Here is a 121,896-nt window from a genome sequence, read left to right as displayed (position 1 = left end):
TAATATTCCCCAAGACATGAAATCATTACATGAAAATTATTTGTATTTCTATATACTATTAGTAACAAAAAGAAAATGACATCCAAAAAGTATCAAGTACCCAGGAATAAAATTAGTAAAAAACATGAAAGATCTCTCTACAAGGATAATTATAGACTCAGTACTATCCCAACACAAACTGCTAGAATTCAACAAGGTTACTCCGAAATGGTTATGAAAATATAAAGTGTGAAGAACAGTCAAGACATTCTCCCAAGAAAAACAAGGTGGCAGATTTGTCTTACTAGTTATCAAATTCCAAGACAGATGTCTAAATAGGCTGTTAACTCACCTGGGAGAAGATCTCTTTCTGCAATGCTCATCCATTTGGTATGTTTACCCAGTTCCTCTCTCACTTCTTTTAGATCTTTGCATTAATGCCATCTAGGATAGAGACCTCTCTGTGATTTGCTCTATATGAAATAGCACTACCCAATACTCTAGTCACTTTATTCCACACGCTGTATTTTTCTTGGCACCCATCATCTGACATCATTTTAAGCTATGTGTATGTGTTTTTTATGCCTCTCTTCCCCAACTATAAGTCCATTGAAACCAGGGTGTCTGTTTGATACAACGCTGTGTATCCCCAAATCCACTGTTACTTTGTGGAATGAATAAACTGGCAGAAATGACAAAAATTCTGATTGGCATATGAAGTATAGTGATTAAATCTGAACTAAATTTAAAAACTGCAAATTCCCTTTCACTATTCATCTATTGAATGAAGGCTACCAAAACACTGTGACTCTCCCCAAGTTTAAAATACTACTTTGAGCATTCAAAACCGACCAGTATGTAAACACTGGCTGTTAGCAATGGTATCTCATATTTTAATAAGGGGAAGAAATGAAACAAGTCCATAAAAAGGAACCACATAAAACATAGCCCTGAGAATCCTGAAGATTCTGATTAGAAAGGCAAAATGAACAGAATAGGCGTTTAGGTATTTTGCTCACATAGGAATTAATAGCTATGATGGTTTCCAACATGCGTTTATCCTTTGGTGATCAAAGTTGTATTTAACTAGACAATATGCTATGGGAAGTCTTACATATTTACAAATTAACCCAATTTTTTGTAAAAATAAGAGTGAAGGATTGTGTTAATTTAACATAGAAGCCAACTAATTCAGTGCTCTGGAGATATGAATTTGTACATTCAAGAGAATGCAGTTAAAATGGTCAATATAATGAACAGTACGGTATGCCATTTTAATCTTTGTATTCTCTTTCACAACCTCGTGATTTTTTTCCCCTCACAGACCTTAAAGAAAACAAAGTACAAAGGGACTTTCAAAGATTTTGGGGAGTTAAGGCCTGTCTTGAACCTGGAGTATTCTCTTGTTTTAGTCTAGTCCTAGAGTTGAGCTCCAGGGGCATGTGGCTTGGTCCTAAATTCATTCAAGTTTGAATGACTCCTGGGAGATGAAGGAACTTCTGAAGCCAGCTGAAAGGTTTAGACCATTTTTTCAAGTTAACACTGGGGTGGTACTGGTTGAGGGTACAACCAGAAGAGGAATGGGTAAACTGAATGCACTAACCTTCTACATAGCACCACTTTTGCTGGATTCCTCTGAGAATCATTTAGCTTTCCATTTAATCTTTGGCCTTTTACAGAAATGTCAAGAAGCAGTCCACATATTCATACATATTATTTCATTAAGTACTAACTATGTAACAGGAAATCAGAAAAATCACCATTTTATAGAAGCTATGAGGATATAAAGCATTTAATTACAATTACTAGCTTAAATTTAAACAGCTCTAGTTTCATGATCTAATGTTGCCAGAGTAGTATCTCTTAGAATAGTCTTTTAAGATCTTTTTATTTTTCTGTTATGATGAGCATTTATAATATTTATCTCTTCACAATTAAATGATAGATCTATTTACTTTCCAACCAATTCACTTTAAAAAGTAAAATATGTTGATGAATAAAGCAGGTTATTTCTGGAAGAAAGGCAGGTATTAAGCATGAAGAAAGGATTCAGTGTGTGTCAACACTGTTTGCTGAGGAAGTTCAGCAAATGCTTCCTTTTGGGCTGAGACCAGTATACAGAATCATCTCAATGGCTTGCAATATTTGTAAGTAACTGCCATGTGACAAATGAGAATTCTTATTCTTATAAAAATACCTGCACACAAACCATAAGGCAGCAATACATTAGTATTTACATTTATTTAATGTATGCAGTTTACACACTCACTATTGAACAAAACTGGAATGCAAACAAATATACAAATACCATAATAAGCACTATCAAATAAAATAACTGGCACTAGTGTTATAAGCATATTAATGGACCTGGTGAGAAAAAGTGGTGGAAGAAGACTGCAGCCCATGGCATTTTTCTTTTTATCAAAAGAAAACGCTCAGTAGCACCATAATGGTAATACTTAACAGAAACACATAAGATGGAACATTTCAACTGCTATCTTTGAGGTTAACCTGTTTTATTTAAGTGAATTATACAGGAAATTAACTGTATAGGCAGTTATTTGGGTCGACTTCTGTTTATGTCAGCTGAACACCTTCCATAAACAAAAGCAAAGGAAAATAAAGCCAGCCATACGTGGACCCCTCCTTAGCACTTGGTACAAACTCTGCACCGTGCTTTGATTTCATGATTGGAGAAGATACGCGTGTGTTAAAACTGAGGTTATGTATTCACTAAAGCCTGAGTGTGTCTTTGGTAGGCTAATACTTTTTCAGCATTGTTATTATTATTCATATTTATGTTTATCTATCTTGTATTTGTCTATATAATCCAAGGTGGCTAGAAAGGACTAATGGAAAATACAGCAAAATCCTCAAACAACTAGGCCCTTAAAATCCAGTCTATTCCAAAGGCACCAAGAATCAAAGGGGTGCAAACTTCCCCTTGGTGGAAGGGGACTTTTTTTTTTTAATACTTACAAACTAATGGAATTTTATTTTGTAGTTTTATGTATCTTATTTGGTGCTGTCAGTACACTTAATTACCTACCTTTACATTTTGCTTCTAAGATGGCATCAACAATATACAAGATATATAGAGTACCAGGTATTTCTATTTCAAAGTTGTGCAAAAACTGCCACAATCCTGCTCAAAGTGTCTAAGTATCCAAATGGTAGCAAATGGGCTGCATTAAGCTTTACACATCCACATTGCATATGAAGAAAAAATGAAATTTATGCCCAGTTATGAACAGAAATGTTACAAAGAGTATCATATACTGAGAGTAACCTGCAAGGTTCTTTAAACAGTATCCCTTAGTGGTTTCAATAAAATGTCACTAACCACTTACCCCTAAGCCTCAAGTTTTCTTCATAAGAATGTTTCTAACTGTATTAGTATTTTATATTGATTATAAATTAAGCCAAAGTCCTATCTAAATACACAAGTATGTGCTTCAAGCAATGTTTTGTGGCAAACACACAAAACATACTTCTCTTAAGAACTATTGTCCTTACAATAATGCACTTTTAAAGCCTTCATTTCATAGTTTGGTAATTAAGATCCACATGAAACACAATGCTTTGCTGAACATAGAAAATGTATCTGCATTAGATTATGTAACCGGGCATTTGCTGGTAACTTGAAACTTAAAGTAGTCGCATGTAGTTCAACCAGCTCCAAACAAGGTTGTTCAGTGGTAATTAATCTGCAGCATTTATAGGCCTAAATTTCAGTCTGAATTGCAACTTTTAATTCCATTGTCTGATGTGAGTGGTTGTTATTTGTTTCTTTTAGTGCATCGCCAAAATATAAATCAACACTGGGTTTTACTCCATTGTTACCATGTTCTTCAGCAATATGATTCAACTGTGGAACTTCTGAACAGGAAGCAGTTTTGGTAAGCAAAGAAATGCTACACTGATGTGGGGAATTTTCCAGACGATCGTTTTCTACCTCAGGAAGAATGTTAACAGTAGCAAAGCGGGCATGATAATCATTGGAACCATGACTACAAGAAGTTTTCATGCTTTCTAGGTCAGAACAACTAAATTCAGAAAAATGACTAGAGTGGGAATCTGCTACAGATGGCATACTGTCACTGAGGGATGGAGCCTCAAATTCACTTGAGTTCGTGCTTTGTTGTTCTAGCAACTGTGCATCCATGTCCTCTCTGGTCTCGTTTATCTTCATGTTACTCTTTTTCCTCAATTTACCACCTTTTGCTTTCTTCCCTGCTGTTGCTTCTTTGGACCACTTGGTGGCACCGCATTTACCTTCAGGCAAGCCACTGGATGAAGCACCAGCATGACTTCGGGTGGCACTGCCATCCTCCACACTGCTGCTTCCACTGTTGTGCCTGAATTTGGATGGCTTTGATTCAATATCTACTTGCACCTCCATACTGTTGCCTTCTCTGGAACATAAGAGTAACAAATATAAATACATTTCTAACTTCCTTTTATTTTTATTGAGGTAAAAGCAAAGGGAGAAGGACTTCTGTGTGAAAAATTCAAAGACTACACAAAAGCTATCAAAACAAATTAATGCAGGATATGCTCTATTAAAATATTACTTGAAATAAGAGGACTTTTTCTTTTTAAAGATTATATTTATTTATTTGACAGAGCGTGTGAAAGAGCACAAGCGCACACAAGCAGGGGGAGCAACAGGGAGGAGGAGAAGTAGACTCCCCACTGAGCAGGGAGCCTAACAGGCTCAATTCCAGGACCCGGGATCATGACCTGAGCCAAAGGCAGATGCTTAACTGACTGAGCCACCCAGGTACCCGAAGGACAGTATTTATAATAATGTTTCAATAAAAAAAAAAAAAACAGAAGTAGCTACATTGATTCCTTATCTGTTCCCGGTACTATGTTACCCTCTCCATTTTTTTTTCCAGAACAGCTTTATTGAAATATAATTTATATATCACAAAATTCACCTGTTTAAAGAGCACAATTCTACGGTTTTTAATAGTATATTCAGAGTTGTGCAACTATCACTACCAACTAACTGCAGAACACTTTCATCATTCCCAAAAGAAACCCTATATCCACTAGCAGTCTGTTGCCATCCTTTCCTGCTCCCAGTCCCTGGGAACCACTAATCTACTTCCTGTCTCTATGAATTTGCCTACTCTGGACATCTCATCATTTTCTTTTCCTGGAGAACCTAACAGTTGGTAACCATTATTTATTATAATTTTGCTTAACGACAGGAATAATTATTTTAAAATTAATTTTAAGGAGCACCTCAGTGGCTTAGTCAGTTAACTGTCCAACTCTTGATCTCAGCTCAGGTCATGATCTCAGGGTCCTGGGATCAAGTCCTGTGATGGGGCTCTGCGCTAAGTGCGGAGTCAGCTTGGGATTCTCTTTCTCCCTCTAAAATGAATAAATAAAATCTTAAAAAAAATAAAAAACAACAAAAAAATAAAATAATAAGAAAAATAAATAAAATAAAATAATCAAAAAATACTTCAACTGTTTAACAGTTCTTTCCTTACTTGTCCAATGGGATGTAGGAATTCAGAATAGATCCTGCCATTGCTTTGGTGCTGGCATTATCACTAACTGTTCCCAAGCTGACTGTGCCAGATTCTCCACTTAGACTGTACCGTTCTTTCTGTACATCTGCTTGTACTTCCAACCTTAAAGAGCAGAGAGCAGATAAAAACTGAAATTAAATATAATATCAAACTACTATAATATATAGTAGTTACATAATTCAGTTAACACCCCTAGTAGCAAGAAATTATTTTAGAAACAACTATCAGCATTTTAAAAATTTCATTTTATTTGATTACTCAAATTCTACTGCAGCAAGCTGAACAGTGCCAGCCATCCAAATAAAATAGGAAAAATTAGCTGTCTGACAAGTAAGGTAGTAAAAGAGTAACACAGAAAGGACATAAAAGATTTTAATTAAATATGCTAGCCATGTCTGAGTGTGAAACAAAATCTGAATATATTAAAAACCAGTCTACATGACAGATCAGTGGATCAAAACATCCCGAGCCTCTACATATTAAAACTGACCCTCTAAATTTAATACCCAATTCTTTAAAAAAGACATAATAAACACTACTATAAGAGAATTTGTGTTTAAAAGTATAAAAGCAAAAAAAAAAAGCATCAAAACAAGCTACCTAAAAACAAAATAATAAATAAAAGCAAACTACCTAAAAATAAGATAAATATAACCAACTTATCTTTTAATTCATGCATACTCTCCTATGTTTAAAAAAAACAACAAAGCTAATAAACAGAAATAAAGAATAGAGAATTAGAGAAGAAGCAAAGGAAGACAAAAATGCTTTATTTTCTCCCATTTATTGATATGGCTGCTGGTACGAGACTTGGTGAGAACAAAGTAAGTGCTAACACATACAAGCATTCTGGAGGACTAGACTACCCCGGCCTCAGCTCACGCACCCTGGCCTCAGCTCACGCACTCCCACATATCCTGACTCCACCTGGTCCCCCCAGGCCTCTGCCAGTGTCTCCTTTTCTAACATCTAACTGCGGTCACCTCCAGAGGTGAGGGTCCGGGCTTCAGCACTGCCTTTACCATGTACACCAAAGCAGCTCCAGCACTGATGCATAACATCAAATCTGACAAACGCAGTGAAGAAATTAGCAGAATGCTATGCCTTAGACTTGGTTTTTACCATACCATGGGTATAAAATACTACAGCAGAAAATTCAAACAAGTAAAAATTTCACTGTTTACTACTAAATTTCATTGCTAACATTACTGTTTTCAGCCCTGACACAGGACTGTATGTAATCATAATGATTACACAATTATAATAATCTTCAAAATTCTCATCTAATAATTTGTAGTTAACAGAAGGCAAAAAGAAAACAGAGCACATTTTTCTTACCTGTTAAAACAGTTTACCATGGCGCTTCCTGACAGACTCCCTGTTATACTGGCTCCGGCTAGGGCCATGGTACTAGCCGTCTCGCTCAGGTTGTCTCGAATGGCTCCTATGCGGTCCATGTGGCTTCCACTTGCACTCAAACTGCCAGTCAGACCACCAACACTTCCCTCCCCTATGCTAGGGTTGTGTCTTGCTTCTGCTACTGAAGTTGTGTCTAAATGGAAATATTTCAGAGAAATTAAATAAGAATGATTATTAATGTCCCTCTTCTCAAATTCCTCCTTTCAGATAGGACATTTTATTATACAACATGCACAGGAACAGAAAAGACATCTGGAACCAGGAACACATAACTATGGGGTAAAAGGAAAGGGAACTATCTCTGACTGTAATATTGGATTAGGGACTGGCTCTCGGTATTAAATGGTCACAACATTTTTTACTGTCGTAGCATTGTATGGTGAGATGGTAGCTACACTTGTGGTGAACATATCATAATGTAGAAACTTGCTGAATCCTATGTTGAACAACTGAAATTAAGGTAACACTGTGTGTCAACTATATTCATATTAAGAAAAGAAATGAGGACCAAGAAGAAATAGGAGGAGAGAAGTGGTTTCCTCCTTTTGTTAAGATTAAAGATATTAGGATTTTTATATGCTAAATAAAGATGGTGAAATCAAACGCCTACTATGTTCCAGGTTTTTTCTTTTTTTTAAGATTGTATTTATTTATTTGTCAGAAAGAGAGAGCTCAAGTAAGGGAAGCCTCAGGCAGAGGGAGAAGTAGGTTCCCCGCTGAGCAGTAGCCCGATGCAGGGCTCAATTCCAGGACCCTGGGATCATGACCTGAGACAAAGGCAGATGCTTAACCCACTGAACCACCCAGGCATCCCTATATTCCAGGTTTTAAAAATATAGTAACAAAGAATACAGGTATAGCCTTCACCCCTAAGAAACCAAGTAAACAAAGAAACAAGTTATTACAGACTGTGATAAATGCTTTTAAGGAATCAAACTTTTACCTTCAATCTAAAATAAATTGGCTTGAAATTCTCAAAAAAAGTGGTCACCACTTCAAGATTTAGGAATTCATTTAAAATCTGACAACTGGAAAATTTAGCTGACTCTGGAGGAAAATATGTGAGTTTTCAATAAGGGTTTCATTTAAAGAGCTTATTATTCTTCAGGTCAATAAAATGGGCCAAAAGTTGATTTCTAGGTATGTTCTACAGATCCAATTGTCTACAAGCTATTACAAGATCTGATACCACTGTATTCCATAAAATTATCAGAAGGAAGACTATTCCAGGCAGTGGGAACTGCAAGTTTAAAAGTCTAGAAGTGGAAGTATACTTGGCATCCTCAAAAATATCACGGAGGGGTGGTATTAAATAAGAGAGTAAAAAGAGATGAGCGAGGTGCAGCCTAGGACAGATCATGTGGGGCAGTATGGGCTAAGATAAGGATTGTGGGTTTTCCTTCAGTACAGCTGGAAGCACAAGCAGTGTTCTATGCATAAGAAAGACATGATCTGATTTATGTTTCAGAAGTATCACTACATACACTGTGGAACAGTGAGCAGTAGATGAGAAGTTGATGGATCATCTAAAGGGGCTATTACAATAGTGCAAGAAAAAGGGCAGTAGCTTGAACTAATGGAACAGTGGAGAGGGTGAGAAATGGTTGGATTATGGCTAAATACTGAAGAAAGCACCAGAATTAGCTGTCAGATCGGATGGAAGGTAAGAACAGAAAAGGAGGAATCACTGTAAGTGAAGGTTTTCGGTCCAACCAACAGTTAGAATGGAGAGGCTATTTGATGAGGTGAGGATGATGACTGGAAAGAACAGGTTTTAGAGTCAAGAGTTTGGTTACAGACAACTTGAAATTCTTGTCAGACATTTAAGTGTAGATTAATGATGAGAGTTAGATGTACAAATCCAAAGTCCAGAGGAGAGTTCTAGCCTAGATAAAAATTCATGAGTGGTCGGTCTATGTATTATTTAATATGACCCATATTAAGAGATGACCCAGGGAATGAGTATAGATGAAGACTGAGAACGAATGGCTAGGAAATACAATGAGATGAGAAATGGTTTCTCAGGTGATAAGAAAAGAAAATGTTTCAAGAAGGAGGGCACAGTCTACCATGTCAGGCGAATTGTTATATTAAAATGAAAACCAAGAGTTGACCATTATATCTGGTATGATGGAGGTCACTCATGGCTCTGCTTTGGTGGTGTGGTAGAGATAAAACCCGGGAGTGGCAGGGATCAAAACTGGTTAGAGTGGGTTCAAGAGAGAATGGGAGGAAAGAAAGTGGTCATTATCTTTGCACATCTGCCTGATTACTTCCTAAAGACAAATTTCTGTAATAATTTCTGTATAATTTAATTATATATTATACATTATATATAATTATATATTATATATATGAATATATATTATATAATTTATATATTATATATTAATTCTTTAATAATTTCTGTAATAATGTAATAATAATTTCTGAGGGCCTTTTCATCCTACAGGTATTGTTCTAATTCATATTTCTCTGAATAACACTGAGTTAAAGATACTCTCTATTCACTGGCCATCTGTATTTCTTCTTTTATGAACTACCTTTCTCTTCATATTTTGTTCTTACCAATTTGTATTGTTTAAGGCAAAATTTAGGATGAAAGTCTGGATGTTTCTAAGGCATTACATTTCTAGTGTAGGTTAGGTATCCAGAACTCTTTCACCCTCTTTCATCCATTCACCTTTCCCGGGCAGTTCATTTCACTGATGTACATCGGGATGAATGCTATTAGGCCTAGCAAAAGGTGGGCAATGGAAATTCTAATTTGCATGTTATCTATTTCTCCAACTTAAGCTATTAATAAGTATATCTTCTTCCTTTGCTTAAAAAACTTACCTACAGCTGTGTTAGTTCCACCAACATTTATATCATTTTCGTCATCAAATTCAATCCTAACTCCTTTTCCATTGCCTGCTGAAACTCCACAACCTCCACTTCGACAGAGAGAAATTGGAACAACACCATAGACATAGGCTAACATAATAGGAACACCGATACCTAAAGAGGAATTAAATTAGTCATTATAAGTTAAAAAATAAATCACAGAAACATGAGTTCTTAGAAAGCCTTTTCAAAAGAAACTGTATAGGAGAAAAGTGCTACTGTTCTCCAACCCTTGCCCAAAGTAGATTTACCTGTTAAGGAACACAAACAAATTCAAAACTTCTAAACTTTCCGGTGACACACATGAGAAAACACACTTGTTTTTAAGTGCCAAGGCTCTAAACCATATGAGGTGAGGGTGAGTATCAGTCAATAAGAATTTACCAATTATCCTAACCCTAGGCTCTTCAGTCCATAGTGCTTTTAACCAATACAGTTACTCAATGAGAGACTTTCTGTAGGCTCAGCTTAAACTGTCCTTAAATACATAAAAAAGTAACCCTCTTATCGTCCACAATATAATGCTCTTAAAAAATCCTTCCACAAAACTTAAATTCTACAAAATCTGAGGTGATCAGTATTTTTAAGCATTTTCTTACCTACAGTTACTGCAGCTACAACTGGAGATACTATTACAGACAATGTCACGCCACCTGTTATAGCCAAATTCCGTTTGTGCTTTGAAACGTCTTTGCCTTCATATCGATTGTGAATCTTGAATTAAAAATAAACATGGAGTGGGAGTTTAAAGAAAAAACACATTACATATTTAATTTAAACGAAACAGACCTACAGTTGCTAGTAAAGTGATTTTTTATAATTTCATTCAAGTGTCCTAATTCAAGATGATTGTTTTATTGCTCTTAAACCGTATTTTTACCCATAATTTAGTCCTTATTAATAATTTGCTTAAATAAGACAGTGGTTTAATAGATTTTACTTTGCGTTTGCTTTTAAAAAACAGTTTTGAGTAGATGTATAATCTTATTCAGGAATAATAAAATCATGTTTTGAGCAAAGAAGGAATTAAGAATATTATTTTTAGGGACGCCTGGGTGGCTCAGTCGGTTAAGCCTCTGTCTTTGGCTCAGGTCATGGTCCCAGGGTCCTGGGTTTGAGCCCTGCACTGGGCTCCTTGCTCAGTGGGGAACCTGCTCCTCCCTCTTTTCCCCTCTTGTGCTCCCTTCTCCTCCCCGTCTGTACTTTCTCTCAACTAAATAAAATCTTTAAAATAAATAATAAGCAGATATCCCAAAATGGTAAAAGTTGGCTTCTAGGGGAGACTGCCACACTTTTTTTTTTAAATGGACCTTAACAAGCGGTACTAATAAGCAAACATCATAAATAAGTTAACTTTTTCTTGGATCCTTTTTTATAAAGAAAATTATCATCAAATGACTCAGAATCCTGGGGTCTCATTTATAGCTCAAAGTCAAAGGTACAAAGAGGGAAAAAAAGAGAAGAATGCGGCCAGAGGACAGGAACTAGATCTACTTAGCAACTTTGTATAGTATAGGTGTTAATAAACAGAATTTAATACCACATTGAAAGTGGCCTGTGAAATAGATCAACTTCAAGAAACAGCCCAGTATCTTTGGTCTCACGGTTTGCAAAGGCTAAAGCTCATCAAGTACACTTCCCTTCTGTTTCAAGACATATTCAGAACAGCCCTCAAAACTGTACAGGTAGTCTCTAAAATAAATACTTGACTTATGAACAATGTTACAGGTGAGGTTTAATAAAATTATTATGTGGTTATCTTGAAGGCTATAAAGTACAATGAGTCTTGTGGCATATATGAAACAGTGACAAAACTGGGGTGGAGAGGCGGGTGAAGCATGCATGGGACAAGAAGCATTCATCTTTCCTAGTCAGAGTCCTGCCAGCATTGACTATACGTCGCTAGGGAATGAGCCTCTCTACCTCCCTAAATAGTCTAAGCAGGCAGAGATGGCAGGGCCTCCCAAGGCATCTTTCATTATCCTTAAGCACTGCAGCTAATCCTTGCTCCTCTCCTCATTACCATTCCTGAAAAACTTAGCAATGAAGCAGAGAAAAGCCAGAGTTAAAAAACTGACAGACTAGACAGGAATCTTCAGAAAATTTTCCATCCTTAAGCACCAATCTTTAATTACAGTGATCGCAACATTCTATTCCTGGTTCAGCTTAATTTTTTTCTGTTCTACTGTTTTGTGCAACATTTTCTATTTGTTACTATAAATAAAGACTAAGCTTTTAGGTACTTTATCAGCTTAACAGGTTCTCCTGGGCTGGTCTGTAACCCTAAACACCATAGAGAACATTGTTTCAATGGAAAACTAATGGCAACCCTCTGGGTATATGTCTGAAAAAAAGGAGACTTTTAACTTTTTAACTGCTCCCAAGACATGAACAATGAGGTAAGTAATCTCTCCTCTATAAATTATTTGTAGGTGTGTGCATTACAACAGTCTCTCCTTCTCTTCTACTTCTAGGTATCTGAATAAACAGTTTTGTTCTTAGCAAAGCCTTGCTTTGGATAACTACATAAAAGATTAAATAATCAGCTACTATGTTGGAGACCTTAAAAAAATTTAATTAATTAAAACCTTCAGAAATAAACATTTGGCTCATAAGTATCCATGTTTATTTATCCTTGGTAATTTTTCAAAAATAGTATATATTGCTATTTTTCTGATTATAAAGTAATATATGTTGAATATTTAAAAATATTCAACATATATTGAATATGGAAGAGGATCAGCCTCCTCCTGAGGAGTCATAACCAGAATTTAATGAAACAATTGAAAGGAAAACAGATTCTGACTCAACCTAACAATTACAGACAGCTGGCAACAGAATGGGCCGCTGCAGGAGTTGGTGATGTCTCCAACACTGAAGTGCGCAAATGGCTAGGAGAAACCGATCAGGGATCTTACATAAAGAATGTGTGTATCTAGTTTTAAATCCTAGCTCTGTTTCTTTCTGTGTAACTTAGAGAACTACATAAACTTTCCCAAACCTCAATATTCAAATACATAAATTTCTTTAAGGTTAAAATGAGTCAAATTAAAACACCTACCCCACAGTAAGGGTTCACCACATGTTATTTCTTTTAATTCCTATACTTTATTCTGCTTGAGTGCAAGGTTATGATTAGATAATTTCTTTCTTTTTTTTGAAGATTTATTTTAGAGAGAGTGAGAGAGTGCATGGTGTGAGTTGGGGGAGAGGCAGAGGGAGGGAACTGAGCAGACTCCCCACTGAGTTCAGAGTCTGCTGCTGGCTCTGAGGACTCATGAGATCATGACCTGAACCAAAACTAAGAGTTGGATGCCCAACCAACTGAGCCACCCAGCCACCCCTTCGATAATTTCTAAAGTACCTTCTCAATTCTGAGATTCCATTAATGTAGACAGCAGCAGACTTCTTAGCCACTTCATAAATTATCCCTTTAACCTTTCAAAAAAGAATTATTGCCTGGCTAATGAAGTATAATTCATCACTCATAGGCCAGTAGTAATTATTGGTGTTTGGACTTACACAAGACAGTTATAATCTATAAAACAGCGTATTTACTAATAGCAGTAATCTAAGAAAATAAAACCTTTGAACCGAAGTTCAAAATAATTCAGGAACTGGCTAATTATTCTTTGCCTTGAGGGCATGTGTTATTTAGCTATTAACTTGTTATAGACTTAACTTTACAAGGATATATCCATGAGAAAAATATCGGGTGTCCTTCAATACTTTAAAGTTAGAAAGGAAATGTACGGAAGTTTTCAGATTCAAGTAATTTTATTTTATTTTTTAAAGATTTTATTTATTCATTTCACAGAGAGAGATCACAAGTAGGCAGAGCAGCAGGCAGAGAGAGAGGGGGAAGCAGGCTCCCCGCCGAACAGAGAGCCCGATGTGGGGCTTGATCCCAGGACCCCAAGATCATGACCTGAGTCAAAGGCAGAGGCTTAAGCCACTAAGCCACCCAGATGCCCCAGATTCAGGTAATTTTAAAGCAACTCTACTTTGGGGGAGCCTGGGTGGCTCAGTGGATTAAAGCCTCTGCCTTCGGCTCAGGTCATGATCCCAGGGTCCTGGGATCGAGCCCCACATCAGCTCTCTGCTCCGTGGGGAGCCTGCTTCCTCCCCCTCTCTCTCTGCCTGCCTCTCTGCCTACTTGATCTCTGTCAAATTAAAAAAAAAAAAAAGGCAACTCTACTTTTTATGGGTACATACAAGTTTGCCAAACACTGAAAATTTATTATCTTATGAAAAAATAAAATAGTTTTATACTGAGATACGAAAAATTATCTTTCAAGACAAAAAAACAAACAAACCAAAAAAACAAAAACCCTAAGATCATCAGTCTTAAACCTGAAGGTTTAGAATAAGATAACGAACTAATACAGAATTAAGCATTTTACCTTACGGCCCACATATACAGGAATGCCAATAATCATTGCAGGGATAGCAATGCCAGCTATTAAAGCAATTCCTACAGGAGCACCAACAAGTGTTCCAAGCTGCCACAATATCTTCTTCTTCCGGCTCCAGGGTTTCTTCCCCCAAAAAGTACATCCTGATGGACTAAGGGAAAAAATTATAACTGTAACTGCTATAAAACATAATATCAGCAAATGACTTATAATACATTGAAACAATGACTCTAAAAGAATTCTCATACTCAGAAATGAGGTTTTTAAAATTCTGAGTTCACTAAAAAGCCAAAAAAAAAAAAAAATCAATATAAGAATGACCATCAGTTATTTTCAAAGGAAACTGACAACCAGAATTCAGGTTAAGTATTTATCCCTAGTCATTATCTTGAAAATGTTAGGTTAGTTTCTGAAGAGTAAATTAATGCAAAACATGCTTATTTTTAGGTATACAACTATCTGATTATATCAAACTCACTTTGTGAACTAAATGAGGGAATTTATATTTAAGAAAATTAAATGGAAATAGTTATGACCTAGCGTAATTACATGGGGATATAAAATACTAGCTTCTAGTTTAATAAAACAAACAAAAAAAGAAGAAATCTATATGCTTCCTATTTTTGACTAATTAATCCCAAGTGGCTAGCACAATTATTTGGTTCCTTTTAAGCTTTTTAAAATAAAATAAAAATTTTATTTTTGTTTAAAAAATGTTTTTTCCTCTCAAAGATACATCATGAATTTATGTCTCACGTTACCTGATGTATGCAACTAGAATAAAACACATTCCTCGTAGTGTAAGTATCAAGTTTAAAAATCCCTAAGATAATACGGTCTCCCAATTATCTTACAATATAAAATATTTAGATATAAATAGCTCTTTCTCCCGCCCCCTCCAACTACTAACCAGGTCAACCCTACTTAGCTTCCAATATCAGACAAGACTGGGCACATTCAGGATGGTATGACATAAACTAAATGGCTCCGTCTATAAACTTACCTTAGATAATGTAAATCTGAAATTTCTTTCATACATAACCAACAAAACTCACAACCACAGACAGCACATGTCATGTGATTACAGCTCCCATCATTCATCTTTATTATATAGGCAGCACATCGTGGACATGGCTTTATATCATCAGCTATTAGGAAAATAGAGAGACATGTTTCTTACATAAAGTTGGTCTAAAAATATCAATTTCTAATAGATAATCAATTATAGCAATGCCAAAAAATCTTAACATATATAGTTTGTTAACTGATAGCTTTAGCCAGCTGTTTTTAGTACATAAACTATTTTTTCAAAAGAAATGCTACAGAGAACATCTATTTAACTTTTTTTAAAAGTATTTTTCTTCCTTTCTGAGAAAAGGAACATGTTGTACATTAAATTTTCAAATTGTAAACATTTTCAAACACAATAGAACAATGAGAACAAAGAGCAACAAAATAATAAAAAGAGAAAGGAGAACCAAGGATAGCCCTAAGCAAACTGCAAACTACAAAAAGTTTTTATTTGTTCCTACCCAACTGCTGTCTTCTCTGAGTGGCACTTCATATTCTAGAATTTTTCTAACCATCTCTGCTTTATTAAAGTGTAGATATTCTTTGTACTACAGAAGTTATCTTTGTCTTTTTAAAAGTCATTTATTCAAATGCTGTTGCTGTATCCCTGTCAAATACTATGGTTATAAGACACAAAGGTGCCAAGTTAAAATCAAATGGTACATAACATTTGGAATCATTGACATAAAGTAAGAGTTATATTATACAACTGCTTTGAACCTTGGCATCTACTTAACAGCAACCGATAAATTATTTTACTATTATTAGTAGCCAGCTATATTTTCCAATTACACACAGTTAAGAAAAGGTATGTGTAGTACTAGCTGCTGAATTCAAGTACTTGTTCCATTTTCTTATATGATAAGCAATAAACTATATTATATTTTCCTTTCTAAAAGTTTTATGGTCAAATTTACCTGTGCTTTATCAGTGAATTCAGGTTTCCTTAGTGCTTCTTTTAGGGCCAAAGCTGTTTTTTAACTTAAGAACTGGTCAATGCTCACATTTAGTATTTTAACAATTTCAAACAATTTTGAGCAAACTGATAACTCTATGCAGCCAGAACAAGACAAATGATAAATACTAGAATATAAAAATTAAAAATATTTATAAGTCATGATTTAAATGATCCAAAGAACATAAAAGTCTGCATTAAAAATTTTTTAACACTGGAGCATGAATTTTAAAAAGCTGGCTTTTATAGCAGATATAATGCCTGTACATCAAATTAAAGAAATGCTAATACTATCTGCTTAAGTGGCATATTAATTGATAAACTTCCTCATTCCAGAGTATCTTCAACTAGTAACTATCTTAATTAGTGGTGGGAGTAAAGAGATTTGACTTTTGCTCTGATCAATGCAATCTTCAGAACAAAATGAAAGGTGACATCCCCATTTTTATGGTTCTAAAACACAACACAGCCTTTTAATATGCTAAGATTATATGTTAGAAACGAACGCCATAGCAATGTATTTTTGATGTCTCTTTATACATCTGTATCTGCATGTTTCCACTGTGTGATTATATATCTATACAAAAGGCTGTTTTGTCTTTGTCTCTTAAATTAGAAATTTACTGTGCACATTATATATATCTCTCAAAATATTCTCAAATGCAAAACTCCTACATAGAGTTGTTTTACTGATTGGATGGTCAATTAATGCCCCCTTCCCTGAACATCAATTAATCCATAGCAGCTCTATATTGGGGAAAAAAAGCTTCCCATTTCTATTTAAGGTATATTTGGCAAAGTTTTTTTTTTTAATCATTACATTTCTATTTACTGTTAAAATATGGGTTATTGTCATGTTGGGGGAAAAAACAACAGGTTTCACAACAATATACAGTTCTCAAAATTTGTTCAAAGAACTTTCCCACCTCCACCAGATTACCTATAAGGACTTAAAACATGTTATCTCTTGGGGTGGTAGCAGTAGGAGACACAGATGGGGGTCGAAAGCCAATTAAATATATTTTTAATAAAGGGGGAAATATAGTAAAAAAATGAAAAATATATAATTCACGTAAAATGTTAACTCCAAGTGCATAAACTCCCTAGTAGCTATAATAAAGTGTCTTATGTAGATATAATACTGTTACAGTTTAAAGATAATTTTATCATAATACAAATTACTTAATGTACCAGATGATGAAGCATACTTATTTATCTTCAGCTGACTGATCAGAAAGAGCCAATTAATTATCATTATGTCAAGCAATTATTAAAAGTGCAGCCAATTTTTCAATGTATCATGGTAACAGGAGACAAAAAAAAATCAAGGTATCTGGAATAACGGAATTAATAAAACCATTTTAGATGGTAGTTCCCTTTCCTCTTTTTTCTCCCCCACAAGTTAACGAGTAGCCAAGTTCAAGTTTTCTACAGATTCATCAAAAGAAACTATCACATGAACATTTGTCCTGAGAGCTTTGATTTTTTAGAGCACTGGAGGTAAAAATGCATGTACTTTAAATTTTCAGAATTGTAAGGTTTTTGAACATGGAAAAACTCCAAAAGAAGTTTTTAAAATAATCACCTTGGGAGGTTATATTTGTTCCAACAATGCTACTATTTGGCTCAAATCACTTGGAGAGTTTTTCTTTCATAATTATTTTCAAAGCTACTTAATATAAAAAAAAATCACTCTCATGATCATATAGTCACATCTTAGTTTGGATCCACCCCAAACCAGTGATTCAACTTGGTTATTCTAGTTGTTAGACTTAGTTCCAAACGAACTTCTTGTTACTTCCAGAAATCAAATTGACATTAAGAAGATAATTTAAGAGGCTGTACTGGGATCTAAAGGTTATGATCAATAAGGCATTCCAGGGTAGCACTGCTGAAATAAAATATTCCACAGTGAATACAGTGAGAAAGATCAACATTCATTTGCCTGACTAAATCATGATGTTTATTTTAAAATTAATAACAAACACAAATTTCTAGCAGGTGACTGGTTTCTCTAGTTTCTCTACCTCAAACAGCTAGAGCACCTACTTTGTGTCAGGAAATGTTTAAACCTTACAGTCATAAGAATTATTAGTGTCTTCATTTTACAGATGAGAAAGCTTGATTGGGTCACACAGAATTAGTGGAAAAGCTAGGATTCAAATCTATAGACAGACTGATTCCAGAGTCCAGGCTCTTAACTCAATATGCATACCCTGTAACCAATCAATAAATACCCATGTCCACACACAGAGAAGAGGGATATCATTTCCAAGTGGATCACTCCATGTCTACAGCTGACCCTAGAGGATACAGTTTAGGTTTATCAGGTCTCCTCTGAATTACTTCTGGACCCATACCTGTAAATTATTATTAATACCTTTGAATTCCACACCAAATCTTCAGGAAACAGAAACAAGTCAATGAGCAAACAACCATGAAAATCTGTGTACACTAGATACAAGTATTAAATGTTGAATTTAAAGTTTAATTTTAAATTTGACTTTAACAGCATAAAGTATATGACTATCTCAACACAGTGGTAGTAGGAATGTAAATTATTTTCTTGACAATTTCTGTATTTTCCAAGTTTTTCCATTTTACAATCAGTGAGAAAAATATTTTTCTAAAAATGACTGGAAGTCCAATAAACAATGACATTCCATAAACAGGAAATATTAATTTTTTCAATTTTTATCCAAAGAATATTGAGAGGATCAAAATTTTTCTTAATTTTTGAGATTTAGGAGGTGGATACATTGTTCACACAATAGATCCCCAGGTAATTTAAAAATTCCTAGCCAAAGACACAAAATTCTTAGTGTCCCATAAAGTATGATTTTGAATCCTTGATCCTGGAATTAGATGACACATCTGTAAGTAAAAGATGACTTTTAAACATCTTTGCTAAGCTTTGCATAATATACTTTTATGAACAACAGTTTCAGACCATCCTCAGTTATCAATTATATACATCACCACAGCGCTTCCTTTTTTGTCTTTTTACAATAAAATCTTCCCAACCTCAATACCATTTTTCCCACAGTAAGGAATGAGTGCTTCTGGAACAGAAATACTAACAACACAAAAAACATTTCTGAAAACTGGAGGGAGGAAAGGTAATGACAGGAACTATTTGAATACTTCATTTTTTATTAAGATAACTATAGTGCTGTTTGTGTCAAATATTTTATTAGAAAAAGTTAGACATAAATACCTGCTGCTCCAGACTCCTGACTATAACTAATGGATGAGGAACGTATAGTTCTCAGACGTAAACTCTGGGCTCTCTCTTGCCGAGCAGCATCACAGGTCTGATTGGGGTGCCAGATCTGTTTACAGTGGTAGCAAAACTCTGTTCCACAGCCTTCTCGCCCACAAGTTAATTTTGGACAGCTAGCACATCCAAATGCTATCACAGCATATCTTCAAAGAATAAGAAAAATGATTTAAAATGGGACATAAAAGAAGAGATACTAAGTAAAACAATTACCCAACTGAAAAAGTTTTCTATTTATATATACATGAGCAAATTAAGTCATAAACCCTAACGCTATCTCATCAACATAAAAATGGGGAAAAAATGAACAATTCACAAATGAATACATATAAATGGTTAAAAACATTTTTAAAGTTCAATTTTTTAACTTTTAACTTTCAATTTTATTTAAGATGCCAAACTGTAGAGTTAGCCTAATTCCAATTTTATAAAAATTATATTAAATTAGTATTGTATGCACACAGAAAACACTAGAAGGAAATATACCAAAAATCTTAACAGTAGTTTTGCTGGTACTAGAGTTCTAATTCTCTTCTTTATATACTTATATATTTCTTATTTTTATAATTACCTGCTACTTTTTAAAATCAGAAAATTAAAATATCACCTATTTAAAAATGCAATGATGACTGAATCAGCTACCCCTATCAGTTAATGGCAAACTATGATAATTCATAAATTTTGTGATTATCTTGTATTTATGCATAAATTCTTACATTAATGTTTCTAAGATTCATGGTAAAAGTGCTCTTTGGTGCCAATCTCCTCCAAAAAGTATGTGAACTTGATTTTCCCAAATAGAAAATTTGTTTTTTCACTTCAGATTAAAAAACTGAAAACAGTAGACTCATGACTAGCCCTGAGACCTATTCTCTGTATTAATATTTTGGCACTTCAATAATTTCTTACTTAAAATAAATTCTGGGCACACTTGGACATTTATCCCAGAGTAATGAAAACTTACGTACAAACATGTACACAAATGCTTGTAGCAGCTTTTTTTTTAACAGCCAAAAACTAGAAACAGTCTAGAGGTCTTTTTCACTAAGTGAATGGTTAAACTATGGTGCATATATATGGAATACTACTCAACAACAAAAAGAAACTACCAATACACTTCACTCTGATAAATCTCCAAGCAATTATGCTGAGTGAAAAAAGTCAATTTAGAAGTTATATACTCTATGATTCCATTTGTAGACCATTTTTGAAATGATAAAATTTTAGAAATGGAAACAGATTAGAGGTGGCCAGGGATTAGGGGTGGGGTTGGGAAGGCGACAGAAGATTTATAAAAGAACAATAGGTTCAGTACCGCATGGTGGTGAATACACTTATGTAAGGTGATAAAATGGTATATAACTAAATATACATGCACACACAAGTAAAACTGGGGAAATTTAAATAAGATTGGTAGATTTTATCAATGCCAATATCCTGCTTGTGATGTTTTTTGTTGTTGTTTTGTTTTGTGATGTTGCTTTATAGCACTGAAGAATGGTACCACTGGGACAAACTGAAGGAACAGGATTTCTTCTTCTTCTTTTTTTTTTTTAGATTTTATTTATTTATTTGACAGAGATCACAAGTAGGCAGAGAGGCAGGAAGAGAGAGAGGGGGAAGCTGGCTCCCCACTGAGAAGAGAGTCAGATGCAGGGCTGGATCCCAGGACCCTAAGATCACGACCTGAACCGAAGGCAGAGGCTTAACCCACTGAGCCACCCAGGCACCCCTGGGATCAGGATTTCTCTTTATTATTTCTTACAACTACACATGAATCTACAATTATCTCAGTAAAACTTACAATAAAAAATGTCTGGGATCTGGTTCTCTTTGAAAGAGACAGAAACAAGTCTTAACTATGTATAAGAAGCTTTTTAAAATAGCAAATATTTCCTTTTGGCTGGAAATTTAAGGGAGTTTTCAGGGTTCCTCTTCTTATTGGCAATAAAATTTAAATGGTAACTGTAACTGATATTTTTATTAAATTTCCAGATAACATGTAAAATTATAAAATTTTAAGAGTCAGGAAGTTCCTCCACTTTTGGGACCTGTTGCTCCCTTAGTAGCTCACCTTTTAAACTTAAATTTTACATCTTAAATTCCATTTTATTTATTTATTTAAATCCAGAGGCTTTTCAGAGTAGGTGCTAGATTCTTTTTTTTTTTCCTTAAGGATTTTATTTATTTATTTGACAGACAGAGATCACAAGTAGGCAGAGGGAGGGAGAAGCAGGCTCCCCGCCGAGCAGAGAGCCCGACGCGGGGCTCGATCCCAGGACCCTGGGATCATGACCCAAGCTGAAGGCAGAGGCTTTAACCCACTGAGCCACCCAGGTGCCCCTCCATTTTATTTTTGATAGACCGATTCTCCAGTTACCAACATAATCGTAAATGTGTTCAAGCATGATTAAATAAAGACAACTTATATATCAACATGGGGTAATTTAGCAAAGTTTACTTTCCCTGAGAGAAAGTAGTTCATTGCAGTTATTTATAAAAAGAAAAAAGTCCTCAAAGACTCTACATTTGATCTATCAATTATAATCTATCAAATTATAATCTTAAGCAGTCTTTAAAATAGTAATTTCACTGAAAAGGAAATGATGCTCTCTTCCATAACTCTTTTCTATCCTAGCTTTTCTTGAAGGAAGGAGGGAAGGAGAGAGACATGGGGAAATCTGTGTGTGTGCAAGGGACAATGATGCTAAGACCAACTGTTTGTTAAGGTCAGTCACAATATATATAGGCAGAAGAGAAGTTTAGGTTACCTGGTCAAAATACCATTTCCACCACTTATTATCTGTATAGTCTCATTAAATCACATAATCTCCCTACAACTAAGTCTTCCTAAAACATAAAACAGGATTCAAATACTTCAGCATTCAGCCAAAGTCAGCTTTAGCTTTAGCCTTGATCTTTAGAATGCCAAACAAGCAATTCACCATTTCAATGACAGTTCCAGTACCTCTGTGTCTGTACTTGATTAATGACCATGTGATCCACAGTTATTATCCTTTCTATATCAATAGAAATAATGTATGGAAGGCGCCTGGATGGAGCAGTTGGTTAAGTGTCTGACTCTTGCTTTTAGCTCACATCATGATCTCAGAGTTGGGAGATAAGCCCTGTGTTGGGCTTGTTGGGCTCTGGGCTCAGTGTGGAGTCTGCTTGAGACTCTCTCCCGTCCCTCTGTCCCTCCCCCCTGTGCTCTTTCACTCTCTGAAATAATTCTTCAAAAAAATAAACAAACATTGGTAGGCATTCTAGATACAGATTAAAAAAATCTTCCTGCTTCATATGGTGAAATTTTACTGGACAACTCAAGTATAAATGCACATTGTGTTTAAGAATAAAATACAGTAATTATTAGTGAGAACTGTGAAAGCCAAATTTAGATAAAAACTTAACTTTCAAATCATTAAAAAGGGATATAGATTTGTAGTTAATATGAACACTGAGAGTGTCAGAACTAAATTTAGGAAGAATATAGCCTTTCTGAGTAAATAAATATAAAAATACACAAGGTAGATTAACAGAAATGTTGTATCATAATTCTTTTTTTTTTTTTTAAAGATTTTATTTATTTGACAGAGAGAGACACAACAAGAGAGGGAACACAAGCAGGGGAAATGGGAGAGGAAGAAGGAGGCTTCCCACTAAGCAGGGAGCCCAATGTGGGGCTTAATCCCAGGACCTTGGGATCATGACCTGAGCCGAAGGCATACGCCCAACGACTGAGCCACCCAGGCACCCAAGCTATGGGTCTTTTAAGAAAAAGTCCTATTAGGGAATTCTTCACATTTTGACAAGAATTAAAAGCAGAATGTCAGCTTTGCTACTTTTAACTTTCATGACAAGATAATTTCCACATCTAGTACATAATCCATGAAAACGTGAAAGGGTATGGTGCAAAAACTGAGGTCTCAAAACATTTTATTCTCAATAATCAAGCTCCAAAACAGCATTATAAGTTGCTTTAAGATAAAAATACCTTACAGTGACTTAAACTTGTTGAGAATAACTGTTTATAAATAGTGAATACCTATTTAGATTTTTTAAATACGCAGTATAATTATCTGGAGCAAACTAAAGAGCTGACAAGTAGACTAGCATTTCTGCATGATGATGGTAAGTATTTAACATTTGATTATTTTTTAAAAAAAATTTTACATTTACTTTTGTATCCCATAAGTTCATCACACCTTAATTAGTGATATTTGACTTTGGCCCTGGAGAAATATGAATTACTTCGTCATTGGCATTTGTTGAAAATAAATGTAGGTTTGATGCATCTCAGAAATTAGCCTATCATAATAAAAAAGAGTTGTGATATTTAGGGGTACCTGGGTGGCTCAGTGAGTTAAGCCTCTGCCTTTGGCTCAGGTCATGATCCCAGGGTCCTGGGATCGAGGCCCACATCAGGCTCTCTGCTCAGCAGGGAGCCTGCTCCCCCCCCCCCGCCCCGATGCTCTGCCTACTTGTGATCTATCTCTCTGTGAAATAAATAAATAAAATCTTAAAAAAAAAAAAAAGAGTTGTGATCTTTAAATAAAACTGTGTGTTGTAGAGAGAACAGGAGGGAAAGCCGGGGGAAGGGGAAAGAGAATTCATTCATGGGACATCATCATTATGTACTCAAATATCAGAGATAAAGTACCTCGAACTTGTTTATGCTACTTCCCAGTATTTCCGTTTTAAAAGAAAAGTTGAGAGATCCTACCCCAGAATTAAACATTCAAGTCCCATTCAATCTGTACAAGTTGCAAAGAAAAATAGGTTTATCTTTAATAATCCTATTTTTCATGAATGTATATTTTGATAACTAAAAGTTAAGAGTCTATCAGCTTTTTCTTATTAACAGTTATTGAGTGCTTACTATGTAAATGTTCATAAACATTCAATCTTAGTAACTTTGTTAGGCATATTTTATAATATAGCAAGAATTAAATGTAACTAGCATTCACATATTTTGAAAACAGAATGTTAGGCCTCTTGATGATTTTCATTGTGTAGGAGTCAAACTTATTTTCCATTGGAAAACAACTGTCAAATTACAATGGAAGCAAATGGTAAAACTAAATTAAATATAAAATGCTTCCTTTGGGGTGCCTGGGTGGCTCAGTGGGTTAAAGCCTCTGCGGCCTGAGTCATGGTCCCAGGGTCCTGGGATGGAGCCCCGCATCTGGCTCTCTGCTCAGCGGGAAGCCTGCTTCCCTTCCTCTCTCTCTGCCTGCCTCTCTGCCTACTTGTGATCTCTGTCTGTCAAATAAATAAATAAAATCTTTTTAAAAAAATGGTTCCTTTAAAGAAAAATTTCAGGAGTGTCTCTGTTCTGGTGCATTAAGTGTTATATGGGAAAAGAACACCCTCAGCAGACTGTCAGGGATAACTGAGCAATACTAGTTAACCTAAGATCTTTGGCTTGAACAGTATCCAAATCTTGGTTTAAAAGATGGCTCCATGTCCTTTTACGATTCATTATTTAACTCAAGTCTTACTTTCCATCTCTATTCTTCCATGTCTATCTACTTAAAAATGTTTAAATCTTCCTATTTAGCAGAAGTGGAGGGACAAGAAGAAAGTGGGGGAAAAGATAAACAGGGATTGAAATAGGACAATCTTGGGGCGCCTGGGTGGCTCAGCGGGTTAAAGCCTCTGCTTTCGGCTCAGGTCATGATCCCAGAGTCCTGGGATCGAGCCCCGCATCGGGATCTCTGCTCGGCGGGGAGCCTGCTTCCTCCTCTCTTTCTCTGCCTGCCTCTCTGCCTACTTGTGATTTCTGTCTGTCAAATAAATAAATAAAATCTTTAAAAAAAAAAAAAAAAAAGAAATAGGACAATCTTTCCAGAAATATTTTCTGTTCACTCGAGTGGCAACAGGAGGTCTATACTAAGAAAGTACTCAGTGGTCAAGTTAGAAAAATGCTAAACAAAATTAAAGCACTTTTTCATTTTTTTCTTTTTTAACTTAGGATTTGCTAAAAGAATTTTTTTTAAAGATTTTATTTATTTATTTGACAGAGAGAGAGGGTTTGAGGGAATATTATTTTTATTGATTCCCTTAAAACCACCAAAAATTTCAGTATCATTTAACAATGGCTGGTCTAGCAGCAGTATATACTGAATTACATAACATTAAAATATATCTAGACCAATTTTATGGTTAGAAGAATAAACTAAAAAGAGCAAACTCTCAGCTCAAGGAATTTTTAAACTCTAAGCTCAAAGTCTTAGAATACTTTTATGAATGTCTATTCTAACAGATACATGTCCTTAGTTATGAATTACAACTTCCACTGAAACACAGTTTATATTCATTATGGCTCCCTATACACAAAACCTGCTGTTTTCTAAGTCACGTGTATTTGTTTCCTCTGGAGAAAATCACAAGTCGCATCTGTTCTCTGTATAAAATTTCTAAAAGGTCAGCCTACAAAAGCATTTTCAGCATGTCGAAAGATGGTCAAGTTATGGCTAAAACCCTTCTTTGTAGGGTGGAAATAAGAGCTATATGAAGATTAACCGGAATTTAAAAATATATATTGTTTAGTTCCTAAGCCGATGGTCCCATTTTTTAAATCCATTATGAATAGTATCCTCCACCAGAATAAATTATTATTCAGAATCATTTAAATGTCGGCCAGTTTGACACTACACAAACCTGATTACAGTTGATCACATTGCTTTAAAATGGCTTATTGAGAAAAAGTAAAATAAAATGGCTTATTGACAGTTCCTATGATACATGATTTATGTTAGTGGCATATAGTCAGATTGATTCATTCAACAACACTTTATTGAGCATGGCTAAACCAGCAATTACGAAGAAAAATCAAATACTTTTTTCCTTTTTGCCCTTGAGAGGCTCACAGACATTATTAAATCATTAACTATATTCTTGTATAATAAATGTTTTTGTATATTCCAAGCTCCCCAGCAAAGTCAGAAGCACTCACATGAGATAACAGGGATAATGCGTGCTGGTAGAAGGGTGGCCAACTGAAAACACATGATGACAAAAACTAAAATGCCAAATTTTTGCTGTCTGCCTGCAATGTATAAATTAGGCTGCCCGGGCAGAAGGTAATCAGGTATTTTTACTCAAGACAGGTTCTATGCATTCCTTCCTATGTGCCCCTCACCTCGCCTCAACACGTCTCCCTAGCCAGGACCAGATTCTTTTCTGAGCCTGTGTAGACTGCATGTTATAGCAGCAGTTTTGCTAACTTCACCCTGGTTAAATCAAAGCACACAGCTTTGGCTCCTTCTCAAGAGGACTTTTCCAAAATACTGTCTTTTAAAACAAGTTCAATTTTGTCCTGGCCCTCAGAAGAGTAGAAAGAGTATTAGGTCAGAAAACCTGAGGGATCTCAAATAGAAACCAGGTCAGCTTTTCTTTCTCCTCTAAGCTAAGGGCAATATTTCTCAAAGTGTGTTAAACTACATGTTTAAGTAAAATTAATGTCAGATACAGAAAATGGTCAGATTAATAAATATCAAATGCAAAAAAAAAATTCACAATTTTACATACAGCATTTCTAGAAAAAAGCCTTTCAAGTGTGTTGTACAATAAAAGGGGTTAAATACTATATACATGTCAATGGTCCTAGCTAGCTAAGTATTTCCATTACTCACTGCCAGATAATCAGGCCTTTATTTACCAGTATTCTTTATACCAGATTTAAATAATAAATGGATTCTAAATAAAATATGTCCTTCTGTGGATCCAAAGATTTTAATAAGTTCCAGGGGGAAGGGATTTTTGTCTTTTATTCATTATTAAGTTTCCAAGTACCTGGCACACAGGTGCATTAAATATTTGAATAACTGTCTGATTTTTAAAAATTAAGGCAAATCTTAAGAAATGGACACAAGGAATTATAAATAAGAGCTACAAAAAACTTGCTGGGTGCCAGGAATTATGTTAGTAATAAAATTAGAGGTCTACCCCAAGCCTTGTAACAACATGATAGGACAGACATTTAAAATCAGGTCTACATGCTCATTCTAAGTAAAACTGAAACCTTTAATCAAGGCTTACGTAGTATTCCATTCTCAAAGTACACATATAAATTTTCTGTTACTGGATGACAGTTTCTATGTAACGCAACCATAAAGCCTACAATGTAATCAAGTATATAAAATATGCTCTTAATCTAGAGAGACAACGTAAATCAAATATAAATGACAATACATTACGAAGTAACGTTGACATATTTTCTTTGTCCTTTGTGGGTAAGACTATTGACAACCATGAAACCAAGAGTTAATTTATAGTCAAATTAACCAAGGCTAATTCTTTGTTAAACTTACACAGCAATCAAGTAGTTATGTTCATATTAACAGAATCTATTAAAGTAGCTGTTTCTATTATTTTATATTTTATACTTAACATTTATCTTCTCCAAAATATTTAAAATATTAAACCATTTTGTTTTTTTTTTTTTAAAGATTTTATTCATTTATTTGAGAGAAAGAGAGAGAGCGAGCTGGGGGAGGAGCAGAGGGAAACAGACAAGCAGACTGAACCTGAGCCCTGCTCAGGTTCACACCTTTGAGATTATGACTTTAGCCAAAATTAAGAGTTAGACACTTAACCAACTGAGTCACCTACGTGACCCTAAGCCATTTTATTCTCTGACAATGAAGTCTCAATAAGAAGAAATTGGGCAAAAATAACCCAAAGTATGAGTTTATGAAACATCTTTAAATTTTACTGAAAAATGTCACCCTACAAAAAGGATTTATAAATAAAAACAAATACCCCGTATCTACCACGCAAACTAAGAAAAGTATCAGTAAGGAGCTCATATAATTAACAACCTAAACTAAAACACTTGAGAAGAGTAATGCAATCAAAATTACAGCAAAAGCATAAACTGAACTATCTCTGGCAAGTCAGAACCTATGGTTTTACCACATTTATCAGTGGCTTTAGAAGCCTCTCGATTTCTCCTTCAAGTTCACAACCTCCTTTCAATAGGTAACCATGAAACTAAATATATTCATCCATTTTACTGTTAATGAACACTTTTTTTCTTGTTTGCTATCATGAACATTCTTTTTTTTTTTTTTTAAGATTGATTTATTTTAGAGAGTGCATGAGGAGGAGGGGCAGAGGGAGAATCCCAAGCAGACTCCCCACTAAGTGCAGAGTGGAGGCAGTCTGCACTAGTTGACCTCACCAACTTGATCTCACCAACTTGAGATCACTACCTGAGCTGAAACCAAGGGTTGGATGTACCACCTAGGCATGCCTATTATGAACATTCTTTTTTTTTTTTTTTGAAAACAGTTCCCTTTTTTATTATGAACATTCTTAAACATGTCTCCTAACTAGATGTCTCCTGGCACACAAGAATTTCTTCAAGGTATTTCACTACGAGTGGATCTTCTAAGTTACAGGGTAAATGTGTATTCAATTTTAATAATATGGCAGCAGGTGAGCTAATCTTACACCTATATTTTCTTTTCATTAAAAATTTTCCTTTTTATTTGTAAAACTTTCCTTTATAATCTGTTTTGATTTTGCTTTGGTGTGTTATGTGTGGTGATAATCTCATTTCCCCCACCTCAAACAGCTACTTTCACAATTCCGTATGTTGAAAAAATCAATCCTTTCCCAGTTGGTTCAGCATGTTTCCCCTAAAATCAAATTCTTATATAAATAAGAATCTGTGTCAGCTGTATCTATTGTGTTCTATTAAGTTAACACAATTGATATCCATTAGGAACACATGATCAATTAACACAGCTCAAGAGATTATATCTATTTAGTGACCAGAAAATTTGGCAGGATTTACTGCCTCAATCTCCTGGGGCCATAGCTTCTGACACTTAAGCCTTTTAATTCATGCCATCATTTTCAAACTTTTTCTTTTAAAACTATTAAATGGGGATGCCTGGGTGGCTCAGTCAGTTAGGTGTCTGCCTTTGGCTCACATCATGATCCCAGGGCCCTGGAATTGAGTCCCATATCAGGATGCTTGATCAGTGGGCAGCCTGCTTCTCCCTCTGCCTACTGTCCCCTGCTTGTGTGCACGCTCTCTCTCTGACAAATAAATAAATGAACCTTAAAAAACAAACAAACAAACAACCAAACCATTAAATGCTTGAAGAACTTGGGAAGTACTTTTTACCCTGGGGTTCCATGAGAGACAGAAAACCACACTCTTTCTCCAGACAAAACACACCACATAGGCATATTCCTCACTATTTGAACTCTTGAAGGAGTATTTGCTATAATGATTTGCAAAAAGTGTATTAACCTAAAATTTGCTGTCCAAGTTGAAATCTAATGAATGCACGCTTGCACCAGTGAAAATGTTGTGCAGAGGTCCATGGGACCAAGAGTGATACAACTGTATGCAAGCTGTTCTTTTGACAGGATACTGTCTCCTGCTCAAGTTATTTAAAGGTATTGTTCATTATCAAGATTTCTTCCAATCTTTTTCTTGAGAGTTTATCTCTTCAAGGCTCCCAGAGTTTGCTTCTGTCATACACCTGTAAGCACAGCCAACCTTGGCCCAGTTTAGAAAGTATCTTTAACATATTATTTTATTATTTATGTTCTGGTACAAGCTCCCTGCATTAGAGGAGAGCACAGTTCAAATGTGGTAATGAATTGTATTTTTAAGTACTTCACACAACTAATGAATTCATAAAATGTCAAATAATCAGGTAACATTTTTAATATTTTATTTCCACTGAAATCCCTGGTGGACAGTTAAAGTGTTAGTTATACCTGGGAAAACCGGTTGGGATTTGCAAAGGCTGGTAACATACTATTAATTTTCTCATTTGGAATGAGAGATATAGGCTAGATGCAATCTGAAAAGTTACTACTCAACAAGCTTTTAATAATAGATTTGATTCAGATGATGAATACTGAGAAACATCCGAGAAATACTTTCATCCGAGAAACACATTCTACCCTTATTTCTGATTATACCCAGATAATCTTGAAAGCTCTCGGTTTTCCCCAACTCTTACTTATACATAATCTCTAGCTTACTAATGGTAACATCCAATCTTTACAGCCTTTGTTATTCTTGAAAAGCATGACTATTTATTCCTAGTTATGACAACCCTATATAGGAAATGCTCTATAAACAGAAGATACTGTTAACATAATCATATGTATAAGAAAAATTATTTTAAATCTTGATATTAGCAATACTTACGTCATACCAACATGAACAGAGGACATTGTGCACACATTAAGGTGTCTTTTGAAAGGGTCATTTGAGTTTATACAACCAAAACCAAACAAAACCCCTGATCATTTCATCTGCTACACTAAAATAACAATTTTCCAAATTAGAGGGATAATCAATTTGCACACAACTAGATCCTGTACTCTACCAACTTATCCCTTTCTTCCGAAAATGTTCAAATGAGTATGCGATGAGACACAATATAAAAATGAGTAAGATAATATTCCTGCCATTAGCATCTAACATTGTGCCTGGCACATGGTATGCACTCAATGTACATTTGTTTACTGAATAATGAATCACACCTGACATGTTAAGATTTTTCTTTTGAGTAACAGCTAATTCTTATTTTATCCACAGAAAAAAATATTAACTTAAGAAAAAACAAACAAAATCTTACCCACAGTCTGGAGCTGGACACCACCTACAATCAGGATCTGCAACAAGCCACCGTCTAAGCATAAATTCTTCATATTTTTCCATCAAGACATCATCACTTAATATCAAGCGAATATCATGGGGATTAAACCGTTCAGTACATTCTGGGCAACTGATATTAACTCTACTTTCAGAAATTTCTATCCTTAGATATTGTCGTAAGCAATCCACACAAGATCTATGATGACAAGTCATGATCTCAGGAAATCTGTCCTTAGAATGCCGCAGAAGGCACAAAGGGCACTCTATAAAGTCTCCAATTTGTTTGCTGATAGAAGTTAATCCATTGTCAGAGGAGGTATTTGTAGAGAAAATGGAGTTCTTATCAGTACACATTTCAGAATGTATACTTTCGATGCTTGCAATTCCATCCACCCCGCCATTTAGCTCCCTGGATTTACGTTTGTTATCCTTTTTTCTCCGAAACAGAGAGCCTATTGAAATTCTTCTTTTTTTGGGTGCCTTTTTCACTGAAGGCAAGCTCACAGATGAAGCAGAAGACTGAAGATCACGATCTGAACCCATTTGCCGATGTAAACTCATGTCTAAAATGTTCATTAGAATTGACTCAGGGTCTGTGTTTACACACAGCCCTTCATTATATTTAGAAATGAAACCTATTTCTTGTTCTTGCATTCAGATTAAGTCATGATGTAAGAAAATCCTACTTGGTTCCTTCAGCAAATTCTTGAAAAAGCTTGACTTACAGAAGACTGTTATCATAGATGGTCTGAAAAACAAAACATAACACCAAGAAAATTTTATTTATATTCTTAGTGTGCATGACTTTTAAATAAACTTACAACCTTACTACGAAACTTCAAACCAGTACGTTCTTTAGTCATTAGGGTTTTTTTTAATAACACCAATTTACTGAGTAGTCTACATGAGAATGTAAGAATATATAGTCAGCACTAAAACAAGTATATTCTTTAATCTTAATTAAAAAACTAGATTTGAGCTGACCTTACCATTATTAAAATCTCATAAAAATTTTTGATCATTTTCACTGAGACTTCAATGATTCCCCACTGCTTTTCAGAATTTAATTGACGGTAACATATACATACAGATACAAAGGATTACAATCTTGAAGAAAAGTGAAGTGTGTGTGTGCTCTTACCCTGCCAAATCCAACGACTTAGAAAGTTACAGGAATTAAGACAACATTGTGGTACATCACCACACTGGATACAAAGACCAATGGAGCATAACACAGTCCAGAAAAGGTCCCAAGTATATGTGGATACTAGAGTTACGCCAAAGGCGACAACAGCCTTTTCAAAAACAAAACAAACATACTATTGTTTTACTGGTTACCATCTGAGAAGAGAAACTTAACCTGTAGCTCACCAGGTGCATAAAAATCAATTCCAGTTGGTTCGCAGATCTAAGTATGAAAAGTAAAATCATAAAGCTTCTAGAAGTCAACAGAGAATATTTCTGTGAAAAGACTTCTTAAACATACAAAAGTACTAACCATAAAAGAAAAGACTGACAAGTTGGAATACAAGAAACTCAAGAGACAGTATTCAAGAGAGTGGGACAAGACAGTTGCCACATATAACTAATAAAGGACCAAGTACCCAGAATGTGGATAACACTTACATTTTAAGACAAAACAGACAAAAAGAAAAATGGGCAAGGGATTTAACAGGCATTTAACAAAAGGATATGAAAAAGTGCTCAACAACATCTGTCATCAGGGAGATACAGAGTAAAGCCACAATGAGATACACATCTAGCAGAATGGCTAAAATTCAGACAGACATTTCCAAGTATTACCAAAGATGTGGATTGCTGGTGGGAATGTAAAATGGCGCAACTACTTTGGATAACTGTTTAACAGTATCTACCAAACTTGAACATATAGACACTTTATTACCCAATTACACTACTAGAAATAACTGCACAAGGGAAATGAATGCCCACATGCATCAAGAGATACATAACAATATTAATAGCAGCATTATTTATAATAAGCCAAAATACTAAATGCAACCCACACTTCTTCCAACGATAGAATTATATACACTTTCTAGCATATTAGAAATGAATGAAAACGAACAAAATACTGCTTCACACAAAACAAGAATGAATCTCACACAAAAGATGGCATACTGTATGTATAATTCTATTTTAAAAAAGTTTAAAACCAGGTAGAACTAATCTATGATGACTGAAATCAGGAGTATAGATAGCTTTTGTGGGGAGGCACAAAGGGAACTTTGACATATGTAGTAGTAACAAAGGTATGTTCACTTTGTGATAAATCACTGACCTACAAACTCATGTTCATACACTTTACTGAATGATTGTTATATCACAGAGTTAAAAAAAAAAAAAAAGCTTTCTGAGCTGGTATCTACACATATCCTTGAGAAAGTCATATTGATTTCCTAACACAAAATCTAGAAAAACATTTCACTCAGGCAAACATTATTCTTGTCCATCAGTTTATATTTTCTCATTATATGCAGCATTCTCTGCTAATTCTGAGGAAAATATAGGGTGTAATGGTAGGTTTTACTAAAACTTTCTGCATTATTTTCTTCCATGTTTTTATTTTAACTTGCATTTCATAATGTCCTCTGTACTCCACAGTGAAATATATTCATCATAGAAGAGAACTACAGAGGGAATTGACTTTGGGGAACTTATCATAAGAATCTGTCACTTAAAATAGTAAACCAATGGTACTTACCAGTATCACCTGGGAAATTTTTCAAAATATACATTTTAAGACACTTGATAGCCATGTAATTTTTTTTCTCCAAAAGAGAACCCTGTAGGTGTTTTTTTTTTTTTTTTTTTTAAGATTTATTAGTTTGAGGTAGGGTGAGGGGGGGTAGAAATGTACAGAGGTGGCGGGGAACAGGGAGAGAGATTTTAAGCAGACTCTCAGCTGAGTGCAGAGCCAGACTGGGGCTTGATCCCACAACCCTCAGATCATGACCTGAGCCAAAAAAAGAGTTGGATGCTCAACCAACTGAGCCATTCAGGTGCCCTTAGAAGTACTCTTAATATTTAAATGAGGATAATCAGCAAATTAGAACATGTATTCATCCTATTTAGGAAATCCTAAAACATTATGCAAATACACAAATACAGCTCAAAGGAAAAATAAACAAATCTGAACACTAAAACTTTAATATTTCAACATGGTAAAAAATATTATAATGCAGAAATAAAGTGATAAATTAGAAAAACATGTATAACAATGAAAAAATTTCCCTACTATACAAACAGCTTTCACACATTAATGAGAAAAAGATGTACAACCTGATAACAAAGATACAAGGAGGATGTTTGAAGAATTATAAAAATTAGAAAGATTGGACACAGTTTTTAATAATAACCAAAACTAAAGAAGCAAAAATTCAAATCTTAGATACCCTCTTTGTGCACATTAGATTGCCAAAGGTCGTAAAAAGTTGGTAAGCATGTACTGTTAACGTCTCATATACTGGGGCACCTGGGTGGCTTAGTTGTTAAGTGTCTGCCTTCGGCTCAGGTCATGATCCCAGGGTCCTGGGATCAAACTCCACACGGGGCTCCCTGCTCAGTGGGAAGCCTGCTTCTCCCTCTCCCATTCCCCCTGCTTGTGTTCTCTTTCTCACTGTCTCTCTGTCAAATAAATAAATACAATCTTAAAAAAAAAACAAACAAACTCATATACTGTTGGGAGGAATGCAAATCAGCACAATTTGGGGAAACCAATTTAGCCTTATCTATTAAATGTCAAAATGGAAGTATTCTTTGACCAGCAATCCCACATGTAAAACTTATCCTTCAGAAAATGTAAGGACACAGGTGTGCAAAGATAATGTGCAAGGAAATTCACCGTAGCCTAGGTGATAGAAACAAATAAAACGAGACAAAAAAAAAAACAAACAAACCGTACAAAACCTGAAAATAACTTATGTATCTAACAGGGGATTGATAAAAATAAATGAACTAGCCACAATTTATGTGCAACGATATGGAAAGCACTCTCTATATAATGCTAAAGTAAATAACTTCAAAATAGTGTGTATAATATAAGCAATGCATTTGTGGAAAAAACATACCCACACAGACTTACATATACTTATACAATTTTTGGAAAAATATTAAGAAACCACTGACAACAGTTACTAAGGGAAGTATAATCTAGTATTTTTTTAAATCAACATAGAAGTATTATTTGTTTCAGGGCTATAGGTCTGTGAATCACCAGACTCACACAATTCTCAGCACTCAACACAGCACATACCCTCCCCAATGTCCATCACCCAGCCACCCTATACCTCCCTCCTCCTCCTCTCCAGCAACCCTCAGTTTGTTTCCTGAGGTTAAGAGTCTCTCATGGTTCGTTCCCCTCCCCAGTCCCATTTTGTTTCATTTTGCCCTCCCTTCCCCTCATGACCTCCTACCCTGCCTCTCAAATTCCTCATATAAGATCATATGATAATTGCCTTTCTCTGATTGACTTATTTCGCTTAGCATAATACCCTCTAGTTCCATCCATGTTGTTGCACATGGCAAGATTTTATTTTTTGATGGGTGCATAGTATTCCATTGTGTATATATATACACCACATCTTCTTTATCCATTCAGCTGTTGATGGACATGTATGCTCTTTCCACAGTCCGGCTATTGCAGACATTGCTGCTATAAACACTCAGATGCACATGCCCCTTCAGACACTACATTTGTATCTTTAGGGTAAATACTCAGCAGTGCAATTGCTGGGTCACAGGGTAGCTCTATTTTCAACTTTTTAAGGAACCCCCAAACCGTTTTCCAGAGTGGCTGCATCAGCTTGCATTCGCAAAAACAAAGTAGGAGGGTTCCCCTTTCTCTGCATCTTCGCCCACACCTGTTGTTTCCTGACTGGTTAATTTTAGCCATTCTGACTGATGTGAGGTGGTATCTCACTGTGGTTTAGTGCAATCTAGTACTGACTTTCTGCCTCCTGCAAAGTTTAGAACTGTTGTCAGAGTTTAAAAAAAAACAACAAAAAACTAATTGAACCTCACAAACAATAACAATTATTTTTCCCTAAAGCTAACCCATAATAATTAGGATGGGGTCCAGAGTTTGTGTGTTTTATATTTAGGTCAATAATTTAGTGGCACACTCTGATTAAGAACCACTAAACTAAGGAGACTTAAAATGCTCACTTAAAAAACAAAACTCTATGGGCTTTGCCTCTGAAACAAAGTTCCTTGTTTTTCATTACGTCAGGTACAAAAAATAAAAGTTCTATTAAAAACAACAACTCAGGGGGCACTTGAGTGGCTCAGTCAGTTAAGGGTCTGCCTTCAGTTCAGGCTGTGATCCCAAGGTACTGGAATCCAGCCCCTGGATCCAGCCCCAACTTCTCCCTCTCATCTGCAGCTCCCCCTGCTTGCACGCTCACTCTGTCAAATAAATATATAAATAAATAATCAAACAAAAACAACAACAAACAACTCAGTTTATTAGTCATCATCAGTCAAAAGGGTTACGGTGAAGTACCCCTTAACCTATGGCATAGAGATGATGAGATTTATTTAAAAATCCACATACTTTAATGACTATTTTTCTGCAGAAATAATCCAAAGAAGTGTCTATAAGCATGTAACTAAAGAGTACTGGGAATGCCTTAATCAAGGGAACATTGGCTAACTTGGGATTTTTAAGACTACACCCTAAACCACTAAGAAAAAAAAAAAGCACTACAGAAATTCTGCCAATTTGTAAAGATAACAAAATGTGTGAAATTAAAAAAACTTTCAGTGATTCAGGAACTTATTTTTAGAAAAGCTGATTTCATTCTCCAGTGAAAAATAAAAACCTATTATTTGCGTCATTTAATATAGTACTATTCTTTTTGAACTCAATTTTTTTTTGAAGTAACTATCAACTATATGATTCTGCATTATGTTCTGCCTCTCAAATGCACACACCATTAAGACAAAAATATTACTTGAGTTCTAAAACAAATGGCTGGGTTGCGGGTTGGAAAAAGAAGGGAAATTAAGTTCAGAGAGTAAATACTGCAAGGTAAGTAAAGGATAGGGTTAAGGGAAATTCAGGTGTTCTGATACCTTGGCCTCAGTACCATTATCTGCTTGCAGCTGTCTTCATGAAAACTTCTCTAGTCACTATCAGGATATCAAAAATTACCTCAGAAAATAAAAGACAATTACATCTTATACATCATCTGGGGTTCATCTCAACTATCCTTCAACTCCATGTCTCACTCAAACCATTCCTCCTGTCTGAAATGTCACTTTCTTTCTCTCCTCCTAACCAAACTGTACTCAACTTTTTTTTTTTTTTAAAGATTTCATTTATTTGACAGAGAAGATCACAAATAGGCAGAGAGGCAGGCAGAGAGAGTGGGGGAAACAGGCTCCTTGCTGAGCAAAGAGCCTATTGTGGGGCTCAATCCCAGGACCCCGAGATCATGACCTCAGCCGAAGACAGAGGCTTAACCCACTGAGCCACCCAGGCACCCCTGTACTCAACTTTTAAAACTCAGATGACTTCATTTTGTCCACTTTTTTCCTGATTTTTTTTTTCTTTTCAGCCTAACAGTATTCATTGTTTTTTCACCACACCCAGTGCTCCATGCAATCTGTGCCCTCCCTAATACCCACCACCTGGTTCCCCCAACCTCCCACCCCCCGCCCCTTCAAAACCCTCAGGTTATTTTTCAGAGTCCATAGTCTCTCATGGTTCACCTCCCCTTCCAATTTCCCTCAACTCCCTTCTCCTCTCCATCTACCCTTGTCCTCCATATTATTTGTTATGCTCCACAAATAAATGAAACCATCTGATACTTGACTCTCTCTGCTTGACTTATTTCACTCAGCATAATCTCTTCCAGTCCCGTCCATGTTGCTACAAAAGTTGGGTATTCGTCCTTTCTGATGGAGGCATAATACTCCATAGTGTATATGGACCACATCTTCCTTATCCATTCATCCGCTGAAGGGCATCTTGGTTCTTTCCACAGTTTGGCAACCGTGGCCATTGCTGCTATAAACATTGGGGTACAGATGGCCCTTCTTTTCACTACATCTGTATCTTTGGGGTAAATACCCAGTAGTGCAATTGCAGGGTCATAGGGAAGCTCTATTTTTAATTTCTTGAGGAATCTCCACACTGTTCTCCAAAGTGGCTGCACCAACTTGCATTCCCACCAACAGTGTAAGAGGGTTCCCCTTTCTCCACATCCTCTCCAACACACATTGTTTCCTGTCTTGCTAATTTTGGCCATTCTAACTGGTGTAAGGTGGTATCTCAATGTGGTTTTAATTTGAATCTCCCTGATGGCTAGTGATGATGAACATTTTTTCATGTGTCTGATAGCCATTTGTATGTCTTCATTGGAGAAGTGTCTGTTCATATCTTCTGCCCATTTTTTAATATGATTGTCTATTTTGTGTGTGTCGAGTTTGAGGAGTTCTTTATAGATCCTGGATATCAACCTTTTGTCTCTACTGTCATTTGCAAATACCTTCTCCCATTCCGTGGGTGGCCTCTTTGTTTTGTTGACTGTTTCCTTCGCTGTGCAGAAGCTTTTGATCTTGATGAAATCCCAAAAGTTCATTTTCGCTTTTGTTTCCATCGCCTTTGGAGACATATCTTGAAAGAAGTTGCTGTGGCTGATATCAAAGAGGTTACTGCCTATGTTCTCCTCGAGGATTCTGAGGGATTCCTGTCTCACGTTGAGGTCTTTTATCCATTTCGAGTTTATCTTTGTGTACGGTGTCAGAGAATGGTCGAGTTTCATTCTTCTACATATAGCTGTCCAGTTTTCCCAGCACCATTTTTTGAAGAGACTGTCTTTTTTCCACTAGATATTTTTTCCTGTTTTGTCGAAGATTATTTGACCATAGAGTTGAGGGTCCATATCTGGGCTCTCTACTCTGTTCCACTGGTCTATGTGTCTGTTTTTGTGCCAGTACCATGCTGTCTTGGTGATCACAGCTTTGTAGTAAAGCTTGAAATCAGGTAACGTGATGCCGCCAGTTTTATTTTTGTTTTTCAACATTTCCTTAGCAATTCGGGGTCTCTTCTGATTCCATACAAATTTTAGGATTATTTGCTCCAGCTCTTTGAAAAATACTCGTGGAATTTTGATTGGAATGGCATTAAAAGTATAGATTACTCTAGGCAGTATAGACATTTTAACAATGTTTATTCTTCCGATCCAAGAGCATGGAATGGTCTTCCATCTTTTTGTGTCTTCTTCAATTTCCTGATTATCTTTAAATTTTTAATAGTTAAGGTAGAACTTGAATATTTGTGATTTCTTTAATACAACGGAGACAAGATGGTGTCATAAACAGAAACATCATGAACAAATGCCAAATGAATATTTTTTAAAATGACACAATGTCACTGAAGTGATGATACTATTCCATAACCAGAGGAAAATATCAGTCTGTTAGTTCACTGTCATACCTCCTAAGCACATATGTGTTCTATTTTTTTTTTAAGATTTTATTTATTTATTTGACAGACAGAAATCACAAGTAGGCAGAGAGAGAGGAAGGGAAGCAGGCTCCCCGCTGAGCAGAGAGCCAGATGCGGGGCTTGATCTCAGGACCCTGGCATCCTGACCTGAGCCGAAGGCAGAGGCTTTAACCCACTGAGCCATCCAGGCACCCCTGTTCTATTTTTTTTAAATAGTCCAATTAGTTCATACTAGGTCTACAAAGAGAAATATCAGGTCTACTGTATTAAATACAGAATAGATTATATATAAAAACATAAACTTTGCATGGTGTAACAGAATAGTTCACACAACATCAGAGCAGGAGCAGATGATAAAAGGCAGTAAATGTACTAATGACATAATCTGAAATACCCCCCAACTCCTAAAAATCCCCAATCTTGGAAGCTCTTTAAATTGATGTACTAGCACAAGGATTTGTCAGGCTGTAATGCACTGATAACATAAAATAGTGAGGGGGAAAAGATAACTCAAGTTGGGCTCCATATGGTTATTGGCTTAGTGGGAATACCCAAAATAAAAGCAGAGATCTTTAATTAAAGACACTAGAAGAGTTTAGTTACTGAAACAGAAAAGAATAATAAAACACAAATAGATCCTAAAGTATGCATTTTCAAATAAGTATCTACAATCATAATTATTGTTACACCAATGTCACAAGGAATTCTAGTCACCTGTTAATTAAACCATGAGAAAGTTCTCTCCTTTCCCTTGTTCTCACTATAGCGTAACTCCAACAAGTAACCAAGACTACCAATTGCTGCTACACACTCATATTCCTAAAGAAAATGGCTGGAGAGGGACACCTCAGTGGCTCAGTCAGTTAAGCATCTGCCTTCAGCTCAGGTCATGATCCCAGGGTCCTGGGATTGAATCCCGCACTGGGCTCCTTGCTCAGCGGAGAGCCCGCTTCTCCCTCTGTCTGCTGCTCCCCCTGCTTGTGCTTGTGCTCGCTCTTTCTCTCTCACAAATAAATAAAATGTTTAAAAAGAATGGTTGGGGAATTAGTTTTATTGCTGGCAGAGGGGCCCCACTTTTGACCTTTTTTTTTTAATGGACTTCAACTGAAAAATAGAACCTAAGACTGGTATGGAGAAGGACAGAGACCCGTACCTCCTCATCTAACCTTCTCTAGTTCAGGGTTCATACCTCTTTAAAGTCAAGGTCTCTTGATTCTTACCTTTTTCTACTTTTTGAGGGGGTGCGGAGGAGCAGAAGGAGAGGAGAGAAAGAATCTTAAAGCAGCCTTCAAAAGCCCAATGTGGAACCCAACATGCGGACTCAGTCTCAAAACCCTGAGATCATGACCTGAGCCAAAATCGTCAGATGCTTAACTGACTGAGCACCCCCCAGGTGCCCCTACTTTTTTCTACCTCTTGAGAATACGTGAGGGATTATGAAATAGGAATATTCAAAAACAAAGTTATTTCTACCAACATGTGTCAAAACTCTGTAGAATTAAGATTTAGTAAAAGTGCTGATAACTTTGTACTGACTCATAAAATACATCTAATTTGAAACCACACTATTTTTTATATTTGTAAACATTACAGAAATCGAGCATTCCACCTGAAGCATCTAATCAACAATTAAAATATTGTTTTTTAAAAGATTTTTGAGAGATTTTTATTTATTTGAGAAAGAGAGAGAGACAGAGAGAAATCACAAGTAGGCAGAGCAGCAGGCAGAGAGAGGGGGAAGCAAGCTTTCCGCTGAGCAGAGAGCCTGATGCCGGGCTGGATCCCAGGACCCTGAAATCACGACCTGAGCCAAAGGCAGAGGCTTAACCCACTGAGCCATCCACACGCCCCTAAAATATTCTTTTAAATGAAAATACGTACCAGATTTTAAACACTCAATTTATAAACACAGGATAGACAAGAACAGGAAAAAGGTTCAAATCCATACAAATAGTAGCCCATTGTTTAAGAAAAGCTGTATTTGTCAGTCAGGGTCCTGGCAAAACACAAAGCACTCTCAAAGAGATAACTGAAGGGCACATTGAAGAAAGTGTGGGCAGGGTTAAAGGAACCAAACAGGGATGGCAAAGCACTCAGGAACCCACTGCCACCCTTTGGAATGAAGAGGCAAGAGGAACAATTACTGAAGAGGAGCTGGGCCATAGTAATTGGAAGAATAATACCCAGCTTCTCTCTGTGGCTCTCCAATATCCTGTCAATGCCTCACATTGGCTAAGTCCAACAAATGAGCCCAAATGAGGCAGTTCTCAGAAGTTAACTCCCTCTGGGACACAGAGCAAGGCAGAGATGGGTTAAGAGTGGATCTGGAGGGGCAAATAAAAAAAAAAAAATCCAGTACTGGTTGTATAAAAGAGAATTTGGGAGTCAAGACCTGGTTTAGCTACTTTTAGTTATATAATCCATATATAAAGTATAATACCATGTCTGTGATCTCCACTACAAAATATGGATGATGCCACCCACTTCAAACAGATGTGAGGCAAATAAAGCGAGGCTGACCAGTGTTGAAAGTACCTAACAGAATCTGGCATTATACTAAATGTTAGCTGAAATGAAATGTAACACAAGCTTTGTATCCCTAGTGCCTAACACAATGTGTAACTTATAGCAGATGCCTAATAAACTCTGGCTAAATAAATTATGATGCAAAATACACATAAGTGGAAATGAGGAACTGAGGATTCTATCCATATCTTTATTTCTGGTTTGCTATCAATGTACCATCCTTATCAAGGGATACAATCTTACTATATCCAGCTTTTTACATTGTGAAAAAATAAGAAACTTTATCCCAAGAGTGCTACAGGAGAAATAAAACATGTTAAGTATCTTGACACTATGTCACTTCAAGAATTATAGATTTAGGATTTCTCCTAAGAAACATCTCCTAATTATAAACACTTCAATAGCATCTAATAGCTACCCACATGCCAAATTATTTAAAACTAATGAGAAGGTATTCTGGAAAGTAGAGGGGTGCACAAAAAAGTTTACAGACAATAAATCACTTCCCGAGAGAAAATTCCTTTACACTCTTGATCTGTTTTTGTTTGTTATTCAGCTAAAATTAGGTTTCTTCTGTTACTTCTCGAAAAAGTTAAAATATAGAGAAAATCCAAAAATTTTGTGTTGATGGTCTAAATACTAAGTATAAGAACAAAAAGTACCCACAACTTCTAATTTCAATTTTTTTAGATGTCTGACACCCAGATGTTCTACACCCCTAAAAACCTGCACATAATAAAGGAGTAACATCTATTAGCATGGAACATTTATTAGCACTGTTGAAGAGAACAGCTAAGTATAAAGTCATTTTCTTGTTTTTAAGTGAGGAGGAAATAGGCACAGAGATCCCCACCAGAGTTTCTACAGCTCACTAATTTTGGTTACTAGTGAAGCCTGAGCTATCTTATATTCAAGTGAAAGAATCAAGAAAGAAGATAAACAAGACTTTCTATTTTGGATGTTGTATTCCGTATTAAAAAGCATAACAGGCTATTAAACTTCAGCAATATACACTTATGTTGCAAAGTTGGGAGAAAATGAAGAATAAAATACTTATTCATTTCAATGGCTATGTATTTGCTATTATGTGTGAGACCGGGAGACAAAGAGGGACATTTGCTTTGGTGGGCAAGATATCTATAGTATTTCTCACGTGTTTACAAGTCATTTGTATTTCACTTGCTATGTATGGCCTAACCATATGCTCATATCCCAATATTGGACTTTTCCTTACTAATGTGTAAAACTTATTTATATGTAAAAAACACTTGCTTTTATGTGTCAAAAATTTTTTTTAATTATACTTGATTTTATGGCAATTTTCCAATGCAGGTATTTCAAATTCACATATCTTTCTCTCTATGACTTTTGGCTTCTATACCTGTCTTGGATGAGTCTTGGCTTATTCCGAGAGTGTATTTTTAAAATGCTCTCATGTTTCCTTCTGGTACTTCTACAGCTTATCTTCTGGTTTAAATCTTTCATTCATTTCAATTCATTTTAAATGTTAGGAATAAGTGAGATCAAAATTTGATGTCTTCTAAATGGCCAGCCAGTTACCTCTTTCTCACCCACAACTCCCACCTATTTAATAAGCTACATCTTAGTATGAATTTTTGCTATCTAGGTGGTATGGACTTCTAAAATAAGCTCTTGAAATAAACTACCAAACTGTTTTGTTCCAATCTGTACTCCCACCAGTCAGAAAGGTGCTTAGGTCCTGAATTCTTACCAACATCCCATGTTATTTAAATAGTTTTTCAGAGTGACAAAAAAGTACTTCAATTTCCATTTATTTGATTACTAAACAAATTCAACAATCTTCTTTATTTCTTCAATGATATATTTGTTCATGGACCATGGTTTTTTTGGTCCATTTTTACACTGGAACCTTAATGCTCTTTGATTTTAAACATACAATATTTACTTCCTAACATTTGCCCTTTAATTGTGTAACACTCTGAAGGTGTTTAAAATTTTTATTTAGTCACATCTATCAAGCTCTTCTGTAAATTCTTTGTTTCATATGCTTATAAAATCTTCTCAGAGGATAGAATCTATTTACCAATACAACTACCATTTTTTTGTAATCATTCCTTCTCAAGGATTCAAGTTTCACCTGAGGTCATTTCCTTTCAGTCTGAAGAGCATCCTATAACATTTCTTGGTATGCAGACCTCCTTGCAACAAATTCTCTCAACTTTTGTTTATCTGAAAAATGTCCTTATTTCACCTTCATGTTTTATGGATATTTTTGCTGAATTCAGAATGCCAGGTTGACAGCTTTATCCTTTTAGAACTTTAAATAGGTCATTCCATTGTCTTCTAACCTCCATCACTCCTGGTTAAGTCATCCTTTTTTGATATTTTAATTCCTATGTTGGTAATGTGTCTCCCTGCCCTCCACCCTTTGGCTACATTCCATATTTTCTTTCAACCTGTGATATTCAGTAGTTTAAGATGTGCCTAGATGTGGTTTTCCCTGTGTTTATCCTGCTTGGGATTCACTTAACTTCTTGGATTTGAAATTGATTTTAATCTGAGTAAGTGATGGCAATTACTTCTTCAAATATATTTTAAAAGATTTTTATTGTATTTGACAGAGCGAGAGAGAGAGAGAGAGAGAGAGAGATAGATAGATAGATATCACAAGTAGGCAGAGAGGCAGGCAGAGGGGGAGGGTGAAGCAGGCTCCCTGAAGAACAGAGAGCCCAATGCAGTAGATCCCAGGACCCTGAGATCATGACCTGAGCCAAAGGCAGAGGCTTAACCCACGGAGCCCAGGCGCCCCTTTATCCTATCTGTTTCATCTCTCCTTCTGCCATTCATATGTTAAGACAGTTTAATACTGTCCCATTGGCCATCGAGGCTCTGTTCATTTTTTGTAATGCTTCTGCATTCTTTAGATTGACAAATCTTTACTTATCTTCAAGTTCACCAATTCTACCTCTGGCATCCCCAATCTGTTGTTAAATCCATTCAGTGAAATTTTCATCTCAGACAATGGACTTTTTAGTTCTAGAATGTCTATTCCTTTTTATAGTTTCCATTTCTCCACTGACATTACCCATCTGTTCAGTCATTATCAAGCTTCTCCCTTTAAGTCATTGAAAATACTACAGTTGCTTTTTAAAGTCTGCTAATCCTGCTAATATTAGCGTCTGCTACCATTTGGGGTAGATGATGTTGGCATAAAGTCATATTTTCCTGATTCTATTAACTGTGTATTATAAACTGGATATTGTGGAGGATATGTTGTAGAGACTTTAGGAGTCTCTTATAATCTCCTGAAGAATGAGGATTTGTATTATACCTGGCAGTAAAATCAATGGCTAATCAAGTTGGACTTGTGGATGCTTGGTTTACACTTTTTTAGAGTGGGTCTTAAGAACATGTTTACCAAGACTCTTTAATTTGGTGGGAATCAAAAACCAAATTCTGTCTCCCCTGCTAAGGATAGCTGCAATATCTCTAGTCAGCATTTTCAGTCTTACAGCTGTTGTTTTCCATTGAGCTCAGCAGTATCTTCCATTCACAATTCAGGGGTCACCTAAGTCTTGGGGTGCGGGGGGTATTCATAGATTTTAAGGCTATCCTACTATAACTCCCTCCTTTCTGGAATTCGTCAATTTCCAGCAATTCTGGCACTCTCAAACTTCATTCCTTGACACCTTAAACCAGTAAGACTCTGACTTTCTTCCTGATTTCCAGCTGCCTTGTCCTGCACGGTCTTTTGCTCAAGAGTAAAGCTGTATAAACTTTTTAAAAAACATCTGGCAGTTTTCCAAAGTCTATCTTCGACTAGGTTCTGAGATACAGTATTGTTCAACCTATATATGATGCTGTCATAAGAAATCTTAGCCTAACATTAAGTATACATTATCTCTAAAATATAAATTCATACTGTACAGCTTTTAAAAACTGATCTTTAAAAGGGTTCTTGCATTTATAATACTTGCAACTGCAATGGCTTCTAGGAATACCTGAATTTATTAAACTTTTTGCCTTTTACTGTAAGTAACCTGTGTAAGTATTAATTCATTTAGTCTTTCAATAAATATGTTCAATGTCTATTGTGTGCCAGACATTCTCCTAGGTGGTAGATATACAATACCAAGACAGAAATAGGCAAGGGCTCTGTTCTGTGGAATTTTCATTCCAGTGCATCTAAAAAACTGAACAAAGACATTTCAGACTATGTCTTCCCCAAACAATACTATGGGTGATTTTGCCAGGACCTACATTATAATAAAGTGATGCCCTTTTTTCATATGCATAATTTTGAAAGAAAAATTGATTTTACATTTGGTCATATATGGTAGTCCCATAATCTAAATAAATACTTATCAAAATCCATTTACTTATCAAATACTTATCAAAATCCATTTTAAAGCTTTCTTTTAAAAAACTACATATACCCTGACAGCAACTCTGCTTTTCATTGTAACAATGGTTTTCTGACATCATAAGTAGCTGACAATTTAAGTTATACAAAAAGGAATCACTGGTTATTTGACCATACAACATAGTATAGAGAACATTCATTTAGGTCACTGTGCATAATTTCAGGAACCAATACTGGTAAATAAACAGTGGGGGAAATCTTCAAAACCTGACTCATATCCTTGGTTCTACCCTTCCTCTAGTGTTAAATAAAGGCTCCTAAGGCAGTGAGAAAAGAAGTATCTATCTTTCCATACTATCTCCTATAGGGAGAGCTACAAATAACAACCTATCAAATTTAAATATGGCTAGGTACAATTTAATGTAGTAACTGACTACCAAAAACCAGAATTAAAAAAAACAAACAAAACGAAAAACCAGAATTATCATATGCGATTTTTTGATCAAACCACAACTGGAAGTGATGTATTAAAAATAATGTGTCCACACATAAGCTGATTTTGGCCCAAAGTAAACAGTGCTTTTGTAAATCTGAACCATCTCATTAAGAGAAGTCTGAAGCATTTAATTTTCTTGGATTTTCATATATGGCTTTCTCTAAACAAAGATAAATTACTAAAGTTCATTATAACAAAGTTTGCTGTTACTCAAAAAGATTATTTAAATGTCTAAAGTTTTTCTTTTAAGTTATAGCGTTCATTTTGCCAATGTCAAATTTGAAAATGCCATATTTTCCTCTAATAAATCTATCCCCCAATAAAGCTGCCAAATTCAGCTATCACAGCAGTGCACGTTCTGGGCCTAATTCTTGCTGCCCAAATAATATTGAGGCACACTCTTATAAAAACTCTGAATTATTAAACATCTCTTTATACTATGTGTTAAAGTAAAAATGTAATAGGCACCACAATACATTTTTGGAGAAGAATAAAAATGCTTTAAAAAAAGCATTTTTTGGATAAGCTTCAAAAAATCCGTGAAATCTCTAAAATGGTATACTAAATAGTGCATAACTGTACAGTCTATGGACAGAATCCATAGCTTTCAAGAGATTCTCCAAGGAGTCTAAACAAAAGGTTAACAGCTACCGCTGAGATGCTGGAATTTAATTTGCCAGTAGATGTTAACATCAGTTTCTGTAAATTTTCTGCTCTCAGTAATTTGTATCAGAATGATATTCTTATCTATACTAATCGTTAACTCAGTTAGAATGCACTTGTATCCCAATAAGGTTTGAAGCTGAAGTTCTTTTGAGTTAAGTTTTGGAGAAGGTTAACAGCAACTTCTTTCAAGACACGTCTCCAAAGGCAAAGGAAACAAAAGCGAAAATGAACTTTTGGGATTTCATCAAGATCAAAAGCTTCTGCACAGCAAAGGAAACAGTCAACAAAACAAAGAGGCAGCCCACGGAATGGGAGAAGATATTCACAAATGACACTACAGACAAAGGGCTGATATCCAGGATCTATAAAGAACTCCTCAAACTCAATGCATACAAAACAGATAATCACGTCAAAAAATGGTGGAAGACATGAACAGACACTTCTCTAAAGAAGACACACAAATGGCTAACAAACACATGAAAAAATGTTCATCATCATTAGCCATCAGGGAGCTTCAAATCAAGACCATGTTGAGATACCACCTTACACCAGTTAGAATGGCCAAAATCAACAAGACGGTAAACAAGTATTGGAGAAGATGTGGAGAAAAGGGAACCCTCTTACACTGTTGGTGGGAATGCAAGTTGGTGCAGTCACTTTGGAAAACAGTGTGGAGATTCCTTAAGAAATTAGAAATAGAGCTACCCTATGACCCGGCAACTGCACTACTGGGTATTTAATCCCAAAGATACAGATGTAGTGAAAAGAACGGTCATATGACCCCAGTGTTCATAGCAGCAATGTCCACAATAGCCAAACTGTGGAAAGAGCCAAGATGCCCTTCAACAGACGAGTGGATAAAGAATATGTGGTCCATAAACACAATGGAACATTACTCAGGCATCAGAAAGGATGAATACCCAACTTCTGCATCAATATGGACGGGACTAGAGGAGATTATGCTGAGTGACATAAGTCAAGCAGAGAGAGTCAATTATCATATGGTTTCACTTACTTGTGGGGCATAAGGAATAACACAGAGGACACTGGGAGAAGGAGAGGAGAAGTGAGTTGGGGGAAACTGGAGGGGGAGACAAACCGTGAGAACTGTGAACACTGAAAAACACACTGAGGGTTTTGGAGGGGAGGGAGGTGGGGGGTTGGGTGAGCTGGGTATTAAGGAGAGCATGTATTGCAAGGAGCACTGGGTGTGGTACATAAACAATGAATCTTAGAATGCTAAAAAAAAAAAAAAAAAAGTTTTGGGGAAGGTTAAAAAACAACTCTCATCCCTAAAACAAATGTCTCAGGTTCATAATGGAAGAATAAACATGAGGTATGTATATGGCCTAGAATAATCTATCCCATGTTTTATATAAAATTATACAAATAAAGGCTAATTAATATTATAAACTGAAAGGACAACTGGTTATTAATATGTATATAAAGATATTATAATGCTACTATGTCTTCTTCACTTAAAATGGCAATTACCACTGGAAAATGTTTTTATCATTCCTCGTAAAGTAAATCAATGACAATATCTCTATTTAAAATGTAATAGACACAGAGGTAAAATATTTGCTGTCCAATAAGAAAGAATCAGCAATGGTGCTAGAAATACAATCTAAATGCCTTTCAATTATTTGAATGTCTCCTCAGAAACATGAGCATATTATATGCAGCTCTAAGGAAATCTGGATTCTATTTATTGCTACCAAGTGGTTTTGTGGCTTTGGTTCAGTAACCATCTCTCTGTACCATCTGTGAAACAGGGAATACACAACTGTAGCAGTAATGAGGTTATATACTCACCTGTTTCATTTTTCTCCCAAGCACATAGGAGGACCATATTTTCCATTCCACTTGCTGCTCCATGCAGCCATGGATCTAGTCCTGACCAATGCAATGATGTATGCTCCTTCGAGGACTGATCCCTAAATCATCTTTCACACATCCTTTGAGCTCTCACTCTTCCATCACTGGCTTGTTGAATGTAGTAATCCTAGTGGTGACTCCGAGCAGGCCACAGGGGCAACTGAATCACAAGACGGAAGGAATGTGGATACTGGAGTCATCCACATGGTTCTCTGTGTGAGAAATAAACTTTTACTGTGCTCCACCATGAGATTTTTGGGTTCTCTGTTTCAGATACAATTATCTTAACCTACATTAGTGGGGGGAAATAAAATGAGGTAAAAAATTTAGAGTAGCTTGGGGGGTGGGGGGGGGTCAGGGATTTTTAAATACTATACATATGTGGGGTAATGACAAGAACTTTTTATCCAGAAACTAAGGCATGGACTTTGGACTCACAAGTCTGGGTTCAAGCTCAGCCTCTGACACTTACTATGCTATGTGACACTAAGTTAAATTACTAATACAGTTTTTTCAACTATAAAATAGGAGTAATAATAATACCTACAGCCCACCAGATTATTATTAGGATTAAGCAAAATAAAGTATACAAAGAGTGCAGGATAGGGTATGGCACATATTAACTACTTTACAAATACTAGCCAAACTATTAAAAATATCTAAGAAGATGGCACAAATGTAACTAAACCACCTACTGGATAAAACTGTTGGAAAGATTATCATATTTAAGGTTAGTAATAAAACAAATTGTTGGCTCTGAGAGGGCTTTTCTAATGTAATCAGAAAAATTAGTCATGTGGAAGTTTGGAACACATCATTATAGTACATTAATTTCTCTAAGGTAAATATAAATGTTTTTAGTCTTATGTTTATACCGCTACAAACCTACCTCAAGTGGTCTAACCTATATTTTAAATATTTTATTTATTTATTTGTCAGAGAGAGAGAGACAGACAGACAGACAGACAGACTGAACGTGCACGCACACAAGCCCACCAGGCAGCTGGAGAAGCAAATTCCCTGCTGAGCAAGCAGCCCATGCAGGGAGCCCAATGTGGGAGACTATCCTAGGACTCGGATCATGATCTGAGCCAAAGGCAGACACTTAACTGACTGAGCCACCCAGGCAAACCGTGGTCTTTCCAATATTAAAAATGGATTAGGGGCACTTGGGTGGCTCAGTGGGTTAAAGCCTCTGCCTTCGGCTCAGGTCATGACCCCGGATCCTGGGATCAAGCCCCGCATCGGGCTCTCTGCTCAGGGGGGAGCCTGCTTCCCTCCCTCTCTCTGCCTGCCTCTCTGCCTACTTGTGATCTCTCTCTCTATTAAATAAATAAATAAAATCTTTAAAAAAATGGATTAAAAATTTTGATTCAACTAGTTATAACTGTATGAGGTGGGGGTAATTCAAACAGATCAATAGCATAGGCAAGTATCAGTTTCCAGCAAGTTTTTAAGAATGATTCAAATATACTATTTTGAGCTCTGTCCTTTAAATAGTTTCTACAATTTCACAGAAAAAGAAACAAAGTTCAGAGCATACTATTCCCATATTCCATAACCCTCTCCAAAGAGACAGTTCTTAAACAGCTTCACAAACATATACCTGCCACATTTACCTACAGAAGCCTATTCTTGATTGGGATGTAGAACACAATGGTACTTTGTGGTTTTAATAATACTCATTAAAAATACTATTTACTTAATCTATTACAAAAAGTAAGCTGCTGCAGAAAGAAAAAGCGCTATTCATTCCATTTTTCCAAAAAGAGAAAGATTAAAAACATTTTGGCTGCCTCATGCCAGGCCCTCTTTGTTCAGAAGGGCAAACCAACAGGGAAATAGGAAAGCATAATGCAAAATCCTGGGCATGAGAGTACTCAGAAACATTCAAAATGCCACACATGATGGAATGCCTAGAGACATTCAAAGGTTTTTAAATAGGTTTTAAAAAAGATATCTAGTTGCCAAAAATTTTTTGAACTGGTTAAAATATTTATTGCTACAGATTAACAGAAGGGTAATACTAACCTCCTCTGAAATCTTAGCCATGTCTATCTACTTTTTTGAATTTCAGTTTCCTTATTTACAAGTTGAAATGACTGAACCAGATGATGTCAAAGGTCCTTTAATTCTAAAAGACTAGAATTCAGGGCGTCTGGCTGGCTCAGTTGGTTGAGCGACTGCCTTCAGCTCAGGTCATAATCTTTGAGTCCCCCGATCCTGCATCAGGCTTCCTGCTGAGCAGGGGATCTGCTTCTCCCTCTGACCTTCCCCCTCATGCTCACTTGCTCTCATTCTCTCTCTAATAAATAAATAAAATCTTTTAAAAAAAAAAAAGACTAAATTCAAATTACAAATGCATAGTTTTAATATACAGCATACTTTAGAGTTAAAAGTGGATAATTGAAATTTTTCTGAGATAATTTTGTTTTTAAAAATCTCCAAATTCTCTAAAATGTTAGTATACTCTTTTGTAAATCCAGTGGAATGAGTATAATCTTTGCCTTTTTTATAGTCTTCTTCTGAGACCAAATACAGAAGCACGTACGTCACTAATCTGGAATTACTAAGTCGAACTGAAAGTCAGGATATAAGCCTTTTCTTGGCTTTACAACTCTCCCAGAACGACTGTGCTTCACTCTTTTTCCCTATCAAATAAGGGAAAATGTGCTATCATCTATTTCACTGGATTAGTATATTAAAGTATATTTTTGAAACATCCTGAACTACTCAGACAAGAGATTTTTTTTTTCCATTGGTAACTTGTCATAGCAAATCTAAGTATAAAAACAAAAGAAAGAAGTTCCCATGAGACTACTGCATATGAAGGCCCTGTTACCGCCCACACTGGAATCAGTTACAATGAATAAATCAATACAAGATGCTACTGTAATAGGAAGAATCTGGAAAGGTGAGTAGGTCCACTGCAGCACCAGATTTTAAATCTCTGATCTACATAAATACTGCCTAAACTAATCTATCCTGCAGTTTTTGTTTATATGAATAACCAACACTTCTTAAATAGGCATTCTTAAAATAGTGAAATAAAGTCCTTCGGAAAGAGGGTTAGGGACTGATTAGTGGGTGTGAAAGGGGCAAATAAAACAACCATTTAGAAAAGCCTATCATCACAATATAGATTATGTATAGCACAACGACTAATTCTTTCATCCAAATCAGGTTACCTGGTAAGCAGTTACACATAGCCAAATCAAACAGATGTCTCCTTATGGCAAGCAATACCATTAAAAAAAAAAAAAAACTTAAAATTTTTATTACAGATGACTATCCTTTGGCTTTTTACATAAACATAATATACTTTACTAATGTCCTTAGCAAAAACTTGTGGCACCACGTAGTAGGTTGGTGGTCCTCAAAAGATATGTTCCCAGTCATGTCTGGAACCTGTTAATAATATCTCAGAAAAATTTTTAGTAGTTAACTTAGAATCACGAACCTGGAATGATTTGTGGAGATAAGACAGGAGTCAGGCCTTGAAAGAGCAGGACCTTAGATAAGTAGGGAAGATGGAAAAGGGTATTCCAGGCAGAGATAAAGGCCTATGAAAAGTCATGGGGATGAAACTATGGATGTGTTATTAACATATCTACCAAACAGATCAACTGGCTTCAATGTCGGGTCCCCCCCCACCCTCCAGAATGGTGAGAGAATAAGATTAGATTGTGGAAGGGTTTGAATGCCATGAAAATTTGAAATTTATCTGTGAGAAGCAAATGAAGATGTGTAAACAAAAAGACTAATGTGATCAGGGGCGCCTGGGTGGCTCAGTGGGTTAAAGCCTCTGCCTTCGGCTCAGGTCATGATCCCAGAATCCTGGGATCAAGCCCCGCATTGCATCGGGCTCTATGCTCAGCAGGGAGCCTGTTTCCTCCTCTCTCTCTGCCTGCCTCTCTGCCTACTTGTGATCTCTCTCTCTCTCTCTCTCTCTCTGTCAAATAAATAAATAAATAAAATCTTAAAAAAAAAAAGACTAATGTGATCATTCAGAAACCAGGTGATTAATGAAATTTCAGTCTGGAAAGATAAGAGAAAGTGGTCTGAAACTTTGGCTCTACCACATTAGCTGTGTGGATAAATCTTTAGACCAGCACAATCCAATAGCACTTCCTGAAATGATAGAAATATTCTAGACCTGCACTGTCCAATATGGTAGCCAGTAGCCATATATGGCTATAGAGTATCTGAGATGTGACTGGTACAACTGAGGAACTGAAATTTAAATTTTTTAAAATGTTAACTAATTTAAACTTAAATAGCCTCATGTGGCTAGTGATGATACATTGGACTGAGTAGCTCTACACTATAGTTCTCTCACTTATAAAATGGAGAGGTTAAATTAGAACACTAGTATCACTAGGATAAGTTCCACAGCCAAATAAAGTTGGTGCCGCATTCCAAGAAAAAAGTAAATGAGTATTCGAGTAGATGCACCTGAACATAACTAGAGCAATTCCAGGTTTGTAACCTTGTCATTTCACTCTTTGTATCTCTGTAATTAATTTAAGAGATGCCCTCTGTCTCGTAATTAGTGATTTTTCAAATTGGTCTTTAGGTTGATGTTTCCTAGGAGTCTGTAGTTAAATATCTAACGAGTCTAATTTAATAGAATTTCTGTGGAAAGGAACACACATTTCATGCAAAATGCCCCTAGATGTATGCTGTTCAGTATAAATATGTACTGGATCAAAAACTTAGTATGAATAAAAGAATGTAAAGTCACTCAATATATGTTGAAATGGTAATATTTTGGATACACTGGGTTAAATAAAATATATTACAAAAATTAGTTTCATCTGCTTTTTACTTTTAATTTAGCTAACAGAAAAATCTTAAATTACTTATGACTCACATTAGACTTTATTAATAATGACAGCCCTGCTGTAGAGAACATTATGAAATAGATACCTTACAGTACACATATTCAGTTAGTACATATTTATTCAACATCTATTATTGTCAAGCTTTATGCTAAATGCTGAGACCTTAACAGCAAACAAAGAGAATGGTCCCTGCCACAGAGAGTTTAAATTATCTCCTACACTTTTTTTTTTATATTGAATCATTCTTTATTAATCTTAGTATCAAAGTTGACATAAAACATCTAATGTTTTCTTTTTTATCTCCTATACTTCTAATGCACATTTTACATATATTATCACATTTGTGATAATGAATAAGGATAATTTAATTTTAGAATACTTTGACATATGGGGGAGCAAATGCCAATACTTGACTTAGAAATGACAGAATATAAAGCATAAAGACTCACACTAATGGCTATTTTTGTGATACGTGCTATATAATGTTTATCTGGAAGCCTAATACTATCACATTCCAATAGCTTCTTCCAGTTTCTTGATGCCTCCCTCTAACTAGTTTGCTCCCTCTTTATGGCTCACCTCTCCCAGACTGTCTCTTCAACTGGCAAACTGCCTGCTATTCATATTACAGCAGGGTTATTTATACTTTCAGGGGTCTACAAAGAAGGAAAAAAGTTGAAAATGTAAAGTGTACATAATTTTAGGCAGCCAACTCCTGTTTTTTGGACCCAAGACTGAGATTTGAAGTTTCTTTTGGGCTTAAAACTTGGGTGATTTCTGTAGGATTTTACTTCATAATTAAAAGCACGAATTTACTTGAGAGCTAAAACAACTCATTAGTTTTGTCCCACTGAGGCTTTCACATAAGAAAACTTTTCAAATTGGACTAATAAAATGAATTAACTAGTGGTATTTCTCTAGCAAATGATTTTCAAAATAAAATACTAGGTAACATCAATAGGTCAAGAATATGTATGTTTTTACGGCTAATGGCATTGCTTTCAAGAAACTATTACCAATAAACTAAATGCTCAAGTTTTATTGACAGTTACAAAGAAAGCAATAAAAACAAACCTACTTTATCAAAAGGTGGTAATTTTTCCCACTTTAATAGAGAAAGTATTACTGACATATGATAGCTATTGAGAAACAAATGAAGTACCCAAGTTTCAAACACCCAAAGTGATTTCACTGCCTTTTTTGGTTGAAGTCTACCACCATCTGAAATACAGATGTGGTGAGCAAAGGAATATTATCCCTCGGTCTATTGCTGTGCAGGTGTGGTTACATACGTAGTTGCTTCAATGTTACGCATCTTCTACAAGCAAACAAAAAACTATTACGACATATTTTTTAAAAAGCTAAAGAAAATAATAATTACTCATTGGGAAAAAAATGCCTAAGGAAAATAGAGCTATTTTCCATAAATAATCAAATTAGCATTTTGCTAAAAAGGAGTCAAACCAAAATCTTTAAATGAAAGTACTTCATATAGGATCATGGGTCCTTTCAATCATTAAACTACTAGTGCTAACATGCCAAATACAATGCAATTAAATATAAGTTGACAAATTCAACTTTTCTTTGGTCTTCAACCCAAAATGGCCTATTTTTCATATGGGCCTCAAACAAAAGAGCATAAAGCTTAGTGCAAAACCAGTCTGCATTTGACAATCAATTGTCACTTGTTAGTAGCATCAGGAAAACAAATAACAATTCCCTAAAATTTCCTTTATAACCTGAAGACAGAATATAAGGAGACAATTCAGATGTAAATGTAACAAAATTTATCTGCTTCCCCCCCCTTACTCCGTGCCCAGCACTAGACCAGGGTCTTTTAACATGTTATCTCAAATATTTGTCCTCCCCCCTCCCTCCTTGATAAATTCAGAAAACTACATTTTTCAATCCTCAGTGACCTTCAGATTAAAAAAGCAAAACAAAGCTGGGAGGGTGAGAGATGATTACAAACCAAAGCATTTCTGTGATAAACCTAAATGTTTAAGGTTAAAATCAGAACCTGCCATAATACACAAGAGAGTCTTTCACATGCTAAAAAAGTTTGCTTCAAATTACCTATATTTAATTCTAATAACCTATGAGAACAAATAGTATCTTTCAGTTTGATCTCACTAAAGAGAGGGGGCTCCAAGGGTCTTACATTCACAACTGCAAAAATATTACTTTATGACCTTCCCTACTTCAAATTTATGAAATGCGTTTATTTTCCACTAAGATGCTGAGGTATCTTTAAAAACAGATACTAATCTAGTACCTTTCATACATTAGGTAGAAAAAAAATATGGTTTCATTTAGTCAAGTAAAAAGGCACCCCAAATTCTACAAATCGCCATGAAAATTTTAAAAAGAAATTTCAACACTGGTTAGATAGTAAAATGGACTGTTCTTTATTTAAGCTAATGATCAACTGAGGCCCTCCCCAAAATGAAACAACAATATTTTAAGTAGCCACTATCTGGAGACTTGGGTTGTGTTTCAACTCTTAAAACACACAGCAGTTTTAAAAAAGTTAATCTTACTGGACTCCTCCTGGAAGTCAACAATAATGAAAAAATATTTTAACATTAGTTGCCAAGTGTAATTTTTTCCCTCTCAGAAAGACACCTTGTGGTGACATTAAAATAGTTTCCATGGAGGCATGAAATTTAAACTTGCTATATTGTATACCATAAAAAAGAATATTAAACAAAGCAAAAGGGCTTTTTGTTGTTGTTGTTGCATAATGTAATTAAGTCCCAAGACTTAATTCCAAATCTTTACCATGGAATTCCAAATAGCAAGAAAAGAACATTTGAAAATAAGAGTTAACAATAGATCATCGCCATTTTCGACACACAGAGAAGTATTTACATTTTAATTCAGTTCAGTCAGTTGGGTGTTAAGGAAGCATAAAAAGGCAAATACGGTAATAGCTTGAATTATAAACAGACCTGGAAAACTGCCTATTAAGATGGTTAATGGCAAAACTGAAAATGAAAACAAGGCATACCGTCATACTTCGTGTAACCAAGAGTCAAGGAATCTAGGTTAAAATAATAAAAAATGAATAAGACAGCCATGTTCTTACAAAAAGAAAAAAAAGTAGAACGGAAAGAAAAGATCACAAACATTTTAAGGCAACCACGGGGAAAGATTGCTTTACGCCTCCACTGTTTACTAACATTTAAAACTAGCATTTCTAGTCAACACCTGGGTTTGAAAATAGCAGCACGGAAACATTGTCTTTTCCAACGTAAACCCAACAGAACATTCTGCAACGTTCTGAATAGTAAACATTAACCAGAATAAAGCATCTTTCGCGTATTTCCACCTTTAAGGACCAATGGGAAAAAATTAAGACCTTTTTTTCTCCCATATATAGCCTTGGCGCCCCTCTCTCCCCTCTTTTATTTATTGCCCTTGTCGCCGGGCTAATGAACCCTAAACTTCTTTTTCCCATTAATGGCAATGGGGAGAAAGAGCAACGAGAGAGGGAAACCCAAATGACAGGGAAAACGAAATTAAAAATCGTGGCGTTTCTTGCTGGGTGAAGGCTAGGAACACCCTGAAGGTTTAGCAAGAGAGACAATCCTGGGTAGACCCCTATTAAAGCACCCTTTAACCCTAAAGCAACACCATTTTTCGTCTGTTTAATTTCTGCTTTTGAAGGGGATGGCAGTTCTCCCCGAAGAATCTTCCCGGGTGCATGCCACCCATTCCCCAGAGCCCCCTGCAGCAGGGGTTTGGGGGCTCTCGCCCCAGGTCTGACTTTGCAGCGAGGCCCGGGAATCGGTCCCGTTAGAGCCGATTTCACCCATCAGGAATGCGCTCCACCCCCGCCGCCTCCCCGCGGCAGCCGCCCTCGGTGTCGGCTGCTTCGGCGGCCCGGGAAGTGCTGCCGGGGAGCTGCCGGGGAGCGCCGCCTCGGCCCGTCACAACACTGCTGGGTTGGCTGCCGACTCCACAGACTGCCCCGGCCGGGAGGGCAGAGCTCGGGGCGGATCCCACGCTCCGGCTCAGCCTGCGCGGCCCAGGGGGCGCCAGCGCCGGGTCCGGGCTGAGGACACGGAACCAGCCAGCGGCCTGACCCCCAGGACCAGGACCGGCCCCCGCCCCGGCCCCCACTCCGGGGCCCGGCCCGAGAGGGGGCGCCTTTCCCGTGGGATTTCTGAATCCATTTCCGTCCCGGGGAGGGGCGCGAGGGCAGCGGCCGTGCCGGAGCGCCTCGAGTCGGAAACGGGAGCCGCCCCTGTCCTCCCGCACCCAGGCGCAACCTCCACCCGCGCCGACCGTACCTTCAACTCCACAGAGCGGCGGTGGGTGCCAGAGTGCGGGTGAGGAGGCCCATCTCGCGGCGGCAGAAGCCGAAGGAAGTACGGAGGAGGGCTCCTCAGACCCGCCGAGACGCCTCTCAGCTGGGGCGGGGGCAACGCAGAGGAGGGGTCCCGACCGCCGCTTTCCCGAACTCCTCCTCCGCAGTTCTGTCTTGACGGCTGTTCCCGGGAACCAGCGCCCCAACTGCCATTCTCCCCCTCCTTCAGCCCCCGCTGTCTCCGCCTCCTCCTCCCACTCCTTCCTCCCGCCCCCGGCCCACCCCGCCCCGCCCCGGCGCGCCGCCTGCGTGCCGTGCGTCATGGCGTCACGCCCAGCGGGTCTGCCGCGGGCGGCTCTGGGACGCTGTCGTTAGCTCGCGCACGTTCGGCCTAGCGGGTCTTGGTGTGTCCCGCCTGCGACCGGGTGGCTGGGAGGACAGCGCCCCGCTCGTCCCTTACGCGGTCAAGTCAGCCGCCCTTTCTGTCCCTCGGCAAGCAGCACTTCGCCCCGAGCGGGCGGGGCTGTGGAGCAGGTGTCGCCTCCGAGGATGGGTGGGGTGGCCGGAGCTGCTCTGGACGTGGTGGTAGATGCTGGACTTGAGGACCCTGGCTCTTGGCATCCCGCACACCATTTATGACTCGTTTCTCTGTGTTCTCACGGTTCACCTGTTAGGTTGGCAACCCCAGGGAGGGCAAAGCCGGGATGTTGCTGCGAGTTTCTTCTCCTCTCCGCGTGGAAATGTCTTCCCCCTAGGGTGACGGCGCTCCCACCCTTTCGTTCTTAGTTTTAAGAGACCTCATTCTTCCGCAGGGGCCGCCAGCAGTAGCACTTAACCACCGTTTAACACCCTGTGTGAGCGTGCAGAGAATATCTGCCCCTCACCTCTTCTCTTCCCCCGCATCTCTTAATTTCACGAAGTCGCTTAAGTATTCAGAATTCATACTTTAGTACTTACTGATACATTCTGAATTACTTGAATCCAGCTTTATGTGTTCCAGCCCCTCTTATCCTTTAAGCCAGTCATACCTCCCCTTTGAATTTTTTAACCTGCGTCTGGTTTAGTATAAGTTCTTTTTAGTGGAATAAACATTCAGTGCAAACCGGGTCAATTCCTTCATAGTTGGTTTCAAGATTTAGAGTCACTCTTCCCTGGAATACTGAGAAACGGAATGTGATGGATGCTGGACAGAATGTCCATTTGCCATCTGTTACTTAACTAAATATAACATCCTATCAATCCTTGTTTTAGAGCGTCTGTCTAATTTAAATTAGAAACAAACCAAGGAGCCATGGTCTTCCAGGCAGTACTTGGTATCTTTGGTAACCCAGTAAATGTTTACCAATTAGAAAACTAAACAAGCTAAGCAGTTTAGGTCCAAGTTTTTTTGTTTTTGTTTTTGTTTTTTTGTTTTGTTTTTTAACCACAAATCTTAAAGGAAATCATTATGGGTATGTTTATTTTCATTTATTGGAAATTTTAAAGCTGTTATACACTCCTTTAAATCCTACTTGAAAGCTGCCTACAATTTAATAAATGGGGTACTTTGTACAAATAGTACAAAAATAGTATAAGTTGGGGCACCTGGGTGGCTCAGTGGGTTGGGCCTCTGCCTTCGGCTCAGGTCATGATCCCAGGGTCTTGGGATCGAGCCCGGCATCGGTCTCTCTGCTCAGCGGGGAGCCTGCTTCTCCCCCTCCCCTCTCTCTGCCTGCCTGTCTGCCTACTTGTGATCCCTGCCTGTCAAATAAATCAATAAAATCTTTAAAAAAAATAGTATAAGTTAAATGGATTTATGGAACATGCTCATACATAATATAATCCTTAAGACTATTTCAACATGTTGAACATTGCAGAACAGATGGGACATTGGCTTGGAAGGAGGTTTTGAGGAAAGAGGCTGTGTGAACTGGAAACGGGTCTTGTACTCTGTACAATTGTCATCTTTTCCAGAGATTCCTTTTCCTGCTGTCTTCTTGAAAACTAAAGGGATTTCCTACTCTTCACTGAGGCAACATAGATCTATTAAAAACAATAACAAATATCTGTTGAACATCTCCACTTGGATTCCCACAGGTACATCAAACTCAGCCTGCCCAAGACACAACTTCTCTTTCCCTCAAAATTTGTGTCTCTCATTCACGCAGGCCCAAGCCAGAAATCTAGGATTCTTCCCAAGTACCCCTGGTTCAGTCACTTTCAATTCATAATCAACCTTAAGTTCTGTTAAATATCCCTGTAGTCTCTCTTCTACATCCTCCTCCTGCCTTTAGGGCAGTGATTCCTACTTTGCACATCAGGATCCCCTGAGGAGCTTTGAAAAAAATCCTGATGCCTGGGCTGCCTCCATCAATTAAGTCAGAATCTCTGAGGATTCAAGATTTAAAACAAACAAACAAACAACAACAACAACAACAACAAACCAAAAAACCCTCTCCAGTTGATTCCAATGCATAGCCATGGTTGAAAACCACTGCTAGGGCCTCATCATTTCTCACCAGATTACTGGAAGAGCATAATTGGCCCCAGATACCTTGATTTTTGGCAGCATTCTCTTTTCTTTCCCTACTCTATTCTAATTCATTCAGAATCAATTCAATAAATATTAATCGGGTGCCTCAGTGTGTGTGTGTGTGTGAGGGCGGGGGGTAGGGGTTAGATTTTCCCAGAAACTGGGAATACAACAATGAAAAAGACAGCCCTTGTTTCTGGTCTCATAGAGCTTATGGTGTGGGGGAGTGGGGTGGCACAGTTGGAAAAGGCAGAAAAAAAAACAACAAATAAAGGAAGTAAATTTACATTCATGACATACAGAAACCAGGGAGGCCGTTACCTTAGTTTAAACTAAGGTCTCAAACTAAAGTCTACCTCAAACTAAAGTCTACCTCCTCTGACATTTGAGCTGGGTTCTACAAGACAAGAAGGAGGCAAACAAGTTAAGGGGTGGGGAAGGTAGAGGGAACAGCAGGTGCAAATACCCTTGCAAGACAAACTTACCAAGTTCAAGGTAGCTAGAGGCTGAAACATAGTGAGTAAGAGGGAATATACCACATGGGGTTACAGAGGTATGAGGAAGCCAGATTATTTAAGACATTCTGAGATCATGATAAAGAGAATTCTAAATGGTTGGTATGATGTGTGGCTAGACACAGCAGATTTTTAAGTGGAGTGACACCTTATTTATCTCTGGAAAGGATCACCCTGGTTGCTCTAGGGATCAGATTGTGGCAGAACAAGAGTGAAAGAAGGAGATCAGTTTTGAGGCTACTTCAAGAATCCAGGAAAGAAATCATAGTTCTTCGGACTAAGGCGGAGACAGAAAAGAATGGTTTGGGTATTTGTGTTGGAGGCAGAATTGGTAAGACTTGCTTGGAATAGAGTAAAGGCAGGAAATGGACTAAAAATGCAGCTACTCTTTACTGAATGCATGTTACCTGGCAGGCACTGTTCTAAGTGCCTTATAAGAATTAAGCCATTTAATTATCTTAAGAGTCCCAAAAGATAGGTACTATTTTTTAAAAAAAGATTACCTAGTTATTTGACAGAGAGAGAGAGAGAGAGAGAGAGAGCACAAACTGGGGGAGTGGGAGAGTGAGAAGCAGACTCCCCGCTGAGCAGGGAGCTAGGACCCTGGGATCATGACCTGAGCAGAAGGCAGATGCTTAACTGACTGAGCCACCCAGGCATCCCAAGATCGGTACTATTTTTGTCCCATTAACAATTAGGATCCAAGGCTTGAGAGGGTAAGTAATTTGCCCAAAGTTAAATAGCTGGTAAGAGGCAGAGCTGGGATTCGGACCACGCAGTCAAGGTAGTCTGGCTCTACAGTTCATACTCTTTCTCTATCTCAACCATAAGCCCCCTCCACTGGTGTCACAAAGTGAAATTTTCAGCCGCATTAAACTACTTACAATACTGCAAATTTTTTTCTTTTTCCCTTTCTCTTCTCCCTCTCTCTTACACATGAGCATTTACTTTTCTTTGTACATGCTGCTTCCTCTGCCTAGAATTCCCTCTCCCCTTCTCTGCCTGGCTCAATCTAATGACCTTTGCTGATCCTTTCGGGCTAGGTTAAACCCATCTTCTCTGTGCATACCTCCAAAATTTTCTATGTAAATTGCATCATTATTGTTCGAAGGTCTTTCCCCCTAGATTTTGAAGGTGGCTAGCTTAAAGCCTAATACATAAGGGAGAGAGCAAAGGGGTCTTCCTTGGGCATTGAGAGAGGCAAGTGTGGTAAATCATGTTCTTGCATTCAAGAAGCTTGTAAACTTGACAGGGAAACAGACTCATAGAAAACCATTCTAATACAAAGGCCAAAAGGGTCATAGAAACAATATGTTGTAAGACAGGACATCGGAGGCAAGAAGCTTGGCCTAAAGGTTGTTTCACTGGGGGAAAAAATGCAAGCGGAAATGGGAGCTTGGGGGCTTTATTCTCCTCCATCATTTAATATGGTTTGGGGAGGCAATCTTGGGACCTCATCCAGGAAGACTTGGGAGATTTTCAGTTGTCACAGTTGATTCACTGGAATGTGCCACTTACTTTGACCTGTCGCTGTGTGAATAAGTATACTGATCTCAAGTTGGTTCAGTTCCCTACCTGGCAGGGTCATAGACATTTCTTTTCATACAAGTCCCTCATTTTTCTCATGTATGAGTTCTCAGAGCTTGGGTTCTAGCTGTGGGACCTTGGGGAAATTATTGAGAGCTCCTGTGCCCCACAGTGTTGGGCCCAGTGTGTAAGGCATGAGGGTTTTGCCCTGCGTGACCACAAGGAGTGTCAAGGACACAGACCACACTGTGCACAGTGCCTCGTGGACACAGTGGCCCGCCTCAACATAACCCATCATAAAATAGGAAGGAAAAATAGTACCTACCCCACTGGGTTGTTCTCAGGACTCAATGAATAAAAGCAGATACAGCTCTCAAGCTTGGCATGTAGTAAACCATCAGTACATATCAGCGGTTATTACTACATAAAGGGAAGCTGGCTAGAGTGGGAGTTAATCCAGCTAGGATTTTTAAAATGGGGTCATCTGCATCCCTGCTCAGGTAGTTCTCTTAATTATTAGGACCATATAGGGGGTCTGGAGGGGAAAGGACTTTTCCCTTCCAAACTGAGAAATCTAGGCTCCTCAATGGAAAACTCCTTCAGGTGGCTGAAAGCGGAGTTGCTCTGTTCCATCTCTTCTCCCTGCTCCACCTCCCACAGGGGAAATGGCACCATATCCTCCCCCAAGTCAGCCCAAGGTACTCTTTCTTGTGCGAAGATTAGACTCCCCAAAGGGCTATTAATCAACCTTTAGAGTGGTATTTCTCAAAGTACAGGCTAGAACCATCATTGCCAGCATCACCTGGAGCACCTCTTAAAATAGATTCTTGGGTTCCATTTCCAGAACCATTATCTGTGAAGTTGGGGTCCTGGAATCTAATTTTAAACAAACTCTCCAGGTAATTCATATTACATGTTTAAGAACTACAGCTTAGCTTAAGTGCTCCAGCCGTTATGATAATATCCCAACTTCAAGCAGTTTTCTTCCACAGGATCTCTCATCGGGCTCTTTTGGAAGGAGGGTATCTCATTCCTCTTCATGGGACCCATCCAGTTACCTACACTCTAGTTCATTCTCCCTCCCACCCACTATCAGAAGTGATATCTCTTTTAACCTTCTCTTGGTGGAGACTGGGTCCTCAGGTCACCATTACCCTTCGCTTATTCTAGTCTTTCTTAATTACATTTCCTATTTGTTTCAGGTGGTAACCTACCCTGAGTTGGTCACCTGCGCTAGAAATCCCCAGAGCCCCCTAAAACTGGAGCTGGTTAGACTTACTGCTCGTTGGACAGGGTGAGTTTGGCTGACTAGGTCCACAGTGGTGGGTTGCCCTGGAGGCAGGATGTCAGTGGGTGATGAGCAAGGACTTAATGACCATATGTCCCAGTTTGCTCAGAAAAATCCTGGCTCATACCTGTTGTGGAGGCTTAAATATTGATGGTACCCTTTCACTCTCCAAGGGTGTGGGGTTAGACACATTAAATCATCAGCCTAGTAATGAGCCTCATGTCAAAACCAAGAGTTGCAGCCCTTTAGCCCTTGGATTGTGTCTAGCCCACCCCCTACCTATCCTCCTAGTCTCCAGTCTCATGCCATGACTCCTTCCTCTCAGATTTCCTTAATGAATTTACTTTTGTGTAATAAGTAAATAAGGGATTTATAAGAAAGGTCCATGAAGATTGTTGCTATATTTATTCTCTCTGACTGTATGTGGAAAATATTTTTCTTTGATTTTAGCACCTGGTATAGTTGTATTTCCCTTTCCCCCTTGTTTATTATCCCAATTTGTTTTGTCTTCTGGATACCTAATTGTGGAACTGACAGTATTTCTCTTGGTATGAGGAAGTTTAGAGCTGTATCATGTGGCCTCCTTCTGGCCTGTATGTAAGACTGAACAAGATGTACTTTACTTAAGTCAAGAGTGATTATTTCCATTTCTTCACTTTCAGATTTATTTCTCTGGTGCTATGTTGTATGTATCTGTAACTCATCTCATCCTTTTTGAAACAAGGCAGGTATAGGCAAAATGTGTACGAACACAGGCCCACAAACAAACTGGTTCTGATTGTTAGTTACATAGCTGAAAGGGATTATTTTAAAATGTGCAGAATGAATTATTTCCTCACTTCAAAATGTAGTATTAACAAAATGAATAGCATTTTAAGTAATGCTGGATTTAGCATTCTCCAATACCTCATTATCTAGAAAGTGGGAAGATTCAAACAAAAGGAAATGAACAAAAGATTAGATTAATTTTCAAGCTGCAATATTTTTAGATATGACCCCGAACCTTATACCAAATAATGCAATGAGGAACACTCACTACAGAAACTGCATAGCCTAATTAGATAGCATGCAGGAGTGTTTACCTTCATAATGAAATCCTGTACTGTTGGACACGAAGAAAGGGAGAGGAAGGGGGCAGGTCAGGGAATCAGATTTGAGAATGTGCAGTCCAGATAATAATGATGGCCCATGAAAAGGAGTCTTTGGCCAGAAGTATGTGGCCTGTAACAGTCTCCAGACAATTCTTTTTACTGTTGGCCTTGATAATATTGCAGGAGTCGGGGGAGGGAGAGCCTGGCCGCCCGTGGTTTGTAGATAACGTGAAACCACATAAAGAAATTCACTTAAATGAAATTACTGAGAAATACATTTTACAACCAGTTTATTTTGGAGATTGCACTGAATTTACAAGACTCAATGCTAGATATTCTATGTTATTTTATGAATAAATTGGGCATCTAGTTAAATCTGTGTCAAAACATTTGCACCCCAAATTTATGGAGGTTACACTGAATATAGTGATTTCTGCCCCTTATCAGTGTGAATAGACCCATTTATATTTCTTAAAATACAAGCTTTCAGAGAGTGAGGGAACAAACCCATGTAGCACCTGAAAGAACAAATATTAACATTTTTCTTACTTGTAGTATTTTTTTAAGCAAAAGAAATGAAACATTATAGAATTGAAACCTCCTTTGGACCTCCCCCCGCCCCAGTCCCATTTCTCTCCTCCCCAAGTAACTGCTATCCTAAAAGTTTTACCCTTCTGGTTCACATCCTTTTATGACATTAAGTGCATATTCCCAAATAACATATTCTGTTGTTTTATGTTCTAAACACAGTTTTTACTAAATAACATTCTTACATAAATGATAATGTATCAAATGTGTCATTCTACAGCAGCCTCCCTTCTTTTTTCCTACTTAACATTGTTTCGCGATCTACCCATGTCGATACATGGAAATCTAGTTTATTTAAACTTCCATATAAATGAGTTTTCTTATACGTGTTTTTTTGCACATATGGGAGAATTTCTCTGGAGTATATACCTAGAAGCAGAATTACTGAAGACAGTCTTAAAACTTGAAAAATACTAGAACCCGTCTTATGACTGTCCTTTATTCTGATAATACCTGTAAGTGTTAATATTCAGTGGGTGGGAAAAAATACATTTGTGTATTTGGATTCTCAGAGCTATTCCAGTAAAAAGTCTAAAATTATTAATACAAAGAGATGAATGTTCATAAATCAAGGTCCCTATATGCCTGTTTCCTCATCTTTATAAAAATGAAGATAACGAAAGTAACTCTTTTTTTTTAAAAGATTTTATTTATTTATTTGACAGACAGAGATCACAAGTAGGCAGAGAGGCAGGCAGAGAGAGAGGAAGGGAAGCAGCTCCCTGCTGAGCAGAGAGCCCAATGTGGGGCTCGATCCCAGGACCCTGGGATCATGACCTGAGCCGGAGGCAGAGGCTTTAACACACTGAGCCACCCAGGTGCCCCTGAAAGTAACTCTTCAGAGTTTCTGTGAAAATTAGATAAAGTAATATAAAAGTATTTAGCACATGGCACTTAGTAATACCTCAGTAAAAATGAGCTATTATCAGTAGTGTTATTTTAAGATGAGTGGATATTGGATTCAGTGGTATTTAAGTGTTTCAAATTGTGTTTAATATTTTTGGCAGAGTCTAGCACTGAAGCATTAAGAAGATACAAAACATTTAAGTGGAGAGAAAATAGTAGGAAAGGCAACTAAGCACAAATTAACCCCTGCTGGCAGTGGACAGCCTGTATTTGCAGGTGCCATCCTCCCCCCGCCCCACCGCCCTTTTTTTGCCATCCATTCTGTTCAATGGTACCGTCACTTTAGTTTCATGTATACTAGCCAGGAAACTCATCAGCAATTACCAAAAAAACAATCCTGTGTCTAGTATGGTTCCAATTTTAAAAACCCCATCTACCTTTGCCAGGGGAATCCCATCAGAAATGTGTTAGAAGACACATTTAAACAGTTATTTCCTGGCAAATGTGGTCAGAATCCAAAATGACTAATTAGAAGTCTGTGTGATGTAAAAAGGTGGACAAGAGATGACATGTAGTACCTTGAATACATCAACGGATATTTGGGGCTTGAGGAAAGAATTTGTTACCTTGCTGAAATTCATACTTGGGTGTTTTAAAACAAAAAAAAAAACAACAAAAAAGCATCACAACTTTGGAGCTAAAATGATTGTGCCAAGCCAACATTCCTATCAGTGATCAAAGAGAGTAAGATTTTAAAATAGTTGAATAAGTAAGCAAGGGAGAAAAGCATCTGAAGTCTCAGGGTTAGTGATATGTATTCAATTTCAATTTGTTTCTAGGTGTTTTATATCCTGTAATAAAAATCAAAACTTTTAAACTATATCTCAAGGACATGAAGGGAAAACTGAATAATTACTACAGCGCTGTCATTATGAGATGGTTTTGTTCAAATAAAGATTCCCACATGCTAAAATTGTATTACAATTTATTTTTACCAAGAAGAGGAGGGTGCCCAATCCAGATTTTGTACAATGCTGGTTCCGTACATCACAGGAGCTCTTTTAAATGATCTCTGCATTTTAGCGTTGAATAGAAGAGAAATAATTTGGGAGCAAGCATTCGAGGACTTAGCAGTAATACTTGAGACGTTCTATTTTCAGAAGTACAAATCTGCAGCACCATCAAATTCAAGGACGGGTGACTCAAGTAGATGGTCAATCACCAAGAGGTATTTCTTTTGTTTCCACCTTAGTATTTTACTGATTTCTAGACCCAATAGGAAAGAACATATAGAGTTTTTTTTTTTTCCTTTAAAATGAACAATGGATTCTCCTGAAATACTACATTTGAAGGCTTATGTAGGAAGTCTGGAGGAGAGAGGAAGTTCCTTTCCTTCTCTTCTCCTTCCAAAGCCCACTCCCATCTCACTCTGATCTAACAATGAGCACTGTTTTAATTTGGCTTCTAATATACCTTTGCACTGAAGAATTTCCAGCCTAAGAAACAGAATATATGAATATATGTATTTTCATAATGTCATAAAAATTTTAAAACAAATGAAACAGAAAGAACCTTATAAAATGACATTTCAGTAAGAGGTGATAAGAAAATTAACTCAAAAGCTTCATCTTTTAAATAGAAAATCCTAAAAAAGAAAGTATGTTTGCTATCAAAGACAGAAAACTTCAAACTAAAGAGTCTTAGCAAAGAGTTTGATTTTTGGGTCTTCCAAAGAAGAAAAACACACAGTCATTCTCGATTCTGACTTCCTATATAGCATCTGCTAATTTGTCCCTGTTTGACCTGACCAGTTCCATGGTCTCTGATTCTGGTCAAACTGTGTCATCTCTATGCTCTTTCCTTTCAGTAACTGCCCTCTGGACAAGATGCCTGTACCGAGGAATTTGGTTCTACTTTTCTGCCCCCAGCAGCTCCAAATCTCTAGCCTGTCTCCTGGGTCCCCAAGCCCGGTATTTACCAGATCTTGGCTCAATCCTATAGCACAGAAGTTAGAACATAACTAACCGTTGGATTTTCCAGTCTTTGTTATCAACCCCAATACTTCAGAAATAACTGCAGATGTTTATGACGGTGAATTTGTGAGTATTATACATGCATATCCAAATGTTTATACACTTTGACACACAGAGAAAAATTAGGATAGCTTATAATTAAAAAATATTTTATTTTATTTTATTTTTTTCTAAATACCCTGGTTTTCCCACTGGGTTTATTTGGGCAAACCTGGGGACAGGGAGGCTCTGCATCCAAAAGAAAGTGTTGGGCCTCTTGGTGGTGAAGCGTGGCTTGTGCTGGCCACGCAGGACCCAGCGAAGCAGCAGGATCTTGATCTTGGAGTCCTGGAACCACCTGATGGCCAGTCGGCGGCACTTGCTGGCTGCAGTCTCCTTCAGCTTTGTGAACTGGATAGAGTGGGCCTGGTGCGGTGCCAGTGCCCACAACTCACAGCAAAGGGTGACAGTGCCTGCCGTGATCAGCTCCTGGCCAGTGTTGTGGGAGCCCCTGTGGGAGTCATAGCACAGCCGGATGCCAACTTTCTTTACCCACAAGGGAGATTTCTCCAACACCTGTCCACAGTCAACAATTTCCCCTGAAGACTTCATCTTCTTCAGCTGAGATGAAAAGTGCCAGAAGCAGAACTCGGTGACCACATGATTAGGTGCAAAGATTCACACCCAGTAGAGGGGGGAGAGTGTGACATTCGAGGTGGGCAGGCAGCTCCCCACCACCTTGTACTCTTGAAGTGTGACCCAGACCTTCAGGGCCTTCTCTTTGCTCTCCCTGCCACCCCAGAAAGGACTAGAATAGCTTATAATTTTAACAGACAAGACATGTAAATCATGTCTTTGATTTCCTTTCTTCTTTCCTCCCTTTTTTGTTCATTTGATTAACATACCAGGTGACCGATGTCCATTGACAACTGAATGGATAAAGAAGATGTGGCATTTATATACAATGGGATATTCCTTGGTCATCCAAAAGAATGAAATCTTGCCATTTGCAATGATACATGGGTGGAACTAGGGTGGATTATGCTAAGTGAAATAAGTCAGAGAGAGACAAATATCATATGATTTCCCTCATGTGGAATTTAAGAAACAAAACTGATGAACATAGGAAAGGGAAGGAAAAATGAAACAAGATGGAGAGGGAGACAAACCATAAGAGACTCTTAACTCTAGGAAACTAACTGAGGGTTACTAGAGAGGAGGTGGGTGGGGGGATGGGGTACCCAGGTGATAGACATTAAGGAGGGCACTTAATGGAATGAGCACTGGGTGTTCTATGCAACTGCTGAATCTCTAAATTCTATCTTTGAAACTAGTAATACACCGTATGTGTACGGTGTATTTAAATTGATTTGATTAAATTTAAATTGAATTTAAATAAAAAAAACATATTGGGTGACAAGAGATAACAAATCAGACACAGTCCATGTCTGAACAGTCACAGAATTGAGAGTAAAAATTTGAGTTGGATGCTTGCTTAGCCTGTGACAAAGTTATATGCTACACTGGTGTTTTAAAGGGGCTCATTGCCTAAAACCCTCAGAAGTACTTCTAATCACATGACCTTGACAGTCTATTGCTGCTTCCAATAGGTTTTCATCTTTGAGCCCCATTTCCAGCCTGGCTTCCATCATCTTTGCTTGCATACTGAACCCTCTTACTCCTTTTCCATCCCACTCACTCGGTCACACCAATTTCCAGTCTGCCTGCTTTTCCATTCTTGCTTCTGAACTTTGCATACCAGCTAACCTCAAATTTACAAGCCCATTATTCATTTCTTACTGATTTCTAACATAGCTATTCCCAGCATTTCCTGTTCTTCTAAATTCCTAATGTCCACATTCTTTCATTCATTTTATTCAACAAATACTAATTGAGAATCAACAATATACCACCTGCTACACTAGGCAATGGGCATTCCAGTAGGGGACAATACAGACCCAATCCCCGCCCTGACAGATCTTATGGTCTAGTTAGGGAAACAAAAAAGCTTCCCACCCATTCTGCTTTGCTGGAAACATCCAGGCCTTTGGCAAGCAACAGCCTCTCCATCTTCCCTTTCCCTATGTCATCTCTCTCTGCTTCTTCTTTGTCTCTACCTTTCCTCCTGTCTCAGAGGAAGAGCCGATCTTATTTACTTTCCCATAGGAGCTCTTGAATTCATTCCTTTCTTCCCTCTTCCAATACCTTACCCCTTATGGTTCTTCATACTTTTTATTCTGAAAGAAATGATATTTTATCTTAAACACTTTAGACGGTCTGTGTTAAATACAAAGTTGTTTTTTTACTTTCTTTGATGAAAGAAATGCTGAGTACGTTTGTTAATATCTTCAAATTATAGAACTGGCAGTTTCTTTGAATGCTATCTTATGTTTTCTTCTTTTTGAAATCTGTGCTCTGTCCCAAAATAATCAACATAGGAGCCAGTGGATTAACATTCTTGGATCTGGTCTAAACATTCTAATGAATAGTTCCTTAGCAGATATGTCAGGATCCTTTCTTTTTAGATGATTTTATTTGGATTGCCTTCCAGGTACTTTCTATTTTGCTATGAAAATATTCCCACACATACAGACTTGGTTTTTCAATCTTAGATTGGCTAACAAATATCAAGAAAAATTATTTGCTCTTTGATCTCCTAATTTTGGATTGGTAAGGAAGAGTACTTCAGTATGTAGGAATTCTTACAGAAATTTCCTGTTAGATTTAGTAATTATTCTCATACACAATTTACTGCATCGATTCATGAAAACTCTCTCCTGTGGGTGATGTCACCTGCTACTTTACTGTGATCATAACCTGGAAAATCCTGAGTGTATGGTCTTTCAATTCCAGGGCCTTATTTTTTTAGAGAGAGGGTGTCAGAAATTTCCCCTTAGGAAAACATCTGGTTCCTCTTTTTAAAATACTGCTTCTAAAGAAGGGCATCACACGAATCAAGTTTGGGAAGGTGAAGAGAACACCGCTGATGGTTTTATTTCAGCATTGCTCTTCAAGCCAGCATTTCTTCTTCAGGGACACAGAATATGGGAGCAAGAAGGGCTAATATATTATATTTTTATTGCTGTTGACACAATCTGACAGTGAGCTATTGTAGAGATTTGTGGGAAAACTGAGAAATAAATCCTGTCAAACAGGTAGGCCCTCCAAATATTCGAGATATGGGTCCTACACTCTAGTGAGAGTCTCAGACCTTGGTCCTCCTTTCCAGGTGCCTTCAATGCATGTATTATGGGAGACAGGATGCAAGGGCTGTTAGCATAATGGCCTACACCTGGCATAACTTGCCTTCCTTCTCTGGGTCAGGGAAGAGTCTCCACTTTTGACCACAACCTCAGTGTCCCAGTTGCACATTTTCTTTAATGATCATGATTGGCACTCTCCCAGAGCCTCAACTGCCTAGGACCTCTTGGTACAGAAGCAGGCTCAAGCTAATAGGAGAGCAGCATGGGGGCCGAGAAAAACAGCAGAGATGAACTGAAGCAAAGGAGCCAGATCCAATCAGGGAGAGGTCAGCAGTTAAAATCATTGAGTCAGAGTGACAAGGTGAATTTTAGTTCACTTTGTAGTGTGTCTATATGCAAAGGGTCTAGTCCAAGGGACTAGGGCAATGTGTAGGAGAAGCTTCTGGGGATGAGCATCTTAAGGCAGTAATGGGGTATGCAAATCTTAGATCAGAGAGGCACTTCTGAGTTCTGGAAGCATATGTATAACCCCATGAAAAGGGTCTTCTGTGAACCAGAAGAGGGAATCCTCAGAGAGTCAAGATCCTAGATGACACAGCTGAAGTACGGAGGCCTTTAGTTCCAGTCAGGATGTGGGGTGGGGGACATCTAGAATCTGGGACTTGGATCAAAGTCTCATGAGACTGTTTGGCTACATGGTGATGAGTTAGAGCTCCGACAACTCGGGTGTAAAGCACAGGCCAGATATGATGAATTCCAAATGCCTCTGGACCTATCCTGGCTGATATCTTTTCATTGGCCATGGGAGAGCGGTGGAATGGCTTCACTGGCACCAGTGTCTGCTCATCTGGAACAGCAGGCATGAAACTAAAGTGGGGACAAAGGTTGGCAGTAACTGACCTGAAACCACGGGTCAAAGCTTATCATCTGATACACATGTGTAGGCACATGCCCAACCGCCATGGGCTAGCAAGGCTGCCCAACTATTCGTGGTGTAACATATGACCAAGGCATTAGCAAGGAACAGAAACCAGATTATTCAGGAATAGGCATGAGTCCTGGCCCATGCATACGCCTAAAACCAGTCAGGTAAATGGAATACCAGAGGGTTTCCTTCTTTTGCAGCAAGGTCTACAGGCCTTATACCACCTGGTTCTAAAGGTTCACATTTTGGCAGAGCAAGTAACAGGATGGAGCTTGAAAGAAACAATAAAAAAAGCTTTAAAAGAAAAAAAAAAAACTAGGAAGTTCCATTCTGTTGGCTCAGAAAAGTACTACTCGCATAATTACAAAAAGCCTGACTTGGCAACCGTTCATAAGAAAAAAAGACCTGGGGATTTTGTTGGTAACAAGCTCAACATGACTGAGTTGTGATATGGTTGTTAAAAAAAAAAAAAAAAAGCCAATGAAATCTTCAATTGCATCAGCAAAATATAGTGTCCAGATAAAGGGAGGCAATGGCCCCACTGAACTCAGCAGTGGTCAGGCCTCATCTGGTGGCTTACATCTAAGCATATTTTAAAGACAAATGCATATAAACCAGCATGAATCCAGAGAAAGACAATTAGGCCCTAGAAAAATCTGGAAACCATGTCACCTGATACAAGATCAAAAGAACTGGTTGTGCTTGGCCAAAAGAGAAAATACTGGGGCAGGAATGTGTCATCCAACACGTCAAGGATCATCTGATCAGAGGAGTAGCCTGAAGGTTTGTTAATCCAGAGGACAGCCTGAGAACTGGGTTCCAGCTCACTGACACACAGACATTTTAAAGAAGCAAACCCAGATGATAAAACTAATTTCCGGGGTGCCTGGGTGACTCAATGGGTTAAGCCTCTGCCTTCAGCTCAGGTCATGATCCCAGGGTCCTGGGATCGAGCCCTGCATCGGGCTCTCTGCTCAGTGGGGAGCCTGCTTCCTCCTCTCTCTCTGCCTGCCTCTCTGCCTACTTGTGATCTCTGCCTGTCAAATAAATAAATAAATCTTAAAAAAAAAAAACCCCAAAACTAATTTCCGAAATCATGAACTATCCGTTACTGAATATGTTCAGGTTGAATTTGAATGGTCCTATAAGGGGTCCCAATTTTGTGTATGTGGCTTTGGAAAAGGAGGCCCACATAAGAGGAGCAAGGGGGCTGGATTAGCTCTACTAATCCACAATTACTCTCCACCACCAAATCTTTCCATCCGAACGCCATCCCTTCCCATTTCTCCGGAGTTTGCTTCCATGACCGCCCCCGCTTTGCCTAGTATCTTAACATTTTCTCCTTCCAAAAATCCTTTCCAATTTTTGTTTTTAAAGAAAGGAACAATCTTCAACTGATCTTTTTTTTTTTAAGATTTTATTTATTTATTTGACAGACAAGAGATCACAAGTAGGCAAAGAGGCAGGCAGCTAGAGTAGGGGGGAAGTAGGTTCCCACTGAGCAGAAAGCCCAATGCGGGGCTCGATTCCAGGACCCTAGGATCATGACCTGAGCTGAAGACAGAGACTTTAACCCACTGAGCCACCCAGGCGCCCCTAATCTTTTGTTTTTGGTTAGAGTGGAGTGCTATTATTGCTTTTACCTGTTCAGCATCTTTGTATTTGGAAATGGCATCCTGACTACTCCCCTCACTCTTGGGTTATAAGATTAGAGTGGTATTCACCACCACCACCCCTAGGGGTGATCATATGACTTTTGCCTGGCCTACTAATGTTTCAGACAGTGATTAATTCGGGGATGGGCATGTGACCTAAGCTGTCCAGTGAGAATCCATTCTAAGGTTTTTGCTGGAATTATTAGGAACTGCTGGGACCATTTGTTTGTTCGTTGTAAAGCTGGAGTTGCCAGAAAACCAGCATGTGGAAAGAGTCTGCAAGAGAAAGAAGCCAGCACAGAAAAGTGGGTGTGGAGGTGGGGAAAGAGAAAGAATATCCTGATGATATTGTTGAATCTCTGGACTTTCCAGTTACTCCAGCCAATAAACTCCCTCTTTGGTTTAGATCTCTGTCTCTTGAAGCCAAAATAGTCTGAACAGTATGTTTGGGCTCTCCATTTCTTTCTAACTGCTCTTCTCAATTCTTTACGTGGTGTCCTGGGCCCATGGCATCTTGCCCAGTCCGCCTCTCCAGCTGCATCTCCCCCAGCCGGCTCTGACACCGCTCAGTGCTGATGCGGAAGGAGCAGGCTGGCTCCGGGCCAGTCCTGAAGCCTGATTTCCTTGCAACATTTTTGCAAGGAACCTTCTTTTCGCTCCTACATGCTTTTGTCTCTGAGTCTTCCTTTCACATTAATCTGTTTCTCCCTATGGCTCCTCCATTTTTCTATTAAGTTAAAACCCTGGTAGTCATCTGAGATGTATTTATTAAGCCCCTCCCATCTGGGCTAGATGCTGGTGATTCAATGGGGAGGTCAACCTACACAGGCCCTGTCATCTTGGGTTGACAGTCCAGGGGAGAAACGCTGACTGATGCAGCTGTATCCAAATCATAGCTGGGAGAGAATCCAAGCAGCTGCCTTTTCGAACCTTGATTTCACACAATGTAGGAAAGCCGTCATCACACTCTTAAGAGTTACATTTTCCCATTGCAGATGGACGATACAAAATTCAAGAGGAACAAAAGGATAGACTGAACATTTTCTAGAGGTAAAAACCTCTGTCCTACCTCTTCAGCACCCTCCCCCCAGGCAACTATTATTAGTACCTTACATATCAATCCAAAACAAGTCTGGGCACATATACACATATATATACACAATCTGAGAGTTCCACCAAGGGTGGGGGGTGAAGATGGACATGGAGGAGATGGAGCCTCCTAAGGATGTGTGAGAGAGGGGCACAAAGGGAGCCCGATGAAGGTGGTTATGAGAACAGTGCACAGAGTGAGCAGAGTCACAGAAAAGGCCTGGGGTGTCCCAGTGACAAGACCCCTCTAGGGTGCAGGATGTCCCTGGAGAGTAGCAGGAAATCCACTTGGATGATTTAAGTAGAGTGGGGCCAGATTATGGAAGGCTGATGCACTATGAGTGATGTAACATCATGCGGTAGGGAGTAAGAAGACGTTTCGGGGTCTTGAGTAATGACAGTGTTTTCCAGCAACGTAACAGAGTATTGGAGGAGACCAGAGGCAGCAAGACGGGATAATACAATAATCCCAATGTGAAAGACCAATAAATAAGGGCCTGTGTGGTCACTGTGGAAGCACAAGGAGAAAGAAAAAAATCCTAGAAATAGGTTTACATTCCTTTGACGTGTGCTTATTTTGATTTTGATTTTTATCAGACTATATGATACATGCACATTATAAAATTTGAGAAATCACAGAAGAGTAAAGAGGAGAAAATTTTCGTGCGTAATTTCTCTAAACACAAGTAACCACTGCTTTGACATTTCTTTTTGGTTTTTCATTTATTGTAATGGAGTTATTATCTCACAGTCTAAGCAAACTTGTATCCCATCTTTAGTATAAGAGTATGAGAATTTTCCTGCATCATTAATAGCTTTGAGCTTTAACTTGGTAGCTGTGTGGCCTTCGTTGGTATGGATGCACTGTGATTTACTTGCAGGACAACAACTTATGAATTGCTTCCCATTCTTCCCCTGTTAAAATAGTGTGGGGTAGAAGTACATCTCAGACATGAATCTTTGTCCATCTTGATGGTACAGCCATAGGATAAATTTCTAGGTGTGCCATCACCGAATAAAGAGTTTTCAAAAATTTAAAGTTCTTGGGGCGCCTGGGTGGCTCAGTGGGTTAAAGCCTCTGCCTTTGGCTCGGGTCATGATCCCAGGGTCTTGGGATCGAGCCCCACGTCGGGCTCTCTGCTCAGCAGGGAGCCTGCTTCCTCCTCTCTCTCTCTGCCTGCTTCTCTGCCTACTTGTGATTTCTGTCTGTCAAATAAATAAATAAAAGCTAAAAAAAAAAATTTAAAGTTCTTGCTACTTACTGAGAATTTGCTTTCCAAAAGTACTGAACTAATTTGCACTCCTGCCAACACAGTATAGCAATGCTGGTTTCACTCTAATTATCTTTGCTAATTTGCTTGAGTAAAAAATGAAACCAATTTGTATTTTTTTGTTGTTTATGAGGATGAAATTTTTATGTGCTTATTATTAGCCACTTGTACTTCCTTGCTTATAAATGGTCTGCTCATTTTTCTCCCATCACAGAATAGTAAAAAGGAACAAACTTTAAGACTTAGCAATATACAGAGGATAAAAAAGAGAGAAGATTCAAAGTTGTCATGTTCTTGGCAAAAATAAACACGACAAAGCAAAAAAGAAACACATAAATGAAATGAAAGGTTAAATAGCAATCTAGAAAAAAGTTGCAAATACATATGGAAGAAAAGAAGCTAGTTTCCTTTAAATGTAAAATGTATATACCAATCAATAGGTCAACAATCTAATAGAAAAATGGCAACAAACATGAACAAATAGTTCTAGGGAAGGAAAGACAAGTGAGTATTAAACACAAGCAGATACTCAACCTCATAATAAAATATGTAAGGTTAAAATGAAAATGAGATAGCATTTTTCACTTGCAGATTTACAAAGACCAAAATGTTTTAAAATAGACTTTGTCAAAGAGGATGCTGGAGGGGCACCTGGATGGCTCAGTGGGTTAAAGCCTCTGCCTTCGGCTCAGGTCATGATCCCAGGGTCTTGGGATCGAGCCCCACATTGGGCTCTCTGCTCAGCAAGGAGTCTGCTTCCCTTCCTCTCTCTCTGCCTGCCTCTCTGCCTACTTGTGATCTCTGTCTGTCAAATAAATAAATAAAATCTTAAAAAAAAAAAAGAGGATGCTGGAAAACAGATATTCATCCATTGTTGATAGACTATTAATTTATGTGATCACTTTCAGGGAGAAGTGGACAATAGATATCAATACGGAAAATTAGTCATATTCTTTGACCCAACAATTCTACTTTTAGGACTTTATCCTATGGATAATTCACAATACGTATGAAATAATCTATGACTCAGATAATCATTGGAAATTTGTTGGTAGGAGCATAATATTGGAAACAACGTAAGGTACACCAATAGATCATTTAAGTAATGTAGGGTGTCTCTATGCAGTTGAGTATTATCCATCCATTAAAAAGAACAGTGGGCCTTTGTAGGTACTGATATAGCGTTTCTCCAAGATACATTGTTGAGTAAAAAAGCAGGGTGCAAAGACTCTCTGTAAAGGTATGGGGGTGGGGAACATACATATATGTATACGTCACTGGGACACCCCAGGCCTTTTCTGTGACTCTGCTCATTCTGTGCACTGCTCTCATAACCGCCTTCATCATGCTCCGTTTGTGCCCCCCTCTCTCACATCCTTAGGAGGCCCCGTCTCCTCCATATCCACCTTCACCATCCCCCCTTGGTGGAACTCTCGGAGTATATCCTTTTAATCCCGGCTGCAAGGTAATGCCTCACGGTTCTGCCGCCATTTCTCATGGGCTACTAGGGAATCCCCAACTGTTTTGAGAGCTCTGTGAGGGCAGGCAGCACTAATCATAATCTTCTTTTCTCTTCCCACTTGGTTTCTGCAAAGTGCTGAGCAGGGGCAAAGCCCTGGCCAAGTCCCGAGGCGGCTGCTAGGAGGAGCAGCTTGGTGGGCAATGTCCTCTGCTTTCCCCGGTTCTTTCCCGGAAGCCTCTCTTCCGAGGAGGCCCCGCCCAGTGGCAGAAGCAAATTAGAGGAAGCCCGGGAATGGTAGGGTTCTCAACCCTGGCTACCTATTATAAACATTGGGGGAGCTTTAAAAAATATAACTGTTTGCTCTCTTCCTTCCCCTGCCCTTGCTCAGAGGTTTAGAATTTAATCGGTCAAAGGCGGGACAGCACTGATGTGTTTTCTAAAGCTCCCTATTAATGGTTGCACTAACTGAGCCCTAATGCTTTCAGGCCCCAGTCCTTCTGGCATGCACCCCTTCCAGCACTTTCCTGTCCTGTTTCCAGGCAGGAAGTCATCCTAGCCCTGGCCAGAAACTCCAAAGAGACTGTCCTTGGATAAATGCTCCGGCATCAGCTATAGCCTTTGTTGTTTTTCAAAGGTGTTTACTTTCAAATTGACAACTGTCTGTATTGGAGCCTGCTCTGAAGATTGCCATGTATGGGCTGCCTTTCAGTCTAGGCGAAGGGAAGCGAATGAACAGACAAGCCAGCACTAGCATTAAAATAAGCTCAGATCTCCCCAAACAAAACACTATTGCTAATGGTACAGCAATCTGATCTGATCAAAGCAATTTGTTTCATATGGACATGCGATACATAATTTGTGTGACCGAGCTAGAATAAAATATCACAGAGAATATATACGTACAAAGAGGAAAACCTCAGCCATTCTCAACTATTATAAAAATTGGACTCATGACATCATAACACAGACTGCTTATTTATATAATAACAAAAGCAACAATAACACTTTTTAGCCCTCTCTATGCACCAAGTACATGTTCTAAGGGTTTATTTTGTTTTGTTTTGATTGTTTCATTAATCTGACAACCCTGTGAGATAGGTATTATTATTACCCTCATTTTATAGAAGAAGAAATTGAGGCACTGAATTGCTCAAGAATTTGCTAGCTGGGAAGTATCAGAGTCAGGATTAGAAAACTTCCAGGGCTTCTGTTCTTAACAACTTTCTAAGACTAATTCCTATTTCAAAGGAAAATGAGATTTTTTTTTTTTTAGATATCCAAAGTTTCCTAGGTTTCTCAAATATCTGAGTATGTATTAAATAACTTCCACTATTTTTCTTTTCTAGTTTTCAACGAAAATTCTTCCAAAGTATACTGTGCATGTTGCTGCTTCTTAAATAGAGGAAAGCGAACATGATTTAACCTTTTCTTGAAGACTCTGTGCTAGCATCATGGACTGTAATTACTTGGGGGAGGCTAGATGGAGCCTGATTCTCCCAGTTTTTTTTTTTTTTTTTTAAACTTGCAGAGTCATGTCGTTTTGACCCACTGTACTGGACAAGTGCGGTGGCCACCTTTGCCCTCAGTCCCTTCTCAAGGTAACTAGCTACGCGGCTCACGGACCCGGCTGAGGCGTTGGCCCCAGACAGCTGTGCTCTGTTCTGTGCAGGCCCTGGAGCTTCCCCAGCCCCAGCTGTTGATATGGAACGGATACCTGCCTAAAAGCAACCATGCTCCAGTCTGGCCAGAATTCAACAATATGAACCAGTAGGAGAAGGTTAGCCAAGAATGGGCAACGTGATCCAGATTCTCCCTTTGGGGAATTTGAAATGGGAACTGCAAGTTAGCGGTAGGAGCTGAAAGGATATATATATAGAGAGAGCTGATGGGGGAGAAAAATCAAAAGTTATGAGGAACCAGATATGATGGTACGTGGATGCTGGGCGGTGGAAAAGAGAGAGCGAACAGGAGTCACAAACTCTGGTCCCTTCAGCAGTCCGGCAGGCTATGTGTCTGAGAGAAGAGGGTGTGGCGAAGGTAATGGGGCCCAGTCAAGATTCCAAAGACTTCCAAGTTCACGTCCCTCCCAAAGACTGGAATTCTCAACAATGTGGAGACATCATGCCGGCCAAACAAAATGCATCTGCAGGTTGAAATAGGTCCGGAACTGGCCATTTACACATTCCAGAGAGAGGATGAGGAAGCCAGTTAGATACGGACGGCCACAGCCGGAGGGGACAGCTGAGTCACATAAATAACCAATCACCAAGGTGATGATGTGCAGGCTCCTGATGCTGAAGTCCTGGGGTAACCTTGGATTCTTGGTGGTGTCTTGGTTCCAGTCTTCCCGAGGTTTGGCTCGGTGACAGAGCCTGTTCTTCCAGAGGCTTGGTGATCTGGCCTTCAGTGGTTCCCACGAGGCCCTGTGGGGCTGAGATCCCTGTTTTCTTCATTCCTTATAACTCCTTCCCCTAATATTAGACGTAACTTGAGCTGTTCCTCGGAACTAAAAGAGCCTAAGGAAAACACTCTACACGGCCCCAGATTGCTCTCTTTTTCCCCCTTGGAATTATTGTTTTCCTATTTATAGTTTTTCTGTTTCTCCTTTGCTGCTAGGCTGTCAACTGTCACATTTCATTACCAGAGTGTGTCTGCTTGTACTAGCCTTTCTGTCTTTGTTATTAAGGCTACTTGTAGACTTGGACACTCGATCTGGAAGCCTGACGGAATTGAAAAAAAACTCTAAGTAAACGGGCAATTAGAGAAGGGTGAATGTTATAGTATGTCAATTACATCTCAATAAAATTAAACACAAAATTAAAAATACAATTAAAATTAAACACACAAAATTAAACAAGCATGAAGACTTTTAGTTTCACATGAGCTTTAGTATATGTTTTGGAAATGCAGTTTGTTCAGATGTCTTTCTTGTTTACTTTTATACTTTTGGCTCTAGTCCAATCAGTGAATGTCTTACTAAAATATCCCCTGGTTCTGAGGAACCAAACACACTGAAGCCAGCACAAGTACAGGAAAGGAGATTTATTTTAAGACATTATACAGAACCCAGCTGAAGAAAGTATGCATGGCCAGACAGATTCTCTCTCATTCTGTCTCGTTCCTTCCCTCTCTCCTACTGGCTGCTTGGTTTCTTAATCTCTCTTTGTCCTTGTTTCACATCTGATCCATTTTCCTCTCTGCCGACTGGTTATTCTGCTTCTCTGTAAGGATTTTTAGTTTCTTTGCCCTCCTCACACTGGCTAGCGTGTGACTTTGGGTTGCCATACTGCCAGTTTTGGAAATGCCTCTTCATGACCTTGCGTCTTCATTGCCAACAACATCCAATTCTGCCTCCATGTCTTCGAGAATGTGATGGACCCAGTTTAAGCCTGGTGTCTCTGCTCCTGGTCCAGTTAGCTGGTGGGAGAGCTAGTTAGTAGGGCACAGGGTCCTTATTCCTGAAAGAATGCCCTCACAGGCTACAGGCAGCAGGCTATCTGAAGAGATTTTGACAGGGAGGAAATGATTGGCATTTCCACCTGGGTGAAATTTCTGAATTTCTGAGCCCTATTTTGTTATTACATATTTCCTTTTCCTCTTCCTTGTTTTTCTCTGTTCAGTGCTTAGAGTCCTGCTAACAATAACCAATTGTTGGTGGTACTACCTATCACCATCTGGAATTAGTCAATAGTCACTTATCTTGATTTTCATTCATGTACAAATATGAAAAATTTTGAGAACGACAAGACAATTCTCTTTAGTTTTTTTTTTTTAAGGTTTTATTTATTTATTTTTGCTAGAGAGAGAGCGCCTAAGCAGGGGGGAGGGGCAGAGAGGAAAGGAGGCTCCCCACTGAGCAAGGAAGCCCTGATGATGCCCTGATGATTCCGGACCCCCTGCGGGGCTCCATCCCAGGACCTGGAATCATGACCTGAGCTGATGGCAGACACTTAACCCACTGAGCCTCCCATGCGTCCCCTCTTCAGTTCTTTCTTATCACATCTCAGGATGCTACTACTCCACTAGCTTTGTAAAACTTTAGTTCATATTCAACTAAGTATAACGCATATCTCATTTTTAACAATATAGTTACGAGCTGTTGTTGATGTTGTAGTGAAAAACCACTTTAAGGGGCGCCCGGGTGGCTCAGTCCTTAACCGTCTGCCTTCAGCTCAGGTCATGATCCCAGGGTCCTGGGATCCAGCCCCACGTTGGGCTCCCTTCTCTGCAAAGAGCCTGGTTCTCCCTCTCCCCACTCCCCCTGCTTGTGTTCTCTCTTGCTGTCTCTCTGTCAAATAAATAAATAAAATCTTAAAAATAAAAAACAAAAACAAAAACCGGTTTAAACTCCACGTTGCATCTACACGGGAATGCTTTCCTGACCAAAAAGTTGTTACTGTTGTAAGGATGTTTTGACAGTTTGTCTAAAGTCACTACTTTGTATCGTGTTTCCTTCCCTTCACAAATGTATGAAATAATTACGAGTCAACTACTGGTAGAAGAGTTTATTATTAGCTTTTCAAAAGATGCCAAGTGTTAGAGGAAATTTTTCTCCCAGGCCAAGACAGGAACAGTTCTATTTCAAAAGCAATAAAATGCAAATTAAGTGTTTTTCCATTTTTAATCAAGCATTGAATGGTTTACAAAACATTTTTCTCACATGTGATTGAATTTAATACTCAAAATAATATGCTGAGGTTAGTACTGTAGTATTATTCTGTAGCTGGAAAACTGTGCCAGAGAGTGTCCAAAGTCATATATATGCCAGATAAACACTAAGGTTTTTATACTCTAAATCTTGTGGGTTTTGCATCGCATTTTGTTTTTCCTTTACTTTATACCTAATGGTTTTGGGGGAAGGCGGCACCAGTGAACTATTTCAAAATCCGCAAATTCTTAATATAAACTCCTCTATATAATCTCAAATGGTTTCTTTACCTCCAAAACCCATACACTTTATGACAGAACCAAACTACAACTTCATTATTTGTGCTAAACTAAGAGTGATGAATTGAGGTTGCCACAGCCTAAAACAATGTTAGACTGGTCCCTCACAGTTGAAATCACACATACTATTTTATTCTATTTTTTTAAGGTTGTTTTTTTTTTTTTTTAAAGATCTTATTACCTTACTTATTTGAAAGAGAGAGAGAGAGAGAGCGAGCAGGAGCACTGGTGAGAGGAGCTAGATATGGTGCTCCTTCTGAGGACCCTGAGATCAGGATCTTAGCAGAAAGGAAGACTCTTAACAGAATGAGCCACCCAGGCATCCTCACACAGGCTATTTTAACTGTAATACCAGTGTATCTTTTTCTAACTCTAACTTTGTCAGGGATATAGCCCAATTATGGAGATTAAAATAAAATGTAAATCTCTAATGAAACCATTCTTGCAAGGCATAACTGTCAGTGCTATCTAAAGGGAGCGAATCAATCCCCTAGATGAGATTGTGATTCTGGGTTTGGGGGTTTACTATGTTAGTCTACTTAAAAGAAGAAATGTTTTTTAAGGAGATAAGTGCCTTTGCTATTTATATATAAATAGATCCTGTTAACTACCCAAAGGTTTGTTATCACTGAAGTATGTAAATGGGTGCCTGGCTGGCTCAGTGGGTTAAGCCTCTGCCTTTGGCTTAGGTCATGATCTCAGGGTCCTGGGATGGAGCCCCACATCCTGCTCTCTGCTCAGCGGGGAGCCTGCTTCTCTTCCTCTCTCTCTGTCTGCCTCTCTGCCTACTTGTGATCTCTGTCTGTCAAATAAATAAATAAAATATTTAAAAAGATAGGGCTTCTAACTTAGAAAACCTTCCTTAGCCTTGGCGTTCAAATTATTCTTGGTATACAAAGGTTGTATAACAAAGCAGCTTTTTAACTTTTTGGGAATTTAGATTTGCTTTCTCTCTATTGTTCATCTCTAAAATAAGCAAGATTTGCTATTTGCTATGTTTATTATTCTACGAAGGGCAGCCATGAGATTGGAATTTAGGTCCTCTGCGTTCACGATTCATTAAATTTTGTTTGGCAATATCACATTTGGTGCTTATAACAGGATTCTCAGAACTGTGCCAAGCAAAGGAATTTTAATAGTTCTTATGGTTTACAGAGTATGAGCAAGAAATAACCCACATGTAATAAAATACTGAGAAACAGAGGGGCACCTGCCAACACATGAGTTATTTTTATTTCAAATCAGTCCTTCTTTGTGTGACTATATTCCTAATCTCTTTGCTTGGAGGCATTCAGGATCATTTGAGGAAGAAAAATAATCTAGACACTTAGGTAACATTTTAAGAGAGAGGGAGGCTGGGATAACTGAGAGAGAGAGTCGAGGGGCTGAGCGCTGCAGTACAGAACAGAGAAGAAAAGTGAGAGATAACGTAGAAGGACAGCAGCATTAGATTTTTGTTTAGACCGAAAGGATTCATTAAGGTAGATGTTGGGAAGAAGTAAGAAGTTATTTAAATAAGACCTCAACGCTGGAAAACTTTGAATGTAAAGAGAGGTGAATAGTCTCCTTTTCACATATGCGTTTGTGGAAATGTGAATTAAAATTAAATATGTAAAAGCTAAACAATAGAAATACATGTTTGAAGGAAGGATTTTATCCCAGAGTATAAATATAAATTGTGTGTATCTATATCTATAACTATATCCATTTGTCTATCTATAGAGAGACATACAATTTATATTCATAGTTATATGTAGAACTTCTTAGGTATAATCTTTCATAATGTGGTTCTAGCATTTTACTTGTATTCTTGATTTTGTATTTTTGTATTTTTCCATCACAACTGAATAGAAAATAACCGGTTGAAGTTTAGAAAGCATTTAGGGAACCTGAAGATTGGTTCTTTCTGACAGTCACGGTTGTCTTAAGTTTATAAGACCAATGCTTCTCATTCCTATTAGTAACACTGTTATTTTATATTTTACACTCTTAGAATAAAATAAAGACAAAATGCAATAAATGATTCAAATAATTTTCTGAACACTGTGAGGCAGAGAAAAATGGCAGTGTGTTTGAAACTGACCTGTTGTCTACTAGCCAGCTCCCCCCACTGACCGCAAATAATCATTTAAAACAATGAATCTGAGATGCAAAGGATCCAGGTTTGGCAGGTAGAGGCAATTAAGGAGTATCATCTAATATATGACTGTGGAATGAAGTCAGGAGATCAAGTAAAAGATCTAATGCTGAAAATTATTTCTTTAGGAGTATTTGTAATGTATTTGGACATCTATTAATTTAAAAAACCCCAAGAGCTTAGGTAGAAGGAGGATATTTTTTAAGTAAAGAAAAAAGATAGTAAAAATTTAGCTATTCTGAAAAAGGCAAACGTCTTAGTAAAGTTTCAAAGGATTTGGGGCATTTTTATCTTAATCTCCATGGGCTAAGCGCCTTGGATGTGGGAAGTCTTGAGACACGCCTGGCAATTTACTTCCCTTCAATGGGCTTCATTTTCCATACCTGACAAATGAGAAAATTATTCCTTATTGGGTTGACGTAAATATCTGTGGGAAAATACATGAAACACTCGTGCAGTGACTGACACATAGTAGGCACTTAATAAATGGTAGCTATTAGTTGGGTATTTTAAGGATTAGTGACTTTTGATGATCATGGACTGCTGTGACCATAGTTAGCAAAAGGCTACTCTGATTGGCATTGGGGAAAAGTCATACCAATAGCAGCAGGAGTTACTCTGTGGCTTATGTCTGCAAAGGCTGGTCTATGGTAATATTTTGCAAAGAGAGGAATCTTATGGTAATCACATTTTCAGGACACTTTCCCTTCATTGCCCTGTGAAATGGCTCTTGCGTTCATCCTCCTCTTTCCCTTCCTACAACCACAGCCCATACAGATGTTCAGACTCTTTAGGTATCACCATGGCAAAATCTTCTAACCCATCCCTGTCTCTAAACTCTTCCCTTTACCCATGGCCTCTAGTCAGATCCTTTCAAAACTGCCTTATTATTTACTTGCTTCTTAAGAACCTGCGGTAACTCCCCAGTGTGTACAGAAAAAAATCCATCTTGCTTGCTGTCTTACTCTGCTTTCCACAACAAGGCCCCCCCCACCAACCCACCTTGGCAGCCCTATTGCCTCACACCCTTATCTCTAAAACCCTATCCCACTGCCACATGAAACAAGAGATGTTTCAAGAATAAATCTTGTACTTTATGACTTCTGAATCTTGACTTTTTTGCTTTCTGTTTTCTTAGTCTAGAATGTCCTTTTCCTGGTTGAGATTCCAGTCATCTGCCAAGGGTCAACTTAAACCCTATATCTTCTGATGAGCAGTACGTCAAGCTGGAATCAGTTGCTTTCTTCACTGTTCCTATATGTAACTTTGAGTACTATAATATGCTATATATTGTGATAATGAATTTGTTTCCTTTCTAGACTGTAAGCTCCTTAAAAACAGGCAATTTTCTTATTCATTTTTGAAAAATTTTCCTCCTGGAAACCATTGAAAGATGACTGAAGTTATGTACTTGGTAAACAATTAAGGTACAGCCTCTCCTGAGGGGTAGGAACTATATCTGAGGTCCTTTTCATGATAGTAGGTTTTTGTCCTATTAAGGTACTTTTCTAGAAGCACGATAGGACAGATGTTGCCAGGATGGTTCAACATATGCAAGTCAGTAAATATGATATACCATCACATCAAGAGAATGAAAGAAAAAATTATGACCATCCCAGCAGTTCCAGATAAAACATTTGACAAAATACAACATCCTTTCATAATGAAAACTCTCAACAGATTGGGTATGGAAGGAACATACCTCAACATAATAAAGGCCATATATGACAAGCCCACAGTTAGCATCATACTCAACAGTGAAAGATTGGAGGATTTTCCTTTAAGATCAGCAACAAGACAAGGGTGCCCACTCTTGTCACGATTCCTATTTAACATAGTATTAACCAGAGCAATAAGGCAAGCAAAAGAAATAAAAGGTATCCAATTTAGAAAGGAAAAAGTACAACTGTTTTGTTTGTAGATGGTATCTCATATATAGAAAATCCTAAAAACTCCACCCCAAAACTGTTATAACTAATCAATGAATTCAGTAAAGTTGTAGGATACAAAAGGGACATACAGAAATCAGTTGCACTTCTTCTATACTAACAATGAAATATCTGAAAAAGAAATAAAGAAAATAATCTCATTTACAATTGCATCAAATAATGAAACACTTGGAAATAAATTTAACCAAAGACGTAAGAGATATATACACTGAAAACTATAAGACTTTGATGATAGAAATGGAAGAAGCCACAAATAAATGGAAAGTTATCTCATGTCCATCGGTGTGAAGAATTAATATTGTTAAAATGTCCATACTGCCCAAAATCGTCTGTTGATTCAATGCAATCCCTATCAAAATTCAAATGGTATTTTCCACGGAAATATTAGAAACAATCCCAGAATTTGTTTGAAACCACAAAAGACCCTGAATGCTAAGGTGATCTCAAGAAAGAAGAATAAAGCTAAATAATAAGAATAAAGTATAAAGACATTATACTTCCTGATTCTAAGTGTATTATAAACCTGTAGTAATGAAAACAGTACTGGCAGAAAAATAGCCTCATAGATCAATGGAACAGAACCGAGAACCTAGAAATAAACTTGTGCGTATTCAGTCAGCTAATATTTGACAAGGGAGTCAAAAATACTCAATGGGGAAAGGATAGTCTTTTCAATAAATGGTGTTGGGAAAACTGAATAATCACATTCAGAGGAATGAAATAGGACCCCCTATCTTACACAACACACAAAAATTAACTCAGAATAGATTAAAGACTAAAACACAAAACCTGAAACCATAAAACTTCTAGAAGAAAACACGTGGGACCAGCTCCTTGATGTTGGTCTTGGCAACAAGTTTTTGGATAGGACACAAAAATTTGCACAAGCAACAAAAGCAAAAATTAACAAATGAGACTATATCAAACTAAAAACCTTCTGCATGACAAAAGAAATAATTAATAAAATGAAAAGGCAACCTACTGAATGTGAAAACTATTTTCAAATCATATATCTGGTAAGGGGTTAACATCACAAGTATACATAAAGAACTCATACAACTCAATAACAAACAACATAAACAATAAGAACAACAACAACCAAACTAAAATAAAAAACAAACCAAATAATCAAATTTAAAAATGGGTAGAGGAACCAAATAGATGATTTTCCAAAAAGGGTGCACAAAGGGCCAATGGGTACATGAAAAGGTGCTCAACATTATCCATCAGGGAAAGGCAAATCAAAACCACAGTATGTTATCTCATACCTGTTAGATAGGATATCATCAAAAAGATAAGAGATAACAAGTGTTGGTAAGAATGTGGGGGAATAAACCACTAGCACATGCAAAAACATAGATGAATCTCAAAAGCGTTATACTAAATGAAATAATTCAGACACAAAAGCTCCTGTTGGATTCCCTTACACGATATTCTGAAAAAGTCAGTTTATGGAGATAGAAATTAGGTCAGTGGTTGCCAAAAACTGGCAGTAAGAGAAAGGGGACATAGGGGAACTTTTGAAATTTGTTGTGGTTAATAGGTGACTGACTGTATGTTTGTCAAAACTCATAGAGCTGTATGTCTAATATAATAAACCTGAAAAAATATATATCCTAAAAAAAAAAAAAAGAGAACCTTCCACCATGCATCCTACTCCCAAAGGTCTCTGAAGGAAGAGACTTTTTCTGTGTAGTTTGCATTCAGCTAGTATTTATTTACTGCTTATTATGTGCTAAGTGTGCATGAATTGCTGGAGACCAGGGTGATCAAGACAATTTATCTCTGTCTTCAGTATATTAGTTTGAGGGTTAGTTACAGCCTGATCCTATTCCTTTTCTTTTCTGGGAAGCTTTACAGAAGAGTCAACTAAATGTAATGCCCATATTTCATCTTCGTACAGTCTAGGTTTTCTCCCTCCATTTTAGTAAAATTCCTTTTGGTAGGTGACCAAAGACTTTTTTTTTTTTTTTAAGATTCTTATTTATTTATTTGACAGACAGAGATCACAAGCAGGCAGAGAGAGAGAGAGGTAGGGAAGCAGGCTCCCTGCTGAGCAGAGAGCCTGATGTGGGGCTCAATCCCAGGACCCTGAGATCATGACCTGAGCTGAAGACAGAGGCTTTAACCCACTGAGCCACCCAGGCGCCCCGACCAAAGATTTCTTACGGCCAATTCAATGGAGGCTCTTCACTTACTTAGACGTTCTTGTGATATTTGAACTGCTCATTCCATTCTCCCTACAAACTCTTTCTTTCCTTGATTTTGGAGGCACTCCTCTGTCCTGATGCGTGATTTTTCACAGATTCACAGCGGCTACTCTTCTACCCAGTAATTTGCAGTGTTCCCCAGGGCCCTCTTCTTCCTCCTCCCCCCCCCCCTTCCTCTCCTTCTAGCAAGTTCCACATGGGGCCTGAACTCAGGATCCTGGGATGAAGACCCATACTGAAATCAAGAGTCAGACACTTAGCTGAGCCACCCAGGCGCCCCTAGAGTCTTCTCTCTTCTTACACCATGTTCTTCTTAAAAAAACTGCCCATGCTTTCTCAAGGATTCAACTACTATGTATGTATCTAGCCAGAAATTTTTGTTCATCTATAACAGAGAACCCCAAAACAGTGGCTTCAACAAGGTGCAAGTCTGAATGTAGACAGTCTAAGGCTGGTGTGGAAGCTTCATGGTGTCAACAGGGACACAAGATTCCAGCTTTCTGCTCTGGTATCCTTTAATTGAAGATTTCATTTGCAAGGTCCAAAGTGGTCTAACTGGCAGATGGACCTTCAACCTAGAGGTGCAGGAAGCGGGGTGAAGATGAACACTTGCCCACCCCACCTTGCCTTTAAGGACACTTCTTGGAAATCCCAGACTGCTACAAGGAGAATTTAGTCATAAAATCACAACTAGACTGGATAGGGGGCCCCTTATTTCTGATAGTAATATGTCCAGCTAAAAATGGAGGTGCTGGAAAAATCACCACTTTGTAGCCATCCTAATAAATATTGATTTGGACAAGGATCATCAGAGAATGTTCAGTCTGGGGAGGAAAGTTTGCTGAAGAGCAGAACACTTATATGGTTTTACCATATCTCCCCACATTGCTTATTGGCCACAATGGGGGAAATAGTAACTACACAGTGGAGAAACCAGACCGGGTGATCAAGATGAACATAACCAATGAGGAGCAGCCAGACCTCATGTGGCCTCCAGATGTGACCCTGTGAAGGACATGACATTGCTTATGTGGTATTCCAGCTGGAAATGCATAACCTGAATCTAATCACGAGAAAACATCAGACAAACCCAAGTTAAGAAATAGTCTATAAAAGAACTGACCTGTACTTTAAAAAAAAATGTCAGTGTCATGAAAGATAATGAAAAGCTGATGAGCTGTTCCAGATTAAAAGTGACTAAAGAGACATAACAACCAAACACAATTCGTGATCCTGAACCGCGTCTCCTACTGCAGGAAAACAAAATGCTCTAAAGGACATTACTGGGATATTTGATTAGATTGGTGGAGAGATTTCAGAGAGAAAATGAACAGGACCTGATGACTAAGTGTGCTGATCTGTTTTTTCCTCTCTATCCCCAGAGCCACTTAGTTCAGGTTCTCAGCATTTCTCCCCTCAGCCCTTTTAGAGAATTTTTCAAGTGATATAACAAAGTCTGTAGTCTTTCTCTTCTAATCTGTCCTCCATACTGTCACCCGAGTGATTTTTTGAAGCACAGATCTGGTTACACCATATTCCTTGTCTTTGTCCATTGGGCTGCTGTCACAAAATACTATAAAGTGGATGGCTTATACACAACAAACATTTACAGATTATTTATTTATTTATTTGACAGATAGAGATCACAAGTAGGCAGAGAGGCAGGCAGAGAGAGAGGGAGAGAAGAGGAAGCAGGCTCTCCACTGAGCAGAGAGTGCAATATGGGGCTCAATCCCAGGACCCTGGGATCATGACTGGAGCCAAAGGAGAGGCTTTAACCCACTGAGCCACCCAGGTGCCCCAACAACAAACATTTATTTCTCAAAGTTCTGAAGGCTGGAAGTTTAAGATCATAGTGCCAGCAGATTGAGTGCCTGGGGAGAGCCTGATTCCTCACTGAAGACTGTCTTTTCCCCATAATTGCATATGGCAGAAGGGGTGAGGGAGTTTTCTTGGCCTCTTTTATAAGGGCACTAATCCCATTTGTGAGGACCTGGACCACATGACCTAATCACTTCCCAAAGGTGCCAGTCACCTTCTGATATCATTATGCTGGGGGTTAGGATTTTAACCTATGAAATTTGGTGGGGGCGGGGGCACACAAAGATTCAGTCTATAGCACTCCTAGTTGGGAAGCATCTGTAGCTTGTATTGCTTACCCTTCGCCTGCTGTATGAGACCCTTCTCTGTGTGGAGACAGAACTCCCCGTGGGCTGTTTCTCTCCTGCACTCCCATCTCCAGTGGCTCTCGTATGATCAGCCTCTCCACCTTCAGTAGTCACGACATAACAGGATGACATAATGAGGCCAAGGATGAGATGGAATAAGCCAGCAAGATGGAACGTTATTTTGAAGCTTTTATCTAGTTTGAAATATAGGCTGGACTATCATGGGAAAGGACTCCATTAAATTTTTTTTAAAGGAATTAATTTTTCAGAGAAATAAATAAGTGTCTACTATTTGTGCCAGCTCAAAGGAAAGGGCAAACGAAGATGGGCTTGTTGGCTGACTTCCATTCTAAAATTTCCTGTGAGGCTATGAGAGGCAGCCAGCTAAGGATCTCATTATCTTGGTCAGAATTATTCTATCAACAGCCTTCCCCACCCCGCCTTTTTTTCTGTCACAGCTGGGGCTGAGAGCCATATGTCATAAAACTCCCTGTACTCCCAAAGTTTAGAACCCTTGCTCAATAGAAAATAAATCACTGTTGTTGAATCAAGTGACCCATGGGGTTCCCCAAAGAATTTTCCTTCGTATTTCATAGTTACACGGTGAAAACTCATGATTTTTCTTACCCGTGTGGCTTTTTGCCCATTTCCCATCTGCTTACTCCTATAATTTTTCCAAAACGTTACTCCATCAATCTGTTCAATAAACAAAGATTGCTTACCTCACTTGCTCTCAGGCATAAGGACGCTTCACAGGAATTGCGTTCAGTGATGATGAGTTGACACAATTCTGAACTTATCAAATAAGATGATCAGCGAACAAATACTTGTCTAGGATTGAAGACAGAAGATCCAGCTATTATATATTAACATCTAGTCTATAGACCCATTAATAGAGTCAAACTTACATTTTTAAGGCATCAGCTTTAATTATTGTTAAGCATTCTCTCAAAAGTCAAGGGTATATTAATTTAATGAATAGTGGGAGAGGATTGGGACTACAATTGTGAATTGCCGGGTGAAGATTATTCTTTCTGCACCATGTATTCTGTCAAGTTAAGTAAAATTGTAATTTGCTCATCTCCACATAGGAGAGATGGTCTACAGAGCTCCTAATAGCTTTATATTTCAGAGGGATTCTACTACGATATTTTATAACTAATCTATGTGCTTGGTATGCCTCTATTTCTACTTTGCTCTGTGAATTGCAAAAGTCACTTACCTTATATTCTTGGAGTAAGTGAAGTAATATATTATCTGTGACAGCAGCAATTTCTAAGCTACAGATCCATTTAATATGAGTTATTATCCTTCGAGTCTTACATCATCCAAGATTTCCAATTAGATTCCAGGAAATTGATTAAGAAAATCTGAGTTACTCTCTTACTTTCCCAGAGAATACCACCAGCTCATCAGTATTTAGGCAAGTTTCTGAAGAATTGCCCCAAATTGTATGTGTTAGATGCTCCCAGATATGACAAATTAGTGATTACTCTTTTAATGGGACAGATTATAATGCCCTACCCACCTCACTTGGGGCTTGTGAGAATTGTATGAAGTAATTTACAGGGAAATGCATGGAGTGTTATTTTAACATTAAATACTGTTATTAAAAGTAACAGTTTCTTAAGTTACACGTATGATCAGAGAATTACAAATCTTGAGAAACCGCGTAATATTATTTTCTGATAATAAGTAGACATATATTCTGTTCACAAACTAGGAGGAGTAGATTCCAAAGCTTGGCCATTCATTGCCAAAGTGAAATCAACGAAGCTTGGAAACCTTCTTAAGGTGAGCCTTCTTGGGACTGGACTTCAACTATCTGAATTGTCCCACTTCCAAGGCCTTATTTAAAATTCCTAGGGAGGGGGAGCATCTTTTGTTAAGCCCTTATTTGATTTCTCCTAAAAAATAACAGTCAATGGCTGCAACAGACTCAGCACTGGAAGCCTGCGAGGTTGGGGGAAGGCATGCTGTGCTCAGTGTATCTGTGCAGGTTGTTTAAGCCTGGGTCCATTCCGATTGGTCAGAGCCTGTGTTAGACATACTAGGAAGGGGAGTCATTGTTATTATCATCCCTATTTTAAAATTAGGGAATCAAGAGGTTAACTAACATACTCAAAGTCATATACCTAGTTAGTGCTAGAGCCAATGTTTGATCTCAGTCTGTCTCCAGGCCCTGTGTCTTAACCCTGATACTATTGACTAGTAGTTGAGTGCAAGGGCTTGTGGAAAAGATATAGTCAGGATATATAGGGGGAATCAGATGAATAGAGGGTACAAAGGGGATATGACAGAACTCTGTCTGCCCTACCCCTGGAAAAGGCCTGGGCAGAATATTGGTAACTGAAGATATATTCAAGGAACATTTGAACCAGATGGGACCGTGAGAAATAGCCTGATGTCTTCCTTTTATAGATGAAGAAAACCAGTACCGAAGAGAGTATATGAATTGCCTAGGAGCACTGCTCGTTCATTAATTTAATCATTCACTTAGTCAAGTATTGTACTAGGTGCTAGGAAAACAAAATTATGAAACAGCTAAAAAACTATAAGAGACATACGGCAAAATGTGTGAGAATCCAGAGACTCTCTGGGGGAGTCCATGAAGGCTTCCTGGAGGAGCTGGGATTTGGGCTGAGTCTTGAAAGATGAGCAGGACTTTGCCAGAGGAGAATGAGAGGAGGATCATTTCAGCAGGTCCAGCTGGTTGGTGGCTGAATGTGGTCTAAACCCCTGTATGTTGATCCAGCCCAGCACTCGTCTCTCCATACTGCAGGGAAAGAAATCCTCGGTCTTGGGAAGATTCTTGACAGGAATCTGGAGACTATATCAGGAAAATATATATAATTGGTGGTACTTGTGAAAATCTTAAATCAGTTCTACTTTCCAAATGCAAAGATTTCACATCTCTTACTACTGACTCAATTATAACTTGCATCTAAATTGCAAATTGTATCTAAATTACATATAGAAGATATTTTAATATATCTATTTTTTCCATTTTAAAACCACAGAGATAATTTACTGTATAACTGTGTCAAATTACTCTTATGGATTTTTTCCTTGCTTAAAGATTTCATAGGAAAATTGGTTTTTTTTTTTAACCACTCTTTTGAACTTCATATGTGATTAGTGAGAGTGACCACTTTTTAATTCCAATCTTTGTTTGGCAAAGCATTTCTTAACATTTCCTTCTAAAAACGATAATATATTTTGTTTTCTACTAGGATCCTAACCATCTTAAGAAAGTATGACTGGCCAGAGCCTCCAGATTCAGTCTTCTTGGTCTTGACTAGTTGCAAAAATACATGTAAAATTCATGGACTTTGTTATTTTTTAATTAAATGACGCTTTTCTTCCAAGTTGTTGTTTTCTTTACACTAAAATAGTAACTGATTCGGTTAACTGTGCTTTGAGTATATGTGTTAAGCTTAAATAAACCCTGACAGGGGCTCCTGGCAAGGGGGATGAGTTGGAAGTCAGGTCCAGCCTGAGCTTTGCGAGCTCAGAAAGTGAAGACTTCTCTTGCTTCACACACAGTGGCCAGTTGGGCCAGTAGTCCTTTCGGTTACCCAACACAGGGTTGGCCTTCTGTGAGAACGTGGAAAACCTTAGAACACCAATTCCGTTCAGTGTTTCCCTTGTAGAGGAAGGCTTATCACTCAGGGCTGGGTTCTTTTAGTTTGTTTTTGAACATTTATTTATTTGTCAGAGAGAGAGAGAGAGCGAGAGCGCACAAACAGCAGGCAGAAGAAGAAGCAGGCTCTCCACTGAGCAAGGAGCCCAATGCAGGGACTTGATCCCAGGACCCTGAGATCATGACCTGAGCCAAAGGCAGATGTGTAACTGACTGAGCCACCCAGAAGTCCCAAGGGCTGGGTTCTAGTTACACTACTAAATTAGTTTTGAACCCATAGGTGAGCCGGGACTTGGACCCAGACAGTCTGACCCCAGGACCCTTGCTCATAACCATCAAGGTGTGTAGACTCCCACTGTGCACCTCTGCTTCCAGCCTAAATTTACAAGTCAAATCGCATGATAGCACTGGTGTCCTGAATTTCCCATGCTTGTTGTCTGCCTCCCCCTTCCCTTGCTCATGAAGTAAAGAATTCTTCCCTGGATGTTTCTAGCAATATGCTAAGGTAAGGGCTGAGGGAACAAAAGGGCTCACATACTTGCTTGTTGGCAGCATTGAGCCTGTTCTTCCTCTTCTGTTCCCATTCCCATCATCGTTTACTGTCCGGGAAGGTGCTTAAAGGTGCCTCATGATTGCCTCAGACCATGGTGTCTTCCAAAGAGTGTTATAAGAAGCAGCAAATATTTGTACAGCATTTACTATGTTCTAGACACTATTCTAAGGGCTTGGCACTTATAATTCATTTGAGCTTCTAAACAGTCTGGTGAGGTAGATACTATATTATCCCTCCCTTTTATAGAAGAGGAAATGGAGGCATGGAAAGGCTAAGTAACTTGTTCGAGGTTCAGGAGCAGCGAATAATGAAGCTAGTCTGATTTCGGTGCCCTTGGTCTTAAACACATAGGTATATGGCTAATATTCCAAGACATGCTCCCAGTGCTTCCAATAGTTGAGGTGAACGAATGGCTCTGTGCTCCTTTCATTAGTGACAAGAAGGGCTTGCTCCCAACTGGGGCCACACTCGGTCTTCTCAACCCCAAGCACCATCTGGGCTCAGATTTTCTCAAACACCTTGATGGAAACAACTCCTTGGTTTTCTTGAGTAAATGTTTCCTAAGGAATATTCATGTTTCTGTAAGCACAGGCAATGGTTTACCTGCATTTCCAGATCAGTTTCCTACACAGAAAACCCGGAAACAAACATAAGTAAAGTCTATAATGATGCAGCTACCTGTTGCGTACAAAGCATTTCACGCTCGTTTATTTATTTTCTCCCCAACAAATATTGATTGAGCACCTGCTCTTTGCTCTGGCAATACGGTGGTAACCAAACAGCCCATATTCCTGCCTTCATGAAAGTCATATTCTTCCACGGAGCACTTCAGCTCCTTGGAGTCAGGCCTCAACTATGTCCACATTAGAAGTGGTCCACATTGGAATGATTAAACGGCCCCATGGCCACTTTCATGGGCCTTCAACCTCTGTAGCTCGGGGTCCCATGCTCAGAAGGCATGTTTGTTTGAATGTGCTGCTGTCATTTTGAATTTCTTACGACTTTATGAACAAGGGTCCTGCATTTTTATTTTGCTCTGGGCTCTACAAATTATGTATCTGGTCCTGAATGGTCCTTTAAATCTCCTTACTTATGACACTGAAAATGGTTTGCAGTCTTGAAAGGGGGGTTGTTTTTCCATTCATATGTCAGTGATCTCTGGTTTAAGTTCCCATTGAAAATCAAACTCAAGGTCCCAAGGTGATGGCCACAGGGTTCCTTCTTCCTTCCCCATCTTACTCCAGAAATCGTTTTGCTGTGTATCAATTGGTTCTTACAATGCTTAATACGAAGATCAACTGAAGACATGAACTTGCATTGATTATTGACTAATAATAAAATAAGGCCAAACACAAGGAATAGCTTCTCACCCCAAACCATTGGCTTGATCTCTTTGGCATGTGTTATCTTCCCACTTGCAACTCATTTATTCTTTCTTCTTCTCATTTCTTAGATAGTGATGGGGGTGCTGGGGTCTTTGTCCCTTGGATACCACATGGGACTGAGGGGATATGACAGAACTGAAAAGAGAAATACCCGTGACCCTGCTTTTAGCCAGACTGTGATATAGGCAACTGGACTCTAGGTTTTTCCATGGCCTTTATAGGTCCTCAGTGTCCATAACCCATTTGTTCTTCTTCCTTTCTTAAAATTTGCTCTGTGGGAAGTGGAAAAGAGATAAAATCAACTAAGCTTTTCATCAAAATGCAAATGACTGGTGAGACTTAACATGTACCTCTCATGATATTTCACTTTTAATTTCATACAAACCCCATTTAATAATATTCAAGGACGAAGAGCTGCTAGGAGGATTCTATACCAGTGAGTGGGTGCTAGAGGCTGTGTGGGGAGCGATGGGGAGAAGATAAGGGAGGATGAGAGAAGAAATTTTTCCACTGACTCTTCGGAGTGGCTCTGAAAGACCTTCCTGCCTCAAATAAAATGGAATTGTTCTGCCCTTTTGAGTGTGCGGGCTATACGCCAGGTGGAAAAGGTAAACTGAAAATGATGTTGTAGACCTCAAAGCCCAAAGAAATTAATAAATGTTTTAAATGGTGATGGAGGCATAAACATCTCTGTGAATTAGCATAGAAGGAGGTGGGTCCTATCTGTGCCCTAGCAAACACTCCTGTGATGGTCTGTTCTGACTCAGACTTTTCTTGAAGTGGGGGCAAGTCTCTCCGTAGGCCTCTTGTTTTCCTTCCCTATGTGCCCTTCTATGTGCCCGCCAGTACATTATGTCTCAGTGTTGCTGTTGGTCTTCTGGGAAGCTATGCCTGTAATTTTTAATAAAAAGCTAGTACAAAGTTGTTGACTATGATGGACCAACAGTCTAAGAATATACATCACAGAGAGACCGGCATGCTCTGTTAATTCAACGGAGTCAGCTCCTGGGAGTGAATGGAGTACCGTGACATCTTTCGCCACGATTTTTTGTTTAAGTTTAGGTGAAGGGCAATTATCATGAGAGACTCTAAAAGAAACGGTCAATGTCACGGGGCTAATTTGTCTTTTGAGCTTTGGAAAGACCCTCTGGGGGGAACAGAGGAAGCAGCTGAAAGGAGAGAAGAGAGCAGTAGAGGGTAGAGTATTGGAGTGGATTTGGGGGTCCAAATCATCCCCTTCAAGAGAAGTGAAGCGGGGTGCACAGGGCCAGATAACATGGCTGTTAGAAGCTCCTCCCCTGTTCAGGCAGGGTGGTGGTGGGGGGTCTGGACTTCCCAGGAAGAATGAGGTGGCATCCTGAGAGTCAGCGGTGGGGGACATAGAGGTGGCTTTACCTCATCTATTGGACATAGTATTTTGGTATCAAAACCTCATGTACTCTTTGGGGGCCTCCTAGATTCTCGTTCCTGAGTGGAGCTGCAGGCATATTTCCTTTCACTGGGGCAGAAAGCAGAGGTTTGGTGGCAGAACACCTGGAAGGTGGACTATCAATGAAGCAGAGATGACCAGCAGTTTGTATATGGCAGGAAAAAAAGAAAAGCTTCACTGGGGTTGGCATGTTTATTAGACAGGAATATAGGGGTGTGTGGGGTAGGGTAGGGGGCTGGGCATGGACTTTTGGGGAAGTACAGTGTCCCTATACACTTAGGAGTTAAATAGACCTCATCTTTAAGACCTGGATGTGTGGACCCTCACTGAGGCATGGGTCAGTTCGGATTGAGCAGAGGTTTACAAAATTAGGAAACCTGTTCCACTAATATTTGGGGGAGAATCATATCGCCCCCAATCCGTTGATCTGAGAAACACCTATTATGTAATCTTTTACTATATCTTTTTACTGCCAAATGAGAATGATCAACTCGAACCTTCCTCCTAAGACAATATATAAAAAATGCTTAGCAGAAATTTGTTGCCTAGAAACAATTTTCATACATTTAAATGCTCTTGTGTAATTAAGCCACATCCAAACTTGCCCTCTTGTGTCAAAAAGGAGAGCCCCCTAGGCATGCAAGACAGAAAGAAGATGATTGTCATTACTCTCCACGGTGACTGGGTCTTGGACAAGGTATTTTGAGGGAAGGACTACGAGGATTAGGTGATTAACCACATATGGGGGCTGAGGGAGAGAAAAAGCAGAAAGAAGAGCCAGTTTGGGGGAGATATAATGAATTTTGTTGCAGACATGACATGGTCAAGCTTTCATCGTGTGGGAGGATCCAGCAAGCCTGTAGGGAGATGGGGACTTAAGCTACAAATGGGGGTCATTTGCTTAGAAAGTGGTCGCTGAAGTCATGATGGTGGATGAGTCCATGAGGCAAGAGTCGGAAGCCAAAAAGCACAACAGAGGTCAGGACGCTAGGGACAGCAGCCATTAGGAGGTAGAAGGAGAGAGAAATGCAAAAAGTGCTGGGAAGGAAGACTGGGAGGTAAGAGAAAAACCACACTGTTGCTATGTCTCAGGAGTGGAGAAAGAAAAATGATCGAGAGCATCAAGTGACCAGTCGACTGACAAGGAAAGAAGCTCTTAGACTTGGCAAACAGAACTCCTAGATGAACTTCAAGGCTACAGCTTCATTACATTTCTGAGAACAGAAGCCAGATTACAGGGGGTTGAGGCATGACTGATTATGGAGAAAGTCTGTGAGGATTTTCTTTTGTGAAGTTTGATTTGAAATTCCAGTGCCAAAAGGCAAAGATTAGAGGTCTGAGTCATTGATGCAAAACTGGGTTTATTAGGAAGGCACTGGGGTCTTTCCGAAGGCAGTAAGTGAGCTAGAGAAAGGCAGGAGAGGCTTGTCAATAGTTTTTTTCTTTTTTTTCCCCCTAAGTCTATGCAGTTTTCCCAGCCTTCTCTTAGATGGTTCCTTATTTCTTCCCTCCCAGAAGCCCTGGTAGGCAGGCACCAGCCTTTGCATCCTGCACACGAGCACAGTGAACCTTGGTGAAGTTGTGGTTTCCTTGGGGATGTCCCAGCTGATGTGGCAGCACCCGGATTCGAATCCTGTGTCCTCGTTCTCTGTATTCTGAGATGTTTCAATTAATGAGAGTCTTTAGGCAAAGGACTTGGATTCTGGGCTTCAGGGTTCCTGTTTTTGGCCAAAGTTGATAATTCTTGGGGATAATTATTCCATGTTTGTTTTGGTGAGGAGGGTGGAGGATGGGTCAAAAGTCAGCTGGATTAGTGTGGCTCCGATACGTGAGGTAAAGTTCATGTACTTGCTCTTACCGTGGAGCATAGTGAGAAGAGCTGCTCTGGATCCTCTCTTGGGAGGCTAAGTAAAACTTACAGAGTACCAATGAGTACCAATAATGCCAGAATCCAGAGTGCTTAAGGATACAAAGAACAGGCAAGTCCTCATCAAACAATAGGACAGAGTTACCATATAAATTGATGCAAGCACTATCGTAATTACAAAATTGCCCCAAAGAAATAGTCATTTAAGGGTTGTTTCTGCAATGTTTGGCCCATAGTTTTGGTTCTAAATGGATGGATGTTGGTTGAATAAAAGTACTGAATGAATGAATGAATGAATGAATGATAGCTAATGAAAATACTCTCCAACGAAATGAGTTCAGTGGAGAGTTCAAGAAGGAAAAGTGTAGAAGGTGCATGTGTGTGTATGTTGGGGAGATTTTCTCCAGGGACCTGGACAGCTGGGCCCAAGACCCCAGGGTGGTGGAATGTAGAACACACATGGGAAGGTGGCTCGGTGAAGATGAAGCCTGAGCTTTTTGGAACTGAGCCATGGAAGAGAGGCGATCTGAAAGATCGGTAACTAGCTAGTCGCTACATTTTCTTCTTCTTTTTTTTTTTTTTAAATATTTTATTTATTTGACAGACAGAGATCACAAGTAGGCAGAGAGGCAGGCAGAGAGAGAGAGGGAAGCAGGCTCCCGGCTGAGCAGAGAGCCCGATGCGGGGCTCGATCCCAGGACCCCGGGACCATGACCTGAGCCGAAAGCAGAGGCTTTAACCCACTGAGCCACCCAGGCGCCCCTACATTTTCTTCTTTTTCACATCTTTGAGGGAAGCTCATGGGCACACAACTTGTTCAGGGTTAAGACTGTAACTACTGCTGTTTGCAGGTGGAATTTTAATCCCAGCACATCTCCAAGCCAATTCGGCTGGCTCTTCTTTTTATTTTTTTGAGATTTTTATTTCTTTATTTGAGGAAGGGAGACAGAATGCAAGAAAGCACAAGCTGGGGGGAGGGGCTGAGGGAGAGGGCGAAGCAGGCTCTCCACTGAGCAGGGAGCCCGATGCAGAGCTTGATCCCAGGACCCTGGGATCATGACTTGAGCAGAGAGCAGACGCTTAACGACTGAGCCACCCAGGCGCCTTTGCCCAGCTCTTCTGAGGCAGCTTTCATCCCACTTCCCAGTCCTGGTATCCTACAAAAACCTTGGCATTGAGTGAGAGAGATGAGGCTCTGACCTTGTATACAGGAAACTTTCAGAGTTAAGTGGAAGCATCGTTTTCTGACAAGAAGGTACTTTATGCGTTAATAAGGCACAAAATACTCAGTTTTCAAATGTTAGCCAAACAAAACCCAAGAGCCTAATTTTAAAACAAAAGGGCAAAGAAACTTCAGCTCATTACAAAGCATGGACTGTTGTTCCCTTAACACTTCTGTGTCCTATTTAACAGATATATGTTGCCTTTTGTTTTGTGGAGAGAAAAATAAATGCTACTGAAATCTTTCCTAAACTCTCATATATGTATTTCAATTTTCCCCATCAGATTAGGTTAATGGAAATAGAAACAAAAGAAAAAGTTACATTTTTTTTACATGATACAGGAATTCTAATGTCATTTCCATATCAAAATGGATATTGAAGATATATTTCATCTTGATGTCAAGTTTTTGTTTATTGTACTCAAGGAAATGTTTGTGGGATGTGAAATACGTGTTCTTCTCTGATTGCACTGTTTTTCTTATTGATAAAATTCTAGAGCATACAACAGGCTAAAAAATGCCTGTTGAACTTGGGTGGGAGGTGGTTTTAATCTATGATGATTTGCTCAATTTTATAACCTCTCATATGTTGTCAAACCAGGCTTGGGGTATAGGCTGATTATATTGTTTAGTTCTGCCAAAGTATACAGCTATTTAGAGTGAAATATTAAGTTACTTTTCCACCATAGTTTTTTGCTTAGAATGTCTAATAGTACGTAAATTCGGTTTTCAGATAAATGGACCCCATCTATTCAAGGATGCAGTAGGGCGTAGTACGGTGGTTAAGGGAATGAACAGTGAAGGGTTAGAAATAGAGGTTCTGAAGTTAGATGACCTGAGTTCAGATCCCAACTCTGCCATTCACTATTGGGGTTCACTATTAGGGTTGTTGGATGAATCAGTTTATTTGTGAGGGTAAGAGTAGTTGCCTTACAGGGTGATTGTGAGGCTCACACGTGTCAATACATATGAAATACTCAGAAAAAGTCTGGTCCTTAATTAATGTTCAATTATTGTGAACTACTACTGAAGGGTTTGGTTTTATTTAATTGTAATAGATCCACCATTTATGATTCTCTGAACTTTTTTCTTTAGTAACATCTTTACTGAGTTATAATTCAATACCACATTTCACATAAAATTCACCTTTCTTTTTTTCTCATTTCATGATATATCTGCAGGAAACTATCATCACTATCTGTCTATTTGGATAGCTTTAAGCCTAAGTGTTGCCTTCAAGGAAGGAGGGGCTAATCTCAGGAGTACTGTGAAGAAGCCTTCCCTGTTAGCTAAGGAAAGGATAATGCTGTGCTAATTTTGATATGCCTTGTAAGGACTTTTTTCCTTTGAGGGGCACCTGGGTGGCTCAGTCGGTTAAGCATCTGCCTTCGGCTCAGGTCATGATCTTAGAGTCCTGGGATAGAGCCCCACATCAGGCTCTCTGCTCAGAGCGGCGTCTGCTTCTCTATCTCCCTCTGCCCCTCCCCTTGGTCATGTTCTCATTCTCTTAAACAAATACATAAAATTTGGAAAAAAAAAAGAATTTTTGCCCTTTGGTTTTCTGTTGTGGATATTGAATATATGAGTTCTATGGGATTTTTGTGGTAATACTATATACGATGTGTACCATTGCTGGGAGGATAAAATACAAATTAAGCAATGTGAACAATTTCCTGAATGACTCAAAAATAGTCAGTTTGAAAAGTGTTCACCTAGTTCTTTTCACGAAATTTCTTGCTTCTAAGTTAGGGGTTAGCCTACAGAGAGACTTACCTTTCCATATCCATGTAAACTGTCCTCTGAGCATTTGAAATATTTAAACTTTAGACATTGCTTTATACTTTAGACATTGCTTTATACATCTGGAGTACCTAATATACATCTGGAGTACTGGATAATCAGTATTTCAAATGCTGACTGTCTTTCTGGTAACTCAGGAGAAAATGTTTTCAAGGTCTTAATTTGTACAGTAGGCAGAATCATGCCTCCCCAAATATATCCACTTCCTGACCCCTGGGAACCATGGGAAATGGTACTTTACTTGGCAATAGGGAAGGAGATTGCAGAGTTAAGGAAATAAGGTTGCTAATTGGTCAACTTCAAGACAGAAAAATTCTTCTGGATTATCCATGTGGACCCAAGGAAATCAAAACTGTTCTTAAAAGTGGCAGGGGGTCGGAGAGAGAAATGTGACAACAGAAGTGAGTCAGTATGACGGGATGTGAGAAAGGCAGGGCCTACCATTGCTGGCTTTGTAGATGGAGAAAGCAGACCAGAGCTAAGGAATGTGGGCAGCTTCTAGAAACTGGAAAAGGCAGGGAAAGGGATTCTCCCTCTAGAACTTCCATGAAGGAACCCAGCCCAGCCAACACCTTAATTTTAGCCCAGGGAGACCCATTTTGGACTGCTGACCTTCAGGACTGTAAGATAATACATTTGCATTGTTGAAGCCCCTAAGTTTGTGTGAGCCTTTAATATGTTCATCTACTGTAACTCTCCAAGAGATGGCATTCAGCATTTCCCAGTTTTTTGGCAGCAAATAGAAATCGAATATAATTTCTAAGTATTCCATACACTCAGATTGGTACTGAATAGTCCAGTTTTTCCTATTCTCCATTCTAGACTTTTAACTATGAAGTAGAGAATTTTTTTTTTTTTATATCTGGCAAGGTTTATGAATCTACCCTCTGCCCCAGGGCCACAGCCGGCAATCCCTTTGATATTTATTTCTTCATCTGTCCAAATCGTGTCAATTAATAGCCCTTTTCCAGTGTCTGATACTGTTTTTCATGTTGGCACATCTGTGTAAACTGCACAAGGACACCGAATGTTAAATTTCTTTTTTTTTAATTTAATTTTTTTTCAGTGTTCCAAGATTCATTGTTTATGCACCACACCCAGTGCTCCATGCAACACGTGCCCTCCACAATACCCACTACCAGGCTCACCTAACCCCCCACCTCCCTCCCCTCCAAAACCCTCAGTTTGTTTCTCAGAGTCCACAGTCTCTCATGGTTTGTCTCCTCCTCCAATTTCCCCCAACTCACTTGTCCTCTCCACCTCCCAATGTCCTTCATGTTATTCCTTATGCTCCACAAGTGAGTGAAACCATGATAATTGAGTCTCTCTGCTTGACTTATTTCACTCAGCATAATCTCCTCCAGTCCCGTCCATGTTGATACAAAAGTTGGGTATTCATCCTTTCTGATGGAGGCATAATACTTCATTGTATATATGGATCATAGCTTCTTTTTAAATTTATTTGCCAAATGTCACTTATTCTCCAAGATTTTGGTCTCTTTTGTTAACACAGAGGACATTTTGGGATGTCTTGGTGAAAGAGAAACTTCCTTTGTCCTCTCTCTGGGCAAAACTCCTTCCCCCACTGCCATGATGCAGACTAGGGGACGGACGCTTGGTCTCCTCATAGTTACTGGCCCTGGTGCCCTAGTGTGGTGCAGGGGTGGGCAGTGATCCAGGGCTCCCCCTGGTACTTATGAACCTGGGGACCAACAGCAAGGGTTTCAGTCTCTCTGGTAGTGAAATAGTGAAATAGTAGGTACAGGAGCTGCAAGGGAGGCGGCGTTGTCATTTGAGGGGCCAAGACTGAAAAGAGAAGCAGGGAATGTGAGTGAGCAAGAGAGTACAAGGAGAGGAAAATCCCACAGAGTTTGAGTTCTTGGCAACTTAATACTGAGGTACAACTGAAGCACAGGCCCTTCCCAAATTTATTTATGTGAGCAAAGGAGTTTTTTTGGGTATTGTTTTGTTTTGCTGAACTTAGTTCGAGTAGGTTGGGTTTCATTCAGCTGGGTTTCAATCTGTAAGGGAAAGGATCCTGACAGAACACTTGGTGGAAAAGCGAGAGTCCAGGGACTCAAGTGTGACTGACCTTTCTTCTAACTATGAGTCAGAGGTTCCCTGTGAGCTAAAAAGGCCATCAAAGAATTGATAAGTCACTGTTGTACATTCCCTAGAATGTCCACAAAATCCTTTCACAAGTCAGTATTATCCTGGTGTCTTGTGTTTAGTGATCCTGAGTGTGTCACAGAACCATACTTACTAAAAATGATTTATGAGGGAAATACAGTAATGAGGGCACCAAAACTGGGAAATGCTGAATGTTATCTCTTGGAGACTCATAATAATATAGAAGAATATATGAAAGGCTCTAAGAAGACTTGCATTAAGTTAAACTTTAGTCAGATAGTTTACAAAAATAATTAATGGAATTTAGGTATACGAACAAAAGCTCAACTTCACTTACAATAAGTAAACACAAATTTAAACAAACTATTTTAACCAATTAGATGGGCACGTATAAAAAATTGTGTGACGACACTGCCTTGGATAGGATCTGAGGAAACAGGAATTTTCCTGCATGGTTGATGGTGGTACAAACTGCTGTATCATCTTTGGAAGATAACTGATCATTTTTATGATAAAAATGCACACACAGGGGGGCCTGGCTGGCTCAGTTGGTGGATCATAGGGTTCCTGATCTCAGGGTTGTGATTTCGAGCCCCATGTTGGACATAGAGTTTACTTAAAGAAATAGAATAAAATCTTTTTAAAAAATACACACTTTGACCCCTCCATTCTACTTATAGGATAATATTTTATAGTTATGCTTCTGCATTTATGCTTTCTTTTTTTTCCTAGTAAAAGACTTGAAGTAACCTGGATGACCACCAATATTGCATAAGTTATATAAATTATGATTCATCCATATAGTGGAAGCATATGAGGCCATTAAAAAAATGAGATAGACCTAAACCAGTTTCTCAATGGCAGCCCTGTTGCTGTTTTGGGCTAGATAATCCATCACTGTAGGAGGCTGTCCTGTGCATGTAGATGTTTAGCAGAATCCCTGAACTCTAGTTGCCGGTATCCCCTACAGCAAAATGTCTCCAGATAGCACCCCTGGTTGACCACTACTGATCTAAAGAACAAATAGTTCCCCTAAGTTATATTTAAGCGAACAAAGGAAGATGGAGAAGCGGGTATAATATGCTATCTTTTTTTTTTTTTAAGATTTTATTTGTTTATTCGACAGAGAGAGAGATCACAGGTAGGCAGAGAGGCAGCCAGAGAGAGAAGGAGAAGCAGGCTCCCTGCGGAACAGAGAGCCCGATGCGGGGCTTGACTCCAGGACCCAGAGACCATGATCTGAGCCAAAGGCAGAGGCTTTAACCCACTGAGCCACCCAGGCACCCCAATATATTATCATTTGTGTAAACTATTTACCTATAGCTACCGATACCTTGATTTAAATAAGAGATGTAGGGGCACCTGGGTGATGCAGGTGGTTAAACGTCTGACTCTTGGTTTCAGCTCAGGTCGTGATCTCAGGGTTATGCGATCAAGTCCTGTGTTGGGCTTTGCAATCAGTGCACAGTCTGCCTGAGTTTCTTTCTCTCCCTCTGCCCCTCTGCCTCTCTCTCTCTCAAGTAAATAAATAAATCTTTAGAAAAAGAGGCTTATAAATGTATACAATGGCTCTGGAAAGATACACAAGAAACTGGTAACAATCCTTGATTCTGTGAAGAACTGGGGGACAGTAGGAGAGGTGAGAAGTCTTACGTTGCATTCTTTGCTCTTTTCTATTGTCCAAATATTTATCCATGTGTATGCTTTACTTTTTTTTTTTTTTAAGATTTCATTTATTCATCTGACAGAGAGATTGACAATGAGAGAGGGAACACAAGCAGGGGAAGTGGGAGAGTTAGAGAGAGAAACGGGCTTCCCACCGAGCAGGGAGGCTGACCCGGGGCTTGATTTGAGACTCCATCCCAGGATGCTGGGATCATGACTTGAGCTGAAGGCAGATGCTTAATGACTGAGCCACCCAGGCATCCCTATGCTTTGCTTTTTTCAAGAAGCCTAGAAATTGGTTTACTGTTAACCCAACGGCTCCTGAAATATATAATTCACAATTTCTTTTCCTCTGAATAACATCCAGAAGGTACTTTGGGAAGCATTTCCTTGGTTCACTTTCACTGTATTATTTTTGAGAATCTAATAATTTTGCTTGTTTGTTTGTTTGTTTGAGTTTAGGAAGTTTAGTTTTAGAACACTTTGATCTGAGAAGTACAGGGTAGCCCATTTTATGAACCTGACTTAAGCAGAATGACTGTAATTGAGTTCAGTTATGCCAACAGGCTAAAAGTTTATTAGTCTTGCCCGCCGTCCAAGAAACTCAGCTGATGCAAATGAAGTTGTTCTTTCCATACAGCATTCACTGTTAGTTGGCCTAACATTTTTTCCTTTCCTCTGTCTCCTATAAATCTGGCTTCCAGGGGTTTTGCACTGATATTCCCACATTTGCTTGTATCCTTGCTAAACTCTTTGCTGTTGGAGATTAATGATGGTACTTTCTTATTAGAATAATCATTTGCTGAGAGTACAGTAAGTGTCTAGTATTGTAAAAGACAGTTTGTGAGCCCTATTTTTATGACAACCTTGCAAAGGTAATATTCTTGTTCACATTTTACTGATGAGGAAGCTAAGATTTCCAGTGATTTGCCCGATGTTATTCAACTTTGAAGGGATGGATCTAGGATTCAAACCCATATATTTTACCCTTCAAAAAGCCTGTGTCTTTCTATTCCAGTCCGATCCCTTAGTCTATTCTGCTGTCTCAGTTCTTCTCTTTCCTCAACAATTTTTTCCCTGCTACTTTAAATGCATCTTAAGCCAGATTTTTCCAATTCCTCAAGGATTGTGCTAAAAGCAGTCAGAGTTGATAAAAATGCTACTAATGTATGCCATAACAAAGCTGGGTTGTCCAGATTCAAGTCTTATCCCTTATCCTCTGTTACATTTTGAGACAAATTCGCCAGAAAAGCCTGAATAGTTTGAGCCTGTTATTATTTTAATCTCCGTTGATGAGATACACCAGCCCAAACTGATTAAATTAGAATGCAGTTTGGACTTGACAAACTCTCACGTCTAAAGGAATAAAATGTACAATTTTTCACATATGAGTTCTAAATATTCCAGCTGTCCAAGATACATTTGGGTGTCTGCAGTTATTTGCAAACTGAATTGTCTTTGTTCCCCAGAAGAGGGAGGATTTATTCATCTCCCATTAACTAATCTCGACCACATATTCATTGTTCACGCAAATCTGTGTAACTCTTCAAAGGACTGAGATACAAGTGCCTTTTGTTTAGCAACAAAGGAAATCAACTGAGCCCCATGTTAATAGTTTCCTCATCCAGTTGCTTTTAACAAGATACACAGTCGATTAAGCTCTTGTCTAAGGCCCTGAGCGTAAAATGGGAATTTTTCAGCAATTAGTTTGGCAGAATTTCTTGCTTTTGAGATCCCGAAGCAACCCTGTTAAAAATCAGTAATGGCTAATTGGATAGTTTCCATTGTGTTTCTTTTTACTTTATCAGGCCCTTCTTTTAGTCGTTGTCAGCTATTTTAGTCCTCTTTTTAGGTTGCACAAATTAGTGTTTTCCAAAGTACGTTCAGGAGAAAGCTAGTCCCAAGAGGTGTTCTATAATAAAAGAGTTTCATAATCAACTAAGTTTGGGAAATACTGCATTCTACATCTTTCTGGATATGTGCAATGTTCATGCACCAAAGAAAGGCTCTGCAAGGTCCCACAGTAGAGAAATGTGCATAATCCAGTTTTTCTGGAATTTGTTTAACTGAAGTCTACCCTCTCTTTTGTTCTTTCCCTCCCTGTCTTCTAATTTTTGTTTAAATGTGTGCCATGTGTTTAGTTGTTTTTTTAAAGGATTTTATTTATTTATTTATTTATTTGTCAGAAAGAGAGAGAGAGAGAGAGCAAGGAGGGGGAGCAGCAGGCAGAGAGAGAAGCAGACTCCCTGCTGAGCAAAGATCCTGATGTGGGGACTCAACCCCAGGACCCTGGGATCATGACCTGAGCCAAAGGCAGACACTTAACCCACTGAGCCACCCTCCCTCTCCCCTCTCCCTCTCTTTTTAAGTAACATCTACTGAATCTCACAGAGAATTTCCCTTTGGAAAACACGGACTTAAACCATTGCAGGGGCAAGAGGACAGTTTACTCCCTAAGCTCTTCTTGTAGTGAGACCATTGAGAATTTTGGGAGATGCAAAAGTATGGTGGATTTTTTACAGTTTATAAGTCAATACTGACACATCACTATTAATCCAAGTCCAAAGTCTATTCAAGTTTATATATATATATATATATATATATATTTTTTTTTTTTTTTTAACCCAGTATCCTTTTCCTGTTCCAGGATCCCATCCACGTACCACATTACATTTTTTAAAAATTTCAGTTCAGTTAGCCAACACATAGTATGCATCATTAGTTTCAGAGGTAGAGTTCAATAATTCATCAGTTGCATACAACACCCGGTGCTCATCACATCATGTGCCCTCCTTAATGCCCATCACCCAGCCACCCCATCCCACTTCCCCTCCAGCGATCCTCGGTTTATTTCTTAGAGTTGAGTCTCTCATGGTTTGTCTCCCTCTGATGACTTCCCTCGGTTTTCCCTCCTTCCCCTCTGATCCTCTGTGCTGTTACATTTAGTCATTGCATCTTCTTAGGCTCCTCTTGGCTGTGACAGTTTCTCAGACCAGCCTTACTTTTCATGACCTTGACTATTTTGAGATGCACCGATTGGAATCACTTAATTTTTCCCTTATCCTTCTTGCTATCTAATTTGTAGCAGTGAATCGGGGGGGGGGGGTCCCTTTTACAGTTTGGCATAAACTTGTGCACTAACTCCCCCAAGTTGGGAATGTGGAACGCTGGAGCTGGGCGAGCCAGGAGCACAAGCAAATGCTTAAAAGTCCCAGAGTGCAGAGAGCATGGCAAGTGTTTTCCTTATTCTTTTTGCTTATACCACTTTGGTTTTTGCTTTTCTACTTTCTCTTTTTTTAAATCTTCTTTTGCTACTACTAAATGCCTTGGAGGTGAGGAAATAAGATTTTTCAGCTTTTCCCATTCCTCTGTGAATCCAGGTTAGATTAAATCTCCCCCTCTGTGTCAAGTGCACACTTAGAAAAAACGAAGCCCCATGAGACTTGAGTTTGGCAAACACTTGTGCTCTTGTGGTCTTCATCTCTGGTCTTTGTGTTAAAGTAGAGAAATGCTTTGCTAGGCTTATTCTGGTATTTTAACAATCCCTATTCCTGTGCTCAGAAATCTTGCCCTGCGCTCTCCAGACACCGAGGATAAAACCAGATCTTCTCTGGTATTTACCATCACCAGGGTTTTTCTTTCTCTTGATGAAGTAAGGCTTATGCTAATCAAGTGAATGTGCTAGCTTCTTAATTTTTAAAAATAATGCCCCTGTCTTTTTCTACCCAGCACTTTCCCTGTTAATTACTATAGTCATTCAACATGAAGGTTTCATGACATGGATGGAACTAGAGGGTATTATGCTAACTGAAATAAGTCAGTCAGAGAAAGACAATTATCAAGTGATCTCTCTGATATGAGGAATTTGAGAGGCAGGGCAGCAGATTGTGGGGGGAAGAGAGGGAAAATGAAACAAGATGGGACTGGGGAGGGAGATAATCCATAAGAGACTCTTAATCTCAAGAAACAAACTGAGGTTTGCTGGGGGGTTGGTGGGGGAGAGATAGGGTGGCTGGGTGATAGACACTGGGGAGGGTATGTGCTATGGTGAGTGCTGTGAATTGTGTAAGACTGATGATTCACAGACCTGTACCCCTGGGGCAAATAATATGTTAAAGGTTAAAAAAAAATAGAAGGTTTCAATGCTAAAATTGTTGTTTCTTTCTTTTCCAGGAACCCGGTGACTTCTTCTAGATAGGTCTGGCCCCTCAGCTTGTTTGCCAGGACAGCCAAATTTTGCCAAGAGTTTTGAGGTCATCTCTGTCAACTGGTCAGTTTCTAAGCTGAGTAAATACTAAATTGTGTCAACAACAGTTGCCTGGTTAACAACCGTCTTTTCTAACTGGTGTCATTAGCTCTCATTGCCATCTTGTCAGAACCGTTACTCTTTCTTGAAGAAGACATGGTATGATTGTGTCATTTGAGGGGAAAACGGGGAAACTTACACATTTCCATTAAATCTTTTCCTGACTTTTAATGGATTTGTTTGGGACAAATCTATTTACGCTCTTGTGTATCCTTCTCACTCCCTCCTTCCTTCACTTCTCTTGTTCTTTTTTTTTTTCTCCTCCTCATCTACTTCCACCTTCTCCTCCCTCCCTCCCCTGTGCTAAGGTGTGATGAAGTCAAATAATATAAAAGTGTGAAGCGTGGTGAGCACTGGTGGAGTTCTCAGGGAGTATACGCAGTCTGTGCATCCAATAGAACTTCTGATCTGAGGCTCTGTTTGGGGATGGGCAACTGAGGGAGAAGGGGAAGAGGTTTCCTTGGGTATTTCTGAGTGAAGAATCTTCCGCCGTTATTTGCTTATACCAGGGATTGGTGAACTTTTCCTGTAAAGGGCCAGATAGGAAATATTTTAGACTGTGCAGACCGTACAGCCTTTGTTGTGACTACTCAGCTCTGTCTTGTCACAGGAAAGCAGCTGTAGATAATATGTAAATGAGTGAGCAGGACTGCCTTCCTTTTTTTTTCTTGGCTGTCTTCCAATAAAACTATTTATGGACCGCAAAGTTTGAATTGTACATGATTTTCATTTCTCACGAAATAGTATCCTTTAAAAAAATTTTTTTTCAAACATTTAACAATGTAAAAAGCAGTCTTACTTTGTGGGTCATAGAAAAAGGAGGAGAGACAAATTTAGCCTGTAGGTTCCAGTTTGCTGAGCCCTGGCCATGCCAAGAGTTCAAGACCTCCACAATACCTGCCAACCAACCAATGACCAAATAACAGACAGCAACAAGCCATACAGCAGGCAGGGTGAAAGGAAAGAAGGGAAGGTGTGATGGGGAGGATTGTGTAAGAACGTCAGAATGGGAAGGTGCTCCCGGTAGAGGGACAGAGCTTTATCTGCTGCCTCGAGTCTGCTAAAGCTGAAGGGTGTGGTCGGGTGGGACCTCACCTCTTGGGCATCTTCACACCAAAAACAGCCAGCCTTTATAAAGGACTCCTTTTTAAGAGACACAGAGCTGATGAACACCTTGCCAGAGTCACATAGCTGGAATGTGACAAAACCGAGATTTGAACTGTGACCTCGCCGACCCATGGCTTCCTTCCTCCCTCCCACTCTATGCTGGTGGGAAAGCACACAGAACACGAGGGCAGTAATGGTCCCCATCACCTCACCCTCCTAGAGCGGCCCCAAAGCAAGCCTTACCATGCCAAATAAGAGACGGCATTTAAAAATTGTCCAGTACCTACAAGGGCCAGCAAGCCCTCTGAGCTGCTGACTTCTTCTACCTGCCACTTTAAGGAAGGAGGCCAAGAATATACCAGGAAAGGTCGATACAGACTCCTGGCTCAGTTGTTTACTACTTGTGGGATTTACTTAGCCCCCTGAGCCCAGTTTCCTTACCTGAAAACCAGGGAATAAGAGAGTCCCTGCCTATCAGGCTTCCAAGAATATAATGAGATGATACATCCAAGCCACTGACATCGCGCTATTCACAAAAGAGATACTTAGTTGCTGCTGGTATCACTGTTCTCTCATTCCATCTATAAACCTCCAGTGAATGGCCAGCATGTACCAGAAACCATGTGAGTAAGCATGGGGATGGACAGATGAGTCAGACAGTTCCTGCCTCCAAGGAGCAGACGGTCTAGTAGAGGAACGGGCATAAAAGCAAATGAGCTTGCCAAAGTGCCTCAGAGGAATGTGGGGCCAGCGTGAGAGTACAAAGGAAGGAGCGGATATTTCTAGGCAACTCGGAGAAGGGGCACAGAACAGGCTCCAGGGAGGAGGCAGCCAAGTTTACATCCAGAAGACTCAAGCCAATCTTGTGCAATTCCTATGGCTGATCACTCACTGACATAAATCTTGTCTCCCGGAAAAGACTGGAAAAAACCCCACTTTTCCTAAAAGCAGTTAAAAGATATCTATTGAAATTATGGAAAGCAAAACAGGAAACCAAATTATAGGCAAAGGAAAACCCTCCTTCCTTCTCAAGTCTCTTGTGTTTGTTGCAGGCAGCGATGGAAGCTTCCTGCCAGGATGTTGACCAGAGAGAGGAACAGCCTGACCGAGAGTCATTTGCTCCTCATGAGTTTCTTTAAAAAGAAGCTGATTTCATTTTTCACATTCTCTGTGGCCTTGGGAAACACCTCCTACAAAAATAGAAATATCCAAAAGAGATTTGGGGAGAAAGGATTCCTTCTGGGTCTTGTGTCCATATGTGACAATGGCAGGCTGCCTTCGAGTCTGCACAGAATTTTTAAATAAAGCACCTTTATAGCATGAGGGGGCTAGGGCAGGCTGCCTGAGGTTGTGTTCTGGCTCCCCTATTTGATAATTACGTGACCTTGCAGTATTGGGAGAAATAAATGGGATGGTGCATGGAAAGTGATGACCACGGCATCTGGCCCGAGAAATAGTAACACTTTATTATTCATTTTGTCTCCCTTAGAATTAACCTACTGCAGCCTGCGAGGCTGAGCACGGGTCCGTTCCATCTTCCCCACGTGGCTCTGCACTTCCTGTTTTTTGTTATTGTTCATGCCACCTTCCTCCCCTGCTGTTCTTTTATTATGACCAGCTCTCCCTTTCCCACATCATTGGTCTAACTTCTACTCATCCTTTGCATCTCAGCTCAAGTGTGCCTCCATCAAGGAAGCTGTCCCTGACCTTCTGGTCTGGGTTAGGTACCCTGGTGAATACACCCACGAGTCCGGGGGCTTTTCCATGGTGACACCGTCACACCTGTAGATAGTTGCTCACAACCAATTTCATAAATAGGTCTTTTTTTTTTTTAAATTTATTTGACAGAGATCACAAGCAGGCAGAGAGGCAGGCAGAGAGAGAGAGGAGGAAGCAGGCTCCCCAAAGAGCAGAGAGCCCGATGCGGGACTCGATCCCAGGACCCTGAGATCATGACCTGAGCCGAAGGCAGAGGCTCAACCCACTGAGCCACCCAGGCGCCCCTCACAACCAATTTCAAAGTAGAACGAAAGCTACCAGAGAGCAAGGACCACATTTTTCCTCACTCACTGGCTCCACGACCTGGAGTATAATGGCATGCGCTTCAGGTATCTGCTGAAGGGGGGGTGGGTAGGCAGGTGGAATTATCATCCCTCTCACAGATGAAGAAACCAAGTACCCAGAGAGTGTAAGAGACAGATTCAGGATGGCACAGCCAGCGGTCTCACGAGCCAGGACTTGAATCTTGGACTTCCTGCATGAAAGAGAGTGGCGCTCCCAGGAAAAAGTCCCCAGATCTAGAAGTCTTGGTTTAGAGTGCGTGGACTCTCATTCATTTCATCTACAAGTGTCCAGCTACTAAGCCACAGAAGTACTGGGGAGCCGGGCCTTTCTCCAGGTGAAAACCTCCACTTCCCAGTCCCAGGCAGGGTCCTTTCTCAGCCCTTCCATTCTTACTGATGACACTGATGACACAAGTCCAAGGATTTTTCCTGCTTACCTCTTCTTCCCAGGCTCCCGGTGACTTCCCCTTGACCCCTCTCTTGTCCTAGACTGATTTTGAGATAGCAAGGAAGCTCGGCATCTCACCTCTGCTTCAGCCCCTGCTGTTGCTGAGACAAGCACATAATCTACGTTGGGTTATTAAGGATTTTTTACTGCTCATTCGAAATAGAGTCTCTCTCTCTCTCTCTCTCTCTCACACACACACACACACACACACACCACTGGGGAGGTAACAAAACTTCAAGAAATCTCAAAAATCTCCAGGAGTAATTTTCCCTGACTTTCACCCTTTCCTATCAGTTTTCTTTGGAGGGGGCCATCCTGGATGCTCCCACCCCTCCCCACATGCTTTTGTAGTTGATTGGGGGGGGGGCGGGGAGAAGGGGGCAGTCACTGTGCCACTCAAGATTAAGTTCATAGAAGAAGGTTTTGTAATGTAACTCAAAATCAGAAAGAAGAGATGCATTTTTATAGTATAACAAAGTCCAAAATTTAGGTTAATAGGAAGACATATGATCTAGTGGGTGCTAATGGCCAAAGATTAACCAGAAAGATGATCCCTTTTAGTGATAGCCTCCAGGGGTGGTGGTGGGGGAGTGGTACACCTCATATGGAGATGGCCTGGCTGGAGAAATAGCAACACAGAGTCCGGAGTGGAATTCCCCCGGCCCACAGAGGAGTTGCAGACACTTCCTCCAGGCCAAAGATAAGGAGCAAAGCCCACCAGGGGAGGGAGAGGAAATACAGCCTTTAGTTGATTTGTATTTTCGTAGTTTCCTTCCCATCCTCCTTTCCTAGATTTCCTTGGGACGGCTGGTCTACTTGACTCCCCCACTCTTTATTCTTGATAGTGGACCGTCTTTACTTACCAGATTTTCATGCAAGATACCTAGACATTCCTGTTTGGGTAAAATAATAGGGGGCAACCAGTAAGGGGTTCAACTGCCCCAGATCCAAGTTCCATTTTGTTTCAAAGCAACAAGAGTCCGTCTCTCCCAAATCTCCCCTGTAGTCTACAGGACAAGTCAAACTAGGCCATTTCTGACACAAGATTGTTAGAGTAAGGAAAGTGGGAATGATGGACATTCATCTGAATGTCTTTTGCCCGTTTGACTAGTAGGACCACAAGGTATAGCACCCATTCCTGAAAATTGTGGCAATTCCCAGAAAATGTTCTAGCCCTATGGGCTGATGGTTGCAGGAGTGTAAAATATATGAAAAGGAAAGGGGAAGCTATAGTCCCCTCCTCAGCAGAGCAAGAACCATGCCTTAATCTTTATATCCCCATAGCCTAGCATCAAGCTTGGCATGAGGTAGTCTGTCAATAAAGATCTGTTAAACTAAACAGACCTTTGGAAGTGTGGAGAGCTGTCAAGCACTGTGATTCGACACAGGTTGAATGACTTCGGGTAGTGGCCTTTAGGACCTGTCTAAACAGAAGAGGAAGCATAGATTAGAGCTGCCTACTAGAGGCCTGTGTTCACAAAAGGGGCATGTGAGTTTTGGGAAATTTATGTGAGCAGGATACTAGGGAAGGATCACCACTTATAATACCCAAGGTCATATAGAGGGTAGTCTGGCCTGAATGTATGGGCTTAACCCATATACCCAGATGGTAGGACCATAATGTCCTCAGTGACAGAATCCATGAGGCAAAGGACCCTTGGTTGATCCAGAAGAATGGGATTAAGAAGTAAATCTAGTATCAGCTATAAAATTTAAACCACAAAAAGTAGTTTAAGTAATGAGATTATGTACTTCTGGGGATGCTTACCCACTGAGTTTGTATTAATCATAGAAGACACCATCCAAGGGTGACCCCAGGGAGAGTTAATGGAGAAAGCTACGTTAGAAAACATTATGGCCTTTAGAAAAGAAATCCTTCTGCTTGGCAGTACCCATAGGGAATCTATTGGTGATAGACCTTTTTGTTGATGGTGCTGTCCTTGGCATAATTCCCAAACCCATGTGCCCTGGGGATACTGTGCAAGCCTCAAATCAGAAAATGAACAGATCTTAATCTACTTTAATTCCAGTTTGGAAAGTGGTAGGATATACTCATACAAGACCAAACGAGAACAGATCTTGATTGGCTATAAATCATTATTTGTCTTGGAGTGTTGACCACATAGCATCATATTTGTTGGCTTCATAGTGGTTTCTGATTTAAATATATCCATGTACATATCTGAAAACCTTGTCTAAGCTATGATCGTGCCTTTTAAACATTTTTGGCATTTCAAGCCCTTCAGTGCTGCACCACTTTTTCACTATATGGAGACCAAAGAGGGTCTATATTACTTCCTCTCTTCGGTTAGCGGACATCTGGGAGCTCTGGGAAGATCTGGGCATGATCCCTGAAGAATAATGCTTGGGCAACCGAGAAGAAAACCGGGGACATCAGAGCAAGTGGCAGGCCCTGAAAATGGAAAAGAGAAAGCGAGGTTGGGGAAAAGAAAATGTGATCCATGTCAAGGAAGAAGTAACTTGACTTCATTTATTCATTACTTCAGCAGATATTTTAAATAATTCAGTGAGTGTGACACTGAGCTCAGAACTATTTGGTGGGGTGGGGAAGTGACAAAAAAAGGAAATAGAAAATGCGTTTAAAACATGGTTCTTGATATCAAGGAGCTATAATTTATTGGGTTATGACAACTAATTATGTAAGACTGTATCTAATTTTTCTCCCCACTGCAAAGGGCTCTGTTTCAAGAACTAGAAGATAGGAGGGACTGAACAATAAAGTCTAAAGCAAATGGATCAGCAATGAATCGTATGAATGAATCGGTTTCTCTCTATGCCAAGAACCTTAGCCATTCAGTTCCACAAATAACTATTAAGCATCCACCCTACACAAGAGTTATGCTAAGGGCAATAGAGATTGCCCAGATGAATAAACATAGTTTCTGTTTTCACAATACTTGCTGTATAGGATGGGGATAAAGGAAGGACAGAATGACGAAAAGGCATCAGAGGGTATAATTGTCAGGTGAGAGAGATACAGTGCTGTGGATAACAGAGAGGAGAGGGATCCCATCCTGTTGAAGGAAAGGAGGAAAATCTGCTTGGGAAAGACGGTATTTGAGCTGGGCCTTGAACTACACAGAGAACAGTGACAGGCAGAGTTGGGGATAAACATTTCAGGAGAACAGGGGTCACTCGAGCCAAACAGAGGGAGGGGTGGAAGAGAAGGCTGGAAATTTTTTTAAGAGGACATTTTTCAGTGATGTGGGACAAATTGTAGGGAAGAAAAAAATGAATGAGAGAAATTTAAAAATATTTTTAGTAGGTGAGTAAGAACAGAACAGAATTTTATTTTTTGTATTGCTGAAGATTAGCTTCGACTGCAAAACTCTCCGAAGAAAGACTCAGGCAAAATGTGAGATTCCATCTGTCTCATGCAAAGGTCAGTCAGGCAGGCTAGGCTAGTATGACAGCTCTGTGAATTCCTCAAGCCCCCAGCCCCCTTTGGCTTCCCGCTCTGCCACGCCTAGGGGTGGCCAGCCTCCTCATGGTCCAGGCCGGCTACATCTGGGTCCTAGCAGCAAGATGGAGGAAGGGTCAAAAGAAAGAGAGGGCAAAGAGCAGACACTGGGTGTCTTTCAAGGGAAGATTCCTGGAAGACTCTACACGACACTTCTGTCCCCATCTCATTAGTCAGAACTTAGCAACAGGGCGACATCTAGCATGGGAAGCCAGGAAGTAAGGTATGCTCTCTAGGGATCCATATTCCCTGCTGAAAAACCAGGAGTTCTGTTACTGAGGGAGATAAGAAAGGATATTGCGGCCTCACTGCCTTTCCCTCCCATAATGTCATTAAAAAAAAAAAAAAAGCAAGTTTAAGAGCTTGTAATTTCATAATAGCTAAAAATTATTCCCCAGATCTCAATAAAAAGAATTTTTTAAATGTAGTTTACATCCTAGAATCTTTTTTTTTTTTTTTAAGATTCTATTTATTTATTTGACAGAGAGATCACAAGTAGGCAGAGAGGCAGGCAGAGAGGGAGGGAGAAGCAGGCTCCCTGCTGAGCAAAGAGCCCGATGCGGGCTCCATCCCAGGACTCTGGGACCATGACCTGAGCTGAAGGCAGAGGCTTAACCCTCTGAGCCACCCAGGGACCCCGACCATCCTAGAATCTTATCTTAAAACTGATTTCCCTTGAGACAAAATAATCCCTTGACCTTTCAAATAACACTGGATTTGACCTGATGGCCAAGGCTACCCAAAGCAGTGAGAGCATTGGTTTGTTCAGGTCTTGGTGACCCTGCCTTGGTAACCCGCTCCCAGAGTTCTTTTGAAAAGGAAAATAAATCTACGATCATCATGACAGTGTTAAATTCCACCAACTGTAAGCCATAAGGAAGCTCATCCTTGCTGGACATAATTACAGCTTCATAGTCGTTTCCACATGGCATTTGGCTCTGAGATCCAACAGCCAACTCCCTTCATTCATTTGGCATCAGAGCCCATCCTGAGACATCTCTTCCCTCTCCTGTCCGCCTTGCCCACCAGTGCCTGAAGAATCCTCTCAGGGCATCGGGGACAACATGTGACTGTGCTCGACATGTGACCTCAGGGCTCTCCCTTGCTCCAAACCTTAAAACAACTCCTTGGCTTGGCCTCCCAGGATCCTCCCAAACCAGACCCACTGCACAAACTCAACCAGATTTTCCTTTGGGATACGGCTAACTGCATCCTAGTACTTTGGGGGAAAACGTGAACAGTCCTTTGTGCTCTCCTCTTTTCACCCAGCGACTTCTCCGTCTTGTTGCTATCACTAGATGATTTGTACTCAGCTCACATAAGTAATATAATGGACTCCTGGTTAAAACCGAAGTGGTGTTCTGAAGGGAATGTTAAGAATTCCACAGAAGTAACACATCTGTATTTAAATGGATTAAAAATGTATTTAAAAATGGTAAGCACATACTCATTATTAAATGAGGAGATAAACCCACGTACCAGCTAGAAAAAAATTTTTAAATTGAAGTATAAACCATTCTCTCTCTCTTAAATGGTGGTAAGAACATTTAACATGAGATCTATGCTCCTTTTTTTTTTTAGGTAGGCTCCACACCCAGCTCGGAGGCCAGCTTGGGGCCTCCAACTCACAATGGTGAAATCAAGACCTGGGCCTGGACCAAGAGTTGGACGTTCAACCAACTGAGCCAAGCGGGTGCCCCAAGACCTATCCTCCAAACAAACTGTGAAGTGTATGACATGGGATTGTTAACTCTAGACACTGTTGCATAAAAGATCTATAGAATTTATTCATGTGGCATAATTACAACTTTATTATAGCTGTTGGAGAGCAACTCCCCCTATCCCTTTCCCTCAGCACTCACAACCATTCTACTCTCTACTTCTGTATGACTATGTTAGACATCTCCTGTGAGTGGAATCATGCAGTATTTGTCCTTCTGTGACTGGTTCATTCCATTTAGTGTAATGTCCTCAAGGTCTGTCCATGTTGTCATATGTGAAAGGATTGCTTTCTTTCTTAAGGCTGAGTAATATCCCATTTTACCTATGACCATTACTTCTTTCTTTACTGGGATAAATCTCTTTTGACTTTCTCTTCTATCAATCAGTTTTCTCCTGTCCTAATCTAGGAGGGTTTTGGAATTTTATCATCATATCATCCCCACTTTTCCACTGCTATGATACTACCTAGAAGCCATTCATTCGTTCAACAAATTCTTACCAGTTGGTTATATTTAGTATCTGTTCTGCTCTATGTCTCAGCATCAAGTGGCCAGGTAGTTCCCCTACGGTTGTAGCCACTGCCACAAGACTCTCCCCATCCTCTTGTTCGCTGCCAGTTACTCTGTTGACACAAGGCCCTGGTGCCCTTTTGGAATGCTGGTCAGACCCATTTCCTGGGACCAGACCCTGCCCCCACTCTCTCTTGCCCTGCTCTGGGGAGAATTCCTAGAATGGTCTCTATTCTACCTGTCAATCTCACTGGCTCCCCAGGAGCCTCAACACAGCTCAGCCTTCAGTTCTCTAGACCCTCCCAGCTTCCTCCCCATTCTGCCCACCTCAGCCTCTCTAGCGCTCCCCATGGAGGCTCAGCTGAACCACCTCCCCTTTGTGGGCAAAAGGCAGCGCCAGCCAGCAGGGAGGTTCAGGTCAGGTGGTCATTTGGGCAGA

The 121,896-nt window shown here is 39.1% G+C and overlaps 1 protein-coding gene across 3 annotated transcripts; it reads right to left on the bottom strand.

Moving 5' to 3' along the window:
• Positions 1-2,201: 2,201 nt before the first annotated feature.
• Positions 2,202-59,012, bottom strand: RNF19A (ring finger protein 19A, RBR E3 ubiquitin protein ligase). Of its 3 annotated transcripts, none has more exons than XM_080800218.1 (11): positions 58,716-59,007; positions 49,514-49,865; positions 31,173-31,940; positions 19,492-19,700; positions 15,252-15,396; positions 14,237-14,399; positions 10,433-10,547; positions 9,786-9,947; positions 6,867-7,080; positions 5,487-5,630; positions 2,202-4,394 (listed from the first exon to the last, which is right to left on the bottom strand). In XM_080800218.1, exons 3-11 carry the CDS (start codon positions 31,844-31,846, stop codon positions 3,704-3,706), a joined length of 2,517 nt encoding a protein of 838 aa, XP_080656344.1. In that variant the 5' UTR covers positions 31,847-31,940; positions 49,514-49,865; positions 58,716-59,007; the 3' UTR covers positions 2,202-3,703. The 3 variants fall into 3 exon arrangements, with proteins under 3 accessions (XP_080656344.1, XP_080656345.1, XP_080656343.1); XM_080800219.1 differs by having other exon boundaries at positions 49,514-49,788; positions 58,716-58,972; XM_080800217.1 differs by lacking the exon at positions 49,514-49,865 and having other exon boundaries at positions 58,716-59,012.
• Between the last annotated feature and the right edge of the window lie 62,884 nt (positions 59,013-121,896).

This window comes from Martes martes (genome assembly GCF_963455335.1).
Source record: "Martes martes genome assembly, chromosome: 4".
In the NCBI taxonomy this organism is placed as follows: Eukaryota; Metazoa; Chordata; class Mammalia; order Carnivora; family Mustelidae; genus Martes; species Martes martes.
The sequence above is the reverse complement of the archived record's forward strand: the minus strand, read 5'-3'. Positions and strand labels throughout refer to the sequence as shown.

Coding starts and splice junctions, on each gene's coding strand:
- RNF19A (XM_080800217.1), bottom strand. CDS start 31,846: ATGCAAGAACAAGAAATAGGTTTCATTTCTAAATATAATGAAGGGCTG. Junction 15,397..19,491: donor TCAGGAGTCTGGAGCAGCAG/GTATTTATGTCT, acceptor TTTTCCTAATAG/CTGATGATATAAAGCCATGT. Junction 5,631..6,866: donor ATGGTAAACTGTTTTAACAG/GTAAGAAAAATG, acceptor CTGCTCTTTAAG/GTTGGAAGTACAAGCAGATG.